The following is a 121,746-nucleotide window of genomic DNA, read 5'->3' as shown; positions in this document are numbered from 1 at the left end:
TTTTTCAAGTTTTACTCAAGTAGGCTTCTTTTATTTTGGTTATGAAAATACTTTTAAGTGAATAGTGGTCTATTTTTCATCTAGTTTTGTGTAGCAAAAGATAAATTGATTTAGTTTTTTCTTGTGACCCTTGCTTTTTTATTTTTTGAGTGTTTTTATCCTCTCTTATAATTTGTAAGGTCAAACTATTCTAAACTTATGAAGGTTTATACACAGAGAACGGCTGTAGAACAACATGATGGGCTAAAAGCATCTGCATAAGAAGTCGAAGATGCTACGGATGTCAACATGATGGGGCCATTCTAACACAAAATTTGACTTTTTAGTGGCCTCACTTAGGGACAAAGATAAGAGGCATCACCTCTTCTGCATACATAATGAGATTGTGTTCTAGAGAAAGCGCCTTTCTTTCCATGTTGTGTCATCTAATGCGTGGATTTTGAGCTAATCATGGATTGCACGATTAGCTAAAAATGGGCCAATTAAAGACCAATGGGCTCTAGAAATTTTTTGAAAAGATTTATGATGATGTGATTCTTTTAGGCATAGTTTTTTATACAGAAATCATATGGCATATGCATACGCAAGTATGGAAAAAGTATGATTCAGACCCCCATAAAATTCCATCATGGGATTTTATACGTCGTGTTAAATTAAGGGGGGATACACTAAATTAAACTACAATGACTAAAGGCAATGAAAGATAACCCCAAAAAGACATAAAACAAGTTACAATACTCAATTCATAGGCAGATGCCGGTGATAATGTACGATAGAATCATAGATCGATCATCAAATGACAGGTCATATCATCATATATACATGAACCATGACTGGCTAGTAACAAAACAAAATTTCAGGCCCAATGTAGACAAAGCATGCACATAATCTTGTCCCAACTTTTATCCATTGTTCCCAAAATAGCTGCCCATACATAAAAAGAGGTTTCATACTCCTACATGTGCAAACATCTGCAAATGTGGGATATAATTTTTTCATGCTCGTATGAAAAAAATATGCCTATAGGTGTGTAGTGGCCTTTGCATGCATTTTATATTGTATGTTGTAATCATAGGACGGAAAGAAAATTCACAATACAATCAAAGTTGTTGAGTATGAAGAGTACCAAATAGTATGGTGTGAAGATTACAATAAGATTATTTGCCTTCAAAAAATTGTAGGATGGTCCAAAAATTTCCTAGAGCAAATTTTTCTTAATTGATACCAATACACAAGTACGGTCTTTTGCTAATAATGAATAGTATGTATAATTTGTTGAGGCCTTGGTGGTCGGTGGAGCTCTTGCAAGCATAAATGCTAAGTTGAGAGCTATAAGAAAAACTCTTTTATTGAGAGAAAGTAAGGTGAAGAATCACTTGGGCATTTTAAAAGGAGAGAAACTCACACAACTCAAGAGCGTCGGGCGATCGAAGTGCAGAGCAAATGGATGGGAGTGAAGTCGGATAATCAGGTTTGGAGTGGGTTCTAACGGTTCAGCAACTGGAGCACCAGAGAACAGTTGGCAAGTAATTGAAATCAAGGGGAAAAATGATTTTTATAATGATTAAATGGTGGATTTTGCAAAGCTTGGAGGGCCTTGGGGGTGGATCACCTTGGAGATGACACGTGATGCTGAATATCCCATATGCAGTGAGAGAGGCCGAAATGAGAGGGTATGAAGCCTACGTTGGGCACTCCCTTTGGACATCAAGTGGTGCCCCCACGGAGGATCATCTGATTGCTCTTTGAATTTGATCAAAGAAGCGGTTTTTCATCAAGAAGAGATAGCAGCAAGAGGATACAGTCCGGTTTTCACTGGAGAAGAAGATCCCGAGGAATGGATGGCCGACTTTGAGCTGTATATGTTGTTGTTGCATATGCCTACCGAGGATAACAAGATGTAAACGATTCCACTGCTGATGCAAGGGAGAGCAAAGACGCGGTTCTATGCTTGTAAGGTGAACCGAGGTTCATGTGGCCGGTTTTGCGGACTCAATTTTTGCAGGACTTTCGGAAAGAGGTATCTCTTGTTGATTTAAATGCAAGATTGAAGAATTTGAAGCAGGATGTGAATGAGGAATTCGGAGCTTTTCTCACCCGCTTTGAAGAATATTGGAGAGATTTTGCAGTTGCCATGCAGTTGGCAAACGGAGGTGAGTACTTTAAGTTGGAAAAATACATGGCTTGTTTGCATCCCAAGGTTCGAGAAAAGGTGGATTTTGAAGGCCCGAAAAAATATAGTGGGGAAGTTGCTATTGCGCGGGCAAAGAGCAGGAAAACAAGAAGAAAATCGAGCAAGGCACATTGGGGTACGAGTTGATGGCCCCTAACCCTGCTCCAACTCCCATGGAGGAAGTTCAAGCGGATAACCAAGAAAACCGAGGAGGGGTAGCAATTCCTCAACAATGGGTACGTATTGTTCAAGATTTGACTGAGCAAATGCAGGAGCTGTGTTTGAGTGTAATGGACAGAGGACAGCCAAGGCCAGGAAGAGCCAAGGCTAGGCAGTTACCTGGTAGGTGTTATTATTACGAAGACGAGGGTCATTATGCTCCAAATTTCCCTTATCCACTGAGGGAAAGGGGCAGTATGTACCTATTGGGATGTGAGGTTTTGTTGCATCTCTTGTGTGAACAATCTCTTCCACCTAGGAAAGTGTCATGTGTCAAATAAACCATGTGTAAAAAAAAGCCACTTGTGTTTGTGCATAGGCAGCCACATCTTGTGCTCATGTGTCAAAAGGCTGTTCTTTTGTATAAGCCTATATAGAGGCACATTCTGTTGGATAAATGTAAGTCTACCATTTGCAATTATACTCTATATTGTATTGTGCAATAGTTTCTCTCTCAAGCTCTACACTAACCTCTCCAACCTTAACCAAACAACTAGTATCAAAGACATAACGATGGTTAGCACTTCCTAATCACTAGATCCCAATTCTCTCTATTTAGTCCTCTTATTAGCTTAGCCACAGGCTAATCTATTCCTTAATTATCTCATGATTAGTAGGGATATGTTCATGGTCCTTCCACTGTGCCACTACCCTCATTTTGAGACTAATTAAGGGAATGATTAGTGTCTAAATAAACTTCTCTAATAAAGCTCTTTGCTTAGAACATTTGTTTAGTGTTTTTTGCATTAGTTTGTGTATGAAGCCTTTGCAATTACATTCATAATTACTTTTTTTGAACACATAATGCATCGCATTGTTGGTATGTGTACATAGCCCTCAGTCACAGCTTTCAATTGGAAAATTTGGACTCGATTAAATAGGTGTGTGTGTGCGCGCGCACGCGTGCCTGCAGTTATGTGCGGAGGGAAGTTTGGAAACCAATTTTCAGGTGGATTGGGTCTCAAATTTTCCATGAATAAGACTTTGTACATATGATAGGATTTTTGGTTTGCTCACGGTGTCTATTAGTTTTGCAGTTTCTCAGTTTCTTTAGTTATCATTTTGATTGAATATTGAATGTTCAACAAGAGGGTTGGGCAATGATGGTACAACCAATGTGTGTCGACCCTAGCAGAGGGTACAGGAAGTGATGTGTATGCTTAAAAATGCATGATAGAGGGCTAGAGAATATGGGAAGAGCCTGGGTAGGCAAGTGGAAACGGTTATGTATATTTTATGTAGGTTTTTAGACCAGATGGGCTCCAGGGAGGGCATGACAGGGTGGCAGGTGAAGAAAGTTTGAGGTGCTAGTTTTTGGCCTAGGAATGTAGAGCTTAAGATGCTGGAGGAGCAAGTCCAGAAGTGAATGCATGGGCCCAGAGTGCTCATCATGTGGAGCATATCAATATTTTTAGTTTGTCATATGGAATCCCGAATGCCAATTTATTGACAGTTAAAGTTTAACCGAGGGCCAGTTCTGTGCAGGTTTGGTCGCCTCAATCGACGTGCCATTTGAGGTTTTTGGAGCCTCACCATGGTTTATATGTGAATTATGCAGCATATAAAGGCCACATGCAATGAGGGAACGACGATCGAAGTCCGAATCAGTGAGATATGGCCTATTGAAGTTGGTGCCATTTGCTCAGGGAAGGTTGCCAAATGATTTTTTACTGTTTTGACATGCGTTGTTTGAGGGTGTCATGCGGTCGAAGTGTAGAGAAAATGGATGGGAGAAAAGTCAAATAATTAGTTTGGAGTGGGTTCTGACGATTTAGCAACTGGAGCGTCAGGCATCAATTTGCAAGTACTTGAAATCAAGGGGAGAAAATGATTTTTATGATAATTAAATGGTGGATTTTGCAAAGCTTGGAGGGCCTTGGGGGTGGATCACCTTGGAGATGACACGTCGCGCCGAATATCCCATATGTAGTGAGAGAGGCTACAATGAGAGGGTATGAAGCCTATGTTGGGCACTCCCTTTGGACATCAAGCATTGAGGCGTGGCCTCTTGAAGCTCAAGCTACGAGAGTTATGGCTTCCGATGGTTGGGGACGTTGTGTGCGTGTGTATGGTGGTGCAGTTGGGCATGGACGAGTGGCGCCACCATCGTATAGTAGGTGATGATGTGGCATCTTTCCAAGGGCTAGTGCCAGCGCGTGCCTTGTAAACGGCCAACTCTTTAAAGGAGAAGTGTCCCACTGGGACGGTCACGGCGTCATGACTGTCCCCTTGGGGTCTAAAGGGGTTGTTCAGGCATTTCTTGGGGCTTAAGGCAAGCCAAGATTAGCAGGGTGCCTTCACATGCAAGTCGGCCAAATAGAGCAAGGGTGAGCTAAATCATATAGTGTATAGAGAAGTGCCATGCCACCCTAAGGATATGATCAATCCACAAAGTGAAGCAAGCCCAAAGCTTTATGGAAATCTTTGAACTTCTCATGAGGCAATGTCTTTGTGAATAGATATGTAAGGTTTTCATGTGTCAACACATAAGCCAAGATGATCTCTCGTGCTGAGAGTCTCTCCTTGACATGTTGATAATGCACCTCAATATGCTTTGTAGCAACATGAAAAATTAGGTTCCTCGTAACTGCCAATGCGCTCACACTATTAGTATAGATGATGTTGGCAACGTCCGGTCCCACACCCAAATTAGCCATAAGGCATCTAATCCATACACACCCAATTGTAGCTGTGAAGATTGTGTTGTACTTACCCTCACAACCAATTGGAAGTGGCCACAGTAGGTTGCTTCTTGCTCAACCATGATATGCATGAACTACCAAGCATAAAATGAAAACCACTTGTGTGTTGGGGTAAAAGCGTTGCACCTTTGCCCGAGGCCTGACATCTGGTATACATACCATTATTCTTTGTATATGAAGAATAAGGAGCTCCTCACATATATGACTTCTTGAGGTTGCTCCACCCATACTCTCGTGCTTCTCCCCTTCTCTTGTGATTCTCCCCTTCTCCGCACGCACCACACCACACCGCGCATGTATGCATCCGTGCACACGCGCCCTCACAAGTGGTATCAGAGGTACGACGGTGAACCGCACACGCGATGAATTTCTAGCAAGACGGAAGCGACGGAGATCGTCTTGAGCTCAACAACAATGCAGATCTAGTGCAGATCGGAGCCGCATTGAAGGGGATCAGGTGGATCTCGATTTCCCCGACGCATGCAGACCCTCTTGGCTTGGAGGGGGATCTTGATGATTCTCATAGAATCATAGCAGGAAATGAATCTCTGTAGAGAAGTCGAGATCTAAGAAAGAGGGCATCTAGCAAGAGGAACTCTACAGGAAATCGGGCACAAAGAATCGGAGATTGAGCTTGAGAGCGAGCGTGTGAAAGAGAGAGAGCTATCTGCAGTTTTTTGGCTTGCGATTTGCGTTGAGTTTTGGCTCATTTTGCAAAGGAAACTCTGTTCGTTTTTCCACGTCTTCCCGTCATAAAAGTTTGCAGTGTTATGCCATCTTGTACAGTGGTTGATATATTCCCACTTTGATAGTGATTGAGTGTTTGCTCTCACTTTGCCAAGGTTTTGTCAGCTTGGACACAGTTTGGTGCTCTTGCACCTGCTCTCGCAAGAGTTGAGATTGTGTATGCTTGTGTGGCTACAGATAGATAGTCACACAATTCATAGGTTTTTTGCAAATGTTTGCAGGTAGTTTCTCTTATGGGATGCATTTTGAGCTAGTTTGCTCTCTGCTTGCGTATATGGTTTTGTGCTTTACGTCCGGTTGAGCTATTTGTCCCAGCTTATGCTTGCAGATAGCAGATTGTGGAGTTGTTTATGCATATGCAAGCATCACTTTTGATGTGATTGGTCATGTTTTTCATGATTGTGTAGAGTGATCTCCCACTTTGTTGCCATTTTGGCGTTCACTTATGGCAGCAGACATGTGTGACATTGAGAGATGGCGGTATCGTTCTTGCAGATACCTGCGTTGTTGGCATTGTGATCACACAAGAAATATTAGGCACCATTGTTTTAGACGTATGAGACAGCAGCAAAAATGTATGTGTGGTGCAAATACGGCTTTGACACATGTTAGAGAGGCAGTTCCAGTGGCAGTCTATGCCAGTGACGGTGATGTCATGCTTGCCTCGAGTGTACCTCTTGCAGATATATCTATGGATAGCACACTTTCTCCACAGTGGTTACTAGATAGTGATGTTGCTTTCCACATCACACCATGCTGTGAGTGGTTCAGCACATTTCTAGTAGGAGACTTAGTTGTATGCACTTGGCCGATGGTTTCGAGTTTGACATAGAGGGTGCAGGAGATGTTTGTTTGTCTTCGTCGAGTGGTGCATCATACACACTACAACATGTAAACTATGATCCTCATCTGAGACAGAGTTTGATCTCTGTGAGACAGTTAGCATATTGTAGCATAATGCATTCGAAAAGACTGCTTAGAGAGCAGTCTTTTCGAATGCATTGTGGATCACTAGTGATTGCCAAGGGAGCCCGTAGTGGCTTGGTTTACCCTAATAAATATAAGGTTGGATATTATGGTTTTGCAGTCTCACAAGTTAGCAGATTTATGCATAGCCTAGGATCTAAGCATTGGCACTCTAGTGAGACACACCAGGTGTTGTCAGAGTATGTGTAGGTAGAGGTTGAGCAGTTATTCTCCCTAGAGACACAAACAGAGATGATAGACATGAAGTTCTTTGATATGCTCATATTAGAGGGCTGATGAGTTGGTGCCAGCACACACAGTTTTGCCTATGGGAGAGGGACGTAGCTATAGTTATCCCAGTGTCAGCTTTGACACAACCATGCACGATGGATAGTCTTGATGATGCAGTGATTGCAGATAGCACAGGGGAGGCAAGTACAACCAGGTTTGCACAGATTTTGTCAGCGTTTGGGAGTCTCATGTTCGACTTACTAGTGTCGAGGCCCGATCAAGCAGCTATAGTGGGAGCATTTGCAGTAGGAGTTGGCAGCCGCGCGGTGAATTGTACTAGCATGATGCATAGTGTAGTTTTGCAGACCATACAGAGTAGTCTATGGCATTTATGTGTAGGATCTAGCGTGGGTACACATGCTCGCCTACCACCAGAGCTGATACGATTGCATGTTGATCGACTAAGTGAGCCAGTGGGCATAGAATGAGAGAGTCTCTCAGCTTGTTTCTTGTACATACTAGTAGTTTATCTAGTAGGTGTCACTTATTGGCGCATCGCCTTTAATTGGGAGTTTGTTGGGGTAAAGGCAATGAGCCTTTGCACGGGGCTGGACGTTCGGTGTCCGACCGCCTGCCCACCTTTTGTACATACCCTTATTCTTTGTATATGAAGAATAAGGAGCTCCTCACATATATCACTTCCTGAAATTTCTCCACTCACACTCTCATGCTTTTCCCCTTCTCCACACGTACCGCACCGCACCGTGCACGCACACATCCGTGCACACGTGACCTCACATTTTGGACACTCATGTATAATAAATACTAGCCCAATCTGAGTCCCAAACCACTTGTGGACACTCATGTATCATAACAACCACTTGTGGATACTCATGTATCATAACAATCATCCCAATTTGAGTCAGAAAAAGCATGCAAATATGGCGACAATGATCTGCCTTGGATAAAACAACCCAAGATGCAAAGTGCCACTCAAGTAACAAAGGATCCTTTTAATAACATTGCTGCTCTATCTCTATCTCTACAGAGTCCACTAACATGTCATGTACAGATAAATGCTCTGTCTTGTAAGCATGGTGGAGCTCACCTGCAAAGGAGACACGTCTCATCTCTCGCTCAATGCATGCCAACAACAAAACGGAGACTATGCTGTCTCGTACCTCAGATACATGCATAGGGTAAACCAAGCCACTACGGGCTCCCTTGGCAATCACTAGTGATCCACAATGCATTCGAAAAGACTGCTCTCTAAGCAGTCTTTTCGAATGCATTATGCTACAATATGCTAACTGTCTCACAGAGATCAAACTCTGTCTCAGATGAGGATCATAGTTTACATGTTGTAGTGTGTATGATGCACCACTCGACGAAGACAAACAAACATCTCCTGCACCCTCTATGTCAAACTCGAAACCATCGGCCAAGTGCATACAACTAAGTCTCCTACTAGAAATGTGCTGAACCACTCACAGCATGGTGTGATGTGGAAAGCAACATCACTATCTAGTAACCACTGTGGAGAAAGTGTGCTATCCATAGATATATCTGCAAGAGGTACACTCGAGGCAAGCATGACATCACCGTCACTGGCATAGACTGCCACTGGAACTGCCTCTCTAACATGTGTCAAAGCCGTATTTGCACCACACATACATTTTTGCTGCTGTCTCATACGTCTAAAACAATGGTGCCTAATATTTCTTGTGTGATCACAATGCCAACAACGCAGGTATCTGCAAGAACGATACCGCCATCTCTCAATGTCACACATGTCTGCTGCCATAAGTGAACGCCAAAATGGCAACAAAGTGGGAGATCACTCTACACAATCATGAAAAACATGACCAATCACATCAAAAGTGATGCTTGCATATGCATAAACAACTCCACAATCTGCTATCTGCAAGCATAAGCTGGGACAAATAGCTCAACCGGACGTAAAGCACAAAACCATATACGCAAGCAGAGAGCAAACTAGCTCAAAATGCATCCCATAAGAGAAACTACCTGCAAACATTTGCAAAAAACCTATGAATTGTGTGACTATCTATCTGTAGCCACACAAGCATACACAATCTCAACTCTTGCGAGAGCAGGTGCAAGAGCACCAAACTGTGTCCAAGCTGACAAAACCTTGGCAAAGTGAGAGCAAACACTCAATCACTATCAAAGTGGGAATATATCAACCACTGTACAAGATGGCATAACACTGCAAACTTTTATGACGGGAAGACGTGGAAAAACGAACAGAGTTTCCTTTGCAAAATGAGCCAAAACTCAACGCAAATCGCAAGCCAAAAAACTGCAGATAGCTCTCTCTCTTTCACACGCTCGCTCTCAAGCTCAATCTCCGATTCTTTGTGCCCGATTTCCTGTAGAGTTCCTCTTGCTAGATGCCCTCTTTCTTAGATCTCGACTTCTCTACAGAGATTCATTTCCTGCTATGATTCTATGAGAATCATCAAGATCCCCCTCCAAGCCAAGAGGGTCTGCATGCGTCGGGGAAATCGAGATCCACCTGATCCCCTTCAATGCGGCTCCGATCTGCACTAGATCTGCATTGTTGTTGAGCTCAAGACGATCTCCGTCGCTTCCGTCTTGCTAGAAATTCATCGCGTGTGCGGTTCACCGTCGTACCTCTGATACCACTTGTGAGGGCGCGTGTGCACGGATGCATACATGCGCGGTGTGGTGTGGTGCGTGCGGAGAAGGGGAGAATCACAAGAGAAGGGGAGAAGCACGAGAGTATGGGTGGAGCAACCTCAAGAAGTCATATATGTGAGGAGCTCCTTATTCTTCATATACAAAGAATAATGGTATGTATACCAGATGTCAGGCCTCGGGCAAAGGTGCAACGCTTTTACCCCAACACACAAGTGGTTTTCATTTTATGCTTGGTAGTTCATGCATATCATGGTTGAGCAAGAAGCAACCTACTGTGGCCACTTCCAATTGGTTGTGAGGGTAAGTACAACACAATCTTCACAGCTACAATTGGTGTGTATGGATTAGATGCCTTATGGCTAATTTGGGTGTGGGACCGGACGTTGCCAACATCATCTATACTAATAGTGTGAGCGCATTGGCAGTTACGAGGAACCTAATTTTTCATGTTGCTACAAAGCATATTGAGGTGCATTATCAACATGTCAAGGAGAGACTCTCAGCACGAGAGATCATCTTGGCTTATGTGTTGACACATGAAAACCTTACATATCTATTCACAAAGACATTGCCTCATGAGAAGTTCAAAGATTTCCATAAAGCTTTGGGCTTGCTTCACTTTGTGGATTGATCATATCCTTAGGGTGGCATGGCACTTCTCTATACACTATATGATTTAGCTCACCCTTGCTCTATTTGGCCGACTTGCATGTGAAGGCACCCTGCTAATCTTGGCTTGCCTTAAGCCCCAAGAAATGCCTGAACAACCCCTTTAGACCCCAAGGGGACAGTCATGACGCCGTGACCGTCCCAGTGGGACACTTCTCCTTTAAAAGAGTTGGCCGTTTACAAGGCACGCGCTGGCACTAGCCCTTGGAAAGATGCCACATCATCACCTACTATACGATGGTGGCGCCACTCGTCCATGCCCAACTGCACCACCATACACACGCACACAACGTCCCCAACCATCGGAAGCCATAACTCTCGTAGCTTGAGCTTCAAGAGGCCACGCCTCAATGCTTGATGTCCAAAGGGAGTGCCCAACATAGGCTTCATACCCTCTCATTGTAGCCTCTCTCACTACATATGGGATATTCGGCGCGACGTGTCATCTCCAAGGTGATCCACCCCCAAGGCCCTCCAAGCTTTGCAAAATCCACCATTTAATTATCATAAAAATCATTTTCTCCCCTTGATTTCAAGTACTTGCAAATTGATGCCTGACGCTCCAGTTGCTAAATCGTCAGAACCCACTCCAAACTAATTATTTGACTTTTCTCCCATCCATTTTCTCTACACTTCGACCGCATGACACCCTCAAACAACGCATGTCAAAACAGTAAAAAATCATTTGGCAACCTTCCCTGAGCAAATGGCACCAACTTCAATAGGCCATATCTCACTGATTCGGACTTCGATCGTCGTTCCCTCATTGCATGTGGCCTTTATATGCTGCATAATTCACATATAAACCATGGTGAGGCTCCAAAAACCTCAAATGGCACGTCGATTGAGGCGACCAAACCTGCACAGAACTGGCCCTCGGTTAAACTTTAACTGTCAATAAATTGGCATTCGGGATTCCATATGACAAACTAAAAATATTGATATGCTCCACATGATGAGCACTCTGGGCCCATGCATTCACTTCTGGACTTGCTCCTCCAGCATCTTAAGCTCTACATTCCTAGGCCAAAAACTAGCACCTCAAACTTTCTTCACCTGCCACCCTGTCATGCCCTCCCTGGAGCCCATCTGGTCTAAAAACCTACATAAAATATACATAACCGTTTCCACTTGCCTACCCAGGCTCTTCCCATATTCTCTAGCCCTCTATCATGCATTTTTAAGCATACACATCACTTCCTGTACCCTCTGCTAGGGTCGACACACATTGGTTGTACCATCATTGCCCAACCCTCTTGTTGAACATTCAATATTCAATCAAAATGATAACTAAAGAAACTGAGAAACTGCAAAACTAATAGACACCGTGAGCAAACCAAAAATCCTATCATATGTACAAAGTCTTATTCATGGAAAATTTGAGACCCAATCCACCTGAAAATTGGTTTCCAAACTTCCCTCCGCACATAACTGCAGGCACGCGTGCGCGCGCACACACACACCTATTTAATCGAGTCCAAATTTTCCAATTGAAAGCTGTGACTGAGGGCTATGTACACATACCAACAATGCGATGCATTATGTGTTCAAAAAAAGTAATTATGAATGTAATTGCAAAGGCTTCATACACAAACTAATGCAAAAAACACTAAACAAATGTTCTAAGCAAAGAGCTTTATTAGAGAAGTTTATTTAGACACTAATCATTCCCTTAATTAGTCTCAAAATGAGGGTAGTGGCACAGTGGAAGGACCATGAACATATCCCTACTAATCATGAGATAATTAAGGAATAGATTAGCCTGTGGCTAAGCTAATAAGAGGACTAAATAGAGAGAATTGGGATCTAGTGATTAGGAAGTGCTAACCATCGTTATGTCTTTGATACTAGTTGTTTGGTTAAGGTTGGAGAGGTTAGTGTAGAGCTTGAGAGAGAAACTATTGCACAATACAATATAGAGTATAATTGCAAATGGTAGACTTACATTTATCCAACAGAATGTGCCTCTATATAGGCTTATACAAAAGAACAGCCTTTTGACACATGAGCACAAGATGTGGCTGCCTATGCACAAACACAAGTGGCTTTTTTTTACACATGGTTTATTTGACACATGACACTTTCCTAGGTGGAAGAGATTGTTCACACAAGAGATGCAACAAAACCTCACATCCCAATAGGTACATACTGCCCCTTTCCCTCAGTGGATAAGGGAAATTTGGAGCATAATGACCCTCGTCTTCGTAATAATAACACCTACCAGGTAACTGCCTAGCCTTGGCTCTTCCTGGCCTTGGCTGTCCTCTGTCCATTACACTCAAACACAGCTCCTGCATTTGCTCAGTCAAATCTTGAACAATACGTACCCATTGTTGAGGAATTGCTACCCCTCCTCGGTTTTCTTGGTTATCCGCTTGAACTTCCTCCATGGGAGTTGGAGCAGGGTTAGGGGCCATCAACTCGTACCCCAATGTGCCTTGCTCGATTTTCTTCTTGTTTTCCTGCTCTTTGCCCGCGCAATAGCAACTTCCCCACTATATTTTTTCGGGCCTTCAAAATCCACCTTTTCTCGAACCTTGGGATGCAAACAAGCCATGTATTTTTCCAACTTAAAGTACTCACCTCCGTTTGCCAACTGCATGGCAACTGCAAAATCTCTCCAATATTCTTCAAAGCGGGTGAGAAAAGCTCCGAATTCCTCATTCACATCCTGCTTCAAATTCTTCAATCTTGCATTTAAATCAACAAGAGATACCTCTTTCCGAAAGTCCTGCAAAAATTGAGTCCGCAAAACCGGCCACATGAACCTCGGTTCACCTTACAAGCATAGAACCGCGTCTTTGCTCTCCCTTGCATCAGCAGTGGAATCGTTTACATCTTGTTATCCTCGGTAGGCATATGCAACAACAACATATACAGCTCAAAGTCGGCCATCCATTCCTCGGGATCTTCTTCTCCAGTGAAAACCGGACTGTATCCTCTTGCTGCTATCTCTTCTTGATGAAAAACCGCTTCTTTGATCAAATTCAAAGAGCAATCAGATGATCCTCCGTGGGGGCACCACTTGATGTCCAAAGGGAGTGCCCAACGTAGGCTTCATACCCTCTCATTTCGGCCTCTCTCACTGCATATGGGATATTCAGCATCACGTGTCATCTCCAAGGTGATCCACCCCCAAGGCCCTCCAAGCTTTGCAAAATCCACCATTTAATCATTATAAAAATCATTTTTCCCCCTTGATTTCAATTACTTGCCAACTGTTCTCTGGTGCTCCAGTTGCTGAACCGTTAGAACCCACTCCAAACCTGATTATCCGACTTCACTCCCATCCATTTGCTCTGCACTTCGATCGCCCGACGCTCTTGAGTTGTGTGAGTTTCTCTCCTTTTAAAATGCCCAAGTGATTCTTCACCTTACTTTCTCTCAATAAAAGAGTTTTTCTTATAGCTCTCAACTTAGCATTTATGCTTGCAAGAGCTCCACCGACCACCAAGGCCTCAACAAATTATACATACTATTCATTATTAGCAAAAGACCGTACTTGTGTATTGGTATCAATTAAGAAAAATTTGCTCTAGGAAATTTTTGGACCATCCTACAATTTTTTGAAGGCAAATAATCTTATTGTAATCTTCACACCATACTATTTGGTACTCTTCATACTCAACAACTTTGATTGTATTGTGAATTTTCTTTCCGTCCTATGATTACAACATACAATATAAAATGCATGCAAAGGCCACTACACACCTATAGGCATATTTTTTTCATACGAGCATGAAAAAATTATATCCCACATTTGCAGATGTTTGCACATGTAGGAGTATGAAACCTCTTTTTATGTATGGGCAGCTATTTTGGGAACAATGGATAAAAGTTGGGACAAGATTATGTGCATGCTTTGTCTACATTGGGCCTGAAATTTTGTTTTGTTACTAGCCAGTCATGGTTCATGTATATATGATGATATGACCTGTCATTTGATGATCGATCTATGATTCTATCGTACATTATCACCGGCATCTGCCTATGAATTGAGTATTGTAACTTGTTTTATGTCTTTTTGGGGTTATCTTTCATTGCCTTTAGTCATTGTAGTTTAATTTAGTGTATCCCCCCTTAATTTAACACGACGTATAAAATCCCATGATGGAATTTTATGGGGGTCTGAATCATACTTTTTCCATACTTGCGTATGCATATGCCATATGATTTCTGTATAAAAAACTATGCCTAAAAGAATCACATCATCATAAATCTTTTCAAAAAATTTCTAGAGCCCATTGGTCTTTAATTGGCCCATTTTTAGCTAATCGTGCAATCCATGATTAGCTCAAAATCCACGCATTAGATGACACAACATGGAAAGAAAGGCGCTTTCTCTAGAACACAATCTCATTATGTATGCAGAAGAGGTGATGCCTCTTATCTTTGTCCCTAAGTGAGGCCACTAAAAAGTCAAATTTTGTGTTAGAATGGCCCATCATGTTGACATCCGTAGCATCTTCGACTTCTTATGCAGATGCTTTTAGCCCATCATGTTGTTCTACAGCCGTTCTCTGTGTATAAACCTTCATAAGTTTAGAATAGTTTGACCTTACAAATTATAAGAGAGGATAAAACACTCACAAAAATAAAAAAGCAAGGGTCACAAGAAAAAACTAAATCAATTTATCTTTTGCTACACAAAACTAGATGAAAAATAGACCACTATTCACTTAAAAGTATTTTCATAACCAAAATAAAAGAAGCCTACTTGAGTAAAACTTGAAAAAAGTGCTCAATTTTAAACTAGCAAGGATAAGACATCAGAATGACTAAATCCTTGATTAATTTAGACCACACAACTTCTAAAAGAACAAATTTTCAAATCTTAATGTTACAAGCTAAATACAAGAATTGAATACTACTACGAACCTACCTAAAAGAGGCAAAGCATAACCAAAGTAGTACAAAGTTAACTTCGTTGCTTGTCCAAGTAGGAAGAAAAAGATAATCACCTTTATCGTGCATAGCCTGGACAATAGCTATGACATTCCTACTCATGTCAAAAGTGCCCATTAGTAGATAGAGGTTTGTATAGAGTTCAATCATGATTTGAATGTACTCTATAAACCAAAAAACTCAATTTCTATCACCCTTCAATTGTGATAGGCATACTCCGCCATGACAAAGGCTAGCATTTGTCAAGTAAGATTGAAAATACTAAAAGCTCAAAAGATCTAAACACAAAATTAGGCTGTTACTAAGTCAAACAATAAGTGGGATTTTAGGCTTTCCACTTTTATTGAGTTTATTATCGAGTGTCTTCAATATTCGAAAGGAAGAAATGTTGAAAATAAACTTACTACAATAAAAATATAAACAAATGTTTTTCAAGATTCTTTTGAATGAGTATACTTTCTCAAGGTAAAGAAATAAGATGGCACTTCTAAACAATAAAAGCAGATATACTAGAACAAAGACGAGAAAATCTAAATAGTTGAGAACAAAAGACACCATTTTGCAAAAAGAGAGATGTTTAAAGAAATGTGGGGCATTCGGATGATATTTAGATTGGCATACTCCGGTTCAAGATGTTTATCATAGATATCTACTTCCAAACCCAAGGGAGTTTGAAATGTCTAAAGAGGCACAACAACATCGCTACCTCTGCATCGTTCAAAAGATTTTTCCAAAGCTTCTGTAAAGTAGGCAGAATGGCTTTGAAACAATAACTAAGCCATTTGAAAACCTATGTTAGAGAGGTGTCAAAAGAAACAATTGTGAATCTAAGTTTGATAGGATTTTTGTGGAACTCCCAAACGATATACAAAAATGGTAATTTAGGATGGCACTTCAAACCAAGACTTACAAAAGTCTTAACATTTCAAGATAACCTCTTGCATTGAAAGATCACAACCGTTATAAGTTGGAAGTTTACTTCACCTAACAAGCTTTCTCATTTGAACTTGAGTCGACAAAAGAGATATCAAAGGAAAAAATCAATGAAACAAACGCAAAAGCAAACTATGCCAATCTTGACAAAGAAATATCAATATCTCACATTAATGGAAGCCCAAGATTGCATCGAGAACAAGATAATGAGTTGTTATCTGATACAAATAGTGGACTCAACACAAACAAAGTAAAAAGTGAACCAAAGTCCAGACAGAAACAGAAGGATGAGCGAAAGGAATGCTCAGCTTTCCCTTTGTGTGCACATTCCGCAATCCATTGTATTTTAAGAGATGAGAAGAGTTCGATGAGCTCCCCCCGTCTCTCTCAAACAGCCCCGCACTGGACATACTCATCCACACGAGCAGGTCAAGCACCACGGTGTTCTATAACAACCTTGCCTTGCAATTGTACGAAATGCAGGTGCCTCTGACCAAATCTTTGTTCCAAAAATGAGGCCACAAAGCATCTCAATTTAGGTGCTGAAAACATGTACCAGAACAGAGATCTCAAATGAAGTTTTGATTTCTGAGCTTCGCCTCTTGAAACATTCCCACATTTGGCGTACATAGAAGCACATTAACCCACAGTATTGTTTTGCAATGACCGAGCTTGCTTTGTCTTTTGCTGGCAAGCTGATTACCTTCATTTTTTTGTTTTGCTTCTTTCCTTGGCACGACAAGTGGTTTGCTTTTTGCTGGCACAGAAATGTTCCAAGTCTGCACCACGTGCATAGTCCAATTGATCAAGCTTTTCTGTATGGACCATAGGGCAGCTAATAGCAGTGCTGGCTCGTCCATCTCAAATGTTGCTATCATAGCGTAAATCTTTTACTTTACCTGCAATCAAGCAACAAATGCGGTTAATTTGCCTCAAAGTTTCAAAGTCTAAGTTAGAACTCACAGCCTTGAGCTACATGAACTGCATTGCACTCGGCACATACTGCAACCTTAGCATGGTGGCTTCCTTAAAGAATATAGTCACTAGTCTCAGTGTGCACTTCTTCCAACTGTGTGAGCCGCGCACACGTACATGTAGAACTTCTGCCAGTGACATGGCTCCTTCACCCTTTCTGCTGTAGCATCAGACAATCTGGCTGATAAAAAAAAGCACGGATTCTTGAATAGAGGGAGGATCATGCATTTATTCAATCAAAACACATACACATCTTCTCTTACAGCTTCCTACACCGCCCTACTAAATGAAACGACCGGTGCCTTTGATCATCTCTTCTTACTGATCGATTTCCCATCTCCTCATCAAAATTGTTCTTCAAGACAACCAAATTCGATTCAATGTGCTCATGGGATACTGCAAACAGTTCCAAAGGGTCTCAAAAACCTACCAAGATCAACTTACCATGTCTTGATGATAAATATAGCCGATAACAAAAAAAACAACAATATTAAAAGACTACAAACATAGGATAGGCTTATACAGCGGGAACCTAGCGTTAGCCTAGAACAATAAATAGATAGTCCCGTGCAATGTGTGTTATGGAGGTCATAAAGTGCATTTTCAGCGGGAATTTAAAATGCTCTCAATTGCTATCACCAAGCTTGCTCTCCTTGGTCTTGCTATAACGGATGGCATCATTAGTTACTGCGAGCTTGTAGTCACTGTGTTGGATCTTTGAGAATGGCCATAGACAACAAGTGGAGTATTGGGTCTTGGATATGCAGCTGACAAGATGAGTGTTACCTATGCATTCATGGAAAAACACTTGCCTGAAAAGTGACCTCCTCAGTGAAGATCAGGACGTGATCCATGCCAAAGTTGACTCCCTCTGTTCCCCTTCATGATCTAGGGGTCCAACTCTATGCCATTAATATACTATATGTACAATTGGACAGTATCCTTGTGAATCTGATCATGAGTCTGAGGAGCCTCTGGAATGATGTTCACAAAGAGAAAGAGGGCATAGCGGGATGCCTGTATTCGCCATGTAAGGATGTTCTTTTGTTCAGAATATATATGTACGATCAATGCCATCTCCTTCTGTTGCTGGTTAATGTTTTCCAAGTCTGATGCAGCAGATGCACCGCCCTGTTTTCTGGGACAGCTGTTTGAATACTGGTGTGCTAGAAATAAGCAGCTGTGATGTGACACTCATGTAAGAGAAAGAGCACAAGGACAAGTCAATCATGTGGCCATCATTATAAATGGACTACCTTCCGACAATAGCACTGAAAATTCACTTGCTGTTTTTGAAACCGAAAGAACCATGCTCTCAATGTTGCCTCCAAGGTCTGTGAGACGAAAGAAATTACCATCTCTTACCGAGCTGTAGCCTCACATGACATTCATTCATCAAACATTCCATGGTTAAACTGCCAGTGTCGCAATTTCACTCAGATGCTGCATAGACATTGCTGACACATATATAAGCTGAAATATCACTTAGTGCCGCATGCTGGAAAATAGTTTGTACAAGCCTCATCGCTTCCAAATTTTGACATGCAAACACAACACTAAACCAGACGGTTGAACTGGCCAAAACAGGCATGTCCTCGATTACTGCCAGCGCTTTCTCTAGGTGGCCTGCACGGCAAAAAAGATCAACCATGCAAGCTCGGTGTTCTAAACTAGGATCAATATGATGATGTAAATTCATACTTTCAAAGTACGCTTCTGCCTTGTCAAGTAAGCCCCTTTGGCTACACGTGTTCAGTACAGTGGAAAATGTGATCAAATCTGGCTCTATAGCTTCTCTGATCAATTCTTTAAATGATCTGAAAACAATTTCATCCTCTCCAAGCTGGCTATATCCACCCAAAAGTATGTTCCACGAAACCACATTCCGTGCTCGCATGTGGTCAAATACTTCTTGTGCTTCAATAATCATGCCACAATTGGCATACAAATTTACCAAAGCATTGCCAAGAGAGATGTTATTTTCCAGCCAGCCCTCTTTGACAACCTCACAGTGTATCTCTTGGCCCTGACAAGAGTCTCCAATGCTGCCACAGGCCTTCAAGATACACACAAAGGTGACATCATCTGGTGTGAAGCCCTCTGATCGCATACGCTCATAACAGTTTACTGCATCCTCATCATGTAGATGATGGGCATAACCAGCAATAAGAGAAGTCCATGAGATGACATCCACAACTGGAAGCTTGTCAAACACCTGTTGTGCTTCTTCTAATAGGCCACACTTGGCATACATATCTATTAATGAATTGCCTGCCAGAATGTTTGTTTCTAAAAGACCCAGTCTGAAGACTTGCGCATGTAGAATCTTCCCTTTCTGTATAGTGCCTGTGCTACCACAAGCCTTCAAGCTACATACGAAGGTCACTGCATCTGGGGAAATACCCTCCTCTTGCATTCGATAGAAATGGTTTAAAGCTCCTTCAACCCGCCCCTGTTGTGTGTACCCTGCAATAAGCGCATTCCACGAAACTAAGTTACGAGTGGGAAGGCCATCAAACACGTCTTGAGCCTTTTCCAGTGCACCAGATTTTGCATACATATTAATCAGCGTGCTACCAACAAAGACATTCTTCTCGAAAGTCCTCTCTCTTATAATAGCAGCATGTATTTCTTCACCCTTAATGGCATCACCCAAGCTGGTACAAGCTTTCAGAACACATGTGAAGGTGACTGCACTTGGAGAAAGGCCTTCCCGCAACATGCACTCAAAACACTCGAGTGCTGCTTCATCATGTTCATAGTGTGCATAGCCAGTAATAAGTGTGTTCCAGGAAACAACATCCTTAACAGTAAGCTGATCAAATACTTGCTGAGCTTTTGCGAGCATCCCACATTTTGCATAGAAATTGATTAGAGTGTTGCCCACATAAGTATTGCATTCAAGCAAGCTCCATTTGACAGCTTCAGCATGTAATCTACTACCTTTATGAAAATTGTTTTGCTTGACACAATCCTTCAGTAAAGACACAAGGATGATAGGATCACAAGCATTTTGCTTTACTAAGTGCTGTTTATTATAAGTAACCTCTTGCTCCTTTTCGCCTTCGCTTACTTGATTCTGTTCCTTATCGGCTATAATATATTCTGCAACTTTCAATTCCACTATTTGTAGCTCTTCTTGAAACCAGCTTTGATCTTTAAACGAATTGCTGGAGACTTGCCTGGAAGTTGCAAAGCTCAAGTCGGTCTGTGATGCATCACACTTAATCTCTGTGTTAAAAGAGAAAAGGCAAAGTGCAAAACCTTCACGAACGTCCTTTCTGATAATTAAAGGAAAACAGAACATGACGACAAAACTTTTTCACCATTCATGAGATCATTTATAATCAGGATATTCAAGCTGCACATCAACATAATCTTCAGTGTTCAAACTTCAACTTCGCAATCAAGAAAATTTATTACTTTCTCCCCTCCTAGATACATAAAATCCAGCCCACTTACTACAGAAGAAAAACCTAACGATCCATATACAACTAGCCACATGGGCACAAACTGAAAATAGAAAAAGACCAGGGGCCTAAAGAGGGTAAAACGTGCCTTGGCCACCCATGGAAAAGAGAAGATGACAGGTGCCTTTGAAAGATAGGGCAACCGGCTGCTCAAGGTCGGCGGGCCAATACCCACCAATTAGTACCATCTGGAACCATGGAGCTGAGGAAGCACAGAAGAAGGATGATGAAGATGATGGATTAGAAGAAACTATGTCACGTGTGCATTGCAGTTGCCCCACGTGGACAAGCTTCTGCTATAGTCTAGAAACAGTCATAGCTTAGGACCTAGCCTGGCACCCTTGTGAGCCTCTAGCAGGACGTGCATGTCCATGCCGGTCATAATTGCATACCCTCTCTTGCACAGATGGAACCAATTTCCCATTGTGGAAGAAGCAGATTTGGCATGTGTTGGTACAAAAGAAGCACATAAAACCTATAAAGCTCAAGGGGATAAAACCACAAGATATGGACGAAAATGCCAATGGAGCGAAATGGATGAATTGGCACTTTCTACCATTATGCTGACTTTGGCAGAAAGCGTTTACTTCAATGTAGCAGACGAGATGAACCTGTTAGAGCTATGTTCCTGTTGATCACATTGCCAGAAAGTTGGGACACTTTTTGCACAGCTTTGAGTAATTCTGCACCTCCAGATGGTTTGACCATAGCAGGTGTAGAAGGCAGTCTGCTTACTGAAGAAACCAACAGAAAGACAATGGACAAAGGCAAAGGACTGACTTTTGCGTGAAATTCAAGAGGGATTTCGCCAAAATGGACCCTTTAAAAGCTTATGCCAAACTGCAGAGTCTTTCGATGAGAACTCTGTCTTTTGATAAATATACGACAGCTTTCAAAGAGGCACTCACCTTTTGCAAGGTGGATTCTACGCACGCCGTGCACATGTATCTGTTGGGATTGCATGAGGACTACCGTTGGGCCTTGATTAAGGATAAAGCCCCGACTGACGTCGAGGATGCACTGGCAAAGGCGAGGACGTTCCATTTAATAAATGGAGCGAATTATGAGAAGAAAAGAACTACAGACCATCAATCCGGTGAGGGTGCTTCGAGGAAGTGACCCTGATTCCAGCATTAGTCCAAATCACCGCCAAGATCTTCTCAGGAGAAGAAGAAAGCCAGGAATGCTTCAGTTGCTGAGGCAGTGAAGAAGGGGGCTTGCTTCGGATGTGGCCAGACGGGCCACCAAATCAAGGATTGCCCTAAGAAGAAAAAGATGCAGAAACCGCAAGGCCGTCCTTCGGTTCAGATTCACGAGATCTCAGGTAACTTTGATGTTGTTCAAGTTGAAATCCATCATTTAGCACACAGTTCATGCACAAATTGTACTTTTAGCACCAAAGTGTTTGGTAAGCACGATCTTCTCCGTTTCCTCGGGAAGATCAATGGTCACGACATGACCGCACTCCTTGATAATGGAAGCTCACACAATTTTGTGGATGCAAAATTGGTGCAGAAACTGAACCTGCGGACGCAGAACAGTGACCATGAGTATCGCGTGAAGATGGCTCGTGGCGTGGATACGGATATATGGAATCGGATGGTTCCAGACTTGTCGCTCGAGCTGGCTGATTACAAAGAGAACCTGGATTTCCACATCATGCGCCTGGACAGAGCAGATGTTATTTTAGAAATTCCATGGTTTTATGATAAACAAGACTTATTGTATATAGACTATGTACATCACTCTCTTGTTTTTGTTAAGCAAAACATGCCTCATGTATCTGTGTTGCTTTGTAATCAGAAGTAATGGTTTTGCAATACCAGTTATTACTGCTTTGGAAATGTATGAAGAAATACAGTCTTCTGATGTTGACTTTTATCAATGTGTACCATCTGCCTGGTTTGATTCATTAGTGCTTGGTACTTCTGTCTCACTGAATTTCGTAAAAATATTTCATGTTCTTCTGTTGAACTTGGGGATTCCGACGAATCCAACCTTATCCAAGAAATCATGACTGATTTCAAGGATGTTTTCCTGATGATCTACCTCCTGGCTTGCCGTCTTCGAGAGGAGTAGATCATGGCATTGAGTTGGTGGCTGGTAGTCAGCCCTTCTCAAAGCAACCCTATCGGTTTAGTAAAACCGAGGAGGACGAGATTCAGCGACAGCTGAAGGATTATCTCGATAGGGGTTTTGTTCAGCCTAGCAAATCCCCATGGAGAGCGCCTGTGCTACTTTCTCGAAAGAAGGATAACACTATGCGCTTCTACGTGGACTACAAGGGGTTGAATAAATTCACTGTCAAGAACAAGTATCCTCCATGGAGCGTTGTATTTTACGAAGATAGATCTGCGATCAGGCTATCATCAGATACGGATCAAACTGGAAGATATTCCTAAGACAGGCTTCCATACGCGTTATGGTCACTACGAGTTTTTGGTCTTGCCTTTTGGTTTGACCAATGCTCCAGCTACGTTCCAGCAGATGATAATGATCTGCTGAGACCATTTTTAGGCAACTTCGTTGTTGTATTTCTCGATGATAACTTGATCTACAGCCGAAGTTTGCCTGAGCAACTAGTGCATATACGCACTGTTCTCGAAGTACTGAGAACTGAGAAGCTTTACGCTAAGGCTTCTAAGTGTGAATTCTTTAAGAAAGAGCTTCTGTACTTGGGTCACATCATTACTCGCGATGGAATTCGCGTCGACCCTGAAAAGTTGGATAAAGTGCGAAATTGGCCCATTCTCAAGAATGTGCGCCAAGTAAAGTCCTTTTTAGGCTTTACTGGATTCTTTCGCAAGTTTATCAAGGATTACTCCGAGTCCTCATCGTAAAGGTGATCCCCCTGTTGTCTGGAATGAGCGTCTCGACGAGAGCTTTCGGACACTAAAGCACTTGGTGACTACTGCGCCAATATTGCACATTGTGGATCCTAGCAAACCGTTTGTGGTTTAAATGGATGCTAGTGATTATGCTATTGGTGCGGCATTATACCAGGATGAACGTCCTGTTGCGTTTGAAAGTAAGAAGCTTTCTGACGCTGAGATGCGTTATCCAACGGAAAAAAGGAGCTTTCCCTTTCTGCATAAAGAAAAGTTGCTGGCTACGAACACTACTCGAGACACACGTCATCCGAAAAGAACAAAAAATCAAAGAGTCTTTTGAGTGACATGACAAACATTGCAAAGCTTATGGCAGTTCAACAGAGAGTCAGATGCAGATCGCAAGGTTGCGAAGCTGAACGTAAAAAAGTGCTTGGTACCCTCACAAATGCAATGCTGGCTTTGGATGTTGTAAAACATATCATAACAAGTGAGCATACAGATGTGTAGCTCCCACAAAATCTTGCTACGCATGAGTACAGAGCACTCTCTTTGTGGTCTTTGTACACTCAACACATTGATTTCAATGTTCTTTGATTGTATCTCCAAAGCTTGGGCTACAATGTTTACCGTTTTGTCTACATTGCATTTTTGCCTATAGTGTTTTACATTAAAGAGTGTCCACAACTACTCTAATTTTGCATGTATCGATTGGCTGACTGGGTTTCCAATCAAAAATCCAAAGGCAGTTCAATATTGGCTGATGATTCATTGGCAGCTTATGTGCATTTAGTCTACTAGTTTTGAGGTTTCATTGCAGGTTGATCTCGTGAAGACTAGGGTTATGTTTTCAATCGCGTTTTTGTTGTTTGACGACTCCAATGTTTACGTTTTTGTCTGCATTGTGTTATTGCCTATAGTGTTTTGACATTAAAGAGTGTCCACAACTACTATCGATTTTGCTAGGTTTTCCAGATCTGAAATCCACTTATAGGTTCATTATTGGCTAATGATGTATTGGCATGCTTATGTGCATATTAGTCTAGCTTTGTGGTTTTTGTGGTTGAGTCTACTGGTTTTGTGGTTTAAGTCTATTGATGCATTTCAATCTTCTGGCTGAAGTCCAATGGCTTATGATAGATTAGTGTCATCTGTGCTGGTCTGTAACTTTGTGGTTTCCTGCAGTCATGGATGACGAAGTGTCATTGTGTCTTGTTGTTGCCATACTCATATCAGCAATTATAGCATTGGGAGCTTATAGTTTTGATGGTCATGATGTTGAGTATTCACATCAAATTCTCTTCTTGAGTCTATGCATGGGTCAAGTTGTTCCAGCGAGCGGCTCGTATTGGAGGAGACGGCACGAAAACAAGCATGATGGTCCTATTCAAGACCGAACACATTCATGAATAGTGCTTGATGGCAGCTACACAGATCGGATGTTCAAGAGCAGGCTACGAATAAGAAGGACCCTTCGATTAAGACTGCACGCCTTGCTCCACATTTCATCGTGCCGACACTACTTTTTGCAAGGCAATACCAAGTTGAGAAACGAGTATGTGTAGCTTTGCATAGATTTGCTTCAGGATCAAACTTACAATTATTGCAGATATTTACTCCATCTCTACTTCTGGCAGCCACAAAGATCGTCATCCAGAGTTTGTGATGCTATATCAGCGTCATAGCAACATGACCTTTTCATCAAGTCCTTCACTAGAAAGAATGGCAAAGCCTAGCAAGGGCTTTAAGGCAACTCATGGAGTTCCTTTATGTAATAGATGCAAGGTTGTAGTCTGTACCCATAATTGCCCCACGAACCCACCAGAGGACTACTTCAAACAGAAAAGGTTTCCACTCTATCAATTTGCAAATGATGGTACTTCTTCAAAAGTGGTTGTTTGGGACTATGACATAGGATGGGAGTTCCATGCATGATTGAATGTGTTTCAACGTACCATCTAGGTCAGAGATGCGCATCAAGAGCCTAGTAACTATTGCATGCTGGGAGATTGTGCTTATCCTGCTCATTTGGATGCTGCCACCCTTCAAAGGTAGCAAATATGGATTATCTCCTCAACGGTTCTTTTGGAAGCACATACAATCTAGCTCACGAATGGCAGTGGAGCGTGCGTTTGGAATGGCTCAAGGCTCGCTTTAGAATTCTATTGAAGCTTTGTGACAATGCTGTTTCAGAATGTCCCTAAGATGATTTGCACAGGTTGGTATTGCACAATATGTGCATTCCATGGGAGGCATTTGATGATTGTGGGTACTAGAAGCACAACAAGGTGAGTTTTTTTGCACAAGCCGAGGAGGCAGTCTCCAACCCTATCCAATAGAAAGGACAAGGAACTAAACATCCTCATCACCACCCAGCCACGACCTGTATAGGCCTTAAAAGTTAGGCCTTCTATATTATAGAAACCCTCTTGACTGCATGTCCGTCGTGGCCCTTGGCCCTAGCCCATGGCCGTACTGGTCCTACAGCTTTGTCTTGACTTTACCCCCCCTTGGAGAAGCGTTTCGCCGCGAAAACACAAGTGATGGTATCTTTCATAAGAACACTAATGTTTTCTACCGTAACATCCTCATGGATTCCAACGTTTCATTTGAGCGGAACCCGTTTAGTAGGAGGTTCAATGAAACCAAGAGTAACATCTTGATTTTCACATGTTGTCCATTTTAACCATCTGATGTACCGGTTTCCTATCCAAACATAGTGTGTAGACTCCATTTAAAATGCCCATGAGCATGGTAAACGAGTTATACCAACACAGGTGTACCAAAAAAGTACCTCTTTTCACTTTCCATGAAATAACTTGCTGACATAACTCATCAGCCAAGTTTAAGTCCTTGACTTGTTCCCAATTTTCATCAGTCAATAAACAACCCCTACCCTAACGAGTGTTCAAGGTTGAAACCTGAGTTATACATGATGAACTACACCTAGTCGCAAACATGCTTTAACTTATAGTAAGCAAACACTCTAAGTAAGCAATAAATGCTTACTAATTGGATCTCTTGGTGCTAACGTACGCAACTTTGCATATCCTTCAACACCAGATTACACTTGTAATCTCCTATCCCCTGGATAACTGACAGTACTGAAGTGTGTTCCTCACGTTTACAGACAGTCGTCCCAAATGACTGGTAAATGGGAATCACAATATCGTGTAACATTGTTGAGAAATAACCATCGTGGTTAACTTGAGAAATCCACAAAACACCCAAACCGAGCCATGACCTCTATTGGGATTAGTAGACCCAAAAATATCTCATGGAGCTACTGCACATAGAGTGCAAAAATGCTTCATAAGCAACAACTTGAGGAATATGCATGCCGTTCCAAATCAGCCTTTGCTAAACACTAGGGCCCATAACACCTAGCTAGTGTGCATGCATTTAGCAAGAAACAGATCCGAACCTGTATATCCATGGTGATCCTTGACAATATTTATGGCAAATGTGATGCGCCTAGCACACATTAAAAAGGAATGTAAATAGTTTTGAAAAGAAACTAAATACTTTCAGTTGCAATCTTTGCAAGCCTTGCTGAAACGTCTGAATCACAATAGAAGGTGAAACATTGATCACTTCTAGGTATAGACAATGAAACTTTTTCATTAACAACTTATAGCCTTGCTATATGATAAACAACCATCTGTAATGTTGTTTAGCAGTACTTGTAGCTGAACAAGTCATTCTAAGTATCCGACAATTTTTGGCCACTGAAATTGCTCCTAATACGTCGTGCTGAAAATGGTCTAGAAAGCAGATGTGACCAGCACCTAGGGACTTTTTTGTGACACATTTGAAATAGGAGGTGCCAGTGTCAGTCCCAGAGAGTCATATTCGCCACATGTGGAATATTTCTCAACTAAGGATGTCTAAAAAAGAACATCCTTCAAGTACAAAATGTACTTGTGTGTGGAGGTAACTCTAAACACTCTGCGACAAGAGTGAGAGGGACCCTCATTCATTGCTCCACACTGGCTAAACCGAACTCCTTGAGTCCCTAGACCATGTTGTATCCCATGTGACAACATGTGCCAAATCGAATCCGACAAGTGGATTCATAACAACATAATGTACATTGGACACTACGACCCAAAATACTTGTTCCGACATGCCCTTGGCATGGCCCCGAGGGATTGAACTGAAGTTCAGTTACCCGTATTCAAATGCACAGGACACGTCTCCCACCTGTGAAAAAACCAAGCAACATTGCACTGGAAACCCTGGGTGTTGCCTTCGCAATCAAAACCCGTTGGGTAGAATCTATGTAGTCAACCCCTTGGTAAGACCCTTTGTAGAAACTACTCAACTAGCAGGTAACGGTAACCAACATAGTTAACCGTGTACAGAATGATGAGAATCAACTTGAAAAGTTGAATTTTTTCGCTACCGCATGGTAGATTGCGAAATTCTTTCCTTGAAAGTATAACGAGAATAGATCAAATTGTGATCTTCAATGCCTATGGGGTGATTTAGTAAGCACCCGCATCTTACCCCAAAATAGTGCGTCCATAGACACTCGTAGTGCTATAGAGAGAGCAAGAGATCCACACAAGGGGAAAACCTAGCTCTTATGGATAGCCATGCTGTCGCAATGAATGTTGCATCTAATATCCTGGTAGAAATTAGCCGAGTTGAGTTTATGGTTATCAATAACTCAACTCGAGTGTCGCACTGAAACCATGTCATGCAAAAATGACACCCTAAACATCTGTAAGGACAAGACTCTTGCTTGTCCATTAACGTCGTTGTGTTACTCCAATGGGTAGATCTGTTTGATCTTAAGAACAATCACCCAAGGAGTGCCAACAGTTGGGTTGTACCCGAGATCTGACAATGACTCTTAGTCAGCGTGTGTGGCTCATAGCCCTTATGGGAATTAGTGTTCAATCGACGAAAACGTGAAGACTAATGTAGAGGGTGTCATGCCCAATTTCTGGCTGAGAGTTAGAGCACCTTGGCTCATGCCGTCTCCCAAAGAAACATGTATCAAAATATTATTAAAAAGTTTTCATTATTCTTCAAGAGAATTAAGAAAGAGAGAGAGAACAAGAGCATGCTGAGCTGAGGAACTTTCCTTAAATTTTTAGAGTGTGTACACAGGCTGTGTGCTCTTTCGCATCTTATGCCTAAATTGCAACTTTCCTTAAATTTTTAGAGTGTGTACACAGGCTGTGTGCTCTTACGCATCTTATGCCTAAATTGCAACTTATCATATAAGCATTCCACAATTTCCATTATGACTCTCTCATCGAGAGAGGTAATAGAAAAACAAAAAACTCAATCTAACCCACCTACCATCATGCAGGGGTCGTGAATTTATGAGACAACTTAGCATTGGCACTTTGCCTGTAAAATAAGTTCTAGATTTAGGTTCCTTTTAGTGTTGTTGTGTGTTGATAGCAACCAACAATCAATTAAACAATCCATTACTTAGTATGTCATTGACAGAGTGCGTCTGTGGATAGCGGAAGCGTAAATTCATGAGGTGGTAAATTGAATCCACCTAACTACATGTCTTGCATGTAGAATTGTAACCCTCAACGAGAGTGATGGCCGCAAACGTGAGAGCCAACAAAAGTGCCTTGCTGCTTCACAAAACTATCAAAGCACTTTGCTTGCAGCACAACATAAATATTGTCTAAAATAAATGTGAAAATATGAAAAAACAAGCAAAACTTAAAATGTCTACACTGGTCATCTCGTTGTAACCAGTTGTCTTGAAATTCTGAAGGAAAAACTCGCTGGAAGATGGCTCATACCCATAGGTGCACGCGAGAGAGTTGTCGTGTACATCATATACCCCCTTTTTGCATGTAATGAAAGAACACGTTGAAAAACTGACAATTCCTCCAAGGTTTTATGCTCATAGCATAAGCCATACGAGAAAATTTCAATGCAAGATGCCGAATTGGAAGCCTTGCTTCCCTTAAGAAATTATGGAGTTCAGGCTTCTGGTAGGTTCTTGATTACGGCGCAGAGCTAGATGAACTGTGCACGGGAGTTAGCATATGTATTATTCATATACACCTACATGGAATTTAAAATCATGGAAATTTTTTCCCGATTCGTATGCTAAAATCATTTCCAAACTTTGGAAAGCGTGATGCCAAATACCAAAAGGAACCTTGCTTCACATAAGTACTCATGTAGTTCTGATGCGGATAGCAAACAGATACTCTTGCCAGTTGACAAGGGCATTGCAAAGAAAGTCGACCTTGTTGAGTATTCACAGCTAATAGACCATGTCAAATTATATTATGTATTGAAAAATCAAAAGAAAAAATTCGTGCAAAGTATGTACCTCGTACCTGATTGGCTGGATTATTGTAATCCTGAGGATTTGTAGACGGAGCTCTGCTCCTATGATGTCTTAGAAAAACTCGTCAGATCTTGCTTGCCGACAAACAACTTGCCTAGGAGCCATGTCCTAGCAAACTTGTTTTACAACTTCTTAAAATTGTAATTAAGGGTTGACCTTGCCGAATACCTGCACCTTACATGCCACAGGCCTTGCTTGTACCAGCATGCCATAGGCCTTGCTTGGACGTGAGGAACAAACATTGCCTAGGACCAAAAAATTCCAAGCCAAAATTGGGAATTCGACATTCATAACATTAGACCCTTGATGATATAAAATTATTCGGCCAGTGATTGTGCTCATAGTCATTTAAGTTATCATATGGCATGCAAGAAAAATGTTCAAGACGTACCGAACATGCTCAAATTGCCCCATGCTGAGGACAAATATCACCAAAGAATAAGTTGGCATCCATGCCTTCGCTTGTCGTGCTTATAATGCAGAGAGATCTACAAAATTCAATGAAGTGATAATTGAAAACGTTAAAGGTGACGTGCTTACCTACTCTTAGAAGTCCACTTCAAACGGCGGAAACATGTCTTGGCTGCAAACCTTTTCGAATGTGATTCACTCGAATCGAAGAGAGTTTGAGGCATACAAACTTCATGAAATTTCTTGTTGTAGACATGTCATCCGAAAGCTACATCAGTCGTCGTTGCCCTTATTCCTTGCCTTGACAACTGCTTGGTCACTTTGGACTTTTTGCAATTGCTGCTCCCCCTCAGACATTCAGCAAATGCAATTTCGACTCCAACCTTGGCCGCCTTCGATACACCATGGTCCCGGCCGATTCGGCAAGGAAAACGAGTCTCGGCCCTTGCAAATTGATAGGGACAAGGGGTGGAAGCATGGCATGGGCGGCCACTCCAGTGGAGACTTGGAGAAAAAGTAAAAAATAATTTATTTTTTAAAGACTTCTTCTGGCTATGGTGCTGCAGAGCATCGACGAGACCAAGAGTGGGAGCTTGTCTGCGATCCACTGCTCTGCAACACTCAGTGGTATGACGAGTTTCGCTCCCCATGGCCAGGCGACCTCAACGGCACCAAACATGCAGCAAAACTCTTTGGTCGACCCTGTTCTCCCTCCCCGACACAAGGGACACTACCCACGATCCTCCATCTCGCCCGACACAGGCGGCCCTACCCGCGCTGTGGCTCGATTTCTTTCCCTTCAACCTTCTCGGCTTCGTCATGAAATTGCATGCACATGCATGCCTTGCATGCAATTCCCTGCGGCCTCAAAAGATCTTCCATCCTCTTTGTCGAGCCTTGATGAAACGCCATGCAACCATGCTGCACCTTTTTTGCTACGCGAGAGAGAGAGAAGAGAGAGAGAAGAGAGAGAGAGAGAGAGAAGAGAAGAAAGAGAAAACCATGCCTTGAGAAATCCATCTTCTCCCCGCCATAGCTCCACCCTCCTTCCTCCTCTCCACCTTGCTCTGATACCAGTGAAAGGACAAGGGAACTAGAACATGCTCAACTCCCACCCAGCCACGCCCTATATAGGCCCTTGGCCTTCTATAATAGGACCCCCCTTGGCTGCATGTCCGTCTTGGCCCTTGGCCCTGGCCCATGGCCGTGATTGGTCCTACCATTGTCCTAACAAATAGTGTGTAGCGGGTTGACTGTTGCTCTTGTAGAAGTCACAAGCCTGATTGAGTCGGATCCCTCACAAGTAGCTGAGAGGCAGAAAATGTGGGCAATGTTCCTTTTGATGCTACAAATGTAAGTGGAGCACAGAGGCGTGACAGTCTTTCAAAAGTAATGTTCAATGAGCGAGCAAGGAGAAGTGCAAGGCTCATGTTTGGAGATGATGACTCTGCCGATGAGAGTTTTGACAGCGACAACTAGGGCGATTTTTTGTAATGGAATGTAGTTTGTTCATATTTTTTTACCTTCAAATGTTGTTTTGCCTAAGTGGAGTTTGGTAGTTGATTGATCAACATTATAAGAGTTTGAGTTCCATGGTTTTTGTGAGTGTTGTGTTTATGTTCAATACTAAGGGGATTTGATGTTCAAAAATGCTACTGTTTTTCTTGTCCTCAATTTTTGACTATCGATGTCACCTCTGGTCTTGCATAATGAACTTAGACAGTGACCTCTTTGGATTTCTCGATGAGGTAGAGCATGTGACGACAATGCATGGAGTCTTGAAAGACAGGTGCAACCAGAATTTTTGCACTCTTTCTTTTCCTCAGAAGACCAGCTCACACTTGCCCAGTTTTCAGATTTTGAGTGAGTTTATTTTTTTTTGAATTTGGCTGTAAGGGGATTGCTGGACATAGGCTGCCCATGTTTTACTTTTAAAGACCCAGGCTTGGGCAGGTTACGGGCTGCCATGGGCAGTGTGTAAACGGCCTTAGCATTTCCACTGTGCCGTCTGAACCGGCCACAAACACGAGGTGGCGCCCAATTCGTGGCAGGACCACCTCGTCACTAATTGACACCTCCATTTGGAGGTGGGATCAATGGCTCACGATCATCGATTGATCGTGACCGTTGGATTGCCTACGGAATGCAAAAGATTCCCACTTTCTCGGATCCCGGACTTGAACCCACTACCCTCTCCCCCACGGGATTGACTCTAACCACTAGGCTAATGCGCGCTCGTTGAAAGGTGTGTGTGGGATAAGTTTATAGATCACGGCGTCGCGGACAAGTTTACACCTAGTTCACACCTAGTTCGCACCGAGTTCACACCAAATTTGGTGTGGTGTGCAGGCCCTCCCCAGTTCACACAGTGTTCACGTCGTGTTCACACCGAGTTCACACCAAATTTGGTGTGGTGCACATATCTCGGAGTTCACGCTTAGTTCACACCTAGTTTAAATGTCGATCGGACGGCCAAGATTGCACCCGTCTCGCGACGCCTACTGTGGGCCATTGATCCCACCTCCCTCGGTAGGTGTCGTTTAGTGATGAGGGAGGACCAGAATCTGCTACCCCCCCGAGCGCAGAAGGAGCAGGAGCTAGCTGCCAGCTCAGCGACGAAGTGGAGGTTTGTATGATGGGAGGCGTTGCTGGATAATTTTCTCGTCTTAGCTTGGAGCACCATCGTCTTCATCATGGAAAGCACTCTCCGGTGTCTTTCGCTGAGCGATACGGTCCATGAACGCGATGCCACACGCACATTACTCACAGAAGAAAGGCTTTTGACAGCAGAAAGAAGCTATCTCGATTTCTTTCCGCAGGAGCAATCCTCACTTGTGCAGATCAATCATGGCTGCGTGGTATGTTTCTCCCAACTCGCAAGAGCTGCTTCTTTCACTTGCTTGCCTGCATGCAGAGAGAGAGAGAGAGAGAGAGAGAGAGAGAGAGAGATCCAAACTATGATTTCCAGAAACTAGATTGCTTGGTCAATAGTGCGCTTGTGCAATACATTGTGCAATCAGCATCGTGTGGAAATTTATGTAAGATGGGCTCTCCCTCACAGGTGCAGTCAGCTGGTTGGATGAGTTGTAGTGCTTTTGCCTCCCTCTTTTCCTCACTGTACATCAGGCATGGGAGTATCTCCAGCAGTGCAAGAGTGGAATAGTCAATCTATGGCAAAAGCACTCTCTTGCTCTCACAATTATGTAAGCAAATGGTTGATAGTAGCTCGTTCCTTTTGGCTTGGCTTCTAGGTCAAGTCTCTTCTACCACACATGGATATGATGGCAGATGCAGATGTGCCTTCTAGAAAGGAGGCAAAGAGAGGTCACAGCTAGCTTTGTGGCTGGGGTTCCGATGCATATCTAGATGTATGGTCACTTGTCTAGGTAGATATTTTAGATGTATTAGAACTTTTTCTTAAGGATTTTCACATTGTCTCTTGCTAACTCAAATGGTTTGTGACTGACTAGTTCTATTCCAAAGTCTTCTTCCTACGTAACAACTCTTTTTTTTGGACGTGAAGTCCTTCTTTGGGAATTTCAACTTCTGGATCCTAACTCAAGAGTCTACCACTTTCGGATCTGTGGATCTACTCCCAAACTCAGGGTGCGAAACCCTTGGGCTAATCTGGCTCTAGTTCCTCCTCCGGCGCTTTTCTCCTACAGAGGCTCGTGCTTTCTAGTGCTCCTACTCCCTCGCGGAGAGGAAGTACTCCTGCAAGCAAAAACTCAGAGATCAGAACATGAAATGTTACCTTTGAAGTCTCAACACTCAAAATACAACTCGGTTCTAGAAAAAGCAACCTCCCGGAAGAGATTTCTATGCGGAGAATCTTCTCTTCTAATCCTACACACAAAAGAGGTGTGTTCTCAGGTTTCCTTCTCGTAAATCAGCCCCGTCTTATGTCTATGACGTTTATGGGCTGAAAACAGAGAAAAACAGCAACTTTTCGTGATGGAAACACCCCCCCGTAGGCACTTCGTCGCGATGGAACTCGCCTACTCGGTCTCGGCGACATCTGGTACACTCGGGGAAGCCGTGGGCATCACCAACGGCGTCGTCTTTGTGGCTGGAATCTGCAGTAGCATGTCGTCTCCTTCAATGCTGGCTTTTCTGGGTCCTTGAGAGTGAGAGCAAGGTTCGGTTTTATTTCCCCTAGCAGCAAGCAGGAATAGGGGATTCTACTTGCTTTTTCCTAGCAAGAATAGGGCAGGTGGGGGCCCCTCAGATAGAGAGAGGAGAGGTCGATTTTTTTCACTGGCTAAAAAGAGAGAGAAGATGGGGCGATAAGAATTTGCTACTTTGATTACCGGTTGGCTGCCCACTCCAGCCTCTTTTAAAATTGATATGATCCTGTTAAAAAAATCGTTAAAACCTTATAAGCTGAAAACAAATGCCTACATGGCACTTCCCAACCGTCCCTGGATGCAACCACATGCACAGATGTAATGCTGACATAAACCTTTTTACAGAAAAGCATCTGCTTTCTCGAAAAGAAACCCGCTTTCTAAAAAAGCATTTGTTTTCCCTCAAAAGTTTCCTGTGAACCCATCTTCATTCAAGTGCTTGCTCATCCTTGTGCATAATTCTAACACAGTTCAGAATTTCTTCCAGACTATGGAATATTTCCTTTCCATTGCCCCCGTCACCCACCATGGGACGCATCAGGAATACCCATCACCTAGTTCTTTCTCACCGAACTTACAGTACAATCTCCTTCGCGATGCTCTCTGTCACCCAATCTATGACTTATCAGCGTGTCCGTTCCCGGATGGTCAAGTACTTCTCTCTCGATGCTCTTTGTCTCCCATCCGATGGGACACATCAGAAGTACCTGTTCGTGGTGGCCTTACAGATATTCTTGTTCATAGTCTCGTCATTACTTTGAATGATGCACTAGAAATATTTGTACTCGGATGTCTCCAGTGAGAAACCCTTTCACTTATGATTCCAATATTTCATTAAAAAAAAAATTCAATGTCCCAAGCAAGAAAACCCTTCACTTATAAATCCAATAATTCATTTAGAATTATTTTTCTGTCAGATAAAGGTAATTTAGCAACATCCCTCTCTTATAAACAGTTGTCCTCAATTGTAGAGATCCAATTGGGCCTAGGAAGAAACCGGAAATTTTTTCAAAAGCTTGCTCAATGGTGAGTTGAGCTAGTCCTTTCTCAAAAGAGAACTTTAAAATTCAATTAAAAAAAAAATCAATAATTCAATACTTACTGGTTTGAAAGTAAATGGGGTACTCGACTCTAATAGTAGAAATTCATGCTCTTCCTATAGTACCTTAGGATATCTTTTCACGAATCATCAATCTTACGAGTTACGTATGCAACTCGTCATTCGGTTCTTTTCACCAGATCGGAAGTTTCCTTATCCGAGAATCTGTTAACTCAATTCCGCTTTCTCAACCTCAAAAAGAATGATCTTCCTAAAAATCAATCTAGGTATATATGCTTGCGCTAGTCATGTGCTATTAGACCTGAGGGTATAAACCCCTTCTATGCACCTGCATTGGGAATGCCAAAACATAGAGCATTATCTCTTGTGAGATGTCTTTCTTTGGCAAACAGAGTTTGCCATTCCACCAGAGAAAGTTCTTATACTTGGCCTTTGCTTAGTGTAGGCCGATTGTTCCGATCCGAAGATCCCTTGTGCACAAAAACACTTCTTTTGTCCTACGTGTGTTACTATTAGCATTGTTTTCCTGACGCCCATCAACGTCTCTTCCTTGCGGAGGTCATAAAAAATGTGTCACCTTGCAATGGCTTGCATAATTGTAGGCAAATTAGATTCTAGCCATAGCATTCTCTGAACATATATTCAAATTCAGTTCACAATAGAGCAAACCCGCTTTGGATCTCAGGGATGTTCTTCCATTTATGGTTAAGGCAATTCTTTCCGTCTTGGAAGTCACGACCTCATGCTTACACTAGCATTGTGCAAATAGTACTTGGCCTGCTTACGGAGAAGCATATGCTACAACCATAACTTGCTACTTTAGTGGTCAATCCATGTAGCGTACTTGATGATCAATGACCATCAGAAAAAATCTTAGTAGAGAAACTCAAAGCAACTGAACACATCTCACATAGAGATTCTCTGTTGGAATATCATGGCACGCAAACAGGTGCTCAAGAGAGGTATCTCAAATGCCATTCCACTTCCTAAAAAGGAAGTTGGCTCACCTTGTTCTGGTTCACTCGATTGGTAGTCGACTCACCTTGACAACAAGGTCTGCATCTTTATGTGTTACCCATGTGTCGGAAGGTGTACATAATACTCATATCGTGCTACAGTTTTTGTGAACTCAGAAGATTTGAAGATCCTTAGAACGAAAACTCTGAATGTAATAACCCCTTGACTCGATCTAAGATCAAACCCGCTCATCGAGTAAACTGGGATTTTGTAACAAACTGCTGACGTGTCAAAGCCTAAAGAATGGAGCCAACTTACAGATGAGAGCAGAAACCCTAACCCTAATTTCTGCCAGAAATCCTAACTGTTGAAACCCTAACCCTAAAACCTGCAAACCCTAATTCTAGAAACCCTAAGAAGAACAAGCAACAGAAGAAGAAGTCCTACCAACTTATGGGGATCCCGTCCGATGGGGTCCCAAGTGGCATAAAGGCATTAAAAATAAAGCAGAACACACTCAAAAGACTTTGCACATCAAAATATGATGATGTGGCACCTGTACGGACGTCCCGGAATTCGCGGCGGATTTTTAGGGAAATCCCGAAATTTTAGGAAAGTGATTTTTTGGGGTCAGCTTTTCATATTTGATGCTTTTAGGCTTTGGGCCTTTAAATATGAGCCTTGGGAGCCCTCTCTGGCACTCTTCAGCGCGCAGATTGCAGAGGAGGTGCTTCCCGGCTGTTGTACTTTGCGAATCAGCAGTAATATAAAGAAATACCGAAAGGGGCGCCAAGGTTTGGGGCCAATACTCTCTGGGTGGAATTTCGCCACTCCGTGTCTCTCTCTCTCTCTCTCTCTCATTGCTATTGAACAGTTGTTATTGAAGTGCTAAAAGTCTGTTTAGTCTGTTCTTTTCTATTGGCACGTGGTGCCTGCCTTGTGACAGATTTCAAATCTGGAGTTGTGCAAGCACAGGCCAAAACCATCTCTTGTTCCTTCCCTCATAAAGAGAGTGTTCATTCACTTGTGTGAAAAACACTACCATATCTTCCCTAATGGGTAGGGGGTGTGGGCTCATAGGGTACTCAAGCTTAGTGAAAGCTTTTCTTTGCTTGAAATCTCGGAATGGTTCCTTGTAATGTCCGACACGCAGTAGCAGGTAATCTATTAGAGAACTATCGGATACTAGATCAATTAGTGACCTTCCGGATGGTTTAGCAAACCAGTTCATCACAGAAAGCAATGCTCCAACTTGATCCTACTCTTATAAATACTTGAGAGTGATCAGTCCTGGTTAGATAAATGCATACTTCGTACGAAAAAGCAAAAGGCACTTATGATTTCCTCACAGATGTAACTTTGATCAAAGACCTGCCCTCTCACTTAAAGTTCGAGGGTCTTCTATTCAAATCTCAAGAATTGGATTGAATTTCCTTACTCCAAAACTTTCTCCGGATAGCAATGTATCCTTCAAGAGGAGTAACAAAAATTTGTTGTGTCCATGTTCAATGGTTCCTGTTATGTCCCATTCACAGGTGTAAGGTGCAGCAGAAGTGAATGTTGATATTGCTCAAGATGAGTGCTCCGAACTGTGCTCAAGGGTCCCTTTTACTTACGTAAGGGAGAGCCTTCCGTTCCTTTAGAGAGAGAGTGCAATGATCACAAACAAAGTGAATGCTACTGTGAATGAAAGTGCTGAGACTAAGAGAAGCGAGAGAGAAGAATACGACACTAGACGGGTTCTCAAACCTCCTCCAAGGGCCCCCCTCTCTATGGCGAGAGAGGTCTATGCTATTGATTGCACAAATCTGGTACAATGGTCTAAATGCAATGGACTTGCTGACGATGTCGACGACAATGGTGACGATGACGAGGACAAGCTGAAATCTGAAAATGCCCGGGCTGAACTTTTGAAATCTGCAAAACGTGGACTTTCTTCTAACCTCTGACACTGTGTCGGTGAGGACAGCGATGGCGACGATGCGTTGAAAACGTAGATGCTGAAATCTGTGGACAGCGCTGAATCTGAAAACGCTGGCTGATTCGACTGTACGGCGTGGATCTGCTGCGGGTAGGTGAGATCTGCAAGGCTAAGGGCTGAATCTGTGGTGTCTAAGTGCTGAAAATTGAAAACGCTGATATGATGGGGCTGAATTGATGCCGGAAACTGCAAACACCAGGCTAGGTCTGCAACTGAAAAACGCCAAGTTGATCTGCTAGCAAAAACGCTAGGCTTGATCTGTAGCCAAAAACGCTATCTGCTCTGTAGAAAACGCTAGGGTCTCTTGCCGGTCTTGCTGAGAAGGTGCACTGCAAGTTGCTCGAACTTCTTTTGCCTCTTTTGCTAAAAAGTTCTAGCGCTAGGTTTCTTTTATAGAGACTTAGCAAATTTGCCCTACTCACTTTTTCAACAAACTCACTTATTGAATAATAAGTGAAAAATGAGTAAATTGGGAAAATGGGTTCTATGCACTGTAAAATGCTTATGGTGGGTACTGAATGTCATGTTGATGATCATGTTGTGTGCAACCTGAGGATATGCAACTATTCTAAGTGCCTGGACATAGATGTTCATGTGACATCCCCTCCTTTTCAAAGTGAGGGTACTGGTACCGAGCTGTATGGCGTCGAAGATTGCCCCCGACAACTCTTGGAATCCTGCGAAGAACTCTTCACCCCCACTCTAATGCGTGGGTCGTACGATACTTGAACTTCATGAAGGTTTGCAATGCTTGCTTCTTTGGGCCGCGCCGAAAGCGACAAAGTGATCTGTGGCGGCTTCAATGCTTCAACTGCGTCTATGGTTGTGGGTCCACCTTCATCAAGAATCTCCGAAGAGGAAAATTCCTGAAACCATTTCCAACATAAAACCATAAACATACCCATTCCATGGAGAGTAACTGGAAAACTACTATTCTTCCTAAAAGACTGCGCATGCAATGCAGATGAACAAAGTGACAGAGTGTCAAAGCGATCACCAAACACACACAAAAAGTGGGATCGAAACTTGACTTTTTGACCTAAAGAAATGCTTGCCATGGAAACCCTAGCATATTATATCTTGAAATTTCTCAATATCCCTCAGTAGATGCCTCTTCTCGAGCTGATAACCTTGGAGGTCCCGGTGTGATTGTTGTCTTGGGACTACTATCGCCGCCAGAGATACACTCTGTCCAAGAGCTGATGGACCATGCTGTGGTCGGCTAGGACCTTATGGAAGGAATCTAACCCTAATTTTTGGTGCAGGTTACAGGATGGAAAGTCGATCAACTTTTTGAGCTCGATTGATGTCGAGATTGCTTTTGAGTTCTGTTTGAGAACTTGTTTGGTGATCCTGTTTGGAATTTGTTTGAAATAGATTGTATGTTACGTGACACATCCCAACCCTATGTGTCCGTGGACAAGCTACACCACAGCAGAGTTCAATCAGTTCAGTCAAGTCTAGATTAGCAGTGATCTGGCACTTTTGTGAGTCTATTCGTAGACCGTGCATGCCCAGTCACTTAGCATAGATGCATATCCTCCGGTTGCACACAGCATGATCATCGGAATTCCCATCAGAATCCATTAGCATCAGTTAGGGGAATTTTCAGTGCATTTAGCCTATTTTCCTATTTATTGGGATTTTCACTTATTATTTTTAAGTGACTTTCCAACAAAAGTAGGTAGTGCAATTTTGCTAAGTTAATATATAAGCAAACCCAAGTTAGCACTTTCTGGCAGAAGAGGCAGCAGGAGCTTCCCGCTCAACAGGTCACTCTCGCAGTACCCCCCCAGAAGCCTGGCGTTTTGGTTTTCCATCCTCGCCTACAACATCAGAGCCCTAGCGCTTTGGATACAGAGATCAGCCGGCGTTTCGTACCGCGGCAACACCAGATCCCCCGCATCCTTCCCCCCTTGCATCATCGCCAAGACCATCAGCATTGTAGCATTTTGCTCACCAAACCTCAGCACCAACATCAGCGTTTTCAGCCCATGCACTATCGCCAGCAAGACAGATCCTTCAGCGTTTTTGTTCAAGTATTCGAACCCTTCCAGACCAGCGTTTTCAGCATTATAGCACCTGCTGTGGCAGCGTTTTTCAGCCAAGGAACTCTCTCCAAAAACGCAACCTAAAGAGCAGCAGCATCAGCATTTTCATCCTCAGCATGACCCCCGACATTGCCAATCATTTTCAGCCATCAAGACAGCAATAGAACAGCCAGTTTCAGCCCCGAAACAGTCCATAAATTCAGCCACCAAGAAGATCACAGATATCAGCCTAAGTCGCCGTCATCATCATCGGCATAGTCCCATTGCATCAATCCATTGCATACGCCTTGTACACTTTTGTGCAATCAAAGATTAGACCACTCTCGCCGACGAGAGTGGGGCCTTCGGAGGAGGGTTTTACAACCTCTCGGGTGTCGTATCTCTTCTCTCTCCTTCTCTCAGTATCATTCACTTGCACGCACAATATCCACTCACTTTGTTCGTGATCATAGCACTCTCCATAAGACGGAATGCTCTCTCTTTCCCTAAGAACTAAAAGGAACCTTGAGCAATAAAGATGACTAATCTTGAGAAAATACAACATTCATTCCGCTGCACCTAACATTGTATATGTTTTGAACCTGTCTTGGTGTCGATTTGAAATGTTTGACTCTGGTTTTAATACTTGTTTCAATGATTGGTGATTTTACTCTCGGGTGGAGTAGTGAGAAATGTTGTTTTGTGAAACGAACGAGGAGATAGGATCTCCCAGCTACATAGACCGCCTACAGATACGCGTCGGACGAACCACCCGACCATAGCCACCATCCGGCAGCTCCCCCGTGCTGGGCCAGCGTCCGAGGATGTAGGCATGCACCTGTAAGACCGGGCGTCCCATACCACCCGGCCTCACCTCCTCGAGGTGATCTCGCGCACTCCTAGCCTCGCGGGCTAACCACTGGTACTCTGCCAGTGGGGTCGATAACTGCAAATGAGGCCTTGGCCTCCCTTCTATAATAATGGCCGGCCACACTAGCCGGGTTCACACTACGTCTGCCCGGACACTGGACGTCCATCCCGACGGCATCTGGGCTAGATCCCCTCTCCTGTGAGCGGGACATAACATACTTCCCCCCTTAAGAACCATTGATGTCCTCATCAATGAAGTGGGGATACTGAGCCTTCAAAGCTCTAACAGGTTCCCAAGTAGCAAACCTTTCAAATTGACCCTTCCATTTAATTAAGTATTCGTCATAAGCCTTTTTGCGAGAATGACAGGTACGATGATCCAAAACTGCTTCTAGTTCTCGAGGAATATACTCAGTTTGCATATCTTGCCATACATTTTCCTCGATAGGCATGACAACATCAGCTTCGCCCAATTTCACTTTAAGGCGGCTGACATGAAACACTGGATGTACACTAACATCCGAAGGAAGAGCCAGTTTGTAGGCAACTTGGCCAATTTTCTTTGTGATCAGGAACGGACCACAATATCTAGCTGAAAGCTTATAATGCTTTCCTGTTCGCATAGTCTTGGAATCCTTGGGTATCTTCATGTTAGGTGCAGCGGAATGCATGTTGTATTTTCTCAAGATTAGTGATCTTTATTGCTCAAGGTTCCTTTTAGTTCTTTAGGGAAAGAGAGAGCTTTCCGTCTTGTAGAGTGCTGTGGTCACGAACAAAGTGAGTGGATATTGTGCGTGCAAGTGAATGAGACTGAGAGAAGGAGAGAGAAGAGATATGACACCCAAGAGGTTGTAAAACCCTCCTCCGAAGGCCCCACTCTCGTCGGCGAGAGTGGTCTATTCTTTGATTGCACAAAGGTGTACAATGCGTATGCAATGGACTGATGCAATGGGACTATGCCGATGACGACGACTACTTGATGGCTGAAATCTGGGATCTTCGAGTTCGGGGACTGTTTCGGTGGCTGAAAATGACTGTTTTGGCTGCGTTTTCTTGGCTGAAAAATGAGGTTTCTTAGGGCTGAAAACTGATGGTCTTTACGAGATGAATCTGCTACACTTTAGGTGAATGATGCCGATCTTAATTTGTTGCTGACATCCAAAACGCCAGGGGCTGAAATTGGTCCTTCTGTCGCCGGGGTTCTGCAAATGCAAAAACGCTAGGCTGATTTGCTGTGTCGTGATGACGCCGGGTTGATCTGCTGTGCACAAATCGCCAAGGCTGATTTGATGCAAAAACGCTAGGTCTTCTGTGAGAAAAACGCCAGAGTAGTCGCGGGGGTTGGTCTTGCTGAGAAGTTGCCTGTTGAGCAAGGTGCTCCTGCTGCCTCTTCTGCCAGAAAGTGTGAACTTTGTTTTGCTTATATATTAACTTAGCAAAATTGCCCTACCTACTTTTGTTGGAAGTCACTTAAAAATAATAAGTGAAAATAACCAATAAATAGGAAAATAGGCTAAATGCACTGGAAAATTCCCCCAATTGATGCTAATGGATTCTGATGGGAATTCCGATGATCATGCTATGTGCAACCGGAGGATATGCATCTATGCTAAGTGACTGGGCATGCACGGTCTACGAATAGACTCACAAAAGTGCCAGATCACTGCTATTCTAACTTGATCGGATTGACTGAACCCTACTGTGGTGTAGCTTGTCCACGGACACATAGGGTTGGGATGTGTCACGTGACACTTCAAATAGACCCATTGTCCCACATCTAGAGTCCTTGGAGATCTCTTTTGATTAGCATAAGTAGTGACTCGATCACGAGCCGTTCTTATGCTATCCTTGGCCAATTCGAGCATTTCCTGCATGTCATACAGGAAATCACGAGCTTGGCAGTCCTTGACTTTCTCTAAGCCATAGCAATCGGGGATTTAGGCTCAAATCCTTACATCAACATGAACGGGCTAAATCCAATAGCAGAATGCTTGCTACTATTATAGGCAAACTCTAACTGTGGAAGATACCTTTCCCAGTCATACTGCCTATGAGAGACATAGGCTCTCAACATATCCTCTAACGTCTGATTCATCCTCTCAGTTTGTTCGTCGGACTCTGGATGGTCAGAAGACGACATACTCAACTTCGTCTGAAGGTGAGCAAAGACATCTCGCCAAAATCGGCCAGTGAACTTAGTATCTCGATCACTGACGATATCTTCTGGGAGACCATACAACTTATAAAGCTGATCGACAAATAAAACCGCCAACTCATGGCTTTTTACTGTCGACTTCGTTGGTATAAACTTCGCCATTTTTGTGAGTCTATCGACCACAACCCAAATAGCGTCATTGGCCCGACTAGTATTAGGCAAACCAACGATGAAATCCATGGAAATACTCTGCCACTTGGCATCTGGGATTTCCAATGGGTGTAGCGGGCTTTTCCTAAGGCGCTCTGCCTTATTGACCTGACACTGAGTGCATCTCTTCACATAGCTCTCTATGTAAGAGCGCATTTTTGGCCAATAGAAATATCGCTTGACCAAAGCCAAAGTTCTTTGGATGCCTGGGTGCCCAGTGCTAGGAACATCATGGCATTCGCACAAAATCCTTTGTCGAATCTCATCGATTTCCGGCACGCAGACTTTACCATTTCTAAACAATAGTCCACCTCTAATGGAATATTTTCGTTGTCTCGTCTCTCCAGCACGACTCACTTGGGTCTCCGGACCACCCAAGCCTGTATGCGAGTCATGCCCCGCTTCGACCTCGTTCCATATCTTGCCAAAATGGCCATCAGAACGACATAGCCCTAGGAGAGAGAGATAGAAATCCGTCGAGATTTCAGCCATAGACGTCCTGCTGAGCGCATTGGCAACTCGATTGTTGGATCCTTTTCTATAACGGATCTCAAAGTCAAACTCTTGCATAAGCTCAACCCATCTAACCTTCCGGCCTCTGAGATCACCCTGATCACAGACATAGCGCAAGGAATGATGATCTGTTCATGCAACAAACGTAGAGCCATACAAGTAATGCCGCCATTTCCTCAGGGCGTGGACTAAGGCGTAAAGCTCCTTTTCATACGTTGGATAACGCATCTCAGCGTCAGAAAGCTTCTTACTTTCAAACGCAACAGGACGTTCATCCTGGTATAATGCCGCACCAATAGCATAATCACTAGCATCCATTTAAACCACAAACGGTTTGCTAGGATCCACAATGTGCAATATTGGCGCAGTAGTCACCAAGTGCTTTAGTGTCCGAAAGCTCTCGTCGAGACGCTCATTCCAGACAACAGGGGGATCACCTTTACGATGAGGACTCGGAGTAATCCTTGATAAACTTGCGAAAGAATCCAGTAAAGCCTAAAAAGGACTTTACTTGGCGCACATTCTTGAGAATGGGCCAATTTCGCACTTTATCCAACTTTTCAGGGTCGACGCGAATTCCATCGCGAGTAATGATGTGACCCAAGTACAGAAGCTCTTTCTTAAAGAATTCACACTTAGAAGCCTTAGCGTAAAGCTTCTCAGTTCTCAGTACTTCGAGAACAGTGCGTATATGCACTAGTTGCTCAGGCAAACTTCGGTTGTAGATCAAGTTATCATCGAGAAATACAACAACGAAGTTGCCTAAAAATGGTCTCAGCAGATCATTATCATCTGCTGGAACGTAGCTGGAGCATTGGTCAAACCAAAAGGCAAGACCAAAAACTCGTAGTGACCATAACGCGTATGGAAGCCTGTCTTAGGAATATCTTCCAGTTTGATCCGTATCTGATGATAGCCTGATCGCAGATCTATCTTCGTAAAATACAACGCTCCATGGAGGATACTTGTTCTTGACAGTGAATTTATTCAACCCCTTGTAGTCCACGTAGAAGCGCATAGTGTTATCCTTCTTTCGAGAAAGTAGCACAGGCGCTCTCCATGGGGATTTGCTAGGCTGAACAAAACTATCGAGATAATCCTTCAGCTGTCGCTGAATCTCGTCCTCCTCGGTTTTACTAAACCGATAGGGTTGCTTTGAGAAGGGCTGACTACCAGCCACCAACTCAATGCCATGATCTACTCCTCTCGAAGACGGCAAGCCAGGAGGTAGATCATCAGGAAAACATCCTTGAAATCAGTCATGATTTCTTGGATAAGGTTGGATTCGTCGGAATCCCCAAGTTCAACAGAAGAACATGAAATATTTTTACGAAATTCAGTGAGACAGAAGTACCAAGCACTAATGAATCAAACCAGGCAGATGGTACACATTGATAAAAGTCAACATCAGAAGACTGTATTTCTTCATACATTTCCAAAGCAGTAATAACTGGTATTGCAAAACCATTACTTCTGATTACAAAGCGACACAGATACATGAGGCATGTTTTGCTTAACAAAAACAAGAGAGTGATGTACATAGTCTATATACAATAAGTCTTGTTTATCATAAAACCATGGAATTTCTAAAAGAACATCTGCTCTGTCCAGGCGCATGATGTGGAAATCCAGGTTCTCTTTGTAATCAGCCAGCTCGAGCGACAAGTCTGGAACCATCCGATTCCATATATCCGTATCCACGCCACGAGCCATCTTCACGCGATACTCATGGTCACTGTTCTGCGTCCGCAGGTTCAGTTTCTGCACCAATTTTGCATCCACAAAATTGTGTGAGCTTCCATTATCAAGGAGTGCGGTCATGTCGTGACCATTGATCTTCCCGAGGAAACGGAGAAGATCGTGCTTACCAAACACTTTGGTGCTAAAAGTACAATTTGTGCATGAACTGTGTGCTAAATGATGGATTTCAACTTGAACAACATCAAAGTTACCTGAGATCTCGTGAATCTGAACCGAAGGACGGCCTTGCGGTTTCTGCATCTTTTTCTTCTTAGGGCAATCCTTCATTTGGTGGCCCGTCTGGCCACATCCGAAGCAAGCCCCCTTCTTCACTGCCTGAGGAAAGCAAGTTGAAAAGCAAGTTGAACTTTGACTGAGAGCTGTAGCTTCAATCTATGCTAAAAAGAGAAGACAAAAAGAGTTTTTTGACAAGCATGTGCGTACGAAAGAGTTCAAAACAGGTGATTATATACTTGTTTATACTTTAAAGCAACATGCCAAAAAACTTAAAAAGCGAGGGATGGGACCCTTTGTGATTAGTGACTTATCACAAAGTGGAGCTGTCAAACTTGCTACATTGGCAGGAGAAGAAATGCCAAATTGGATTAGTGGGTGTCGGTTAAAAAAGTATCATTTACCACTAACACAGGACATGCTTCAACAAATCCATCAAGAAAAACAACGGATGAAGGAGAAACAAAGGGTACGAGAAGAAGCACAAGCAGAAGCAAAAGAACGCATTGCAAAAAGAAGGCTTCTACGACAACAACAACAAAGTGGATCACCGTTGCGAATAAATGCTATTCGATTAACGAATTTTGGTGAAGACATAGTGGAACCAATAATTGCAGTCAAAGTAGGTAGCAATCAAGTTGAATCAACTGCATTGCTTGATTCTGGAGCTCAAGCAAATCTGATCTCTTGCAAATTACATAATCAGCTCCAACTCAAAGATCAACTACATCCTACTCAACAAGTGCTGGAAAGCAGTACCTCAAATTCATTAAGCACATTGGGCTGGACAATATTGCATATACAAGTACATCAGAATGTTTATCCCCACAAGTTTAATGTGGTTGAGGATGCGAGCACACTACACAAATGTTATTGGGACAACCATGGCAGAAAGAATATAATGTGCAGATAGATTGGAGTTCGAATACAGTCAAAATTCAACAAGCACAAGAACACCAAGTGGTAGCCTTTGCTAGGAAACCCGAAAGAACCCAATAATGGTGCCACAATCAATTGATCAAGAGAAAAATAGGTGGGTGCCACTTAACCAGCAAAAAGTTCCTACAAAGGATACACAAGAAACATCCAATTGTCTTCAATCAAAAAATGATATACCACAGGCGACAAAGAATAGATCAAAGTCAGCAATAAGCAAACAAGTATGGGTACATGAACGAGCCTACAAACCACAATGCACTAGCAAAACAGCCTCCAAAAAACCAGGTTAATCAAACACCAAACAGAGTCATCAAACAGATATAGATACCGAAGAACATGCTCAATCGCAACTACATGAGAAACGCGTTTGGATCCCAAGACGATGCTACAGGAACTCCCTTCAGTACAAGCAAAACCAGCAGCCAAACAAACAACATCGGCAAATCAATCTGTGCAGATGCCGATCAACAAAAAAGCCACCAAGACCAAAAAAGAGGCAATAAACCTACAAATGCATCCAAAACAAAGCTACAAATGGCAAGAAAAAGAGAAAAAGATTACGGCAACATCAACCACGACAATCTCTCCACGGAGACAACCACGGCCATATCGACAGTAGCCGCAACCCAAGCAACTTTTGCAAAGAAGACGATCAAACAAAGAGCTGTAGAGTTACAAATTTTACTTGCAAAGAAAAACTGCAAACCCAACCAAGAACAAATAGGAAACCTCGACGTCGAATGCCCATAAGCATCTTGCTTATTTCCTCTCTCTCGCACAGCATTAATTTTTCCATTCATTGACTGAGTATGCATTAAATAGGGCCACATTACAAGGCCACGCATTAGCACAATTTTTAACCTATGCACTGCACATTCCCCGAGGCGATACCTTGTCGTCCGGGAGGACTCCGACTAGGAGGGGGGGAGGCATTCTCAATGCGGACCCAATGAAGGTGAAAAGAGCAAAAAAGGGCATGTTTTTCGACTATTTTGAAGGCTTTTCGTTCGATTGCAAAATTTTCTGGACAAACCTAAGTACATATGCCCTTATACAGCACAAATCTACAAGTATATGGGGCCAAACGCCAAATTAGGCCTCTAGGTGTGTGTATATATGTAAAAATAGCCATTTTTGGGCAACATATTGATAAAACGGAGAAATCCGGCCATAAAAATTACATGTGAGTGTACATAGTATTTTGCGGTGATGTTTTTGAGTTATTGTGATTTTTGGGGATTTTTTGGGTTTATTTTGCTATTTTCTTTTAATTTTACTAATTATCGATAGAAAAACTTCAAACATACAAAAAGCAGGTGAAATATGATCGTAATGAAAAACAAAAAATGTGGGGATAATCAGAAACTATAGGACAACCTATGGTACAATGGGGGTGAAATTATGTGAATATAGCAGGAGGTGTGTTTTACCAGATTTTGACCGAAACAATTCGAAACTCAAATTTCTCGAAAACTGGGCAAACGGAGTCAAATCGGGAACTTTTTGAGCCTAAACTACATCTCACAAGAATTTAGGACCACATGTCAAATTTCATAGAAAGTGGTCCGGGACCCCCATTATAAGATTTTTTCACTTCACTTAGAGCTCATTTCTACAATTCCTTCTTGAGAGAGAGCTCTAGCCACCGAGAATGAACCGGACTTCCAGCTACTTCTACGACGCGCACGACGACCAGACAGGCTCCAGATATGAGAGGTAGGCTCAGCACCTTGAGCTTTTCGCGTATGTTTGATGTTTTATCCCGAAAACTAGTGTAGGGTTCACATGGGGAACGTGCAGTAGAGACCTACAGGTAGAGGTAGCCACCTAACAGCTAACCCAATAGCAATAAGGCTTCATAGGGGGTTTACCCTAGCATAGGAGACAACCCTTGAATGCACAAAGGCGGCTAAAAACCATTGGGAAAAACCCTAGCACCACAAGCCCTGCAAGAGGCCACCAAGTGGTAAATCGGTGAAAGTCGCACAAATGCTACAAAGACTCATGGGTAGGAGCATCTCGACATGCTCTACAAGGCTATATAGCCCACATGGCCATAAGGTGACCCGAAGCAGGACTAAGCTTCAAAAACGGCATCGGACACACAAAGCGTCAACTGGCTCTCACGGCCAAACCGGATGTCCGTTTCCCACCAAACTTCACGAGCGGCTTTTGCCTAGACATCAACAACCAAGTCCTATGGTGGTAGACCACCACAAGTCATCGACAGCATGCAAACGCAACCACGGGCGCTTCCAAAGCGACAAATCGCCAAACGGAGCTCCGGTGAAGCCAAAGCCAAAAAAAACCATATGGCAAGGTTCCCCAAGGAACCATGAAGCTATAGAGACTAACATCAAGAAATTTCATCGCCGAACAGCACTCCAAGAGTCAGAAAACGACTCAGCGGCTCTGAAAGCCAAACAGGGAGTTTCTATCTATCTTTTGACTTTTTTATTTGAAATAAAGCTTGAAGGGGACTCAGGGGGCTAAGGGCATATACTAGTAGCACTTCTTCCAAAAGAATTCTTCAAAAGACATCCTACGCGTAGAATGTCGCAGGGCCTCTTTTGTAAACCAAACTCAATATCTCACCTCATACACAGCTTCTACATAGCTTATACATGCTAGCCATCAAGTTTCATCACATTTGGACAAGAGTTGACCTCATATGCATCAAAAAAACGGAAAGTCACAGCATAGAGGCAATAAAGGGTCATAGACCTACATTGCCAAGCTAACTGTGGAGTCAGATATGAAAAAATAGTGAAATAGACATCCTATACGTAGGATGTCTAAATGCCCTATTTGACCTTTAGCTGGCATTTTTGAGTTCCACATATCTTTATAACTTCTTCACAAGCTCATATATCAAATTTCAAGCCAGACCCATCACATTTGGCCCCCAAACCTCAAAGATGCACTTTTTTGAGCCTAAAAACACTAAACATGCTCCTAACAACACCAATGCTTATCCAAATCAAAATCTAAGAACAGGGCCATGTTTCTACATGCTAAGGGATACCCATAGAACCAAAATCAAGTCATTCTGAGATAAGAAACATACTACGTGTAGGATGTCTCCAGGGTCATATTGACCTTCTGTGTAGGAGTTGACATCATGGGAGTCTTTTACATGGTATAAGAAGCCTATATATCAAGTTTCAATCCAATTGGATATCATTTGCCCATCCATATAGGACATCCTATCCATTTTGTGAGCCAAAAGCCTAAATCTGCTCAAAATTGCACTTTTTGATGTCGAAACCAAATTCCAAGTACATGGCCATGTTGCACAGGTCAAGGACCACAAGCATGTCAAGTTTCATCAAAATCAAAGGAAGTAGACATACTACGCGTAGGATGTCTACATGCTTATTTTTCAACCAAAAACCTATTGTGGGCACATGCATGGCTTCCCTATCCCTTTTGAGTTCTTATTTCAATTTTCAAGTCATTTGGGTAGTCAGAACTCAGTTTACCAGCAAAGTTGTGAAAAAACACTAACTTTGGACTACTGAGTGCAACAGGATCCATGGCAGCCACAAAGTCGCCTACAAAGAAGAAGAGGATGGCTATAAAGGACTACTTAGAAGAAGTGGAGCCTTTTGTTATCCCAGAGGGAACCCTGAAGCCCACAAGCACTTGATTCAAGATGACCTACTAGAAGCCAATGATCTAAGAATCTACCAAGGAGTGTTTAAAGATCCGGAGGGAAATGCAGTGGAGCTACCAATGATCCCTCAAGAGCTCAATGAATTTGTCAGGAGCAAGATGGGGGACTACTTGGAGAACTGGATCTCCACCATTACTTTGAAGCCTTGCCAGCAGGGATTGATGTTAAAAGAGTGTGGGAATTTGTCACCACAATCAAAGAGAACGGCATAGCTAGAGTTACAAATCTGCAAGGCAAGTCTGATAAGATGATTTTCATCAAAGAGGAAGTGGTGGCAGCAGCACTTGACCTCTCTAATGCAGGAGACAGTGTGACTAAGAGCGGGATGACATTAAGGTCTACTCAGAGAAGAAAAATAACTATACATTTGAAGATATTGCAAACCCGAAGGTGGCATAATGAGCCAATTATACAATCAGTACTTCCACATGTGTACCAAGCGGCCACAGAAATACACGATGCCACCTGGAGTTATTGCCACCACTTTCACTTGGGCGATGTAGTAAGAGCCGCCCGAGGGAGATAGACTATGCCGCTTACATTCACTACAACCTTGTGAGAATGGGGACCAAAAATCCCACTTATATTATGCCTGGTGATTTGATAACCAAAGTCATCTATGGAGCATTGGATGCCAAGGGAAATTGGCCTCTACCTCCCCCCCAAAATGATTGGCTTAAGCTGAAGGAAGACAAAGAAGAAGAGCCTCCTAAGGCTCCAAGGGTAGCCACAAGGTTGAAGCGCCGTTTAGAGACAGTGCCAGAAGAGCTGCCACAGCCCAAGAAGGGGAAGAAAGCAACTCTACAGGTGCCAGTAAAGGAAACAAAGTCACAGAAAGTAGCAAGGATGGAAAGACTACTGGAGAGTTTCAGAGCTAAGAGGATACTAAAAGGGGATCTGAGCGAATTATGGAAGCTCTCACTTGAGGCTATGTCTGGATCTTCTCGAAGGACTAAACGGGATCGCTTTGAAGATTATATAAAGAATTTCGAGATCTTAGATGCTACAGGTGAAAATATCCCAAACATACCTTTTACCGAAGAAGAAGTTGATGATGTGAGACAACAGCTGCTAAAAGAGCAGGAAAATGCAGAAAGAGAGAGGAAAACAAAGGCTGATTGGGACTTGAAGAAGAAGCAACCAACCCCACCATCAAGACGAGAATCCAGCCCTCCACCATCACCACCTCCTCTTAGTCCTCCTCAACCTCTACAGATTGAGGAGTTAATTAAATCTGAGAAGCTGCAAGTCTTTAAGAAAGAACAGGACAAAGAGAAAGAGTCTGAACCAGAGCTGGAGAAGCCAGATTTAGAAGAAAAAAACTATAGAATATTCCTTGATCTACTAGCTTTTGGATACTCTCGAGAAGAGGGAGCTCATGCAGCTTTTCAGTTGTCTAGCACTAGGCCCAAAGAATATATGATGAGCCCTCGATTGGTGGAGTTGAAGGAAATAGCCACAAATACAATGGATTTACAGACACAAGCCAATGATTGGGATGAGGTGATGCAAAGACTCACTGGGCTCAGAGCAAGGTCTATGGCCACTGAGATTGAGTGTGATAATCTCAAAGTGAATGAAGTTCAAATCAAAGTCGAGGTGGACTCGCTGCAAAAGCAGGACCAAGAGAACACACAGAAGCAAGCCAAGCTGCAAGCTGATTTGGACGCGGCACTAAAAAGATGCCAAGATCTGGAAAGTTAGAGTCAGGCAGCGGACCAAAAGCTTCGAAGAGCAGATGAGGAGTATAAGAAAATCAGCAAATCACTAACGGATGCGAGAAAGAAAGGACAACTTGACACTCCACTCCGCTTGCCGATGAGTCCAAAGAAGTGGAGACTTTGAGGAATGCTAAGGAAAAAGCTGAGCTAGAACATGAGGCCAGCCAAGGCAAAGTTATAGAGCTGAAAGATCAAATAAAAGTGAAAGATCAAACAATCCAGAGGCTAAGGGCATCTCCGGGCAGAGTCAGAGCCGCGGCCTCAACTAGCACTGCTTCAGAGAAGGATATGTATGACGAACAAATGAAGGAACTCCAAAAGGAGTTGACACTAGAGAAGAGACAAAGGTTATGCTGGCCGAGGGCTCCCTAGTGATGCAAAGCCATTTGGAGGATGAGAACAAGGCCATGAAAGATGAGCTAGCAGCCTTGAAAAAGAAGATCGACGAGGATCTCAAGAAGATGCAAGCTAAAATGAAGACACCAAGAAGAAGCTAGAAGAGGCTGAGAAAGCCAATGCTTCAAATTGAACGACCTTTTAGTGACCATGGGGGATCAAGCTGAACAGGAAAAGAAAGCATATCAAAAGCACATTGATGAGCTAAAGGCCAACAGCAGACTGAAGAGCCACAATTGAGCACAGGGCCAACAGCTATGGAAGGAATTGATATAGACAATGTATCAGATCCAGTGGACACAACAATGCAAGAGGACATCCTTGTGGGACCATCCCAAGATCCCCGGATCTGACACAAGAAGAAGAAGACAATCTACAAAAGGCAATAGAAGCGTCCATAAAAGACACCACCAAAGAAGCAATGCAGTGAAAGCAGAGGATATTGAAGTCTATGACCATTCAAAAATTAGATGCAAATGTCGTTCGACATGAATGGCTACAACCCTCTCTCCCATATCCTCTTCTCAAGTATGAAGCTGCTACACTAAACATCTAAAACCAAAGGACTGCCAGGTCCTGGTCGATCCGCCCAACCTCCCTTTAATAGGCTCCTAGCCACTTTCGGACCCTTCCCACTGGCAGCCGGCCCTTGGCCGAGTCCGTGACCCCTTGGTTGGCCCTTGGCCTGACTGATTACTCCCCCCTTGGAGAAGCGTTTTCGTCCTCGAAAACAAAAGTGGGGAATTTCTTCTTAAGAACACTAATGTTTTCCCAAGTGGCACCCTCTTAAGGGCGATCTTTCCACTTGACTAAAGCTTGACTACGTACATGATGACGAGTACGGAGTTCATGAAAATCTAAAATGCGTTCAGGTTCATGCGGTGGAATTGGAGGTTCAGTGAAATCAACCAATATCTGATGGCCGATAACATTGTCGTCCCCATGCAAGCGTTTACATAAACGACTTACATGAAATACCGGATGGACACGGAGTGGGCACGTAACTCAAGTTTGTAGGCCCTATCTCCAACTCGCTTGAGTATCTTGAATGGCCCACAATAACGTGGAGATAATTTGGGTGTAGGCCCAGTCTTCAGACTTTCTGAATGCTCTGGCACACGCAAAAATACCTCTTCCCCTTCCGTGAAGGTAACTTGCCGACGTTTCCTCATCAGCATACTTCTTATACCGATCCTGTGCTTGTCGAACATTTTGACGAGCAAGTCTTAGCATTTCCATATGAGCTTGGAGGAACTCCTTGACCTGTTGGAGCTTTTCAGTTGCCAACCCCACCGTCACTGGTGATCTAGGTTGAAAACCATACATAAGCATGAATGGACTAAAACCAGTTGTAACATGCTTAGCACTATTTATATGCAAACTCAAGAATAGGAAGATAATCTTCCCAATTGGATTGCTTCTTACTAACGTATGCTCGTAGCATATCTTCTAGCACTTGGTTGACTCGTTCCGTCTGACCATCTGTTTCAGGGTGATCAGCCGTACTTAAATTAAGTTGTGTACCCAATCGTTTAAAAACATCCCTCCAAAAATGACTATTAAACTTGGGATCACGATCACTCACAATGTTACTTGGCAATCCATACAACGTGTAAAGATTGTCCAGAAATAACTTCACTAATTCTGGAGTCTTAATGGTTGACTTGGTTGGAATAAACCGACAAAGTTTAGTCAAACCGGTCTACGACCACCCATACCGAGTCATGTCCTCGAATAGTGGTTGGTAAACCCACAATAAAATCCATGGAGATACTTTCCCATTTACCATTGGGAATCTCTAAAGGATGTAAGAGTCCTCCTGATTTCAGGCGCTCTGCTTTATTAACTTGACATTTTTGGCAATGCAAGGCATAGTCTTGAACATACCCATGCAAACTGGCCAGTAAAACTGTCGTCTTACGAGTGCATAAGTTTTCTTAATTCTCGGGTGCCCTGCACTTGACTATCGTGACATTCATAAAGAATTTGGCGCCGAATGTCTGCGTCCGTCGGTACACACACTCTCCCCTTGTGGAGTAGGTACCCATCATCTATGGAAAAATTCTTCCATCTTTGCAGTTCATCACTCGAAAGAGGAGAACTGGGTGTGGAGGAAAAAAACCACTACCAACATTGGAGTGAGAAGGATCCCTCTTTCTAACATAGCTCCACACCTTGGAGTATGCAGTATCATGCTCGCACTTACCTTTGAGAGATGCCAAAAAACTCACTCCGCAATTCCGTGAAAAGGAGAGAGTTGATCTCTGGCATTCGGCTGAGAGCATCAGCCACTACATTGTACCGCCCTTTGCGATATCGTAGCCTGGCATCATACTCCTGAAGAATCTCAGCCCACTTGGCCTTGCGACCCTTCAAATCACTTTGTTGTGTGAACCACTTATGCTTTCATGGTCGAACACAATCTCGAATTGTGCACCATATAAATAATGTCGCCATGTCTTTAAAGCAGACACTATTGCATAGAGCTCTCCTTCGTAAGCAGAGTAATTATGTTGTGCTGAATCCAGCTTAATTATGTTGTGCTGAATCCAGCTTCTTGCTTTCAAAATGCAATTGGCCTTCCCTCCTGCAGAAGGACTGCTCCAATCGCACGATTACTAGCATCCGTTTCCAAACGAATGGCTTTAAGGGATCCACAATAGCCAAAACAGGAGTTGTGGCTAATGTGTACTTAAGTTTGTCAAAACTTTGCTGTTGTTCTAATCCCCACTGAAAGTCTTGCCCTGGCTTTCAGTTGATCTGTCATGGGAAACAGCAATATGGGCATAGTTTTTAAACGAATCGACGATAAAAACCTGCAAAGCCTAAGAAAATCTGGAGCTCTTCCAAATTTTTGGGAGAGGGCCACCTGCGAATGGCATCCACCTTGGATTGATCCATGTGTAAACCCTGCAGCCGAAATAACATGCCCCAAGTAGTGAATTTCCCTCCTTGAGAAAATCACATTTGGATTCTTTGGCATATAACTGATTTTGGCGTAACAAATGAAACACTTGTTTCAAATGTGCTAAGTGCTCTTCCTCAGTGGCACTATAGACAAGAATGTCATCAAGAAAAACGATAACAAACTTTTCCAAGTATAGTCTCAAGACAATATCCATGAGTGTCATGAACGTAGCTGGAGCATTGGTTAACCCAAAGGGCATCACCAAAAACTTATAATGTCCAAACCTTGTTCGGAACGTTGTTTTGGGTATATCCGCAAGCCTGATGCGTACTTGATGATACCCAAATCTGAAATCAATCTTTGAAAATATACGAGCGTGGGTGAGCTTATCAAACAGCTCATCCACTCATGGCAATCGGTACTTGTTCTTAACAGTAACCGCATTTAATCCACGGTAATCTATGCACATGCGCATACTACCATCCTTTTTCTTCACCAAGAGAATGGGAGAGGCCCATGGTGAAGAACTTGGTTGAATAAACCCTCTACTGAGATAGTCAGTAAGCTGACGTTCCACCTCAGCAGCCTCATAATGACTCATTCGGTAAGGCGGTTTACTCACTGGCTTACTGCCTGCAACCACGTCTATGCCATGTTGCACAGAACGTGTCGGCGGTAGCCCTGGTGGCAAATCATCTGGGAACACATCCGTGAATTCCCTTAAAAGTTCCTTTAATGCATTAGCAACATTTGCTTGTTTTGAATTAGTAGGCATAGCTGGAATAGGAGAGAAAGAAGAATGCGGCGTTGAGGAAGTTTTATTCAAAACTTTATCATCATTAAAAACATCATCCACATTGGAAATAAAATGGCACAGTGAGTAACAAAAAAAGAGTTCTTCTATTGCATCATCAGAAGCGAGCTTCATAAGCTCAGTTGTACAAATAAGTGGTGAGGAAGGTACATCCTTCTCCCCCAACAGCAGCACGTGCACACCATTGGATTCGAACATTAGACTATTATGCTCATAGCTACGTCTAAGGGATGATCCTAAACTATGCAACCATTCACAACTAAGAACCACATCTGCCCTCTCCATATTCATGACTTGGAAATCCAAAGAGGTACGGTATCCTTGAATTTCCAGAGGTACATCTTTAACCTGAGTTTCCCATATCTCAGCATCATGGCCGTTAATCATTGCTACCTTGTAGCGATGGGAACTCGGGGTTTGGGGCAATTTGAGTCGTTCCATCAATTTATAATTGATGAAATTGTGTGACGCACCATCGTCTACCAAGATCCGCACCCTATGCCCTTGGATAGAGCCATGCATACGCACCAACTCATGTGATCCGAAAGTCTGCTGCCACATGGAGGCCGTGATACAGCACTCATGCACCGCCTCGGTGTGTGTTACTTCCACATTAGTAAACTGGGAAGAGGATTCAAGAGGTAAAAGCTGCACCATGTGCACTGCTTTTTCCTTCCCCTTGTCTTGAGCAGCAGATTTCCCCTTGGGACAATCCTGTTTGCTATGTCCAGTTCCCAAACATTTAAAGCACAGCTTTTCTTTTTTGGCTTTCTCAAACTCTTCCGTTGAGAGAGGACCTCTAGACCCCTTGGGCTTTTTGGAGGTCTCTGATGCAGTAGAGATATTTTTTCTTTTATGATGCACATGCTGTGGACGTGTTGAAACAGGTGTAGTGCCATGCACATGCGAACTATGCAATGCCCGATCATCGGGATCATCATGGATGTGAGCTTGCACTATTGCGTCCTCAAGTGTTTGTGGATCCTGGGTTTTAACGTGCTTCTTAAGCTCGGGAGTTAACCCACGGATGAACCCACGCACCTGTTGAAAGGTATCCATCCCTTCCAGCTTGAGGATCACATCCCGATAATGGGAAATATATTCCAATAATGTTTTATGGTGGCGCATAGAACATTCGTCCCAGGCGGTCCAATTTCTATCCTTCTCATTGGTAGGTAGAAATTCCTTCCTGAAGACAGTCTCAAAAGCTGTCCAAGTCTGTGGTAGCATGCCCTTCTCCTTGAGAGACATCCACCATTTGTAGGTCTTGCCGTCCAAAGTCAGACTTGTCTGCAGCGCCTTGGCTGCATCCGGGGTACGTCTAAGGTCATGAATACCATCCCACTTACTGAGAAAAATATTCACGGTGTCCTTGTTTTGCTCACGCTCTTCTCCCCGAAAAATTGGTGGCTTTGTATTTTTCAACAAATCGTCCACCTCTTTTTGGGTCAGAGAGTGCAGCGGTCCCGGAGGAGGGCCTTGCCCAGCAGCCGGCCCTTGGCCTAGTGTGGAGCCGTGCTCCTGAGTTGGCTGACTAGTAGGGCCCATGGCCTGCTGCCGCATATGCAACTTAATCAAATCGGATAATGCTGGACATTCTGATTTAATTGTGCAAAATTCGTTTCAAGCACAGTCATGCGTGTTTGCAATGCACGAAAATCTTGCATGTCCAGCAAATCATACTCATTGTCTGTCGCCGTTGTGGCACAATTACTCTCCGTGAGAGGAACCGTCCGCGTGGCATCGGCAGACGAAACGGGTGCGGACTGCTCGAAATCAAATGCATGATGCATATTTATGTCCGAATCCATGCTGTGGACGTACTGTGCGAGAAAAGAAAGAAGAATACCTGAATTCCAACGAGCTCGTAGCAGGTTGCTATAAGTAACCGTATAATTACGCCTTTGATGGGAAAAAACGCTGACTTCGAAAGCGAACGTCAATCCAAAATGAAGAGTAGCTTGAAAATAATGATCAAGTCTGCAGTCGATGATGCTCTTGAAAGCATCGATCACGTTGGAGTTGCCAACGAGCGGGTTTGCATCATATGCACTACGCCAGAGGAACTTGAAATTTTTTGACAAATGGTGCAGCCGATGATAAGCTTGAGAACACGAAGCAAAGTACCTTCACCACCGAGTTGGCTTGCATCGGATGCAAGAAGCCAAATCCGGGAATTTTGCCACTAATCGCGGGCTTTTCAAAACTGCAGAAGCCGAGTTGCAGCAGATTTGGATTGCAAAATTCGTATAAATCCACAGCCGTGGTGTGCTTTGTGTGCCCACAATGAACGGATTCGAGCCAAAGAACAGAACTCGGCTTGCCAAATCAAGTACCGTGGGGAGAGCCCCTTAACTAGGCCATTAGGGTTGGCCAAGGTGAAGGGAAAAAAAAAATTAATGCAAAACTGTCTACTGCATGTCGCCAACAGCGCGTGGAGAAGATGGTGATGGAGCTCGCTATGGAGCAGCTCTTTGTGGGCGGGCCAAGCACGAAAATTCCCTGATTATGCCTTGCGCTCCAACTGAGCCTAGCCCCAGCCAATTTGGTGCAAGTCATCAGACGCCCTCGCGCGTCCCCGACTATGGGTTGCTCCACACGCGCGGGCTTCGGCCTCTTCTTCTTCCTCCTTTGAGGTTGCATGCAACATGCAGCAAAAGCAAAAACATGCTCCAAGTTGTAAAGATAGCCTGAAGCTCTGATACCAATCTAAAACCAAAGGACTACCAGGTCCTAGTCCATCCGCCCAACCTCCCTTTAATAGGCTCCTAGCCACTTTCGGACCCCTTCCCACTGGCAGCCGGCCCTTGGCCGAGTCCGTGACCCCTTGGTTGGCCCTTGGCCTGACAAAACAAGAGGATTAAAGAGGAGCCGATAGTGCCACTATACGAAGAAGATATTACCAAACCAGAAGGTGTTAAGCTTATTGTGGACTCTCAGCCAAAATGGAGGAAGGTATGGCTAACTAAATACCCACAGTATTTAGTACATTTGGTAGAGGCGCCTAAAATAATCAGAGACAACCTTAGCTTTTGCCCTCTACCGAGGATGAGGACCTAGAAAGAACAAGAACTGTTGAAGAAAAGCCACCCCATGTGGCTCAACTACGCAAAGCTACCAGGCTTGAAGGCAGGTGAGAGAATGAGTGAGAAATACATGGTGAAAACCCTAACGGGCGCCATTAAATTGTTCACTGGCTCGCCTGACCTCTCTTGCATTATGCTCAGGAAGATATGTAAAACCCTTCTGGCAGTTTTTGAGATCTTTAAACCTGGACAGGCAACAGACAACATATTTTTCTTCCAAGATACATATAGATGTGCGTATGAACTGTCTGCTCAACCTTTCCATAAGGTGATACATGCCCTCTACCAGCGAATAATGTTTTTGCCCTCGTACCATCTCCAGGCCTTTGAAGAAGCCTTCTACACCGGTTTCTTCACCATCGATACAGATATATTCGGCCCTACATTACTGGCCCACCATGCACCGTATGAGTCTGTTCTGAAGATGCCCGAAAGCCTCCACTGAAGAAGCAGTTCTACTGTCATGGCGGGGATGACATGATCTAGGAGGGGAGAGTGTTAGCGGCTGGACACACTCAACGGAGGATGATTGCCCGGTGGGTTACTAATTTCCTTTGTGATCATTCCTTAATTGAGAAGAAATCGTCATTTCACCTTTGTAAATAGTGGGGCTTGCAGAAGCTTCCACATCGTATCCCATTTTTGACATTTAGACTTAGTAAATGGTTAAATTGGCATTAGGGTTTGAGATTGTAAGGTATTTATACCACTTTTGAACTTAATGCAAAAAACCTTTTGTCATTTTCATAAGTTTGTCTGTGTGAGTTGAGGCGTACTCTGTGTAAGAGAGAGTGTGAGAGTTTAGAGATTCGCTACGCGCGCCCTGGTGATCCGTTTGAAGAACCGAGAAGTGCAGCTCCTTGCCGCCGAAGAGAGCTACGCGCCAAGCTCATCACTGCGCACGTACGGCCCGTTTCTGCAAGATAGACCCACGAGCCTTATCTAGGGTTTTGGTGAGTTTCTGGTGTCTGTTTTCTTATTGCAGCATGTCCACGCGTCCGAATCGGGATAAGCTACGCATTAGGCATGTTAGTTTCAGAAAACGTCGACCAGACATCCTACGCGATTCTGCATCAGGTGTTTAGGGTTGGGGTTTTGGGTCACGGACCTTAGGGAGAGCGACCTATTGGTGTTAATAGGATTTTCCTCAAGTTCCGTAGCGTTTCGAGAACGTTTGATGGGTACTTGGCTCTTGAAAGCATTGTAGGAAATCTCCTCTTGTGTACTCTTGAAGGCTGTAACTTAGACATTTGGTAGAGACCTCTGTAGGAAGTAGTCAATAGTCGGTCGAGTGTAGGTTGACACCCTATGCTTGCTTCCACGCGCCTGCAGCTCGAGCTTCGTCCTTAGCTGAAAAATCTTGTTAGGTGAGTTCTCGATGTGCTGACGTCCGTCACGGCGTATTTGCCAACATAGCTCGTCAATCAGCTCTTCCATCTCAACCATGAGTGGAGGTGACAACCACACCAACGATGATGGAAAACAAGGCTACCAATATGGGCATGGACGAGCCAGAACAAAGGGTGGTGACCAAACTACCAGCCAAGAGGAGAATTCAAGAGTTGGGAACTGACGTGGGAGAAAAAGGTGTAAAAGGGAAGAAGAAGATGCAGCCACACAAGACAATCCAAGAGGAGAACAACAAGGAGAAGAAGGGACGAGAGAATTGGAAGGATACGTGGGTGGTACAGCTTATACACGTTCGTGGTGCCAGGCATGATGAGTTTGGGAAGACTCCAAAACAGCGTGTAGACCTTTGGTCTAAAGCTGCCACACAGCTTGCATCTTTGTTTCCTCATTGTGACAAAGATGGTCAAGCTTGCAGGAAGAAGTGGGGACGTGTCTACGACGCATTGTCGTGCTGTCGTACATCTCTATGGACAATTGCATGGAGGAGTCATATATTCAGTGTTTTTATGAGTGCTCGGAATATGGTTGGGAGCATAGCATTTCCGCACGATGGCAGGCTTGCAATGGCCGTCATTTGTCGTGGGAGCAGTTTTTTATATCATAACTTGGAATCTGAAGTCGTCAATGTCGAAAGTTTTTGGAGTAAAGATTATGCTATGGGCTTTTACCATGATTGACAGCATCACTCATGCCGATAGAAGAGAGGGCGAAGCACTCGAGGCATCATCGGCATCATAATGAGGCAACTTCGCATTCTATATGGATTGCGAGACATCATTACCATTAGGGAAACCACATATGGTGAACTCATCAACGATTGACAGTGCATCTGAGAAAAGCAAGGACAATAGGGTATGCAAAACATGGATAAAGAAGGCTTTGGCATTACCTTGTCAATATAAAAACCAAATGATGTGCTTGAAAATGCTTTGATATATGTCATTAAATGCAACCAACATGCTTTGATTCATGGATGATGGCTATTATTATGGAGGCGGTGAGGAAGCTACAGAAAATAATTGCTTTGGTTGTGCTCTACATTGCCTTGGTTTTAGTGTATGCCAATATGGTGAGAAGTTCAGGCTATGAGGTGTGTGTGAATCGCCACTTGAAATAAGCAGACTATTAATAGGAAGTTAAGCAAGAAATAAAAAGCACCGTCAATAAAAAAAGGCGTCAATTGTGGCGAGCAGCGGAAAAAAAGCAGTTCAGGGAGAGCCGCCAAAGAGAAGAGGAGGAAGTCTACACAGCTAGGACGGGAGGAGACCCTTCTGTAGAGGGGAAGGGAGCTCCGTTGTGGGCGTTAAAGGTCATCGCCGAAAGAAGGTGCAAAGGCGGACTGCAACCAGGGCAGTTGGCGGAATCTGTAGACCAGTGCAGTTGGCGGAATCTGTAGACGACACAGAGACAAGCAAAGACCAGGCTAAGAACAAGAGCCAGCAAGAAAAGCGAACGTCAGCTGCAGCTGCACAGGTGGAATAGCTCAAGGAAAGCGCGTTGACAACCAAAAGCAGGAGTGTCGTCTGAAGAATTGGAGGGGCCATCGCGAGGACGAGCCGCAGGTTAGAGAAGAGTTGAATTGCCGAGGGCTGTGCCGAGGAGACAGAGAGGAGCACTGTCGAATACGAGGCCGAGCAGGGAACTGTTGTTTTCTTTGTTGTGGCGTCAATTGCAGAAGGAGCGTTTTTTTTTTAATTTTGTATTTAAACTCAAAGTTGAGTTTTTTCTAAAGGAAACAAGGGGTAGTACATACAGGAAAAGACCAGAAAGGATAAGAAATCGTAAATTACAGCAATAACTGTGAACGAAACTCGAGGAGCAGCTTCAAGAAGTTAGAGTGAGCAGGTTTACAAAGAAAGTGCACTATGGATAAGAAAGGCAAGTTCGTGTTCGTAGAAGAGGTCAAGAAGAGCAAGGGAGGTGTATTGAGGCCATAAAGCTTTGGCTTTGCATGTCCGCTCATATTCTTGGCAAAGTTTAGAGCACTTCATGCCTATTACAGTGAAGTTTCTTTTGTATCGAGATTTTAAGCTCATTCAGTTTAACAACTTAAGATTCTAAGGTGTCCTTTGAGTCAAATTATCTTGTGTTGTATCTTTTCTCTCACCACATTCCCACAGCGAGCAACCCAGTGTTGATCCCGGCTCACTAACCGCACTTATTTTTCCCGACATCTTTGGTGAACCCGATGCAAAAGCGAGCCGGGGTGGGACTTGGTAGCAGAAGATGTCGACACCACAGGAAGTAGCAATGCAACAAATGATGCAACAGTTCGCAGCCTATATGCAGCAGCAGCAGGCTTCTCAACAGCAGTACCAACAAAGTGAACGCATTCGTCAAGCGAGGTATACAGTAACTGAAAAGCTGCAAAGATTTGAAGGTCGTGATATTTCAAAATTTTGTACTGTTTATGAACAATCTATGGAGGATTATGGAGTTAATGATCATGACTCAGTGGAAGGTTTTCATTTAATTGCGGCTCCTGAGCTTAGGGCTCGAATTGAAGAAATTCGAGTAACACATGGTGCAAATTGGCAGGAGTTTAAGAAGTCTTTACAAGAAGAGTATTTCCTCGAAGATTCTCAACGGGTTACCAAGCAAAGCTTTATGAAATGGATACAGCAGAAGGATAAAGGATTATCTGCGAGAGAATTGCTACGAGCTTTTGAAAAGAAATTTGAACAGTTATCTACTGCTCAGCAGAAAACAATGCAGCCGGAAAAGGTCGAGCTATTTATTCAAGCAGCAGATTCGCGCCTTCAGAAGAGCTTAGTACACCTGCTTGAGGACCCATCTGGTTAGTTGGGCTTAACTTCTGATTGGAAATTGGTTACAGAAGCTGTCAATATGATTGTAAAGCGACAAAAGAGGGTGGACAAGTTCAGAGTGGCTGATCCTATGGAAGCGCTCGAAGAGGACCTAGTGGAGAAGCCGAAGCCCAAGCTGGAAGAGCCAGTCCTTGATGAGCTGGTAAAAGGTATACAAGAGTTGAATTTGAATTTGAAAGCTGTTAAACTTGATGGTTTGAGTGCAAGTGGATCGTCTTCAGAACCCAGACAGCGTCCTCCACAACAAGACTGGGATAAAGGATGCATGTGGTGTGATAGCTTAGATCATATACGCAAAAATTGTGATGATTTTAATGAATTAGCTTATAAGAAGAACACAGTTTTTTGGAAGGACGGCAAGCTGCATCTTTAAAAAAACTAGTGAACGTCTACGTTTTAAGTATGAGAAGGGCGGTATGAAGAAGCTGGTTGAGGAGATGCAGCACAATGCCTCTAGGGTTGATGCAACAACTTATGGATTACAGGTATGCAGTGCGGAGGATGAGGAAAGTACCAAGGCTAAAGGGAATCTATGGCCATATGCTTTGAGGACAGCTGACAAAGGTAAAATAACTCGTGACACATTAAGTCAAGCTGGGAATTACATTCGACAAACTACGGGGTGGTCAGATCCTGTAGTGTATGCCTTTCTTGCAAAATCTCAGGCTAATGAAGCTATGGTGGAAGAGAAGCGCAAGAGAGATGAAGACATTGTGGGCTCATCAAAACGAGCTACGAGGACTAGCGGCAAGATGGAAGAAGGTGCAAGTTCTAAAGCAGTCCCTACACCTGAAGTGCTTATGGAAGAGGCATCAAAAGATAAAAATCAAGGTAAGCCAAAAGGGCCTTCTTACAAGTTAAAATATGATATTGAATTGGCTACGGATCTGAAGAAGGTATTTGAGGAACGCATTCTCAATAGCAAGGTGGAACTTACTTTGGGCGATGTCTTGGGCATTGCTAAACGTGAATTTCATGAGGAGATCATTGATATTATAAAGAGAAAGCGACAAGTACCAGTCGAGCAATAACCTGATGCGGTCAAGAGCCAAGTGATTCAACATGTAGAATCAATTCTGGATGCTTATGAGTCAGAGATTGAAGAAGAAAGTTTACAGTCTATAGTGATCTCCAATCAAGTTACACCCGAGGTAAGACATGTTCACTTCAATAATGATGATGGTGAGGAAGCAGAACCTAGGAGCCATTTTTCCAGAACACATTGGGCGAGAGCTACTACGGAGACAATTGTTAAGATTGGTGATATTGATGAACCTATCCTAGCACTTGTGGATCATGGTTCAGAAATTAATTTGATGTCAAAAATCTTGTACCAGAGAGGGAAATGGCCTATCGATATGGATCATGGTTGGCGGATTCGAGCTGCCAACACCCAACCTGGCAATTTATATGGTGCATGTGCAAATGTCAAGGTTACAATTGGAGATGTTTGTGATGAACAGAACTTTTTTAAACAGGAACATTCCTCTTATCCACTTATCCTAGGGCAACCTTACATCACAGCTGTGCGTATGGAAACAAAGGTTTTGGATGATGGTTCAGCATATGCAAGGATTCGAAGTAAAGATGGTAAGAGAGCAGTTCAATTTTTGATTGTTTGTGTTGATCATGTTAGGAATAAAGATAGCTTAAGAGAACAGCCTTTGCCAAGGGTTCCAAAAGAGTTTAAAGAGTATAGGTTTGCTCAGGATTTTCTTGGGGTGCCACTATAGAGCGGGACTATAGTGGTACAGGGAAGAAGAAGTTCTCGCAAGAAGAGACTTTTTCTTCGGGGTTTCTGAGACTAACATCTGAAGGTTCAGTTTCATATAGGAAGTTCACGGAGCTACCTAAGTGAGAGAAGCAATATGTGGTAAGTGTTCAAAGTGATTTGCAGGGATGTGATGTACTTGAACATGATGATGTTATCTCAGGAGTCTTTGAAGAAGTTTCTTGTGTTGATACGATGTCAGAACTTGAAGTTATCAAGAAGTGTAGGTTGCAAAGTGGGACTGAATTTTTGTGAGTGCATTCGATGGACATGTATGACATTCTAATGGAGGTAAGTAAAGAATTGGGTGGTGCTTTTGAAGTGTAGGTGGATACAAAGTACAAGACTGTTGCAAAGAAGGTCAAGCCTGTAGCTACCCCACTCCCAGGGGAGAATGAGGAGGTTATCAAAAAAGCTTCACACCAACCAAAGCTAAGGGATCCCAAGAACATTGGCCACAAATTTACTGAAGAGACCTTGAAGCATGTAGTCATCGGCGAAGAAGGGTTTCTTACTGATGAGGAGGTCAAGTGCTTTCAAGAGACGCTTGCAAAACATGGTAAATCCTTTGCTTTTGAGCCCAGTGAGATTGGATGGGTAGATCCAAATGTCGTAGCACCTATGATTATCTTTACCGTTCCACATATGCCATGGAATTTGCGTCCTATTCCTGTTCCTAAAGCCCATCTACCACAGCTTATTGACTTGTTAAATGAAAAGATACGTATGGGTATTTTAGAGCCATCTTGTGCACCTTATTCTAATCGATGGTTCACCGTCCCAAATAAGAATGGAGCCCTGCGATTTATTCAGGACATGCAGCCAGTAAATAAGGTAACAATTCGTAATGTTGGCACAGGACCAATTGTGGACGAGTTTGCAGAAGATTTTGCGGGTAGGGCTATATACTCCATGGGTGATCTTTATTCAGGCTATGATCAGTTTCAGCTTGCTTTGGAGAGTAGGGATCTCACTACTATGCGTACTCCACTTGGGTTGGTAAGGATGTACACTTTACCGCAAGGTGCCACAAATTCTGTTGCTCACATGATGAATGGCATGAACAAGGTATTAAGAGAATTCATTCCTCACATTACTATGCCTTTTATTGATGATTTTCCAATCAAGGGTTGTGAAGAAGGTTTGAAAGACGAGATAAAAGATCAGAGGGGGTGCCGAAGCTTTGTAGCTCAACATATTGCAGATTGTGAAGTTATTCTATCTAAACTTGAAGAGGTAAATCTAACACTTTCATGTCAAAAATCAATTTTTGGTGCCAAAGAAATATTGATTGTTGGACATATGTGTGGGCCACATGGACGACGTCCAAGTCCAGCTAAGGTGGAAGCATTACAAAGGATGAAGAATTCATGCACATCAGTTCCTGAAGTCCGTCGTTTTTTGGGTGCTTGCGTGTTTTATTGTATTTGGTTACCTCACTTTGCTCATGTTGCAGAAGTACTTTACCAATTATTAAGAAAAGGGAAAAGATTTGTGTGGGAAGATGCCCATACAAAGGCCATCAAAAAATTGAAGAAGATGCTTTTGGATGCTCCTACCTTAAGGAAGGTTGATTATAAATGTGGAAGGCCAGTGATTTTGATGGTTGACACTAGTCCTACAGGCATTGGTTGGGCTATTGGTCAAGATGATGAGGATGGTCATAGATATGCTATTCGGTTTGGTGCAAAGGTGCTTAACACTCGTCAACGAAGTTACCCACAGGTTAAGAGAGAGATTTGGGGTGTTGCTACTGCTCTAAAGTCTGACAAGGAGTATTTTATTGGAGCTTCAGTTGTAGTGGAGACTGATTGCTTGCCATTGATAGGAATGATTACGAATTGCTCCACTCCGGATATTGCTATGTTACGATGGATAGCTTTCATTAAGTCTCTTAATCCTGAATTCTGTCATATTGCAGGAAGGGACAATCCGGTAGCAAATATGTTATCAAGATCCAGGTATGAAGATGAGAAGGAGATGCTTACAGAGAGTGATGATGTGGACTTAAAGTTTTATACTTCTTCTCATTTGCATGCAAGTTGTAGTGTTCTTGCTCGTGTTTTTGAAGCTTTTTTAGATGAGATGCACAATGGAGAGTGGCTTTTGATAGTCCGTTATCTCAGCACTCTCACCAAGCAAGAGAAATGGAGTGATCAAGAATACAGGAGGATCAGGAAGAAAGCTTATGGTTATTTCCTTAAAGATGGGCACTTGTGGAAGCAGCCAAAACGTCCAAGAGGATCACCACAACAAGTAGTATGTGACAAAGTAAAACAACAACAAGTAATTAAAGAGTTTCATGAGAATTTATGGGCAGGACATAGAGGAGTTTGGGCAACATTTGCCAAGATTAAAGACCACTACTGGTGGAAAGTTATGTACAGAGATATTGCTCGATTTGTGGAGACTTGCATGGTTTGTCAACAGTATTCAAATGTGCGACATCGAGATGAGTTACATCCTACTTATCCATTGGCTATGCATTATAAGTGGGTTGTAGATTTGATTACTATGCTAGTCGGTACTTGGCAAATGAGGTATATTGTTCTTGCCAGAGAGGATCTCACTAATCACGTGGAAGGAAGAGCTTTGCGTACCAAAGCTACAAGTTCAATATGCAAGTTTTTGCTTGAGGATGTGATTTGCCGATATGGTTGCATTGGGAAGATTACTGCAGATAGAGGAGAATTAGATGCAGATGAAGCTTATGAGTTCTTCGATCGGTTGGGAATCAAGTTGGCTCTTACTACAGCATATATTCCGGAAGGTAATGGAAAAAGTGAAAGAGGACATCCGCCTATTGTTAAAGCTTTGGCCAAGGCTTGTAGAGGACGAATTGGTGATTGGACTAAACTTTTACCTTTTGCTTTATGGGCTGACAGAACTACTCATAGCTCAGTTACAAGATTTATGCCATTTGAACTTATCTATGGGCAAAAGCCAATCATGCCTATAGAAGAGACGATTGTTTCTTGGACCATACTGCCATGGGAATCAGAAATGTCAATTGAAGACTTGCTTGCTATGCGCATTCGGCAGCTTGAAAGACACCAAGAAGACATTGATCAGGCAATAGATAAGCTCAAGGAGTCACGATTGAAGAATAAAGCCGCATTTGACAAGAAGCATAGGTTGAGACCATATACTATCAAAGATGGAGATTGGGTACTTGTTTATGATAACAGTTTGGAAAATCAATATTCGGCCATGCGTAAAATGGTTAAGAGATGGTTTGGACCTTATGTTGTGCTGCACGTTTATGATAATGGAACTTACAAGCTTAGAGAACTTGATGGCACCAAGCTTAAAGTACCCATTGCGGGAAAGAGGATCAAATTATTCAAGAAGCGTGAAGGACAGGTGGTTCTGGGTGACAGATTCTGCAAAATGCCAAGAAGATGATGAGATATATTCGCTAGAAGAAGCTTCTGGCGATACTTTTGCTTATGTAGATTAGCAACCTGAAGACGGTTGGCACATGCCGGAGGATGTGCAGGTTTAGAGGGGGTGGATGTCGTGCTGTCGTACGTCTCTATGGAGAATTGCATGGAGGAGTCATATATTCAGTGTTTTTATGAGTGCTTGGAATATGGTTGGGAGTATAGCATTTCCGCACGATGGCAGGCTTGCAATGGCTGTCATTTGTCGTGGGAGAATTTTTTTATATCATAACTTGGAATCTGAAGTCGTCAATGCCGAAAGCTTTTGGAGTAAAGATTATGCTATGGGATTTTACCTTGATTGACAGCATCACTCATGCCGATAGAAGAGAGGGCGAAGCACTCGAGGCATCATTGGCATCATAATGAGGCAACTTTGCATTCCATATGGATTGCGAGACATCATTACCATTAGGGAAACCACATATGGTGAACTCATCAACGATTGACAGTGCATCTAAGAAAAGCAAGGACAGTAGGGTATGCAAAACATGGATAAAGAAGGCTTTGGTATTACCTTGTCAATATAAAAACCAAATGATGTGCTTGAAAATGCTTTGATATATGTCATAAAATGCAACCAACATGCTTTGATTCATGGATGATGGCTATTATTATGGAGGCGGTGAGGAAGCTACAGAAAATAATTGCTTTGGTTGTGCTCTACATTGCCTTGGTTTTAGTGTATGCCAATATGGTAAGAAGTTCAGGCTATGAGGTGTGTGTGAATCGCCACTTGGAAAAAGTAGACTATTAATAGGAAGTTAAGCAAGAAATAAAAAGCACCGTCGATAAAAAAGGCGTCAATTGTGGCGAGCAGCGGGAAAAAAGCAGTTCAGGGAGAGCCGCCAAAGAGCACGTGAGGAGAAGAGGAGGAAGTCTACACAGCTAGGACGGGAGGAGACCCTTCTGTAGAGGGGAAGGGAGCTCCGTTGTGGGCGTTAAAGGTCATCGCCGAAAGAAGGTGCAGAGGCGGACTGCAACCAGGGCAGTTGGCGGAGTCTGTAGACGACGCAAAGACCAGGCTAAGAACAAGAGCCAGCAAGAAAAGCGAGCGTCAACTGCAGTTGCACAGGTGGAATAGCTCAAGAAAAGCGAGTTGGCGGTCGAGAGTAGGAGTGTCGTCTGAAGAGTTGGAGGGGCCATTGCGAGGACGAGCTGCAGGAGAGAGAAGAGTTGAATTGCCGAGGGCTGTGCCGAGGAGACAGAGAGGAGCGCTGTCGAATACGAGGCCCGAGCAGGGAACTGTTTTTTTTTTTTTTGCTGTGGCGTCAAATGCAGAAGGAGCGTTTTTTTTTTTTTGTATTTAAACTCAAAGTTGAGTTTTTTCTAAAGGAAACAAGGGGTAGTACATACAAGAAAAGCCCAGAAAGGATAACAAATCCTAAATTACAGCAATAACTGTGAACGAAACTGGAGGAGAAGCTTCAAGAAGTTAGAGTGAGCAGGTTTACAAAGAAAGTGCACTATTGATAAGAAAGGAAAGTTCGTGTTCGTAGAAGAGGTCGAGAAGAGCAAGGGAGGTGTATTGAGGCCATAAAGCTTTGGTTTTGCATGTCCGCTCAGATTCTTGGCAAAGTTTAGAGCACTTCATGCCTATTACAGTGAATTTTCTTTTGTATCGAGATTTTAAGCTCATTCAGTTTAACAACTTAAGATTCTAAGGTGTCCTTTGTGTCAAATTATCTTGTGTTATATCTTTTCTCTCACCACATTCCCACAGCGAGCAACCCAGTGTTGATCCCGGCTCACTAACCGCACTTATTTTTCCCCGACAGCATACAAGAAAGACAAAGCTCACAACTCCATTTTAGGAAATGATCGCAAGATACGTGCGATTGGTATGACATAATGGACGAATACTTGCACAGTAGAGCAAACGTAGTAAGTGAATCCCACGTATCTTCATTGAGAGGCTTTGCGGATGAGGAGATGGTTGAGGCCATTGTGCTTGAAGAGTCTACTGCCACAAAAGATGGGGTAGATGGCACAAACAATCATCAATGAATAAAGAAAAGTTGCTGGCTACGAACACTACTCGAGACACACGTCATCGAAAAGATCAAAAAATCAAAGAGTCTTTGAGTGACATGACAAACATTGCAAAGCTTATGGCAGTTCAACAGAGGGAGTCAGATGCAGATCGCAAGGTTGCGGAAGCTGAACGTAATAAAGTGCTTGGTACCCTCACAAATGCAATTGCTGGCTTGATGGATGTTGTAAAACATATCATTAACAAGTGAGCATACAGATGTGTAGCTCCCACAAAATCTTGCTACTCATGAGTACAGAGCACTCTCTTTGTGGTCTTTGTACACTCAACAATTGATTTCAAGTGTTCTTTGATTGTATCTCCAACTCTTTGGGCTACAATGTTTACGTTTTTGTCTACATTGCATTTTTGCCTATAGTGTTTGACATTAAAGAGTGTCCACAACTACTCTAATTTTGCATGTATCGATTGGCTGACTGGGTTTTCCAGATCTAAAATCCAAAGGCAGTTCAATATTGGCTGATGATTCATTGGCATGCTTATGGTGCATTTTAGTCTACTAGTTTTGAGGTTTCATTGCAGGTTGATCTCGTGAAGAACTAGGGTTATGTTTTAATCGCGTTTTTTGGTTTGACGACTCCAATGTTTACGTTTTTGTCTGCATTGTGTTATTGCCTATAGTGTTTGACATTAAAGAGTGTCCACAACTACTATCGATTTTGCTAGGTTTTCCAGATCTGAAATCCACTTATGGTTCATTATTGGCTAATGATGTATTGGCATGCTTATGGTGCATATTAGTCTACTGGCTTTGTGGTTTTGTGGTTTGAGTCTACTGGTTTTGTGGTTTAAGTCTATTGGTGCATTTCAATCTTCTGGCTGAAGTCCAATGGCTTATGATAGATTAGTGTCATCTGATGGCTGGTCTGTAACTTTGTGGTTTCCTTGCAGGTCATGGATGACGAAGTGGTCATTGTGGTCTGTGTTGTTGCCATACTCATATCAGCAATTATAGCATTGGAGCTTATAGGTTTTGATGGTCATGATGTTGAGGTATTCACATCAAATTCTCTTCTTGAGTCTATGCATGGGTCAAGTTGTTCCAGCGAGAGCGGCTCGTATTGGGAGGAGACGGCACGAAAACAAAGCATGATGGTCCTATTCAAGACCGAACACATTCATAGAATAGTGCTTGATGGGCAGCTACACAGATCGGATGTTCAAGAGCAGGCTACGAATAAGAAAGGACGCCTTCGATTTCCTGACTGCACGCCTTGCTCCACATTTTCATCGTGCCGACACTACTTTTTGCAAGGCAATACCAGTTGAGAAACGAGTATGTGTAGCTTTGCATAGATTGGCTTCAGGATCAAACTTACAAGTTATTGCAGATATTTACTCCATCTCTACTTCTGCAGCCCAAAAGATCGTCATCGAGTTTTGTGATGCTATATCAGCGTCATAGCTACATGACCTTTTCATCAAGTGGCCTTCACTAGAAAGAATGCAAAGCCTAGCAAGGGCTTTTAAGGCAACTCATGGAGTTCCTTATGTAATAGATGCAATGGATGGTAGTAATGTACCCATAATTGCCCCACGAACCCACCACGAGGACTACTTCAACAGAAAAGGTTTCCACTCTATCATTTTGCAAATGATGGTAGCTTCAAATTGTGTTGTTTGGGACTATGACATAGGATGGGTAGGTTCCATGCATGATTGGAATGTGTTTCAACGTAGCCATCTAGGTCAGAGATGCGCATCAAGAGCTCTAGGTAACTATTGCTTGCTGGGAGATTGTGCTTATCCTGCACGATTTTGGATGCTGCCACCCTTCAAAGGTAGCAAATATGGATTATCTCCTCAACGGTACTTTTGGAACTACATACAATTAGCTCACGAATGGCAGTTGAGCGTGCGTTTGGAATGCTCAAGGCTCGCTTTAGAATTCTATTGAAGCGTTGTGACATGCTTTTTCAGAATGTCCCAAAGATGATTTGCACAGGTTTGGTATTGCACAATATGTGCATTGTCCATGGGGATGCATTTGATGATGTGTGGGTACGAGAAGCACAAGGTGAGTTGCGACGTGCACAAGCCGAGGAGGCAGTCTCCAACCCTGATCCAATAGTGAAAGGACAAGGGAACTAGAACATGCTCATCACCACCCAGCCACACCCTGTATAGGCCCTAGGCCTTCTATATATAGGGACCCTCTTGACTGCATGTCCGTCCTGGCCCTTGGCCCTAGCCCATGGCCGTGACTGGTCCTACCATTGTCTTGACTTTACTCCCCCCTTGGAGAAGCGTTTTCGTCCGCGAAAACACAAGTGATGGTATCTTCATAAGAACACTAATGTTTTCTACCGTAACATCCCTCATGGATCCAACGGTTCATTTGAGCGGAACCCGGTTTAGTAGGAGGTTCAATGAAACCAAGAGTAACATCTTGATTTTCTACATTGTTGTCCATTTGTAACCATCTGATGGTACCGGTTCCTATCCAAACATAGTGTGTAGACTCCATTTAAAATGCTCATGAGCATGGTAAACGAGTTTATCACAACACAGGTGTACCAAAAAGAGTACCTCTTTTCACTTTCCATGAAAGTAACTTGCTGACATAACTCATCAGCCAAGTTTAAGTCCTTGACTTGTTCCCAATTTTCATCATCAATAAACAACCCCACCCTAACGAGTGTTCAAGGTTGAGAACCTGAGTTATACATGAAGAGACTACACCTAGTCGCAAACATGCTTTAACTTATAGTAAGCAAACTCTAAGTAGAGCAATAAATGCTTACTAATTGGATCTCTTGGTGCTAACGTACGCACTTTGCATATCCTTCAACACCAGATTACACTTTGTAATCTGCCTATCCCCTTGGATAACTGACAGTACTGAAGTGTGTTCCCTCACGTTTACAGACAGTCGTCCCAAATGACTGGTAAATGGGAATCACAATATCGTGTAACATTGTTGAGAAATAACCATCGTGGTTAACTTGAGAAATCCACAAACACCCAAACCGAGCCATGACCTCTATTGGGGATTAGTAGACCCAAAAATAATCTCATGGAGCTACTGCACATAGAGTGCAAAAATGCTTCATAAGCAACAACTTGAGGAATATGCATGCCGTTCCAAATCAGCCTTTGCTAAACACTAGGGCCCATAACACCTAGCTAGTGTGCATGCATTTAGCAAGAAACAGATCCGAACCTGTATATCCATGGTGATCCTTGACAATATTTATGGCAAATGTGATGCGCCTAGCACACATTAAAAAGGAATGTAAATAGTTTTGAAAAGAAACTAAATACTTTCAGTTGCAATCTTTTGCAAGCCTTGCTGAAACGTCTGAATCACAATAGAAGGTGAAACATTGATCACTTCTAGGTATAGACAATGAAACTTTTTCATTAACAACTTATAGCCTTGCTATATGTATAAACAACCATCTGTAATGTTGTTTAGCAGTACTTGTAGCTGAACAAGTCATTCTAAGTATCCGACAATTTTTGGCCACTGAAATTGCTCCTAATACGTCGTGCTGAAAATGGTCTAGAAAGCAGATGTGACCAGCACCTAGGGACTTTTTTGTGACACATATTTGAAATAGGAGGTGCCAGTGTCAGTCCCAGAGAGTCATATTCGCCACATGTGGAATATTTCTCAACTAAGGATGTCTAAAAAAGAACATCCTTCAAGTACAAAATGTACTTGTGTGTGGAGGTAACTCTAAACACTCTGCGACAAGAGTGAGAGGGACCCTCATTCATTGCTCCACACTGGCTAAACCGAACTCCTTGAGTCCCTAGACCATGTTGTATCCCATGTGACAACATGTGCCAAATCGAATCCGACAAGTGGATTCATAACAACATAATGTACATTGGACACTACGACCCAAAATACTTGTTCCGACATGCCCTTGGCATGGCCCCGAGGGATTGAACTGAAAGTTCAGTTACCCGTATTCAAATGCACAGGAGCACGTCTCCCACCTGTGAAAAAACCAAGCAACATTGCACTGGAAACCCTGGGTGTTGCCTTCGCAATCAAAACCCGTTGGGTAGAATCTATGTAGTCAACCCCTTGGTAAGACCCTTTGTAGAAACTACTCAACTAGCAGGTAACGGTAACCAACATAGTTAACCGTGTACAGAATGATGAGAATCAACTTGAAAAGTTGAATTTTTTCGCTACCGCATGGTAGATTGCGAAATTCTTTCCTTGAAAGTATAACGAGAATAGATCAAATTGTGATCTTCAATGCCTATGGGGTGATTTAGTAAGCACCCGCATCTTACCCCAAAATAGTGCGTCCATAGACACTCGTAGTGCTATAGAGAGAGCAAGAGATCCACACAAGGGGAAAACCTAGCTCTTATGGATAGCCATGCTGTCGCAATGATATGTTGCATCTAATATCCGTGGTAGAAATTAGCCGAGTTGAGTTTATGGTTATCAATAACTCAACTCGAGTGTCGCACTGAAACCATGTCATGCAAAAATGACACCCTAAACATCTGTAAGGACAAGACTCTTGCTTGTCCATTAACGTCGTTGTGTACTCCAATGGGTAGATCTGTTTGATCTTAAGAACAATCACCCAAGGAGTGCCAACATTTGGGTTGTACCCGAGATCTGACAATGACTCTTAGTCAGCGTGTGTGGCTCATAGCCCTTATGGGAATTAGTGTTCAATCGACGAAACGGTGAAGACTAATGTAGAGGGTGTCATGCCCAATTTCTGGCTGAGAGTTAGAGCACCTTGGCTCATGCCGTCTCCCAAAGAAACATGTATCAAAATATTATTAAAAAGTTTTCATTATTCTTCAAGAGAATTAAGAAAGAGAGAGAGAACAAGAGCATGCTGAGCTGAGGAACTTTCCTTAAATTTTTAGAGTGTGTACACAGGCTGTGTGCTCTTTCGCATCTTATGCCTAAATTGCAACTTTCCTTAAATTTTTAGAGTGTGTACACAGGCTGTGTGCTCTTACGCATCTTATGCCTAAATTGCAACTTATCATATAAGCATTCCACAATTTTCCATTATGACTCTCTCATCGAGAGAGGTAATAGAAAAACAAAAAACTCAATCTAACCCACCTACCATCATGCAGGGGTCGTGATTGTATGAGGACAACTTAGCATTGGCACTTTGCCTGTAAAATAAGTTCTAGATTTAGGTTCCTTTTAGTGTTGTTGTGTGTTGATAGCAACCAACAATCATATTAAACAATCCATTACTTAGTATGTCATTGACAGAGTTGCGCGTGTGATAGCGGAAGCGTAATTCATGAGGTGGTAGAATTGAATCCACCTAACTAGCATGTCTTGCATGTAGAATTGTAAGCCCTCAACGAGAGTGATGGCCGCAAACGTGAGAGCCAACAAAAGTGCCTTGCTGGCTTCACGTAAAGCTATCAAAGCACTTTGCTTTGCACAACATAGAATATTGTCTAAAATAAATGTGAAAATATGAAAAAACAAGCAAAACTTAAAATTGTCTAACCTGGTCATCTCGTTGTAACCAGTTGTCTTGAAATTCTGAAGGAAAAACTCGCTGGAAGATGGCTCATAGCCATAGGTGCTACGCGAGAGAGTTGTCGTGTACATCATATACCCCCTTTTTGCATGTAATGAAAGAACACGTTGACAAACTGACAAATTCCTCCAAGGTTTTATGCTCATAGCATAAGCCATACGAGAAAATTTCAATGCAAGATGCCGAATTGGAAGCCTTGCTTCCTTAAGAACTTATGGAGTTCAGGCTTCTGGTAGGTTACTTGATTACGGCGCAGAGCTAGATGAACTGTGCACGGGAGTTAGCATATGTATTATTCATATACACCTACATGGAATTTAAAATCATGGAAATTTTTTCCCGATTCGTATGCTAAAATCATATTCCAAACTTTGGAAAGCGTGATGCCAAATACCAAAAGGAAGCCTTGCTTCACATAAGTACTCATGTAGTTCTGATGCGGATAGCAAACAGATACTCTTGCCAGTTGACAAGGGCATTGCAAAAGAAAGTCGACCTTGTTGAGTATTCACAGCTAATCGACCATGTCAAATTGTATTATGTATTGAAAAATCAAAAGAAAAAAATTCGTGCAAAGTATGTACCTTGTACCTGATTGGCTGGATTATTGTAATCCTGAGGATTTGTAGACGGAGCTCTGCTCCTATGATGTCTTAGAAAAACTCGTCAGATCTTGCTTGCCGACAAACAACTTGCCTAGGAGCCATGTCCTAGCAAACTTGTTTTACAACTTCTTAAAATTGTAATTAAGGGTTGACCTTGCCGAATACCTGCACCTTACATGCCACAGGCCTTGCTTGTACCAGCATGCCATAGGCCTTGCTTGGACGTGAGGAACAAACATTGCCTAGGACCAAAAAATTCCAAGCCAAAATTGGGAATTCGACATTCATAACATTAGACCCTTGATGATATAAATTATTCGGCCAGTGATTGTGCTCATAGTCATTTAAGTTATCATATGGCATGCAAGAAAAATGTTCAAGACGTACCGAACATGCTCAAATTGCCCCATGCTGAGGACAAATATCACCAAAGAATAAGTTGGCATCCATGCCTTCGCTTGTCGTGCTTATAATGCAGAGAGATCTACAAAATTCAATGAAGTGATAATTGAAAACGTTAAAGGTGACGTGCTTACCTACTCTTAGAAGTCCACTTCAAACGGCGGAAACATGTCTTGGCTGCAAACCTTTTCGAATGTGATTCACTCGAATCGAAGAGAGTTTGAGGCATACAAACTTCATGAAATTTCTTGTTGTAGACATGTCATCCGAAAGCTACATCAGTCGTCGTTGCCCTTATTCCTTGCCTTGACAACTGCTTGGTCACTTTGGACTTTTTGCAATTGCTGCTCCCCTCAGACATTCAGCAAATGCAATTTCGACTCCAACCTTGGCCGCCTTCGATACACCATGGTCCCGGCCGATTCGGCAAGGAAAACGAGTCTCGGCCCTTGCAAATTGATAGGGACAAGGGGTGGAAGCATGGCATGGGCGGCCACTCCAGTGGAGACTTGGAGAAAAAGTAAAAAATAATTTATTTTTTAAAGACTTCTTCTGGCTATGGTGCTGCAGAGCATCGACGAGACCAAGAGTGGGAGCTTGTCTGCGATCCACTGCTCTGCAACACTCAGTGGTATGACGAGTTTTGCTCCCATGGCCAGGCGACCTCAACGGCACCAAACATGCAGCAAAACTCTTTGGTCGACCCTGTTCTCCCTCCCCGACACAAGGGACACTACCCACGGTCCTCCATCTCGCCCGACACAGGCGGCCCTACCCGCGCTGTGGCTCGATTTCTTTCCCTTCAACCTTCTCGGCTTCGTCATGAAATTGCATGCACATGCATGCCTTGCATGCAATTCCCTGCGGCCTCAAAAGATCTTCCATCCTCTTTGTCGAGCCTTGATGAAACGCCATGCAACCATGCTGCACCTTTTTTGCTACGCGAGAGAGAGAGAGAGAGAGAGAGAGAGAGAGAGAGAGAGAGAGAGAGAGAGAGAGAGAAAGAGAAAACCATGCCTTGAGAAATCCATCTTCTCCCCGCCATAGCTCCACCCTCCTTCCTCCTCTCCACCTTGCTCTGATACCAGTGAAAGGACAAGGGAACTAGAACATGCTCAACTCCACCCAGCCACGCCCTATATAGGCCCTTGGCCTTCTATATATAGGGACCCCCTTGGCTGCATGTCCGTCTTGGCCCTTGGCCCTGGCCCATGGCCGTGATTGGTCCTACCATTGTCCTAACAAATAGTGTGTAGCGGGTTGACTGTTGCTCTTGTAGAAGTCACAAGCCTGATTGAGTCGGATCCCTCACAAGTAGCTGAGAGGGCAGAAAATGTGGGCAATGTTCCTTTTGATGCTACAAATGTAAGTGGAGCACAGAGGCGTGACAGTCTTTCAAAAGTAATGTTCAATGAGCGAGCAAGGAGAAGTGCAAGGCTCATGTTTGGAGATGATGACTCTGCCGATGAGAGTTTTGACAGCGACAACTAGGGCGATTTTTTGTAATGGAATGTAGTTTGTTCATATTTTTTTACCTTCAAATGTTGTTTTGCCTAAGTGGAGTTTGGTAGTTGATTGATCAACATTATAAGAGTTTGAGTTCCATGGTTTTTGTGAGTGTTGTGTTTATGTTCAATACTAAGGGGATTTGATGTTCAAAAATGCTACTGTTTTCTTGTATCCTCAATTTTTGACTATCGATGTCACCTCTGGTCTTGCATAATGAACTTAGACAGTGACCTCTTTGGATTTCTCGATGAGGTAGAGCATGTGACGACAATGCATGGAGTCTTGAAAGACAGGTGCAACCAGAATTTTTTGCACTCTTTCTTTTCCTCAGAAGACCAGCTCACACTTGCCCAGTTTTCAGATTTTGAGTGAGTTTATTTTTTTTTGAATTTGGCTGTAAGGGGGTTGCTGGACATAGGCTGCCCATGTTTTACTTTTAAAGACCCAGGCTTGGGCAGGTTACGGGCTGCCATGGGCAGTGTGTAAACGGCCTTAGCATTTCCACAGTGCCGTCTGAACCGGCCACAAACACGAGGTGGCGCCCAATTCGTGGCAGGACCACCTCGTCACTAATTGACACCTCCATTTGGAGGTGGGATCAATGGCTCACGATCATCGATTGATCGTGACCGTTGGATTGCCTACGGAATGCAAAAGATTCCCACTTTCTCGGATCCCGGACTTGAACCCACTACCCTCTCCCCCACGGGATTGACTCTAACCACTAGGCTAATGCGCGCTCGTTGAAAGGTGTGTGTGGGATAAGTTTATAGATCACGGCGTCGCGGACAAGTTTACACCTAGTTCACACCTAGTTCGCACCGAGTTCACACCAAATTTGGTGTGGTGTGCAGGCCCTCCCCAATTCACACAGTGTTCACGTCGTGTTCACACCGAGTTCACACCAAATTTGGTGTGGTGCACATATCTCGGAGTTCACGCTTAGTTCACACCTAGTTTAAATGTCGATCGGACGGCCAAGATTGCACCGTCTCGCGACGCCTACTGTGGGCCATTGATCCCACCTCCCTCGGTAGGTGTCGTTTAGTGATGAGGGGAGGACCAGAATCTGCTACCCCCGAGCGCAGAAGGAGCAGGAGCTAGCTGCCAGCTCAGCGACGAAGTGGAGGTTTGTATGATGGGAGGCGTTGCTGGATAATTTTCTCGTCTTAGCTTGGAGCACCATCGTTCATCATGGAAAGCACTCTCCGGTGTCTTCGCTGAGCGATACGGTCCAATGAACGCGATGCCACAGCACATTACTCACGAAATTTATGTAAGATGGGCTCTCCCTCACAGGTGCAGTCAGCTGGTTGGATGAGTTGTAGTGCTTTTGCCTCCCTCTTTTCCTCACTGTACATCAGGCATGGGAGTATCTCCAGCAGTGCAAGAGTGGAATAGTCAATCTATGGCAAAAGCACTCTCTTGCTCTCACAATTATGTAAGCAAATGGTTGATAGTAGCTCGTTCCTTTTGGCTTGGCTTCTAGGTCAAGTCTCTTCTACCACACATGGATATGATGGCAGATGCAGATGTGCCTTCTAGAAAGGAGGCAAAGAGAGGTCACAGCTAGCTTTGTGGCTGGGGTTCCGATGCATATCTAGATGTATGGTCACTTGTCTAGGTAGATATTTTAGATGTATTAGAACTTTTTCTTAAGGATTTTCACATTGTCTCTTGCTAACTCAAATGGTTTGTGACTGACTAGTTCTATTCCAAAGTCTTCTTCCTACGTAACAACTCTTTTTTTTGGACGTGAAGTCCTTCTTTGGGAATTTCAACTTCTGGATCCTAACTCAAGAGTCTACCACTTTCGGATCTGTGGATCTACTCCCAAACTCAGGGTGCGAAACCCTTGGGCTAATCTGGCTCTAGTTCCTCCGGGCGCTTTTCTCCTACAGAGGCTCGTGCTTTCTAGTGCTCCTACTCCCTCTTCTTAAGGATTTTCACATTGTCTCTTGCTAACTCAAATGGTTTGTGACTGACTAGTTCTATTCCAAAGTCTTCTTCCTACGTAACAACTCTTTTTTTTGGACGTGAAGTCCTTCTTTGGGAATTTCAACTTCTGGATCCTAACTCAAGAGTCTACCACTTTCGGATCTGTGGATCTACTCCCAAACTCAGGGTGCGAAACCCTTGGGCTAATCTGGCTCTAGTTCCTCCGGGCGCTTTTCTAGTGCTCCTACTCCCTCGCGGAGAGGAAGTACTCCTGCAAGCAAAAACTCAGAGATCAGAACATGAAAATGTTACCTTTGAAGTCTCAACACTCAAAATACAACTCGGTTCTAGAAAAAGCAACCTCCCGGAAGAGATTTCTATGCGGAGAATCTTCTCTTCTAATCCTACACACAAAAGAGGTGTGTTCTCAGGTTTCCTTCTCGTAAATCAGCCCCGTCTTATGTCTATGACGTTTATGGGCTGAAAACAGAGAAAAACAGCAACTTTTCGTGATGGAAACACCCCCCCGTAGGCACTTCGTCGCGATGGAACTCGCCTACTCGGTCTCGGCGACATCTGGTACACTCGGGGAAGCCGTGGGCATCACCAACGGCGTCGTCTTTGTGGCTGGAATCTGCAGTAGCATGTCGTCTCCTTCAATGCTGGCTTTTCTGGGTCCTTGAGAGTGAGAGCAAGGTTCGGTTTTATTTCCCCTAGCAGCAAGCAGGAATAGGGGATTCTACTTGCTTTTTCCTAGCAAGAATAGGGCAGGTGGGGCCCCTCAGATAGAGAGAGGAGAGGTCGATTTTTTTCACTGGCTAAAAAGAGAGAGAAGATGGGGCGATAAGAATTTGCTACTTTGATTACCGGTTGGCTGCCCACTCCAGCCTCTTTTAAAATTGATATGATCCTGTTAAAAAAATCGTTAAAACCTTATAAGCTGAAAACAAATGCCTACATGGCACTTCCCAACCGTCCCTGGATGCAACCACATGCACAGATGTAATGCTGACATAAACCTTTTTACAGAAAAGCATCTGCTTTCTCGAAAAGAAACCCGCTTTCTAAAAAAGCATTTGTTTTCCCTCAAAAGTTTCCTGTGAACCCATCTTCATTCAAGTGCTTGCTCATCCTTGTGCATAATTCTAACACAGTTCAGAATTTCTTCCAGACTATGGAATATTTCCTTTCCATTGCCCCCGTCACCCACCATGGGACGCATCAGGAATACCCATCACCTAGTTCTTTCTCACCGAACTTACAGTACAATCTCCTTCGCGATGCTCTCTGTCACCCAATCTATGACTTATCAGCGATGTCCGTTCCCGGATGGTCAAGTACTTCTTCTCGATGCTCTTTGTCTCCCATCCGATGGGACACATCAGAAGTACCTGTTCGTGGTGGCCTTACAGATATTCTTGTTCATAGTCTCGTCATTACTTTGAATGATGCACTAGAAATATTTGTACTCGGATGTCTCCAGTGAGAAACCCTTTCACTTATGATTCCAATATTTCATTAAAAAAAAAATTCAATGTCCCAAGCAAGAAAACCCTTCACTTATAAATCCAATAATTCATTTAGAATTATTTTTCTGTCAGATAAAGGTAATTTAGCAACATCCCTCTCTTATAAACAGTTGTCCTCAATTGTAGAGATCCAATTGGGCCTAGGAAGAAACCGGAAATTTTTTCAAAAGCTTGCTCAATGGTGAGTTGAGCTAGTCCTTTCTCAAAAGAGAACTTTAAAATTCAATTAAAAAAAAAATCAATAATTCAATACTTACTGGTTTGAAAGTAAATGGGGTACTCGACTCTAATAGTAGAAATTCATGCTCTTCCTATAGTACCTTAGGATATCTTTTCACGAATCATCAATCTTACGAGTTACGTATGCAACTCGTCATTCGGTTCTTTTCACCAGATCGGAAGTTTCCTTATCCGAGAATCTGTTAACTCAATTCCGCTTTCTCAACCTCAAAAAGAATGATCTTCCTAAAAATCAATCTAGGTATATATGCTTGCGCCTAGTCATGTGCTATTAGACCTGAGGGTATAAACCCCTTCTATGCACCTGCATTGGGAATGCCAAAACATAGAGCATTAATCTCTTGTGAGATGTCTTTCTTTGGCAAACAGAGTTTGCCATTCCACCAGAGAAAGTTCTTATACTTGGCCTTTGCTTAGTGTAGGCCGATTGTTCCGATCCGAAGATCCCTTGTGCACAAAAACACTTCTTTTTGTCCTACGTGTGTTACTATTAGCATTGTTTTCCTGACGCCCATCAACGTCTCTTCCTTGCGGAGGTCATAAAAAATGTGTCACCTTGCAATGGCTTGCATAATTGTAGGCAAATTAGATTCTAGCCATAGCATTCTCTGAACATATATTCAAATTCAGTTCACAATAGAGCAAACCCGCTTTGGATCTCAGGGATGTTCTTCCATTTATGGTTAAGGCAATTCTTTCCGTCTTGGAAGTCACGACCTCATGCTTACACTAGCATTGTGCAAATAGTACTTGGCCTGCTTACGGAGAAGCATATGCTACAACCATAACTTGCTACTTTAGTGGTCAATCCATGTAGCGTACTTGATGATCAATGACCATCAGAAAAAATCTTAGTAGAGAAACTCAAAGCAACTGAACACATCTCACATAGAGATTCTCGTGTTGGAATATCATGGCACGCAAACAGGTGCTCAAGAGAGGTATCTCAAATGCCATTCCACTTCCTAAAAAGGAAGTTGGCTCACCTTGTTCTGGTTCACTCGATTGGTAGTCGACTCACCTTGACAACAAGGTCTGCATCTTTATGTGTTACCCATGTGTCGGAAGGTGTACATAATACTCATATCGTGCTACAGTTTTTGTGAACTCAGAAGATTTGAAGATCCTTAGAACGAAAACTCTGAATGTAATAACCCCTTGACTCGATCTAAGATCAAACCGCTCATCGAGTAAACTGGTATTTTGTAACAAACTGCTGACGTGTCAAAGCCTAAAGAATGGAGCCAACTTACAGATGAGAGCAGAAACCCTAACCCTAATTTCTGCCAGAAATCCTAACTGTTGAAACCCTAACCCTAAAACCTGCAAACCCTAATTCTAGAAACCCTAAGAAGAACAAGCAACAGAAGAAGAAGTCCTACCAACTTATGGGGATCCCGTCCGATGGGGTCCCAAGTGGCATAAAGGCATTAAAAATAAAGCAGAACACACTCAAAAGACTTTGCACATCAAAATATGATGATGTGGCACCTGTACGGACGTCCCGGAATTCGCGGCGGATTTTTAGGGAAATCCCGAAATTTTAGGAAAGTGATTTTTTGGGGTCAGCTTTTCATATTTGATGCTTTTAGGCTTTGGGCCTTTAAATATGAGCCTTGGGGGCCCTCTCTGGCACTCTTCAGCGCGCAGATTGCAGAGGAGGTGCTTCCCGGCTGTTGTACTTTGCGAATCAGCAGTAATATAAAGAAATACCGAAAGGGGCGCCAAGGTTTGGGGCCAATACTCTCTGGGGTGGAATTTCGCCACTCCGTGTCTCTCTCTCTCTCTCTCTCTCTCTCTCTCTCTCTCTCTCTCTCTCAGTTCAGTTGTTATTGAACAGTTGTTATTGAAGTGCTAAAAGTCTGTTTAGTCTGTTCTTTTCTATTGGCACGTGGTGCCTGCCTTGTGACAGATTTCAAATCTGGAGTTGTGCAAGCACAGGCCAAAACCATCTCTTGTTCCTTCCCTCATAAAGAGAGTGTTCATTCACTTGTGTGAAAAACACTACCATATCTTCCCTAATGGGTAGGGGGTGTGGGCTCATAGGGTACTCAAGCTTAGTGAAAGCTTTTCTTTGCTTGAAATCTCGGAATGGTTCCTTGGTAATGTCCGACACGCAGTAGCAGGTAATCTATTAGAGAACTATCGGATACTAGATCAATTAGTGACCTTCCGGATGGTTTAGCAAACCAGTTCATCACAGAAAGCAATGCTCCAACTTGATCCTACTCTTATAAATACTTGAGAGTGATCAGTCCTGGTTAGATAAATGCATACTTCGTACGAAAAAGCAAAAGGCACTTATGATTTCCTCACAGATGTAACTTTGATCAAAGACCTGCCCTCTCACTTAAAGTTCGAGGGTCTTCTATTCAAATCTCAAGAATTGGATTGAATTTCCTTACTCCAAAACTTTCTCCGGATAGCAATGTATCCTTCAAGAGGAGGTAACAAAAATTTGTTGTGTCCATGTTCAATGGTTCCTGTTATGTCCCATTCACAGGTGTAAGGTGCAGCAGAAGTGAATGTTGATATTGCTCAAGATGAGTGCTCCGAACTGTGCTCAAGGGTCCCTTTTACTTACGTAAGGGAGAGCCTTCCGTTCCTTTAGAGAGAGAGTGCAATGATCACAAACAAAGTGAATGCTACTGTGAATGAAAGTGCTGAGACTAAGAGAAGCGAGAGAGAAGAATACGACACTAGACGGTTCTCAAACCCTCCTCCAAGGGCCCCCCTCTCTATGGCGAGAGAGGTCTATGCTATTGATTGCACAAATCTGGTACAATGGTCTAAATGCAATGGACTTGCTGACGATGTCGACGACAATGGTGACGATGACGAGGACAAGCTGAAATCTGAAAATGCCCGGGCTGAACTTTTGAAATCTGCAAAACGTGGACTTTCTTCTGACCTCTGACACTGTATCGGTGAGGACAGCGATGGCGACGATGCGTTGAAAACGTAGATGCTGAAATCTGTGGACAGCGCTGAATCTGAAAACGCTGGCTGATTCGACTGTACGGCGTGGATCTGCTGCGGGTAGGTGAGATCTGCAAGGCTAAGGGCTGAATCTGTGGTGTCTAAGTGCTGAAAATTGAAAACGCTGATATGATGGGGCTGAATTGATGCCGGAAACTGCAAACACCAGGCTAGGTCTGCAACTGAAAAACGCCAAGTTGATCTGCTAGCAAAAACGCTAGGCTTGATCTGTAGCCAAAAACGCTATCTGCTCTGTAGAAAACGCTAGGGTCTCTTGCCGGTCTTGCTGAGAAGGTGCACTGCAAGTTGCTCGAACTTCTTTTGCCTCTTTTGCTAAAAAGTTCTAGTGCTAGGTTTCTTTTATAGAGACTTAGCAAATTTGCCCTACTCACTTTTTCAACAAACTCACTTATTGAATAATAAGTGAAAAATGAGTAAATTGGGAAAATGGGTTCTATGCACTGTAAAATGCTTATGGTGGGTACCGAATGTCATGTTGATGATCATGTTGTGTGCAACCTGAGGATATGCAACTATTCTAAGTGCCTGGACATAGATGTTCATGTGACATCCCCTCCTTTTCAAAGTGAGGTACTGGTACCGAGCTGTATGGCGTCGAAGAGTGCCCCGACAACTCTTGGAATCCTGCGAAGAACTCTTCACCGGCCCACTCTAATGCGTGGGTCGTACGATACTTGAACTTCATGAAGGTTTGCAATGCTTGCTTCTTTGGGCCGCGCCGAAAGCGACAAAGTGATCTGTGGCGGCTTCAATGCTTCAACTGCGTCTATGGTTGTGGGTCCACCTTCATCAAGAATCTCCGAAGAGGAAAATTCCTGAAACCATTTCCAACATAAAACCATAAACATACCCATTCCATGGAGAGTAACTGGAAAACTACTATTCTTCCTAAAAGACTGCGCATGCAATGCAGATGAACAAAGTGACGGAGTGTCAAAGCGATCACCAAACACACACAAAAAGTGGGATCGAAACTTGACTTTTTGACCTAAAGAAATGCTTGCCATGGAAACCCTAGCATATTATATCTTGAAATTTCTCAATATCCCTCAGTAGATGCCTCTTCTCGAGCTGATAACCTTGGAGGTCCGGTGTGATTGTTGTCTTGGGACTACTATCGCCGCCAGAGATACACTCTGTCCAAGAGCTGATGGACCATGCTGTGGTCGGCTAGGACCTTATGGAAGGAATCTAACCCTAATTTTTGGTGCAGGTTACAGGATGGAAAGTCGATCAACTTTTTGAGCTCGATTGATGTCGAGATTGCTTTTGAGTTCTGTTTGAGAACTTGTTTGGTGATCCTGTTTGGAATTTGTTTGAAATAGATTGTATGTTACGTGACACATCCCAACCCTATGTGTCCGTGGACAAGCTACACCACAGCAGAGTTCAATCAGTTCAGTCAAGTCTAGATTAGCAGTGATCTGGCACTTTTGTGAGTCTATTCGTAGACCGTGCATGCCCAGTCACTTAGCATAGATGCATATCCTCCGGTTGCACACAGCATGATCATCGGAATTCCCATCAGAATCCATTAGCATCAGTTAGGGGAATTTTCCAGTGCATTTAGCCTATTTTCCTATTTATTGGGATTTTCACTTATTATTTTTAAGTGACTTTCCAACAAAAGTAGGTAGTGCAATTTTGCTAAGTTAATATATAAGCAAACCCAAGTTAGCACTTTCTGGCAGAAGAGGCAGCAGGAGCTTCCCGCTCAACAGGTCACCTCTCAGCAGTACCCCCCCAGAAGCCTGGCGTTTTGGTTTTCCATCCTCGCCTACAACATCAGAGCCCTAGCGCTTTGGATACAGAGATCAGCCGGCGTTTCGTACCGCGGCAACACCAGATCCCCCGCATCCTTCCCCCCTTGCATCATCGCCAAGACCATCAGCATTGTAGCATTTTGCTCACCAAACCTCAGCACCAACATCAGCGTTTTCAGCCCATGCACTATCGCCAGCAAGACAGATCCCTTCAGCGTTTTTGTTCAAGTATTCGAACCCTTCCAGACCAGCGTTTTCAGCATTATAGCACCTGCTGTGGCAGCGTTTTTCAGCCAAGGAACTCTCTCCAAAAACGCAACCTAAAGAGCAGCAGCATCAGCATTTTCATCCTCAGCATGACCCCCGACATTGCCAATCATTTTCAGCCATCAAGACAGCAATAGAACCGCCAGTTTCAGCCCCGAAACAGTCCATAAATTCAGCCACCAAGAAGATCACAGATATCAGCCTAAGTCGCCGTCATCATCATCGGCATAGTCCCATTGCATCAATCCATTGCATACGCCTTGTACACTTTTGTGCAATCAAAGATTAGACCACTCTCGCCGACGAGAGTGGGGCCTTCGGAGGAGGGTTTTACAACCTCTCGGGTGTCGTATCTCTTCTCTCTCCTTCTCTCAGTATCATTCACTTGCACGCACAATATCCACTCACTTTGTTCGTGATCATAGCACTCTCCATAAGACGGAATGCTCTCTCTTTCCCTAAGAACTAAAAGGAACCTTGAGCAATAAAGATGACTAATCTTGAGAAAATACAACATTCATTCCGCTGCACCTAACATTGTATATGTTTTGAACCTGTCTTGGTGTCGATTTGAAATGTTTGACTCTGGTTTTAATACTTGTTTCAATGATTGGTGATTTTACTCTCGGGTGGAGTAGTGAGAAATGTTGTTTTGTGAAACGAACGAGGAGATAGGATCTCCCAGCTACATAGACCGCCTACAGATACGCGTCGGACGAACCACCCGACCATAGCCACCATCCGGCAGCTCCCCCGTGCTGGGCCAGCGTCCGAGGATGTAGGCATGCACCTGTAAGACCGGGCGTCCCATACCACCCGGCCTCACCTCCTCGAGGTGATCTCGCGCACTCCTAGCCTCGCGGGCTAACCACTGGTACTCTGCCAGTGGGGTCGATAACTGCAAATGAGGCCTTGGCCTCCCTTCTATAATAATGGCCGGCCACACTAGCCGGGTTCACACTACGTCTGCCCGGACACTGGACGTCCATCCCGACGGCATCTGGGCTAGATCCCCTCTCCTGTGAGCGGGACATAACATACTTCCCCCCTTAAGAACCATTGATGTCCTCATCAATGAAGTGGGGATACTGAGCCTTCAAAGCTCTAACAGGTTCCCAAGTAGCAAACCTTTCAAATTGACCCTTCCATTTAATTAAGTATTCGTCATAAGCCTTTTTGCGAGAATGACAGGTACGATGATCCAAAACTGCTTCTAGTTCTCGAGGAATATACTCAGTTTGCATATCTTGCCATACATTTTCCTCGATAGGCATGACAACAGCTTCGCCCAATTTCACTTTAAGGCGGCTGACATGAAACACTGGATGTACACTAACATCCGAAGGAAGAGCCAGTTTGTAGGCAACTTGGCCAATTTTCTTTGTGATCAGGAACGGACCACAATATCTAGCTGAAAGCTTATAATGCTTTCCTGTTCGCATAGTCTTGGAATCCTTGGGTATCTTCATGTTAGGTGCAGCGGAATGCATGTTGTATTTTCTCAAGATTAGTGATCTTTATTGCTCAAGGTTCCTTTTAGTTCTTTAGGGAAAGAGAGAGCTTTCCGTCTTGTAGAGTGCTGTGGTCACGAACAAAGTGAGTGGATATTGTGCGTGCAAGTGAATGAGACTGAGAGAAGGAGAGAGAAGAGATATGACACCCAAGAGGTTGTAAAACCCTCCTCCGAAGGCCCCACTCTCGTCGGCGAGAGTGGTCTATTCTTTGATTGCACAAAGGTGTACAATGCGTATGCAATGGACTGATGCAATGGGACTATGCCGATGACGACGACTACTTGATGGCTGAAATCTGGGATCTTCGAGTTCGGGGACTGTTTCGGTGGCTGAAAATGACTGTTTTGGCTGCGTTTTCTTGGCTGAAAAATGAGGTTTCTTAGGGCTGAAAACTGATGGTCTTTACGAGATGAATCTGCTACACTTTAGGTGAATGATGCCGATCTTAATTTGTTGCTGACATCCAAAAACGCCAGGGGCTGAAATTGGTCCTTCTGTCGCCGGGGTTCTGCAAATGCAAAAACGCTAGGCTGATTTGCTGTGTCGTGATGACGCCGGGGTTGATCTGCTGTGCACAAATCGCCAAGGCTGATCTGATGCAAAAACGCTAGGTCTTCTGTGGAGAAAACGCCAGAGTAGTCGCGGGGGTTGGTCTTGCTGAGAAGTTGCCTGTTGAGCAAGGTGCTCCTGCTGCCTCTTCTGCCAGAAAGTGTGAACTTTGGTTTGCTTATATATTAACTTAGCAAAATTGCCCTACCTACTTTTGTTGGAAAGTCACTTAAAAATAATAAGTGAAAATAACCAATAAATAGGAAAATAGGCTAAATGCACTGGAAAATTCCCCCAATTGATGCTAATGGATTCTGATGGGAATTCCGATGATCATGCTATGTGCAACCGGAGGATATGCATCTATGCTAAGTGACTGGGCATGCACGGTCTACGAATAGACTCACAAAAGTGCCAGATCACTGCTATTCTAACTTGATCGGATTGACTGAACCCTACTGTGGTGTAGCTTGTCCACGGACACATAGGGTTGGGATGTGTCACGTGACACTTCAAATAGACTCATTGTCCCACATCTAGAGTCCTTGGAGATCTCTTTTGATTAGCATAAGTAGTGACTCGATCACGAGCCGTTCTTATGCTATCCTTGGCCAATTCGAGCATTTCCTGCATGTCATACAGGAAATCACGAGCTTGGCAGTCCTTGACTTTCTCTAAGCCAATAGCAATCGGGGATTTAGGCTCAAATCCTTACATCAACATGAACGGGCTAAATCCAATAGCAGAATGCTTGCTACTATTATAGGCAAACTCTAACTGTGGAAGATACCTTTCCCAGTCATACTGCCTATGAGAGACATAGGCTCTCAACATATCCTCTAACGTCTGATTCATCCTCTCAGTTTGTTCGTCGGACTCTGGATGGTCAGAAGACGACATACTCAACTTCGTCTGAAGGTGAGCAAAGACATCTCGCCAAAATCGGCCAGTGAACTTAGTATCTCGATCACTGACGATATCTTCTGGGAGACCATACAACTTATAAAGCTGATCGACAAATAAAACCGCCAACTCATGGCTTTTTACTGTCGACTTCGTTGGTATAAACTTCGCCATTTTTGTGAGTCTATCGACCACAACCCAAATAGCGTCATTGGCCCGACTAGTATTAGGCAAACCAACGATGAAATCCATGGAAATACTCTGCCACTTGGCATCTGGGATTTCCAATGGGTGTAGCGGGCCAGCTTTCCTAAGGCGCTCTGCCTTATTGACCTGACACTGAGTGCATCTCTTCACATAGCTCTCTATGTAAGAGCGCATTTTTGGCCAATAGAAATATCGCTTGACCAAAGCCAAAGTTCTTTGGATGCCTGGGTGCCCAGTGCTAGGAACATCATGGCATTCGCACAAAATCCTTTGTCGAATCTCATCGATTTCCGGCACGCAGACTTTACCATTTCTAAACAATAGTCCACCTCTAATGGAATATTTTCGTTGTCTCGTCTCTCCAGCACGACTCACTTGGGTCTCCGGACCACCCAAGCCTGTATGCGAGTCATGCCCCGCTTCGACCTCGTTCCATATCTTGCCAAAATGGCCATCAGAACGACATAGCCCTAGGAGAGAGAGATAGAAATCCGTCGAGATTTCAGCCATAGACGTCCTGCTGAGCGCATTGGCAACTCGATTGTTGGATCCTTTTCTATAACGGATCTCAAAGTCAAACTCTTGCATAAGCTCAACCCATCTAACCTTCCGGCCTCTGAGATCACCCTGATCACAGACATAGCGCAAGGAATGATGATCTGTTCATGCAACAAACGTAGAGCCATACAAGTAATGCCGCCATTTCCTCAGGGCGTGGACTAAGGCGTAAAGCTCCTTTTTTCCGTTGGATAACGCATCTCAGCGTCAGAAAGCTTCTTACTTTCAAACGCAACAGGACGTTCATCCTGGTATAATGCCGCACCAATAGCATAATCACTAGCATCCATTTAAACCACAAACGGTTTGCTAGGATCCACAATGTGCAATATTGGCGCAGTAGTCACCAAGTGCTTTAGTGTCCGAAAGCTCTCGTCGAGACGCTCATTCCAGACAACAGGGGGATCACCTTTACGATGAGGACTCGGAGTAATCCTTGATAAACTTGCGAAAGAATCCAGTAAAGCCTAAAAAGGACTTTACTTGGCGCACATTCTTGAGAATGGGCCAATTTCGCACTTTATCCAACTTTTCAGGGTCGACGCGAATTCCATCGCGAGTAATGATGTGACCCAAGTACAGAAGCTCTTTCTTAAAGAATTCACACTTAGAAGCCTTAGCGTAAAGCTTCTCAGTTCTCAGTACTTCGAGAACAGTGCGTATATGCACTAGTTGCTCAGGCAAACTTCGGCTGTAGATCAAGTTATCATCGAGAAATACAACAACGAAGTTGCCTAAAAATGGTCTCAGCAGATCATTATCATCTGCTGGAACGTAGCTGGAGCATTGGTCAAACCAAAAGGCAAGACCAAAAACTCGTAGTGACCATAATGCGTATGGAAGCCTGTCTTAGGAATATCTTCCAGTTTGATCCGTATCTGATGATAGCCTGATCGCAGATCTATCTTCGTAAAATACAACGCTCCATGGAGGATACTTGTTCTTGACAGTGAATTTATTCAACCCCTTGTAGTCCACGTAGAAGCGCATAGTGTTATCCTTCTTTCGAGAAAGTAGCACAGGCGCTCTCCATGGGGATTTGCTAGGCTGAACAAAACCCCTATCGAGATAATCCTTCAGCTGTCGCTGAATCTCGTCCTCCTCGGTTTTACTAAACCGATAGGGTTGCTTTGAGAAGGGCTGACTACCAGCCACCAACTCAATGCCATGATCTACTCCTCTCGAAGACGGCAAGCCAGGAGGTAGATCATCAGGAAAACATCCTTGAAATCAGTCATGATTTCTTGGATAAGGTTGGATTCGTCGGAATCCCCAAGTTCAACAGAAGAACATGAAATATTTTTACGAAATTCAGTGAGACAGAAGTACCAAGCACTAATGAATCAAACCAGGCAGATGGTACACATTGATAAAAGTCAACATCAGAAGACTGTATTTCTTCATACATTTCCAAAGCAGTAATAACTGGTATTGCAAAACCATTACTTCTGATTACAAAGCAACACAGATACATGAGGCATGTTTTGCTTAACAAAAACAAGAGAGTGATGTACATAGTCTATATACAATAAGTCTTGTTTATCATAAAACCATGGAATTTCTAAAATAACATCTGCTCTGTCCAGGCGCATGATGTGGAAATCCAGGTTCTCTTTGTAATCAGCCAGCTCGAGCGACAAGTCTGGAACCATCCGATTCCATATATCCGTATCCACGCCACGAGCCATCTTCACGCGATACTCATGGTCACTGTTCTGCGTCCGCAGGTTCAGTTTCTGCACCAATTTTGCATCCACAAAATTGTGTGAGCTTCCATTATCAAGGAGTGCGGTCATGTCGTGACCATTGATCTTCCCGAGGAAACGGAGAAGATCGTGCTTACCAAACACTTTGGTGCTAAAAGTACAATTTGTGCATGAACTGTGTGCTAAATGATGGATTTCAACTTGAACAACATCAAAGTTACCTGAGATCTCGTGAATCTGAACCGAAGGACGGCCTTGCGGTTTCTGCATCTTTTTCTTCTTAGGGCAATCCTTGATTTGGTGGCCCGTCTGGCCACATCCGAAGCAAGCCCCCTTCTTCACTGCCTCAGCAACTGAAGCATTCCTGGCTTTCTTCTTCTCCTGAGAAGATCTTGGCGGTGATTTGGACTAATGCTGGAATCAGGGTCACTTCCTCGAAGCACCCTCACCGGATTGATGGTCTGTAGTTCTTTTCTTCTCATAATTCGCTCCATTTATTAAATGGAACGTCCTCGCCTTTGCCAGTGCATCCTCGACGTCAGTCGGGGCTTTATCCTTAATCAAGGCCCAACGGTAGTCCTCATGCAATCCCAACAGATACATGTGCACGGCGTGCGTAGAATCCACCTTGCAAAAGGTGAGTGCCTCTTTGAAAGCTGTCGTATATTTATCAAAAGACAGAGTTCTCATCGAAAGACTCTGCAGTTTGGCATAAGCTTTTAAAGGGTCCATTTTGGCGAAATCCCTCTTGAATTTCACGCAAAAGTCAGTCCTTTGCCTTTGTCCATTGTCTTTCTGTTGGTTTCTTCAGTAAGCAGACTGCCTTCTACACCTGCTATGGTCAAACCATCTGGAGGTGCAGAATTACTCAAAGCTGTGCAAAAAGTGTCCCAACTTTCTGGCAATGTGATCAACAGGAACATAGCTCTAACAGGTTCATCTCGTCTGCTACATTGAAGTAAACGCTTTCTGCCAAAGTCAGCATAATGGTAGAAAGTGCCAATTCATCCATTTCGCTCCATTGGCATTTTCGTCCATATCTTGTGGTTTTATCCCCTTGAGCTTTATAGGTTTTATGTGCTTCTTTTGTACCAACACATGCCAAATCTGCTTCTTCCACAATGGGAAATTGGTTCCATCTGTGCAAGAGAGGGTATGCAATTATGACCGGCATGGACATGCACGTCCTGCTAGAGGCTCACAAGGGTGCCAGGCTAGGTCCTAAGCTATGACTGTTTCTAGACTATAGCAGAAGCTTGTCCACGTGGGGCAACTGCAATGCACACGTGACATAGTTTCTTCTAATCCATCATCTTCATCATCCTTCTTCTGTGCTTCCTCAGCTCCATGGTTCCAGATGGTACTAATTGGTGGGTATTGGCCCGCCGACCTTGAGCAGCCGGTTGCCCTATCTTTCAAAGGCACCTGTCATCTTCTCTTTTCCATGGGTGGCCAAGGCACGTTTTACCCTCTTTAGGCCCCTGGTCTTTTTCTATTTTCAGTTTGTGCCCATGTGGCTAGTTGTATATGGATCGTTAGGTTTTTCTTCTGTAGTAAGTGGGCTGGATTTTATGTATCTAGGAGGGGAGAAAGTAATAAATTTTCTTGATTGCGAAGTTGAAGTTTGAACACTGAAGATTATGTTGATGTGCAGCTTGAATATCCTGATTATAAATGATCTCATGAATGGTGAAAAAGTTTTGTCGTCATGTTCTGTTTTCCTTTAATTATCAGAAAGGACGTTCGTGAAGGTTTTGCACTTTGCCTTTTCTCTTTTAACACAGAGATTAAGTGTGATGCATCACAGACCGACTTGAGCTTTGCAACTTCCAGGCAAGTCTCCAGCAATTCGTTTAAAGATCAAAGCTGGTTTCAAGAAGAGCTACAAATAGTGGAATTGAAAGTTGCAGAATATATTATAGCCGATAAGGAACAGAATCAAGTAAGCGAAGGCGAAAAGGAGCAAGAGGTTACTTATAATAAACAGCACTTAGTAAAGCAAAATGCTTGTGATCCTATCATCCTTGTGTCTTTACTGAAGGATTGTGTCAAGCAAAACAATTTTCATAAAGGTAGTAGATTACATGCTGAAGCTGTCAAATGGAGCTTGCTTGAATGCAATACTTATGTGGGCAACACTCTAATCAATTTCTATGCAAAATGTGGGATGCTCGCAAAAGCTCAGCAAGTATTTGATCAGCTTACTGTTAAGGATGTTGTTTCCTGGAACACACTTATTACTGGCTATGCACACTATGAACATGATGAAGCAGCACTCGAGTGTTTTGAGTGCATGTTGCGGGAAGGCCTTTCTCCAAGTGCAGTCACCTTCACATGTGTTCTGAAAGCTTGTACCAGCTTGGGTGATGCCATTAAGGGTGAAGAAATACATGCTGCTATTATAAGAGAGAGGACTTTCGAGAAGAATGTCTTTGTTGGTAGCACGCTGATTAATATGTATGCAAAATCTGGTGCACTGGAAAAGGCTCAAGACGTGTTTGATGGCCTTCCCACTCGTAACTTAGTTTCGTGGAATGCGCTTATTGCAGGGTACACACAACAGGGGCGGGTTGAAGGAGCTTTAAACCATTTCTATCGAATGCAAGAGGAGGGTATTTCCCCAGATGCAGTGACCTTCGTATGTAGCTTGAAGGCTTGTGGTAGCACAGGCACTATACAGAAAGGGAAGATTCTACATGCGCAAGTCTTCAGACTGGGTCTTTTAGAAACAAACATTCTGGCAGGCAATTCATTAATAGATATGTATGCCAAGTGTGGCCTATTAGAAGAAGCACAACAGGTGTTTGACAAGCTTCCAGTTGTGGATGTCATCTCATGGACTTCTCTTATTGCTGGTTATGCCCATCATCTACATGATGAGGATGCAGTAAACTGTTATGAGCGTATGCGATCAGAGGGCTTCACACCAGATGATGTCACCTTTGTGTGTATCTTGAAGGCCTGTGGCAGCATTGGAGACTCTTGTCAGGGCCAAGAGATACACTGTGAGGTTGTCAAAGAGGGCTGGCTGGAAAATAACATCTCTCTTGGCAATGCTTTGGTAAATTTGTATGCCAATTGTGGCATGATTATTGAAGCACAAGAAGTATTTGACCACATGCGAGCACGGAATGTGGTTTCGTGGAACATACTTTTGGGTGGATATAGCCAGCTTGGAGAGGATGAAATTGTTTTCAGATCATTTAAAGAATTGATCAGAGAAGCTATAGAGCCAGATTTGATCACATTTTCCACTGTACTGAACACGTGTAGCCAAAGGGGCTTACTTGACAAGGCAGAAGCGTACTTTGAAAGTATGAATTTACATCATCATATTGATCCTAGTTTAGAACACCGAGCTTGCATGGTTGATCTTTTTTGCCGTGCAGGCCACCTAGAGAAAGCGCTGGCAGTAATCGAGGACATGCCTGTTTTGGCCAGTTCAACCGTCTGGTTTAGTGTTGTGTTTGCATGTCAAAATTTGGAAGCGATGAGGCTTGTACAAACTATTTTCCAGCATGCGGCACTAAGTGATATTTCAGCTTATATATGTGTCAGCAATGTCTATGCAGCATCTGAGTGAAATTGCGACACTGGCAGTTTAACCATGGAATGTTTGATGAATGAATGTCATGTGAGGCTACAGCTCGGTAAGAGATGGTAATTTCTTTCGTCTCACAGACCTTGGAGGCAACATTGAGAGCATGGTTCTTTCGGTTTCAAAAACAGCAAGTGAATTTTCAGTGCTATTGTCGGAAGGTAGTCCATTTATAATGATGGCCACATGATTGACTTGTCCTTGTGCTCTTTCTCTTACATGAGTGTCACATCACAGCTGCTTATTTCTAGCACACCAGTATTCAAACAGCTGTCCCAGAAAACAGGGCGGTGCATCTGCTGCATCAGACTTGGAAAACATTAACCAGCAACAGAAGGAGATGGCATTGATCGTACATATATATTCTGAACAAAAGAACATCCTTACATGGCGAATACAGGCATCCCGCTATGCCCTCTTTCTCTTTGTGAACATCATTCCAGAGGCTCCTCAGACTCATGATCAGATTCACAAGGATACTGTCCAATTGTACATATAGTATATTAATGGCATAGAGTTGGACCCCTAGATCATGAAGGGGAACAGAGGGAGTCAACTTTGGCATGGATCACGTCCTGATCTTCACTGAGGAGGTCACTTTTCAGGCAAGTGTTTTTCCATGAATGCATAGGTAACACTCATCTTGTCAGCTGCATATCCAAGACCCAATACTCCACTTGTTGTCTATGGCCATTCTCAAAGATCCAACACAGTGACTACAAGCTCGCAGTAACTAATGATGCCATCCGTTATAGCAAGACCAAGGAGAGCAAGCTTGGTGATAGCAATTGAGAGCATTTTAAATTCCCGCTGAAAATGCACTTTATGACCTCCATAACACACATTGCACGGGACTATCTATTTATTGTTCTAGGCTAACGCTAGGTTCCCGCTGTATAAGCCTATCCTATGTTTGTAGTCTTTTAATATTGTTGTTTTTTTTGTTATCGGCTATATTTATCATCAAGACATGGTAAGTTGATCTTGGTAGGTTTTTGAGACCCTTTGGAACTGTTTGCAGTATCCCATGAGCACATTGAATCGAATTTGGTTGTCTTGAAGAACAATTTTGATGAGGAGATGGGAAATCGATCAGTAAGAAGAGATGATCAAAGGCACCGGTCGTTTCATTTAGTAGGGCGGTGTAGGAAGCTGTAAGAGAAGATGTGTATGTGTTTTGATTGAATAAATGCATGATCCTCCCTCTATTCAAGAATCCGTGCTTTTTTTTATCAGCCAGATTGTCTGATGCTACAGCAGAAAGGGTGAAGGAGCCATGTCACTGGCAGAAGTTCTACATGTACGTGTGCGCGGCTCACACAGTTGGAAGAAGTGCACACTGAGACTAGTGACTATATTCTTTAAGGAAGCCACCATGCTAAGGTTGCAGTATGTGCCGAGTGCAATGCAGTTCATGTAGCTCAAGGCTGTGAGTTCTAACTTAGACTTTGAAACTTTGAGGCAAATTAACCGCATTTGTTGCTTGATTGCAGGTAAAGTAAAAGATTTACGCTATGATAGCAACATTTGAGATGGACGAGCCAGCACTGCTATTAGCTGCCCTATGGTCCATACAGAAAAGCTTGATCAATTGGACTATGCACGTGGTGCAGACTTGGAACATTTCTGTGCCAGCAAAAAGCAAACCACTTGTCGTGCCAAGGAAAGAAGCAAAACAAAAAAATGAAGGTAATCAGCTTGCCAGCAAAAGACAAAGCAAGCTCGGTCATTGCAAAACAATACTGTGGGTTAATGTGCTTCTATGTACGCCAAATGTGGGAATGTTTCAAGAGGCGAAGCTCAGAAATCAAAACTTCATTTGAGATCTCTGTTCTGGTACATGTTTTCAGCACCTAAATTGAGATGCTTTGTGGCCTCATTTTTGGAACAAAGATTTGGTCAGAGGCACCTGCATTTCGTACAATTGCAAGGCAAGGTTGTTATAGAACACCGTGGTGCTTGACCTGCTCGTGTGGATGAGTATGTCCAGTGCGGGGCTGTTTGAGAGAGACGGGGGGAGCTCATCGAACTCTTCTCATCTCTTAAAATACAATGGATTGCGGAATGTGCACACAAAGGGAAAGCTGAGCATTCCTTTCGCTCATCCTTCTGTTTCTGTCTGGACTTTGGTTCACTTTTTACTTTGTTTGTGTTGAGTCCACTATTTGTATCAGATAACAACTCATTATCTTGTTCTCGATGCAATCTTGGGCTTCCATTAATGTGAGATATTGATATTTCTTTGTCAAGATTGGCATAGTTTGCTTTTGCGTTTGTTTCATTGATTTTTTCCTTTGATATCTCTTTTGTCGACTCAAGTTCAAATGAGAAAGCTTGTTAGGTGAAGTAAACTTCCAACTTATAACGGTTGTGATCTTTCAATGCAAGAGGTTATCTTGAAATGTTAAGACTTTTGTAAGTCTTGGTTTGAAGTGCCATCCTAAATTACCATTTTTGTATATCGTTTGGGAGTTCCACAAAAATCCTATCAAACTTAGATTCACAATTGTTTCTTTTGACACCTCTCTAACATAGGTTTTCAAATGGCTTAGTTATTGTTTCAAAGCCATTCTGCCTACTTTACAGAAGCTTTGGAAAAATCTTTTGAACGATGCAGAGGTAGCGATGTTGTTGTGCCTCTTTAGACATTTCAAACTCCCTTGGGTTTGGAAGTAGATATCTATGATAAACATCTTGAACCGGAGTATGCCAATCTAAATATCATCCGAATGCCCCACATTTCTTTAAACATCTCTCTTTTTGCAAAATGGTGTCTTTTGTTCTCAACTATTTAGATTTTCTCGTCTTTGTTCTAGTATATCTGCTTTTATTGTTTAGAAGTGCCATCTTATTTCTTTACCTTGAGAAAGTATACTCATTCAAAAGAATCTTGAAAAACATTTGTTTATATTTTTATTGTAGTAAGTTTATTTTCAACATTTCTTCCTTTCGAATATTGAAGACACTCGATAATAAACTCAATAAAAGTGGAAAGCCTAAAATCCCACTTATTGTTTGACTTAGTAACAGCCTAATTTTGTGTTTAGATCTTTTGAGCTTTTAGTATTTTCAATCTTACTTGACAAATGCTAGCCTTTGTCATGGCGGAGTATGCCTATCACAATTGAAGGGTGATAGAAATTGAGTTTTTTGGTTTATAGAGTACATTCAAATCATGATTGAACTCTATACAAACCTCTATCTACTAATGGGCACTTTTGACATGAGTAGGAATGTCATAGCTATTGTCCAGGCTATGCACGATAAAGGTGATTATCTTTTTCTTCCTACTTGGACAAGCAACGAAGTTAACTTTGTACTACTTTGGTTATGCTTTGCCTCTTTTAGGTAGGTTCGTAGTAGTATTCAATTCTTGTATTTAGCTTGTAACATTAAGATTTGAAAATTTGTTCTTTTAGAAGTTGTGTGGTCTAAATTAATCAAGGATTTAGTCATTCTGATGTCTTATCCTTGCTAGTTTAAAATTGAGCACTTTTTTCAAGTTTTACTCAAGTAGGCTTCTTTTATTTTGGTTATGAAAATACTTTTAAGTGAATAGTGGTCTATTTTTCATCTAGTTTTGTGTAGCAAAAGATAAATTGATTTAGTTTTTTCTTGTGACCCTTGCTTTTTTATTTTTGTGAGTGTTTTATCCTCTCTTATAATTTGTAAGGTCAAACTATTCTAAACTTATGAAGGTTTATACACAGAGAACGGCTGTAGAACAACATGATGGGCTAAAAGCATCTGCATAAGAAGTCGAAGATGCTACGGATGTCAACATGATGGGCCATTCTAACACAAAATTTGACTTTTTAGTGGCCTCACTTAGGGACAAAGATAAGAGGCATCACCTCTTCTGCATACATAATGAGATTGTGTTCTAGAGAAAGCGCCTTTCTTTCCATGTTGTGTCATCTAATGCGTGGATTTTGAGCTAATCATGGATTGCACGATTAGCTAAAAATGGGCCAATTAAAGACCAATGGGCTCTAGAAATTTTTTGAAAAGATTTATGATGATGTGATTCTTTTAGGCATAGTTTTTTATACAGAAATCATATGGCATATGCATACGCAAGTATGGAAAAAGTATGATTCAGACCCCCATAAAATTCCATCATGGGATTTTATACGTCGTGTTAAATTAAGGGGGGATACACTAAATTAAACTACAATGACTAAAGGCAATGAAAGATAACCCCAAAAAGACATAAAACAAGTTACAATACTCAATTCATAGGCAGATGCCGGTGATAATGTACGATAGAATCATAGATCGATCATCAAATGACAGGTCATATCATCATATATACATGAACCATGACTGGCTAGTAACAAAACAAAATTTCAGGCCCAATGTAGACAAAGCATGCACATAATCTTGTCCCAACTTTTATCCATTGTTCCCAAAATAGCTGCCCATACATAAAAAGAGGTTTCATACTCCTACATGTGCAAACATCTGCAAATGTGGGATATAATTTTTTCATGCTCGTATGAAAAAAATATGCCTATAGGTGTGTAGTGGCCTTTGCATGCATTTTATATTGTATGTTGTAATCATAGGACGGAAAGAAAATTCACAATACAATCAAAGTTGTTGAGTATGAAGAGTACCAAATAGTATGGTGTGAAGATTACAATAAGATTATTTGCCTTCAAAAAATTGTAGGATGGTCCAAAAATTTCCTAGAGCAAATTTTTCTTAATTGATACCAATACACAAGTACGGTCTTTTGCTAATAATGAATAGTATGTATAATTTGTTGAGGCCTTGGTGGTCGGTGGAGCTCTTGCAAGCATAAATGCTAAGTTGAGAGCTATAAGAAAAACTCTTTTATTGAGAGAAAGTAAGGTGAAGAATCACTTGGGCATTTTAAAAGGAGAGAAACTCACACAACTCAAGAGCGTCGGGCGATCGAAGTGCAGAGCAAATGGATGGGAGTGAAGTCGGATAATCAGGTTTGGAGTGGGTTCTAACGGTTCAGCAACTGGAGCACCAGAGAACAGTTGGCAAGTAATTGAAATCAAGGGGGAAAAATGATTTTTATAATGATTAAATGGTGGATTTTGCAAAGCTTGGAGGGCCTTGGGGGTGGATCACCTTGGAGATGACACGTGATGCTGAATATCCCATATGCAGTGAGAGAGGCCGAAATGAGAGGGTATGAAGCCTACGTTGGGCACTCCCTTTGGACATCAAGTGGTGCCCCCACGGAGGATCATCTGATTGCTCTTTGAATTTGATCAAAGAAGCGGTTTTTCATCAAGAAGAGATAGCAGCAAGAGGATACAGTCCGGTTTTCACTGGAGAAGAAGATCCCGAGGAATGGATGGCCGACTTTGAGCTGTATATGTTGTTGTTGCATATGCCTACCGAGGATAACAAGATGTAAACGATTCCACTGCTGATGCAAGGGAGAGCAAAGACGCGGTTCTATGCTTGTAAGGTGAACCGAGGTTCATGTGGCCGGTTTTGCGGACTCAATTTTTGCAGGACTTTCGGAAAGAGGTATCTCTTGTTGATTTAAATGCAAGATTGAAGAATTTGAAGCAGGATGTGAATGAGGAATTCGGAGCTTTTCTCACCCGCTTTGAAGAATATTGGAGAGATTTTGCAGTTGCCATGCAGTTGGCAAACGGAGGTGAGTACTTTAAGTTGGAAAAATACATGGCTTGTTTGCATCCCAAGGTTCGAGAAAAGGTGGATTTTGAAGGCCCGAAAAAATATAGTGGGGAAGTTGCTATTGCGCGGGCAAAGAGCAGGAAAACAAGAAGAAAATCGAGCAAGGCACATTGGGGTACGAGTTGATGGCCCCTAACCCTGCTCCAACTCCCATGGAGGAAGTTCAAGCGGATAACCAAGAAAACCGAGGAGGGGTAGCAATTCCTCAACAATGGGTACGTATTGTTCAAGATTTGACTGAGCAAATGCAGGAGCTGTGTTTGAGTGTAATGGACAGAGGACAGCCAAGGCCAGGAAGAGCCAAGGCTAGGCAGTTACCTGGTAGGTGTTATTATTACGAAGACGAGGGTCATTATGCTCCAAATTTCCCTTATCCACTGAGGGAAAGGGGCAGTATGTACCTATTGGGATGTGAGGTTTTGTTGCATCTCTTGTGTGAACAATCTCTTCCACCTAGGAAAGTGTCATGTGTCAAATAAACCATGTGTAAAAAAAAGCCACTTGTGTTTGTGCATAGGCAGCCACATCTTGTGCTCATGTGTCAAAAGGCTGTTCTTTTGTATAAGCCTATATAGAGGCACATTCTGTTGGATAAATGTAAGTCTACCATTTGCAATTATACTCTATATTGTATTGTGCAATAGTTTCTCTCTCAAGCTCTACACTAACCTCTCCAACCTTAACCAAACAACTAGTATCAAAGACATAACGATGGTTAGCACTTCCTAATCACTAGATCCCAATTCTCTCTATTTAGTCCTCTTATTAGCTTAGCCACAGGCTAATCTATTCCTTAATTATCTCATGATTAGTAGGGATATGTTCATGGTCCTTCCACTGTGCCACTACCCTCATTTTGAGACTAATTAAGGGAATGATTAGTGTCTAAATAAACTTCTCTAATAAAGCTCTTTGCTTAGAACATTTGTTTAGTGTTTTTTGCATTAGTTTGTGTATGAAGCCTTTGCAATTACATTCATAATTACTTTTTTTGAACACATAATGCATCGCATTGTTGGTATGTGTACATAGCCCTCAGTCACAGCTTTCAATTGGAAAATTTGGACTCGATTAAATAGGTGTGTGTGTGCGCGCGCACGCGTGCCTGCAGTTATGTGCGGAGGGAAGTTTGGAAACCAATTTTCAGGTGGATTGGGTCTCAAATTTTCCATGAATAAGACTTTGTACATATGATAGGATTTTTGGTTTGCTCACGGTGTCTATTAGTTTTGCAGTTTCTCAGTTTCTTTAGTTATCATTTTGATTGAATATTGAATGTTCAACAAGAGGGTTGGGCAATGATGGTACAACCAATGTGTGTCGACCCTAGCAGAGGGTACAGGAAGTGATGTGTATGCTTAAAAATGCATGATAGAGGGCTAGAGAATATGGGAAGAGCCTGGGTAGGCAAGTGGAAACGGTTATGTATATTTTATGTAGGTTTTTAGACCAGATGGGCTCCAGGGAGGGCATGACAGGGTGGCAGGTGAAGAAAGTTTGAGGTGCTAGTTTTTGGCCTAGGAATGTAGAGCTTAAGATGCTGGAGGAGCAAGTCCAGAAGTGAATGCATGGGCCCAGAGTGCTCATCATGTGGAGCATATCAATATTTTTAGTTTGTCATATGGAATCCCGAATGCCAATTTATTGACAGTTAAAGTTTAACCGAGGGCCAGTTCTGTGCAGGTTTGGTCGCCTCAATCGACGTGCCATTTGAGGTTTTTGGAGCCTCACCATGGTTTATATGTGAATTATGCAGCATATAAAGGCCACATGCAATGAGGGAACGACGATCGAAGTCCGAATCAGTGAGATATGGCCTATTGAAGTTGGTGCCATTTGCTCAGGGAAGGTTGCCAAATGATTTTTTACTGTTTTGACATGCGTTGTTTGAGGGTGTCATGCGGTCGAAGTGTAGAGAAAATGGATGGGAGAAAAGTCAAATAATTAGTTTGGAGTGGGTTCTGACGATTTAGCAACTGGAGCGTCAGGCATCAATTTGCAAGTACTTGAAATCAAGGGGAGAAAATGATTTTTATGATAATTAAATGGTGGATTTTGCAAAGCTTGGAGGGCCTTGGGGGTGGATCACCTTGGAGATGACACGTCGCGCCGAATATCCCATATGTAGTGAGAGAGGCTACAATGAGAGGGTATGAAGCCTATGTTGGGCACTCCCTTTGGACATCAAGCATTGAGGCGTGGCCTCTTGAAGCTCAAGCTACGAGAGTTATGGCTTCCGATGGTTGGGGACGTTGTGTGCGTGTGTATGGTGGTGCAGTTGGGCATGGACGAGTGGCGCCACCATCGTATAGTAGGTGATGATGTGGCATCTTTCCAAGGGCTAGTGCCAGCGCGTGCCTTGTAAACGGCCAACTCTTTTAAAGGAGAAGTGTCCCACTGGGACGGTCACGGCGTCATGACTGTCCCCTTGGGGTCTAAAGGGGTTGTTCAGGCATTTCTTGGGGCTTAAGGCAAGCCAAGATTAGCAGGGTGCCTTCACATGCAAGTCGGCCAAATAGAGCAAGGGTGAGCTAAATCATATAGTGTATAGAGAAGTGCCATGCCACCCTAAGGATATGATCAATCCACAAAGTGAAGCAAGCCCAAAGCTTTATGGAAATCTTTGAACTTCTCATGAGGCAATGTCTTTGTGAATAGATATGTAAGGTTTTCATGTGTCAACACATAAGCCAAGATGATCTCTCGTGCTGAGAGTCTCTCCTTGACATGTTGATAATGCACCTCAATATGCTTTGTAGCAACATGAAAAATTAGGTTCCTCGTAACTGCCAATGCGCTCACACTATTAGTATAGATGATGTTGGCAACGTCCGGTCCCACACCCAAATTAGCCATAAGGCATCTAATCCATACACACCCAATTGTAGCTGTGAAGATTGTGTTGTACTTACCCTCACAACCAATTGGAAGTGGCCACAGTAGGTTGCTTCTTGCTCAACCATGATATGCATGAACTACCAAGCATAAAATGAAAACCACTTGTGTGTTGGGGTAAAAGCGTTGCACCTTTGCCCGAGGCCTGACATCTGGTATACATACCATTATTCTTTGTATATGAAGAATAAGGAGCTCCTCACATATATGACTTCTTGAGGTTGCTCCACCCATACTCTCGTGCTTCTCCCCTTCTCTTGTGATTCTCCCCTTCTCCGCACGCACCACACCACACCGCGCATGTATGCATCCGTGCACACGCGCCCTCACAAGTGGTATCAGAGGTACGACGGTGAACCGCACACGCGATGAATTTCTAGCAAGACGGAAGCGACGGAGATCGTCTTGAGCTCAACAACAATGCAGATCTAGTGCAGATCGGAGCCGCATTGAAGGGGATCAGGTGGATCTCGATTTCCCCGACGCATGCAGACCCTCTTGGCTTGGAGGGGGATCTTGATGATTCTCATAGAATCATAGCAGGAAATGAATCTCTGTAGAGAAGTCGAGATCTAAGAAAGAGGGCATCTAGCAAGAGGAACTCTACAGGAAATCGGGCACAAAGAATCGGAGATTGAGCTTGAGAGCGAGCGTGTGAAAGAGAGAGAGCTATCTGCAGTTTTTTGGCTTGCGATTTGCGTTGAGTTTTGGCTCATTTTGCAAAGGAAACTCTGTTCGTTTTTCCACGTCTTCCCGTCATAAAAGTTTGCAGTGTTATGCCATCTTGTACAGTGGTTGATATATTCCCACTTTGATAGTGATTGAGTGTTTGCTCTCACTTTGCCAAGGTTTTGTCAGCTTGGACACAGTTTGGTGCTCTTGCACCTGCTCTCGCAAGAGTTGAGATTGTGTATGCTTGTGTGGCTACAGATAGATAGTCACACAATTCATAGGTTTTTTGCAAATGTTTGCAGGTAGTTTCTCTTATGGGATGCATTTTGAGCTAGTTTGCTCTCTGCTTGCGTATATGGTTTTGTGCTTTACGTCCGGTTGAGCTATTTGTCCCAGCTTATGCTTGCAGATAGCAGATTGTGGAGTTGTTTATGCATATGCAAGCATCACTTTTGATGTGATTGGTCATGTTTTTCATGATTGTGTAGAGTGATCTCCCACTTTGTTGCCATTTTGGCGTTCACTTATGGCAGCAGACATGTGTGACATTGAGAGATGGCGGTATCGTTCTTGCAGATACCTGCGTTGTTGGCATTGTGATCACACAAGAAATATTAGGCACCATTGTTTTAGACGTATGAGACAGCAGCAAAAATGTATGTGTGGTGCAAATACGGCTTTGACACATGTTAGAGAGGCAGTTCCAGTGGCAGTCTATGCCAGTGACGGTGATGTCATGCTTGCCTCGAGTGTACCTCTTGCAGATATATCTATGGATAGCACACTTTCTCCACAGTGGTTACTAGATAGTGATGTTGCTTTCCACATCACACCATGCTGTGAGTGGTTCAGCACATTTCTAGTAGGAGACTTAGTTGTATGCACTTGGCCGATGGTTTCGAGTTTGACATAGAGGGTGCAGGAGATGTTTGTTTGTCTTCGTCGAGTGGTGCATCATACACACTACAACATGTAAACTATGATCCTCATCTGAGACAGAGTTTGATCTCTGTGAGACAGTTAGCATATTGTAGCATAATGCATTCGAAAAGACTGCTTAGAGAGCAGTCTTTTCGAATGCATTGTGGATCACTAGTGATTGCCAAGGGAGCCCGTAGTGGCTTGGTTTACCCTATGCATGTATCTGAGGTACGAGACAGCATAGTCTCCGTTTTGTTGTTGGCATGCATTGAGCGAGAGATGAGACGTGTCTCCTTTGCAGGTGAGCTCCACCATGCTTACAAGACAGAGCATTTATCTGTACATGACATGTTAGTGGACTCTGTAGAGATAGAGATAGAGCAGCAATGTTATTAAAAGGATCCTTTGTTACTTGAGTGGCACTTTGCATCTTGGGTTGTTTTATCCAAGGCAGATCATTGTCGCCATATTTGCATGCTTTTTCTGACTCAAATTGGGATGATTGTTATGATACATGAGTATCCACAAGTGGTTGTTATGATACATGAGTGTCCACAAGTGGTTTGGGACTCAGATTGGGCTAGTATTTATTATACATGAGTGTCCAAAATGTGAGGTCACGTGTGCACGGATGTGTGCGTGCACGGTGCGGTGCGGTACGTGTGGAGAAGGGGAAAAGCATGAGAGTGTGAGTGGAGAAATTTCAGGAAGTGATATATGTGAGGAGCTCCTTATTCTTCATATACAAAGAATAAGGGTATGTACAAAAGGTGGGCAGGCGGTCGGACACCGAACGTCCAGCCCCGTGCAAAGGCTCATTGCCTTTACCCCAACAAACTCCCAATTAAAGGCGATGCGCCAATAAGTGACACCTACTAGATAAACTACTAGTATGTACAAGAAACAAGCTGAGAGACTCTCTCATTCTATGCCCACTGGCTCACTTAGTCGATCAACATGCAATCGTATCAGCTCTGGTGGTAGGCGAGCATGTGTACCCACGCTAGATCCTACACATAAATGCCATAGACTACTCTGTATGGTCTGCAAAACTACACTATGCATCATGCTAGTACAATTCACCGCGCGGCTGCCAACTCCTACTGCAAATGCTCCCACTATAGCTGCTTGATCGGGCCTCGACACTAGTAAGTCGAACATGAGACTCCCAAACGCTGACAAAATCTGTGCAAACCTGGTTGTACTTGCCTCCCCTGTGCTATCTGCAATCACTGCATCATCAAGACTATCCATCGTGCATGGTTGTGTCAAAGCTGACACTGGGATAGCTACGTCCCTCTCACCCATAGGCAAAACTGTGTGTGCTGGCACCAACTCATCAGCCTCTAATATGAGCATATCAAAGAACTTCATGTCTATCATCTCTGTTTGTGTCTCTAGGGAGAATAACTGCTCAACCTCTACCTACACATACTCTGACAACACCTGGTGTGTCTCACTAGAGTGCCAATGCTTAGATCCTAGGCTATGCATAAATCTGCTAACTTGTGAGACTGCAAACCAAATATCCAACCTTATATTGTATACATATATAAGGCATCTAGCCACATTTTGATAGAAAGTGACATCCGCGAGATTTCCAACCTCGTAAGGACTCAATTGTAAACATGTTCCATTGTAGTAGCAATAGGTTTGCAACCCTCAAGTCCAAACTTACATAGTAATGTCTCTATGTGTCTTGCTTAAGCATTACCTCCATCACAGTGCTTAAACTGTATGCCCAAGTAACAATGCAAAAGCGCTAAGTCTTTCATCTTGAAAATAGAATTCAACTCAATCTTGAATTCGCCAATGTAAGTCTCATTTAGCAAATCATCTACATACAAAACGACGATGAGATATATATCACCCTCACGTTTAACATACAAAGTGCTTTCAGTTGGATTGCTACGAAAGCCTTGTTTAACCAAATGAGTGTCAACTTTCTCATGCCAAGCACAAGGAGAGTGCTTCAACCCATATAAACCTTTCTTGCACATTTCCACACTTTTCTTTCTTGTCCTTTCTTGACAAAAGCGTGAGGCTGTATTAAATATACTTCCTCAAATATATCACCATTCAAGAAAGCACTAACAATACTTTCGTGAGGCTATATTAAATATACTTCCTCAAATATATCACTATTCAAGAAAGCACTAATAATGTTTGATTGATGTACATTCTATCCAAAGTGAGTCGCTAATTCACATAGAAAACAAACAGTAGGCATATGGCAAGTGGGAGCAAAAGTCTCTCAATAGTCAATGTGTTTTTGTTGTGCATAACTTTTTGCAACAAGTCTAGCCTTATAGCTATCAATCCCCGGGGGATTCACCATGGAAAACTTACCGCACCACATAAGTGCAAGGGAGGGGGTTTTATTTACAAGTTGCATAAGCGTATAAGTTAGGGGCAGGCCCTAAATAATTTATCTCCCAAGCTTAAAAATAAGGGAGGGGGTATCATATTTATGGGGGGGAGACCTGACCCAAGTTGATTACTTGTAACGATCAGTCACCGGTGTAAAATAGAAATTGAATGAATTTTGGGAAAGTGTTTTTATCAGGCCACACATCAAATTTTGCATCAATCCGGTCATAGAAAAGGGCTGATTTGGAGTAGTTCAAGGGTTGATTTACACCAGCTTTGCCTGGGTCAAAATTGGACGAATAGCCAGAGTGCAGACTGATTGGGCACATATTTTGAAATTCAAACTAAGACACATTGAGGATACATCTAGTTATCAATAGAAGTGGTTCCTTAGTACGTTTCTAGTCACTATGTTACACACTCTTTGACTAGTTTTACTCAGTTAGATGATGTGAGACCTAAATTTTATATGTAAGATAGGGGTATGATAGTTTTCTTCATTGATTGTCATATAACCATAGAAAGGGGGGTCATATTCCCTAAAATGAGTCGTATATAGGGGTTTTATCAAATTTGTCCGCTCGTAGGTGGCATCCCGTTTGGTATATAGAGTGAATCCCCCGGGTATCAATCTCACTATTTGGATTAAGTTAAATCCACTTTGTACGAATGGTCTTTTTGCTAGAAGGAAAATCACATGAAGTCCAGATTTCATTTTCTATAAGTGCATCATATTCTAATTGCATTGTAGTCATCCAATTTTTGAATTATGTGCTTCATCAAAAGAAATAGTTTCCCCTTCATCACATAAACTAGAAATAGCCAAAGCCAAACAATCTCATGCATATGGCGAAAACCTGAACGAGTGCAAGTAGACATAGGTGCATCCAATTTAATGCCATGCAAAGTATGCACCAACCATTTTGGCATACCCCTAGCCTCTTCATTCTCAGTCGTTTCCACATCAAGTACACCGTGTATATGTGCATCAATAATAGGCTGATCTGTAACATTATTTGAAACCCCCATAGGATGTATTTTTGCCTCATTAGAACTTACATTCAAGTTTCCTTCATCAAAAAGAGGCAACAAAGTCTCATAAATATCCTATGAGCTTACATTATTATCTTTGGTACATGATAACAAAGGTTGAACAAAATCTTACACAATTATAATATCTCGTGAAACCAAGGTACACTTTGTTTGCGGATGGTATAACCTCTAATCTTTGCTTTCAAAACTATAACCAAAAGAAATTCCTTTTACAGCCTTATCATCCAATTTCTTGCATTGCGTTTGTGGTACCAAACCATAAGCTACACAACCAAAAATACCCATGTGATCACTAGATGGCTTATTTATCATAGCATGCTTTATAAGGGGTTAGACTGCAAAGCTTTAGAAGGATACTTATTAAGTCCATAGATAGCACACATGATAGCCTCAAGACAAAACAAATGTGTTAAAGCTTGACTCTTGACCATAATCGTGTCATCTCCGTAGGCGATATATTTTTTCTTTTAGTAACACCATTTTGCTAAGGTGTGTATAGTACTATATATTGGTGTTTTATCCCATGACTAGCCAAAATTGCATCAAACTCATGAGACATATATTCCCCCCCTCGATCTGAATGGAGATTTCCCATAGTACATTTAGAGGCAATTTCAGTCATAACCATAAATTGCTCTAAGTAGCACATGAACACTTTGGACTTAGCTTTGAGTGGATACACCCATGCATGCTTGAAGTAATTATCAACAAATGTCACAAATTATAGGTACTTATCCAAGGATGGTATTTTTGTAGGTCCACAAACATCAATATGCACAAGTTGTAACATGTATATAGCCCTTAATGAACCATCCTTTGGGTGGAAACTTTGAACATTGCATCTTACCCAAAAGAGAACCTTCATAAATATGCTTAGAAGATGCTTCAAGAGGCACCAAAGAAGCAACCATATCAGATTTCTACAAACGCTGAAAACTGGTAAAATTTAGATGTCCAAAAAGTGCATCTAGAATAGCCTTTAAATCCACAACTATATTTGAAAAATTCCATCCACACTTGTCATACAAACTGATCTTATAGAGTCCATGGCACAAAATGCCAGATGTAATAATTTCATCACCAAAATTGAGATCATGACCTGTACATCTATCATCCACAAATTTAACAACAAAACCAAGTCTTGTAAGTGCAGATACAAACAAAAGGTTCCTTTTGATCCTCGGTACATAAAGTGCATCAATAAATGTGAAAGAACAATCATTCATAGCAGTTAGCATAATCTTTTCAAGTCCCTTGACCAAATAAGAGGTATTATGAGCAAAAAAGTTTGTATTCCCATGAGGGACGGTCTCCAAAGAGATAACAAGCCACGATGCAAAGTAATGTGCTTTGTAGCACTACCAAAGTACCAAACATGTGACTCTACAGCAGCTAACATACAACTCTGTAGGAGCTGACATACATGCATCATGGACAAAAGGATTATAAGTACACTCTGCACTAGATGCCCAATCTACATCAATATCACAATTTCCATTTACAAAATATTTAGCAATAGTTGTACTGGTAGTAGATCCAATCTCTTTTCTCTTGGCTTTGTTTTTCTTCGACTTAAAACATTGCTTGATCAAGTGATCATTAGCCCTGTAATAATGGAAATGCATGATCTTCTTGGCTTTTTCACCAGAATCCTAGATGATTTGTTGCCAGTAGAAGAACTAGATATAGGTGATTTTCTCCTTATAAACGAACCTCAAAAAGTTGCTACATTGTTGCTACCACTTCCTCTTTGAGCAGCACCAAAAGGTTGTTCAACAATATGTTGTTTAGCCATGTTCTTTCTTGAAAGTGACTCTTGTAACAACAATGTACACAATGCATAAAACTTGATAATTGAGGGTTTCCTTGGGCCATAAGTCTCCAAGTACTAGCAAAATTTTGGTAAGGGTCTAGCAATGCATCAAGATCAAATGTACAAGTGAACTATCCAAAAAACTTCACCTTACAAAATGAGTTTCTCATTGATATCCTCGATACCTTCAAGAAAAGTTTCCATGTCATCTTCCTCATGCATAATCTTTTAACTCCATACAACAATGGAATTTTAGCCTCATTACGACTTGCATAAAGACCTGCTAGAGTATTCCAAGATTTTTTCGTTGATTTTGTTAAGCAAATGTGAGGAGTAATAGTGCACTTCAAAACATAATGTAATCAATGCATGCATGTGCCCATCTCTTATATCCAATGAGATTGCTAAGTCATAGGCAAAACAACTCTAGCAACAAAAGATCTGCTAGAACCTGCAACATCCTTAATAGAGCTTGTATTATCCACAAAAGGTGGGCGTACATCAATGAGCTTTCAAAATACGAAGGTGACACGTGCTGAAAGCTTGTGGGTTGACAGACAGACATGCACCAAGAGGTGGAGCCATTCTTGTGTTCGTGTACACCTCAGCTCTTCCCACTCACAGTCAATTTGCCACATTTTGGCAGAGCATCATCATGTAAGTCCACATTGGGTGGTTATCCCCATCCAATTTTTCCTCAGCAAGCAAACATCTTAAAAACATTGTTTTCTTCCCAGGGCAGGCAAGTGGCAGTGGAGATGTATACGTGATGCGATTTTTTAGGCCAAAAAGACCCCAGGCTGGCCCCATTGGGGTGACAAGTAATGGTGCCCGAGATGCTGACTTGGTGCTCAAGAATATGGCAAAGGGCTAAAGCAGGTATGAAGACCCTGGGCAGGCAAGTGGCAGCAGAGATGTATACGTGATGCGGTTTTTAGGCCAAAAAGACCCCAAGATGGCCCCATTGGGGTGACAAGTAAAGGTGCTTGAGATGCTGACTTGGTGCTCTAGAATATGATCTTTGAGATGCTCTGCAAGTTGGTACAAACAGCTCCTCAAATGGAGTCCCGCTGTGAAAGTTATGATTGTCCGAAGATGCAATGCTTTGCAAATCCCTGACGAGCAGGGCAAGTACAGACAAGTATCCAAAACTGGGATCAGTGGATACGCGTGTAAAGCTCAAGCTGTAGAGCATGCCGGTCTTTTTGGATCTTCAATCGGAGCTGGGAAAGTTATTGCATGTGGAATATTTACCGAGGGTCGAGTATGTGCTCACCGGGCCACGTGGTAGGCGTACTGACTTGGACTTTTTTTAGCTCACTGGGGTTCTGGAAAATCGCATGCAAGGTGGGGAGTCAGCTGAAACTTGTGGATCGCCAATCGGAGTCATGGACATTGAGATACATCCAATCCCAGTCGGTAAGTGGTTACGATGAAAAGGGATCGGGTGTTCTTTTTTCGCTTCTTGAATGGGTTTTCCGAAAAGGTGCAGACTTGTGGAGAAGTGTGAGGAGTTCGGGGCCGGTAGTTAGAGCTCCTATGTGGTGCGATCGAAGAAATTATACGGCAGGTACAACCGTGCACGAGCACTGAGGGTGTGGAGAGCCCATGTCTAAAAGCCGCCTTGGCTATAAATGCAAAAGAAAAAGGTTGGCCCTCTCTTGTTCGTTGTGAGTGCTGATGGTCTCAATTGCTTGGTTAAGGGCAAAATGGACGAAGGTACCATCAAGGGTATCCCTCTTCCTAACTCCAATAAACAGCAATGTCTTTCTCAATTTGCCAATGACTGTTAAGAAATAAGACGTAGCTAAATAGATATTTGAGTAGATTACTTAATGGAGAGAGATAGATTTCACACACAAGAGATTATAGAGTAGAGAGAGAGAGAGAGTACACGCGATATACGTGGTTCACCCAATGTGGGCTACGTCCACGGGAAAGCAGCCACTCAATGTCTTTAGCACTTCAAAAGAAGAAGTAGTTTACAAAGGGATTAAGCTCTTAATAGAGCCCCCGCCTTGCTTCACTCTCACCACCTCACACTCACCTTGTTGCATCAACTTCACACTATGAAATGTGTGTAGAAATGGCCTCCTTTTATAGGCCAAAAGGGTTGCCCTCTCTTATGAGAGGCAGCCATGTGTAGCCGCCCTTGTGCGAATAAGTCCAAATCGGACCCTCCAATCCGCCCATGTGTGGCCGCCCTTGAGAAGACAAGTCTGCTTTTGAATTTGGCCAACGGCCATTGAATTCGGCCACCGGCCATTGACTTCCGACCACCGGCCACTGGCCAACCGACCGGTTGTTTTCCGACCACTTTCCGGCCGCCGTCCGGTCATAATATTCCGGCGAAAAGGAATATTCCGACGAGGGAAAAAAAGTCTCGAGGGCCCCTAAAGTTGCCCCTGATTCTTGTCCGTGAAAATTTTGGTTTCCGGTGAGTGATTTTCCTTCACGCACGATGGCTTCTCCTCATAATGGGGGCCTTACAAATGTGCGCTTTTACCACATAAAATTACAAGGGTAAATCAGGCTCCATACTTAACAATCTCCCACTTGGAGACTGATCTCCAAACCAAACCTGTGACTGTTTTCCATTCTGGCTTCTTATCCTTGAATTCCGATTGAAGATGAGCAAAAGCTCAACTTCTCCTTGTTGACCACCTTTGTAAACATGTCTGCAAGATTTTCACTTGTATGCACCTTTCCTAGCTTTAGCTGTCCCTCTTCCAAAAGAGTGCGTATGAAGTGATATCTCACCTCAATGTGCTTTGTCCTTGAATGAAAGGTTGAGTTCTTCGCAAGATGGATAGCGCTTTGGCTATCACTGTACAAGACACAATTGTCTTGTTTGAATCCAAGCTCTTCTAAGAATCTGTGAAGCCACTGAATTTCTTTGCTTGCCTCCGTCATTGCTACATACTCTGCTTCCGTGGTAAAAAGTGAAACCACTTTCTGCAGCTTTGAAGCCCAGCTTACTGTTGTGCCTCCAACCATGAACACATAGCCAGTAGTGCTCCTTCAAGTATCTTTGTTACCTGCCATATCTGCATCAGCATACCCCTCTAGAAAAATATCAGTTCCTCCAAAATACAAAGCATTTGTTGTTGTCCCTTTTAGATACCTAAGTATCCACTTCACAGCTTGCCAATGCTCTTTACCTGGGTTGTCCATGAACCTACTCACAACTCCCACTGCATGTGCAATGTCTGGCCTTGTCCAGACCATAGCATACATTAGAGAACCTACCGCTGCAGCATATGGAACTTTAGACATATAGGCTATCTCCTCTTGTGTCTTTGAATACATATCCTTTGTTAGTTTAAAATGACCAGCCAAAGGTGTAGAAACTAGTTTTGCATTTTGCATTGCAAACCTTTCTAGTACCTTCTTGATGTAATCTTCTTGAGATAGCTTTATTGTCTTCTTCGTCCTGTCCCTTGATATTTTCATACCAAGTATCCTCTTTGCAGTACCTAAATCTTTCATTGAAAAAGATTTAGATAGCTCCTCTTTTAGGTCTTTGATGTCCTGCATGTTAGCACTTGCAATCAACATGTCGTCAACATACAACATTAGGATGATGAACTTCCCATCTCCCAAATTCTTCGTGTAGACGCAGTGATCCGAGTTGCATCTTGTGAATCCATGATCCAACATCCATCGATCAAACTTCAAGTACCATTGTCTTGATGCTTGTTTTAAACCATACAAGCTCTTCTTTAATCTGCAAACCATTTTCTCCTTACCTTTTACTTCATACCCCTTTGGTTGAAGCATGTAGATTTCCTCCTCTAAGTCACCGTGAGGGAATGCCGTATTTACATCCATTTGCTCGAGATTTAAATCATGAGCAGCCACAAGGCTTAAGACAAGCCTAATTGAGTTCATTTTTACAACAGGAGAAAATATTTCATTGAAGTCAATACCTTTCTTTTGAGAAAACCCTTTTACCACAAGCCTAGACTTGTACCTTTTCTTCCCACCTTCTTCTTCCTTTAGCTTGTACACCCATTTGTTTTGAAGTGCCCGCTTACCTTTAGGCAACTCAACCAACTCCCATGTTTGGTTGCGATGTAGTGAGTCCATCTCCACTTGCATGCTCTTCATCCATTCTTCTTTGGATTCATGTTGCATAGCTTCTTCGTATGATTCCGGCTCTCCAGAATCTGAGATCAAGAGATGGTTGAAGGAAGGAACAAACCTTTCTGGAGGTCTACTTGCTCTTGTAGATCTTCGGGGAATAGGTTGAGGCTCCTCATTTGGTTGACGTTGTTGCACATTGTCACCGTTTGCAGTCCTTGAGTCTTCACCGTCCTCAAGCTCCATGTACTCATCACTTGTTTCTTTTGTTTGTTTTCTTTCCAAGTAATCTTTGTACAAATTTTTTTCGTTAAAAATTACATCCCTCCTCCTTAAGATTTTACCATCTTCAGGATTCCATAGGCGATACCCAAAGTCACCTTCTCCATAGCCAATGAAGAAACACTTTTTGGACTTTGCATCTAGCTTTGATCTTAGGCTTCTATCTATGTGCATGAAAGCCTCACACCCAAACACTTTGAGAAATGCATAATTCACCGGTTTACCTGTCCATGCCTCTTCTGGAACTCCCCCATCCAATGCCGTTGAGGGTGGCCGGTTGATTAAGTACACAGACGTACTTACAGCTTCCGCCCAAAGCGCAAGCGGTAGGCCTACATGTAGCCGCATGCTTCGTGCTCGCTCCATGATTGTCATGTTCATCCTTTCTGAAATACCATTTTGTTGAGGTGTACTTGGGGTTGTCCTTTGCCTCCGAATGCCATTGCTAGCACAAAAGCTTTCAAAAGCTTGGCTGCAATATTCACCTCCATTATCGGATATGAGGCATTTAACCTTGGTACCTGTTTCATTCTCCACAAAGGCTTTCCACCTTTGAAATATGGAAAATACATCGGATTTATTCTTCATGACATAAACCCATGTTTTTCTAGTCGCATCGTCTATGAATGTTACATAGTACAATGAGCCACCAAGTGATGGTGTACTTGCTGGACCCAAACATCAGAATGAACCAACTCAAGTTTTTTTATTTTTCTTTCATTTCCTGATTTTTGAAATTTTACCCTCTTTTGTTTACCATAAACACAATCTTCACAACTCTAAGTCCACTTCTTTCAAACCTAGTAGAAGCTTCTTTTTTTGAAGGATTTGCATTCCTTTGGCACTCATATGCCCAAGCCGGTAGTGCCACACTGCACTGTCAACTTCTGTAGTTGCTGCACAAGCTGAAGGTTGCGTGCTAACAGTACACAAGTAAAGTGTACCGACCTTTTCTCCCTTGGCAACCACCAAAGATCCCTTTGAGATCTTCCACCGTTTGTTTTCGAATGCAATGTTGTGACCTTCATCGTCCAATTGTCCTATAGAGATTAAATTTTTGCGAAGAGAAGGAACATGCCTAACATCTTTAGCTTCCATTCATTTCCGTTAGCAGTTTTGACAGAAACTGTACCTTTGCCGACAATCTCACAAGCTTCATCATCTCCCAAGTATACATACCCAAAATTACCTTTGGTGTAGTCTTGGAAATGTTGCTTGTGTGGTGTCGCATGGAATGAAGCCCCGGAATCTACTATCCAGGAATTAGACACATTGTTTAATGAGAGAATTAGAGCATCTTACTCTAGTTTACCTGCCACATTGGCCTCCGATGTTGGCTTGTTGTCTTGAGACTCTGTCTCCTTCTTCTTCTTGGACCAGCAATCCTTTTTGACATGGCCCTTCTTGCCGCAGTTCCAACATTCAAGAACTGACTTTGTGCGTGACTTGCTCCGTCTTGAGCGATCACGACCCTTTTGGTTTTTGAACCTCTCCTTAGGCCTTCCTCTTGTTTCTACTGACAATGCACCACTTGATGATTCTCATGTGCTTCTCCTTCGCATTTCCTCGCTTAGGAGAACACCCACAACATCATCAAACTTAAGAGTATTTGTGCCAGAAATAGAATTACTTACAGCCATCACAAGGCTGTCCCAACTATCCGGTAGAGATAGTCTTCAATCTGCATCTTCCAATGTTGGTAGTTTTTACCGTTGAACTTCTCAATCTTGAGCTTTCCTTCCTCCGCCATAACTCCCACTCAATTCAAGGAATCCTTTCTTTGAGATAATTTAGTTACGAGCAAACCTTGCTTTCATACCAGTTGTTAAGAAATAAGACGTAGCTAAATAGATATTTGAGTAGATTACTTAATGGAGAGAGATAGATTTCACACACAAGAGATTATAGAGTAGAGAGAGAGAGAGAGAGTACACACGATATACGTGGTTCACCCAATGTGGGCTACGTCCACGGGAAAGCAGCCACTCAATGGCTTTAGCACTTCAAAAGAAGAAGTAGTTTACAAAGGGATTAAACCCTTAATAGAGCTCCCGCCTTGCTTCACTCTCACCACCTCACACTCACCTTGTTGCATCAACTTCACACTATGAAATGTGTGTAGAAATGGCCTCCTTTTATAGGCCAAAAGGGCTGCCCTCTCTTATGAGAGGCAACCATGTGTAGCCGCCCTTGTGCGAATAAGTCCAAATCGGACCCTCCAATCCGCCCATGTGTGGCCGCCCTTGAGAAGACAAGTCCACTTTTGAATTCGGCCACCGGCCACCGGCCATTGACTACCGGCCAACCGACCGGTTTTTTCCCGACCACTTTCCGGCCGCCGTCCGGCCATAATATTCTGGCGAAAAGGAATATTCCCCTGATTCTTGTCCGTGAAAATTTTGGTTTCCGGTGAGTGATTTTTCTTCACGCACGATGGCTTCTCCTCATAATGGGGGCCTTACAAATGTGCGCTTTTACCACATAAAATTACAATAGTAAATCAGGCTCCATACTTAACAATGACATGAATGCGCTTCTAACTAATGAGGAGTTCTCTTTAGCGTGCTTCTAGGAGGCAGTTGATACCTTTTGTATTGCTTCTGGTTCTAGGGTCAATCATCACAAAACAGGTGTCAGATCATCCCAGTCCCTAGTTAGGCAAGGCTGTAAAATCATTCAGAATGGGGAAGCCTTTCGGTTGCTTGGTATACCTTTTGGCTTCAAAGTTACCCTCAAACAGAGGTGGGATTGGGTGATGGAGAGGTTCACCTCTAAAGTCAACCGTTAGAAAGGTATTCAATCCTCCATTTCCGAAAGGGTTCTAGTCATTAATCACTTCCTGGTGACTTATTTTCTATTTTTCTTATGATGTTGGCCCCTTCATGATGCCCACTTAAAGGTCACGAGCAAACATTGCCATGATTTTCTATGGTCAGGTGATCCCTTCAAACACCGTCTTGCTAAAGTTAAATGGGAAGTGTGTTGTTTACTCGTGGAGAACGGGGGGTTAGGAGTGCGCAACCTAAAAAGTTGGGCAGATAAGATGGCAGTCAAGCTTATTATCAGAGCTTTGATGGACATCGAGCAGGAGTGAGCCATCTTGCTCTTTAGAAACCTATCTGACATACCATAAAGGTTGGAAAACTCTAAGCTGAATCACTATTTTGTTGGACCAGTGCAAGTCTCAGCCAAAGGTCCTGACCTCTTCAAATCTCTATGGGGGGCTTGGAATAGATTCCGAGTAAGCCTTACAGTATTTTAGAGCTCCACAATACTGTAAACCTTACAGTATTGTGGAGCTCCAATGAATATATCCCTCTCAGGCATTACAATTCAATCTAGTGGCCCCTCTCCCCTATTCCCCCCATCCTCCCTCGTGATTAGAGGACTGATTTGAGATGCCACGATAAGGGCATCTTCGTGTGGGCTGACCTGTGGTCCTCCCCTTTTCACCGTTATGGAAATCTAATGAGGAACTTCTGTTGGAATTTTGTCTGCAACTGTGGGAACTTACCCTTCTCCATTCCAGAATGGAGCTTTTTCCTTAGGTAGACCAATGGAAGTTGTCTCTTCGGGGTTCATTAGATATCTTTGTTTTTGGATGGAAGGGAGGTTTCAAGCTGATTCATCCCCAAGCCCCGCCTCAATGACATTAGTCCTCCTCTTCATATCACCCTGAACAAATGATGGGGAATGAGTTTGGATCGATGGTAGTGAAACTTTAAGTTAAAAAAATCTGGGATCATTTCAACTGAAAAAATTTGTTCTACTCTGGTTAATTCTCCACAAGGCAATTTGGACAAGTGAAAGGAGTATGAAACTCTGACTCTCTAATGGTGTGTGTGGTAGATGTGGCCGCCAGGTAGAAAATTTGTGCCACTTATTTCTCTCCTGTCCTGAATCTGGCTGGGTCCTCTCCCCCGTGTTTGCAGTCATCAGTGTCTTTTGGAAGCAGCTACTGTTAGGGGATTCAGTAGGCATTCTCAGTAGCTTTTGGAACATGACTAGAGCTAAATTCTTGTGGATTGTGTGGAAATTGAGGAATTGCATGTTTTTCGAGAGAGCTTACCAGGCTCCCAACCTGAGAGTACTGTTTGGTAATTTTAATTTGCAAGTTTTCAAGATGAAGATCAATCAAATTAATCTCTATTACTTGCACAATCCGATTGTGTGTGATGCCAAGGACTACCAGCTTCTACTGTCGGACGAAGAGAGAGATGAAGATTCTAATCGTGGTAAGCTCCCTGGCGTCTAGCAAATTTTGTCATCCAACCGTGAAGCTATTTAGGAAGCGTATCAAGCCCTCAGTTCAGCAGGGAATTTCATGGAAAAGATCCAACGATTGGTGGACTCCCTTCCTGTATGAAGGGCTGCTTTTGCTGGCATTCTGAGTTGGTACATTTTGGAATATTTTTTTGTAAATTGGATAACCAGTGTGATGTTGTGGACATACTATGCCCCACTGGGATGATGATGATGTATAGTTGTTTTGTCTCTTTTCTTCTAATATAAATATCCCTCGCCTTAATGGAAAAAAAAACTTTGGTGGAATAAGCTTCAAAAGCAAAAAGAGGAGAAGTGAGGAAAAAAACAAAAAAAAAGCCTCAAAGAGCGAGTGACGCCCGGTGCTATGGCTTAAAAAAGAAAGCTTTTTTTCCCTTGTTAAAGTGACGAGGTGAAGTGAAAAAGAAGAAGGGCAGCGGGTTTTCGAAAAAGAGCAGGAGAGCTTTCTCTTTTGGCTTGGAGGAAGAGAAGAAAATTGGGAAGGGAAAGAAGAAAAGAGGGTTTCGTGTGCTCGACAATCGAAGCCAACGTGCAAGGTGAATCATCATGAAGGAGCTTGAAAGGGCGAGCACTTTGCAGAAGAAGAAGAAGCTATTATTTCCAAGAAGAAAGGTTGTTGTCGAAGTGAAGCCAATGGTGGATTTTCTATCGAGGGTGTGCCGACGGAATCGAGTCTCAAGGGACGTGTGCGCCCCTCCGAACAAATTGGTGATGGCTATGGTGCAGCCT

The 121,746-nt window shown here is 43.0% G+C and overlaps 3 protein-coding genes, 1 long non-coding RNA gene and 2 pseudogenes across 8 annotated transcripts; 5 read left to right on the top strand and 1 right to left on the bottom strand.

The window, feature by feature from the left end:
- Positions 1 to 16,373: 16,373 nt before the first annotated feature.
- On the bottom strand, positions 16,374 to 22,986 carry LOC147439475 (pentatricopeptide repeat-containing protein At4g38010-like). 5 transcript variants are annotated; one of them, XM_086485315.1, is made up of 2 exons: positions 17,234 to 22,986; positions 16,374 to 17,129 (listed from the first exon to the last, which is right to left on the bottom strand). In XM_086485315.1, exon 1 carries the CDS (start codon positions 20,510 to 20,512, stop codon positions 18,638 to 18,640), a length of 1,875 nt encoding a protein of 624 aa, XP_086341441.1. In that variant the 5' UTR covers positions 20,513 to 22,986; the 3' UTR covers positions 16,374 to 17,129; positions 17,234 to 18,637. The 5 variants fall into 5 exon arrangements, with proteins under 5 accessions (XP_086341441.1, XP_086341443.1, XP_086341444.1 ...); XM_086485317.1 differs by having other exon boundaries at positions 17,240 to 22,986; XM_086485318.1 differs by having other exon boundaries at positions 16,374 to 17,386; positions 17,469 to 22,986.
- Positions 22,987 to 32,831: 9,845 nt separating this feature from the next.
- On the top strand, positions 32,832 to 99,205 carry LOC147439470 (uncharacterized). Its single transcript, XR_015184596.1, has 2 exons — positions 32,832 to 33,109; positions 98,450 to 99,205. It is a non-coding gene; the product is annotated as an uncharacterized LOC147439470 (long non-coding RNA).
- Positions 63,305 to 64,937, top strand: LOC147439474 (uncharacterized; annotated as a pseudogene).
- LOC147439473 (uncharacterized) lies at positions 70,915 to 79,166 on the top strand (annotated as a pseudogene).
- On the top strand, positions 80,774 to 97,794 carry LOC147439472 (pentatricopeptide repeat-containing protein At2g13600-like). The gene is made up of 2 exons (XM_086485313.1): positions 80,774 to 80,808; positions 95,192 to 97,794. The coding sequence occupies exons 1-2, from the start codon at positions 80,789 to 80,791 to the stop codon at positions 96,939 to 96,941; spliced, it is 1,770 nt and encodes a 589-aa protein (XP_086341439.1). The 5' UTR covers positions 80,774 to 80,788; the 3' UTR covers positions 96,942 to 97,794.
- On the top strand, positions 97,016 to 99,205 carry LOC147439471 (uncharacterized). Its single transcript, XM_086485314.1, has 6 exons — positions 97,016 to 97,117; positions 97,194 to 97,246; positions 97,411 to 97,445; positions 97,550 to 97,561; positions 97,978 to 98,110; positions 98,197 to 99,205. Exons 1-6 carry the CDS (start codon positions 97,016 to 97,018, stop codon positions 98,297 to 98,299), a joined length of 438 nt encoding a protein of 145 aa, XP_086341440.1. The 3' UTR covers positions 98,300 to 99,205.
- Positions 99,206 to 121,746: the final 22,541 nt, after the last annotated feature.

The sequence above is a fragment of the Adiantum capillus-veneris genome, chromosome 16, assembly GCF_014529385.1.
Source record: "Adiantum capillus-veneris isolate H3 chromosome 16, ASM1452938v2, whole genome shotgun sequence".
NCBI lineage: Eukaryota > Viridiplantae > Streptophyta > Polypodiopsida > Polypodiales > Pteridaceae > Adiantum > Adiantum capillus-veneris.
Note: the sequence above shows the minus strand (reverse complement) of the source record. Positions and strands in the feature narration are given on the sequence as shown.

Bases quoted from the DNA above. Each gene is read 5' to 3' on its own strand.
- LOC147439475 (XM_086485315.1), bottom strand. From the start codon at position 20,512: ATGTTCTGTTTTCCTTTAATTATCAGAAAGGACGTTCGTGAAGGTTTT.
- LOC147439472 (XM_086485313.1), top strand. From the start codon at position 80,789: ATGTATGGTCACTTGTCTAG. The intron at 80,809-95,191 runs GTAGATATTTTA...TGCAACTTCCAG, and splicing joins ATGTATGGTCACTTGTCTAG to GCAAGTCTCCAGCAATTCGT.
- LOC147439471 (XM_086485314.1), top strand. From the start codon at position 97,016: ATGGTAATTTCTTTCGTCTCACAGACCTTGGAGGCAACATTGAGAGCA. The intron at 97,118-97,193 runs GTAGTCCATTTA...GTCACATCACAG, and splicing joins TTCAGTGCTATTGTCGGAAG to CTGCTTATTTCTAGCACACC. The intron at 97,247-97,410 runs GTGCATCTGCTG...GAGGCTCCTCAG, and splicing joins CTGTCCCAGAAAACAGGGCG to ACTCATGATCAGATTCACAA.